The 144,179-nt window shown below is 30.9% G+C and overlaps 11 protein-coding genes across 12 annotated transcripts; 5 read left to right on the plus strand and 6 right to left on the minus strand.

Moving 5' to 3' along the window:
• Nucleotides 1–49,787: 49,787 nt before the first annotated feature.
• Nucleotides 49,788–50,962, plus strand: GatC (glutamyl-tRNA(Gln) amidotransferase subunit C, mitochondrial). Its single transcript, XM_068775521.1, has 2 exons — nt 49,788–50,142; nt 50,782–50,962. The coding sequence occupies exons 1-2, from the start codon at nt 49,856–49,858 to the stop codon at nt 50,960–50,962; spliced, it is 468 nt and encodes a 155-aa protein (XP_068631622.1). The 5' UTR covers nt 49,788–49,855.
• On the plus strand, nt 50,952–54,541 carry PolG2 (DNA polymerase subunit gamma-2, mitochondrial). The gene is made up of 6 exons (XM_068775519.1): nt 50,952–51,350; nt 52,381–52,506; nt 52,683–52,839; nt 53,253–53,359; nt 54,076–54,180; nt 54,294–54,541. Exons 1-6 carry the CDS (start codon nt 50,952–50,954, stop codon nt 54,348–54,350), a joined length of 951 nt encoding a protein of 316 aa, XP_068631620.1. The 3' UTR covers nt 54,351–54,541.
• KdelR (ER lumen protein-retaining receptor) lies at nt 54,503–57,136 on the minus strand. Its single transcript, XM_068775520.1, has 5 exons — nt 56,957–57,136; nt 56,612–56,871; nt 56,353–56,499; nt 55,864–55,969; nt 54,503–55,303 (listed from the first exon to the last, which is right to left on the minus strand). Exons 1-5 carry the CDS (start codon nt 57,045–57,047, stop codon nt 55,269–55,271), a joined length of 639 nt encoding a protein of 212 aa, XP_068631621.1. The 5' UTR covers nt 57,048–57,136; the 3' UTR covers nt 54,503–55,268.
• Nucleotides 57,137–58,284: 1,148 nt separating this feature from the next.
• On the plus strand, nt 58,285–66,530 carry waw (Translation factor waclaw). 2 transcript variants are annotated; one of them, XM_068775682.1, is made up of 11 exons: nt 58,285–58,405; nt 58,480–58,663; nt 58,758–58,880; nt 58,961–59,474; nt 60,623–60,833; nt 62,445–62,576; nt 62,919–63,034; nt 64,629–64,861; nt 64,957–65,085; nt 65,414–65,497; nt 66,364–66,530. In XM_068775682.1, the coding sequence occupies exons 1-11, from the start codon at nt 58,338–58,340 to the stop codon at nt 66,487–66,489; spliced, it is 1,920 nt and encodes a 639-aa protein (XP_068631783.1). In that variant the 5' UTR covers nt 58,285–58,337; the 3' UTR covers nt 66,490–66,530. The 2 variants fall into 2 exon arrangements, with proteins under 2 accessions (XP_068631783.1, XP_068631784.1); XM_068775683.1 differs by lacking the exons at nt 65,414–65,497; nt 66,364–66,530 and having other exon boundaries at nt 64,933–64,977.
• Nucleotides 66,531–67,857: 1,327 nt separating this feature from the next.
• LOC137932104 (WD repeat domain phosphoinositide-interacting protein 3) lies at nt 67,858–73,035 on the minus strand. Its single transcript, XM_068775674.1, has 6 exons — nt 72,817–73,035; nt 72,445–72,726; nt 72,223–72,374; nt 71,253–71,456; nt 70,615–70,852; nt 67,858–70,190 (listed from the first exon to the last, which is right to left on the minus strand). Exons 1-6 carry the CDS (start codon nt 72,899–72,901, stop codon nt 70,087–70,089), a joined length of 1,065 nt encoding a protein of 354 aa, XP_068631775.1. The 5' UTR covers nt 72,902–73,035; the 3' UTR covers nt 67,858–70,086.
• Nucleotides 73,036–73,668: 633 nt separating this feature from the next.
• On the plus strand, nt 73,669–74,469 carry Lamtor2 (Late endosomal/lysosomal adaptor, MAPK and MTOR activator 2). Its single transcript, XM_068776019.1, has 2 exons — nt 73,669–73,975; nt 74,042–74,469. Exons 1-2 carry the CDS (start codon nt 73,908–73,910, stop codon nt 74,349–74,351), a joined length of 378 nt encoding a protein of 125 aa, XP_068632120.1. The 5' UTR covers nt 73,669–73,907; the 3' UTR covers nt 74,352–74,469.
• Nucleotides 74,470–74,705: 236 nt separating this feature from the next.
• Nucleotides 74,706–77,062, minus strand: Mys45A (SDA1 domain containing protein Mys45A). The gene has a single exon (XM_068775700.1). It carries the CDS (start codon nt 76,946–76,948, stop codon nt 74,753–74,755), a length of 2,196 nt encoding a protein of 731 aa, XP_068631801.1. The 5' UTR covers nt 76,949–77,062; the 3' UTR covers nt 74,706–74,752.
• Nucleotides 77,063–77,400: 338 nt separating this feature from the next.
• Nucleotides 77,401–86,235, minus strand: rempA (intraflagellar transport protein rempA). The gene is made up of 11 exons (XM_068775596.1): nt 86,023–86,235; nt 84,735–85,955; nt 82,684–84,246; nt 82,429–82,603; nt 81,506–81,684; nt 79,830–80,015; nt 78,903–79,145; nt 78,336–78,408; nt 78,122–78,214; nt 77,903–78,019; nt 77,401–77,620 (listed from the first exon to the last, which is right to left on the minus strand). Exons 1-11 carry the CDS (start codon nt 86,167–86,169, stop codon nt 77,526–77,528), a joined length of 4,092 nt encoding a protein of 1,363 aa, XP_068631697.1. The 5' UTR covers nt 86,170–86,235; the 3' UTR covers nt 77,401–77,525.
• Nucleotides 86,236–86,644: 409 nt separating this feature from the next.
• Nucleotides 86,645–89,046, plus strand: nbs (nibrin). The gene has a single exon (XM_068775528.1). The coding sequence runs from the start codon at nt 86,685–86,687 to the stop codon at nt 88,548–88,550; it is 1,866 nt and encodes a 621-aa protein (XP_068631629.1). The 5' UTR covers nt 86,645–86,684; the 3' UTR covers nt 88,551–89,046.
• On the minus strand, nt 88,082–90,948 carry LOC137931993 (ribosomal L1 domain-containing protein CG13096). The gene is made up of 5 exons (XM_068775529.1): nt 90,492–90,948; nt 90,281–90,419; nt 89,229–89,655; nt 88,845–88,998; nt 88,082–88,772 (listed from the first exon to the last, which is right to left on the minus strand). Exons 1-5 carry the CDS (start codon nt 90,839–90,841, stop codon nt 88,709–88,711), a joined length of 1,134 nt encoding a protein of 377 aa, XP_068631630.1. The 5' UTR covers nt 90,842–90,948; the 3' UTR covers nt 88,082–88,708.
• A 16,808-nt stretch (nt 90,949–107,756) lies between these two features.
• LOC137932476 (uncharacterized) lies at nt 107,757–118,436 on the minus strand. Its single transcript, XM_068776104.1, has 4 exons — nt 118,382–118,436; nt 111,816–111,933; nt 109,517–109,632; nt 107,757–107,878 (listed from the first exon to the last, which is right to left on the minus strand). The coding sequence occupies exons 1-4, from the start codon at nt 118,434–118,436 to the stop codon at nt 107,757–107,759; spliced, it is 411 nt and encodes a 136-aa protein (XP_068632205.1).
• Nucleotides 118,437–144,179: the final 25,743 nt, after the last annotated feature.

The following is a 144,179-nucleotide window of genomic DNA, read 5'->3' on the forward strand; positions in this document are numbered from 1 at the left end:
TTATAAATAGTCTGCTGTAAATTTACATTTAGTTATGTTTTAGCGGCAGTCCTATTTTTTAATGTACGTTGTTTCTTAAAAATTCTTTTTGTTATTCTGTTGTGACTTTAGTAGAAATATATTCCATTCTGGGTATTGAGGTCAAAGATACTTTCGAGAAAAACCATTTTTTAAAGGTATTCTTCTTTTTATTCACTTATAATCTAAGCTAGTAGGTCAGTGTAAATTTATAAACATAAAAAAAAACTTTTCAAAATAAAAAACACTAACCTCCTCCTGACAAATAAATACGAACATTATTTAAGAAAGAAATACAACTTTTAAGTACATGTTATAAAATATGCATAAAATATTTCTATTTCTCGTTCAATATGAGATGAGAATATTTTATTGTTACAGCAACAAAAAGGCATCGGGCGCGGTGCAGTGCATTGTTATTGTACCGCTTTCATTTCACCGGTAAAACTAACAAAACTCACAAGAAATCCGTGAATAAAATACTAATATTTATTTCAAACAAGTGATAGAGATTAATAAAATAGAAATTTGATAAAGATTTTCTTGAAAGAAATAAGAGGTTTTTGAATACTTCTCTTAGACCCGTCAAAGCGAGGGGAGTAACAACATTTTTTATTAGAATAATTTAAACATTGAAATATTTATTACTAATATTAAAGAAAAATTGAAGCTCCGTGTACGTCATTTGTAGCAGACTTCTATATTCACAACAATTTTAATTAACATACTTTTATCTGTCATCGAAATTTATGGATTAATAAATTTATCATAAAATATGCCTGAATTCCGTTGACAATTTTTAAAATACATTCGCTATTATTTTGTCTACGTATAAAACCTAGGGCGATCATTTAATTACAAATCTTTTAATGCGTTAAAGTCCGTGTATTAGTTTGCCACGTCGTATTCAATCAGGTTTTACTTAGTAATAGATAAGTAAACGAACTTCGCCATACAAAACTATTAATATATTTTGTGGTCGAATTTTGAATTGATTATTGCTACATACAAAGTTGCGACGTTAAAGGCGAGATTAACATCGTTATTTGTGTACATCTGCTTTCATGATGCTGACATGATAAATTTTAGCGGTAGACATTAACAACACCTGTCTAATACGAGATAATACGCTGCTTATACACCAGTGAAATATGAGTTTGCCTTTAAACACAAATGTGTGACGTGTGCTTATCTCTTAATATAAATTATTAAAGCTGCAGTTCAGAGTTAAAAAAAAGTATAATTCGTACAATAAATAATCCATATTATTCTACGTCTGACTAACTATATCAATATTTTTTGATTATTACCTAGGCGATAGCTTAACTGTTAGTCGAATAAAAAAATAACTTACAACCAAATTTTACGAATTATTATTAAACAATTTTCAAAAGCCAAGCTGTGCAGTTTTACTTTGTTATTATAAGAACTTCAGTTAACCACAAGTCGATTCATTATGTCACTTATTGACATGGACAGAAATTACCGTAAGTGGGAGAATTCAATCATATTTTTAAATTTATTTTTTAAATCCTGTGTAGGCATTTACAGATGTGTTGTCTATCATTACTGCCAAACAATACGGCGTAAGTTCCGTTTAAATAAAATGTAAAGCTAATAAGTTGTACCAACACTATTAGGCTACTGCCCTGTTCGCTTCGTCAAAAAAACGTAGTTCCAAACTTGGACTAACTTTTTTTTTCTCTTTTATTTTCAAGGACGATTCCATGACGGCCCCTAAGCTGGGTGACGTCTGGATCTAGAGCCATACTCTGCAGTGGAATATATTTTAGACAGCAAGTTTGTCCCCATCGTTGCCTTTCTTACATGCATTCGTATAAGGTTTTCAAAGTATTCAAAAAATTGAAAGTAAATGATTGACAGTCATAGTTTGATTCTAAACTCTTTGAGAATGGAGTCTGTGTGTGCGGTTCTAAGCCCGCGGTACGAGGTTGTTGGTAGACGATGAATATAGGCCGCTTCCCAACGATCTTACGGGAAATATATGGCTGAAGCTTATGCCCAGAAATGATGATATTGAAGTCCACGATATCTACAACATACCAACGCCACATTTCCAAGGCTTTAATGTGCTAGTGATCTCCCTCTTTTACCGTTCTTGTTTAGGCAAGTTTACTAATAATCTTTCAGGGCGTATCTTTATTGTTTTCATATGCTACAATCTCTATATTAAATTTTTACCTGTAACTTGTATCTAGGGTATATATTTGTTATTGTATATGTATGTATATATAAATTATATGAAATCACGTTTACAAATTAAGCGTAGCTGGAATTTAATTAGGAATTTCATTAACTATAACTATTTAATTCCGGACTTTAAACATTTAGAGCAATGTGTTATAAACAGCTATTTGACTCCACTGAACATTCACTTAACCTGATTGAAATCCTATTTTAATGTATAAAAGAGGATACATAACGAGTATGCACTATTTCAGAGAATAACTTATTTAGAGTGTTTATTAACAATTAATTAAGAATATTCAAGATATACGTAGAACCGATTAAGACTCTTTTACTTGTCTTGAATCAGGCAATGTGGTCAATCGTCGAATCCAACTTGGCTGGACAACGTTCGAGAAACTATGAAACATCTTCTCGTTCAATATCCCTCAGTGCCTTCAATCAATGTGTCAGTAATCTATTAAGACACTGAGACGTGGTCTTCCATTTCGAGCCACGTTGTCGAACTCACAGTCCCTTTTTTAGCCATAAGGATATTTATACTAAGAATTAGAAGATCCGTAGACGATCTAAAATACCTGACCGATATAAGGCATGTAATACAACACGCAGAACGAATAGTCGTTTGGGCATTAAGGTTCTGAAGTGGAGACCGCAAGCACGGATCTGCAAGCGCAGAAAAGGACATCCATCCACAGGTGGACATACGACCTTGTCAAAGTCTTCGGGACACGCTGGATGTATGATCCTATCTGTCGAACCTTTTGGAAATCTATGTGATAAGTTTATGTCTAGCAATGGACGTCCTATGGCTAAAATAATGATGATGAAAAAGCAATTAATGATATGCAAAATCTATGAAGAGTTCATCGCTTGTAAGATATGGTTTATCTGTCGAGCTAAGCTAAGAAAAAAACGATTATACATCGAACTCTCAATGATAAAACTATCTAACTTATTGATGAAGGTGACATTGACAAACCCTAAATAGTTTTAATTGATCTTTGTTAATAAGCAACTTGCCAATTATCTTTTAACTTTTCCAAATAATTGTTTATTTACATGGTTAAATAAATAAATACATAATATTTACATAAACGTATTTTTCTAAATAGGCGTTACAGTGTTAATAATGTATTGAGAAAGAACATAATCAAAAAAGCGTAGTAAAAATTTTGCCTATTCACTTTGTGTAATTAATTGTGTTACAATAAATAAGATAAAAATATTCATTTTTTTTAGTAATTGGTTGCCAAACAAAAAACTTAAGTAATTAACAAAAGTTATAACTTTATAAGTCGATACTTGTTAGGTATAATTATCGTCATTTGAAACTAACCAGGTTTACCGGAAAATTTTCCTCTCCCACTTTGGACTTGTTTTTTGAAAGTCTCAATGTCGAGTACTGAGCTAAACTGGCGAAGCGAAGTTGTTCGAGTGTTATAAGTTGTTAAAGGTATACGATTTTATACACTTTTTACAGTACGAAATAAATTCATTTTTTAAATAGTAATTAGCTTAAATTAGTTATTAATTATTTATTGCCGCAAGTCATGTTGCGAGTCATTTTTAAAAATTTAATATTAATGGAAACATTCAAAGTGTTGGGTGTTAAGAAATAATTCTCTCGAACTGGTCGTTTTATATTTTATGTACATAATTATTATAGGGTTTTACAAAAACGCATTAATCACAAATATTTCCCCACTTTGGATATATGATGATCGTCATATCCTATACTAAAGCAGGCATTAAATAAAATAGAAAAGAAAACAACATTACCTAAATTTGTTTCTGTTATTGTTTTTTTTTTTAATATTTGTTAAAGTAATATACAGCTTATTTCTTAAAATATTCAATATCATAAAAATAATATTATATGGAAACGATATTGAGTATGATCTATTAAACTAGCCTAACAATAATGGCGACAGAAGTTAAAATTACAAGTTGAATACCGGTTGTTAAAAAATTATATTATGACAAATATATTTTTTAATTCCACGCATGTATTATGCATAGAATTATAACAAACACATTAATTTTGTTAACTCTTTTACTATAATTTGGGTAATACACGCAGAAACATAAATTAGATGCAAATTATCACCAAAGTACAACGCATTTTTTTAATTCTTTGTAATAACAACGGCACTAATTAAAAGAGCCGAATTTAAAAAAAAAAGTTGACAGAATAGCTTTCAGTTACGAAAAAATACCGTACTTGAGGATAGTTGCCGCTGTAAAAATGTTATGATCTCATAAAACAAGATTAAATATCGTGAAGATTCAATTACCGAAAATTTTACAGCAACTCGCATAAAACAAAGCAAATTCTTGAATTTGCTTGTTAAAGCAATGTTACATAGAACCAGTAGTATATTAAAAGAAACCTTCGAGTTTTTATCATCTATTTAACTTTTAAAATGAATAATGAATAATGTTTGCCATAAATTTGTGAAACGTGTTCATTACTTAAGTTAAAGAAAAAAATCAAATTACTTCTATAAGAGTACATCCCTGCCAAATCTTAATTTTTCCTTGTTAGCTCTAAGGAGAAGAATATGATACGTATTTTAACATAGTCTTTAATAAACATTTTTGATAATCCTGGAGTTCCTTTGTAAGTGCTCAAATAAGTGTCTTTAAAAATTCTAAAAGGTGGCCAAAATATGAGTTTTAAGAAAACGTGTTTTGTTGTCTATACTGTACTTTTATGTGCACCACAATCGCAAATTAATTGAAATTTGTAGCGTATTTAGTTTTATTTTATTTCTCAAAGACATTCTTAATTAAAATTCTGGAAATTGTTTCAGTGCTTATTGTATTTTTTAAAATATAAACTTCGTATTTTAACATGAAATTTGTATAAAAATTATTTAGACGTAGTTTGAGGGGATATGGTGAAAAAAAAATGTACCATAGTGACAAATTATTACAAAAATGTGTGCAATTAATGCAGTTTACCGATGGTACAATACTACTACTACTACTCCGCTGGCTCAGTGACCCAAAGTGGGTCTTGGCCTCCGAAGCGAGAGACTTCCACTTTCCTCTATCTTGCGCCATCGTCTGCCATTGGTTGACATTCAATTCGCGCAAGTCTGCCTCAACGCGATCGATCCAGCGATACCTGGGTCTACTCACTGGTCTTCGACCCCTCGGTTTTTCCAGGTTTTTTCCCGGCGCTGGGCCTCACAGCGTAAGGGGGCGTCCCCCGGGTGACGGATGGGGGGATGGTCGGTAGCACAGCCTAGCTAAGCTAGCCGGCTAGGCCCGAAGGGCCCGTTGACCAACGAAGGATATGGTCCTCCAGCACATTGGGGGTTGTGCGGAGGGCTAACTACCCTCCCACGTAAAAACACAACTGTTACGAAAACGAAGAGATGGTACAATAAATTGTAATATCTACCGTAAATATGTAGTACTTGCTTTTAAGATGCAAAAAGATTAAATTCGGCTTACGAAATCTTGTCTTAAATTTGCTGTCCATAAATCAACCTAAATTTTGTAGAAGGTATTTGTATTGTCTACCACAAACTTCTAATACAAGTCCTACCTATGAAAATTTTAACGCGAAATTTCATACAAACATTATTTAAACAAAGTTAGAGGACTTTGGGGTAAGGAAAAATATGAAAACTTGAGAGAACAATTATTGCAAAAGATGTACAATTAATATTATTTATAAAATAGTTTTATACATAATTATATTAACCGTTAATATGTAGTAATTGGAATTAAAATGCAATTTCGCTTAAGAAAAATGTGGACTACATTTTAGATTATGTTTAAGACAGGGTTTTTACAGCCAATTCAGAGTTTTGTTTCGTATAATGGCTTTGTGTAAAATTAAATATCAAGTTGTACATAACTCAATATTTATTTTATAGCTGAAAAAAGCTCTTCTATGATGTCGTACACAGCGCCGTTCAGTGCGTAATTACTAAAAGGTTTAAATACGCTTAAAGTAGATGTACTTTTAGAGAGCCCCAAAAATATCTATTGGGTTTAAGTCCAGAAATCGTAAAAGCCATTAAATGGAACCCACAAGTCCAATCTATTTTTTTGGATTTGGACTATAAAGTTGTAGCCAGTGGGATTTAATTTATTTTGAAATGATATTGTAATCCCTCTTCTTAAATCAGATATAGTTTGTAAGGCTTGTAACACTAGTTTTAAATTAATGGTTGATTTATATACAACTATATGTTTTAGTTCAAGTTTACTCTTTTTGCATTTTAATAACTATCACTGCATATTTACAGCACATATAATGAATTAACTATTGTACCTGCATTAACTATATATGTTATTGCAATAATTATCCACCCAACTTTTCAAATATTTTTTATTAATATAGATCATCAAACTTCATCTTACTAATTTCTTTACCAAATTTCAGGTTAAAATTTTAGATTAATATTTTTTTACAAAAAATTACAATATTCTTTTAAGAACGTCTATGGAGTATAAGAATACACCATAAACGCAAAAAAGTATCATCCATTTGCGACTGTAGTGTACATGTGAGTACAATATGGTCAATAAAAAGTGTTTCTTTATTATTTTAGATAACCTTATTTTTTCCTCACAGATTGAAATTTTTTTCTCAAAAAAATTAAGTACTGATAATAATCCAGAATTATCGATTCATTACGACATCCTGTTTATCTTATTTTAATATAAGTGACATAAGTAACCGTAAAAGCCTAGCGAATTGGCAAGTTGGCAAGCCACAAAGCATGGCTAGAGCCTAAAAATTCAACAAAGACGCACCGGCAAGACAGCGAAGGATGTCCTCCCAAAAATGAATAGATGTCCTAGTTAAGGTCATCTGAAAATGATGGATGCAGGGCCGTTACAATCGATCTCATTGGAAATGTAAATGCGTACGACGTCTTACTCTGCAGGACATGGGCCTTCCCCATAGATTTCTTGTAGATTCTGATATACTCAAACCTAAATGGCGAACTTAAAATTAATCCACAAAATTATTTTAGTATATGAAAAAAACATCAAATATGTTAAGCTTGTAATGTGGAAATTTTATTACTAAACAAGTACCATCCGAGCACTACGCTGCCGCTTCTCTCACAAATAGCATACGCAAGTATAAATCTCATAAATATTTCTCGATATACGTCAACGATGCTTGGCATATATTACAAGAGCAAAAAGTATTATTTAATGTTCCTGTAATTTTGCTTCAGAAATGAGTCTGTCGGAAGTCCCAAGAATTTAATATCAAAAGCTCTGGCGGAATGTATTTTATATACGTAAATGTCAAGATAAATGTCCTTGCTTCTATTTACACCGCTGAAGTATTATTTCCTCAAAAATAAGACCTTTTTCACGACAGTTTTATAATTAATGTTAATTTGAAAAAAAAAATTGAATATTTTGCTATCAATAAAAGTGTAATAAAACAACATTGCATATTCTGACGTCTCGGCAATCCTTCATAGATATTTGCTAAAACAATTTCTGTTTATTATAAATAAATAACAGTCCTTTTTAAAATTAATAAAAATCTTATTTAAATTTTTTTAACAACTGCTTTCCGTATTAATATTTTCAACATATTTGCTAAAGCTAACATATACAATTACGTTCAACGACATCACCATAATTTCAGCTAAGGACTACCTGTATATTTCCGTAAAGATCGGTGTGAAGCTGCCTACAACCTGCGTCTTCTGACGAACCGAAGTGGTTCACAACCGTCCAGGTTGCAGAACTCCACTTCAGAACTTTAAGGCTCCAGTGGTAATTGTGCGCGCAATGTGTTCTCCAACTTCAACTTGCTAATTCACTGAGCTATTTGGTAATTTGGTTCGTCTACGTAAGCCCTCATTTCTGAAGAAAAGTCACGGGTATAGCCCTCTTCATGGCTCGTTGAGCGACTGAGCTTGCCAATAAGACGCAGTGTAAAAAAACACATTTATTTGGTTTAATAATATTTAAATATTATATTAAAAGTATGACAGCGAAGAATAACCGCGACTAATATTATTAGTAAATAAATGTTGAGATATATTAACAATTAAACTGATGGATTCACACCTGTCTGGCAGAGCGCGCAAAAATTTACGTAATTTTATTTAACAAGATGCACCTCCAGTAATTTTAGTTATTTTAAATGATAAAATTAATATAATGTATACTGGAAAACTAAATCCGTATTCGGGTGAGACATCATTATTATAAATATTCTACCTTTGTTTTACTATAGTATTCAGTATAGCGTTTTCATAATTTAAATATGACACTAACATAAGCTAATTCCAGATTTAGTTCTAGAAATGAATAACAACCGTTGTTATATACACAGGCTATATAATATGAATTTTTCACGTAATATACTGAAAATTCGATTCACGTTTAAGTAAGACCCATGTTGAGTAAGGGTATACTTGTAATTTGTTACATTCATCTGAGAGCCGGTTTCTTACAAGTTGAGTGTTATCCAGAAAACTTCTATTCAATTTCCCCTAATTTTTCCCGAATATGAGTTTATCTCGATTTAACTCGATTTTGTAATTTGGGTAATTTTACAAAAAAAGACAAATGCAATTTTGATCTACAAATATGCTAAATCAACTATAATGATCATTGCTCGTACAAAATAGATAGTAATTTTGTAGACATGTAAAAAAAATTTTTTAATAAAGCCATGCATAGCATCCGTAATATGTAGAAGGATTAAAGCAATTAAATCAACAATTTATTAAAAACCATTTTATTTTATCTTACAAAAGAGATTGTTTCTGTTTAAATCAATAATGCCAATGTAATGAAAATTTATAATGTTTTCAGCGATGTACAACACACACGTATGTGTATAGTCTGTTCAAAGTGTTGTATACACAGACATGTCTAAAGAATTGCTTTAATTTAATATAAAGACTAAAGTTCGAATTTATTTCTAGCTTGTTTATTTAAGGACTATTTACTAAATAAAAAATCTATATATCTCTTACTATATCTTTTAAGTTCAAGGTTTGAATAAAGTTTTAAAAATGTGACTCATTGATAAAGTTTATAATTTAAAGTATTTCGTTTTTAATTAATTGAGAGGATTATCTAAAGAATCTAGTTTAATAATATTGCTATAATAAATAAATCCATTAAGCTCATAATTTGTTATGATAGACAAACATCTGAAGGTCGGATGCATATTTGCCTAATATGTTTTTAGTGTAGGCATATATGTAGGTAGCTTCTTACACCAAAAATGCTAAAAAGTTCTATTAAGGGCTTACTACATGTACACTAGTGTAAAATTAAATATATTGAAAAATATTCAATGTAATAAAAGAAATTAAAAACTATTACCTCTTTACTAAGTTATTTCTTCGATCGACAAATGTATTTTATACTAGTCTAAAACTATTTAAAAGTCTCGATTATCTCTTAAGAAAGTTATGTACGGCATATAAATCGTTATTTACATTAATTTTTCATCACCTACACAAACACTGTTAAAAACAACAACTACTATTTAAATTACTTCTTTCTGTAAATTATCATTTATTGGTTATGGAAAGCGTAACCGGGATACATAAAACGCGTGAAATCGCGTGAAAGAAATTGATTAAGCAGCACTTTGAGTTGATTATTAATTTATTTTTCTGTTTCTCAGCCTAGTGTCAGCTTTTTTATTTTTTTCAATTTTGTTACGATATTGTTAGGCTTTATTGTTTTTATTTTTACATATTTATTTTGTAATGCAAAATAATAACTATATTTAGTTACACCAATATTGTATATGATGCATATTACATACTTCTTATATTTTTTCATTGACATAGTTAAGAAAACGTTATAAGTGTGAATTTTGTTAAAGTAATGATTTGGTTTGCATCCATAGATAATACTTAAATCAAATAAGATAAATAATAAACATAAAGATACAAGTATAGATAATTAAAACGAATAGTTAAAACAAAAAAATTGCTAATGTTCAACTTTTTACGATATTATAGTTTCTTCAGACACATAGGTATGTATATGTAGACCTAGGTATTTGTGTTTTTGGACATGTTATAAATTTATTAATCGTAATTTAACTTGTACAAGGTACAAATTAAATACCCATTAAAATTTGAAGCTTTCAAACATTTCAAGGTATATCCAATCTGTATATATTTATAACACACTTTTAAAAAATGTGCCACCATATTTCCATGTATGGCCTGTGCTTAGTAAAATATTATTTATTTTTAACTTAATCGGAGTTTTCACGCCCTACATTTTTGAAGTTTGTTATTACACGCAATATTTTTATACGCAAGAACGAAATAATACTTATCATAATATATATATCCTGATATTCTTAATCGTCCCCGCAATATATTTTAACATTGCAATAAAGTAATTACTTGGTGGTCATGTTAAAAGATTATAAAGCTTAAATTTTAGATTATGTACAGACATTAGTTGGTCGTAATTACAATAAGCACAAAAACTTTAATTTAAACGTTTGTAAATAATGGTTCTAGAACTGATTAAAATGGTAATAAGAATAATACATAAACTATTGCCACTCTGGTGCGTTATTTACAGAAAAATACATTACGTAGTTGAAACCCTTGTCATGTGGGATTTGTCGAGGAAATTCTTTGTTTTCTTTTATTTCACATGAAGGATAAGCACTAAAAGATAAAAACGATCACACGCGTGACATTGACGAATTAGTTTCCATTTCATAGTTATAGTTTTTCTGTAAGGTGATAGTCTTCAAAAAATATGTAACAAAAAAGAATAGTTTCAATTAAATTCAAAAAGAATTATAACAAACTTTAATATCAGTGGTTATAAATGATATAAAAGTGTGAATTTCCAGAAAGATAATAAATGAGAACTGTGATATAATTAATTTAAATATTAATTTTAATATCTTGTCAGCGAAAGTAAGACTACGTCTTGTATTTAATATACATTAAATGATTCCGCTTTAGTTAAATAAGACAAAAGGTTAGTAATTGAACATGATTACTTCTCAATCTAGGTTCTTGGCAAAGTGGTTTAAGAGTGCTTGCTAAACAAAATTAATCATTAATTATGTTGCTTATTAATAAATCAGTAGGATTAAAACGAAACTTGAAGCATATCACGTTATTTCTAGTAACTTTGTGAGTATAGGTTTAAAAAAATTAAATGATAAAGGGGCAAACGTTGGCTTCATGTAACATATTATCATCATAGTCACTTTGTACAGTGAATGGTTATAAACTTTATTTTCTAGATTGATAAGTATAAAATCACTTATCATCGTCAAATTCTGTGGTCAAATATGGCACCGGTATATAAAAACGGACAAATACTCCTTTAAAGATTTACGCTTTTACTAACGTAGAGACAAATTTTATATAAAAAGTTCTACTTTGTTTTCCAGAAGATCGCCTTAGCCACCTCGAAAGCCGAACAGATAATACGTTATTTCTATTCACAACAACCGCTATGTACACGTTCGATGGATAGGCCCAGGCCCAGGGTTGGGGGACCTCTATACCCATCAATAGATAGTGAAGTATCACACCCATGTATTTTCTGCTATTTTAATGTGAATTTGAGGTGATTTTGAATATATCTGGTTCCTTCAGATAACGATACAATGTAACTGTAAGACTCTCGTTTGTAATTTTTTGTCCAAATTAGCTGAACACAGGGCTTTTGTATCATGTAACCAAAGTTAAATATTGGTGTATAAAATTGTAATTAACATTTAAATGAAGATTTTTTCATCGAGTTTAATATTATGTTAATATTAACATTAATTTTTGAGAGTCCGTAAGTAAAAAAACACTAATTAAAATTTTGCTTTTGTATTATTATAATTATAATTACAATCTTGTAATTATCACCTAATATCTGAACATAAATTAAAATAACGAATAAAGCTTTGATAAAATCATTGTACCAAAAGATAAAAGCGCTAAAGTGTAGATTGTAAATAATACGAAAGGATTTAGTAAACATTAATGAGAAACGCATTTGAAGACAAGACTTCATTGAAAGTTAATAATCTAAATAACACGTGGAATCAGTCAGGGTATGCTTCCGGTTGTGTCACCACTGCGTGATAAGCTGAATGGGCAATGTATCCTGCTCGTGTCTCAGCTGTTTCCGACGCTATCAAATGTTAATAATATTAATATACGCTAGTGCTATTACCATAGCTTAGTTTAGAGTGAACTGAAGTAAACGTTGCTTACTGTGTTAAGATATATTTTTTAACCTTGTATGTAACTTCTAAGTTTAAACGCATGAATTGTAAAAAATACGGTTTTATGCTTAACCATTATCAGTATCTAAACGGTATGACCAAAATTTATTTATAAAAAATAAATATATCAAATATTGGGATACAAATAGCATGTTTTTTTTACTTTCCATTGCCTAACTAAAAAATAAACTTAAACTTTACACTGCCTTTAACTATTTCTTAGTGTTAGTTTTAAAATATTCGAAATACGAAATAGACGTTATTTTCTTACAAAAATATTACATGTTTGAATAACGCTAGCTTTAGCAAAAAATAAATCTAATAAAAGTGTGATACAGGATTCCAAATTCTATCTACATTTAATTAAGAAAGATAAATTCAATGGCCAAAATGCGGACATCGTTGGATACTACTTTCAATGCTTACTGTTGTAAAATAAAGGCAGCTAACAAGCAGATTAAAAATTGAAGTCTATTTTCAATTCACTATATCATCTTTATTGTTTTCTTGGATATTTAAAGTATTTAAGCAGGTTTCATCGCACTAATCACGTAGGATATAATTCTTCCTAAAATAATATTTTACGGAGCTTTAAAAAGTTTAGCTATGGTTACGACAGTAAGTATAGCTATGGTTACGACAAAAAATTAACAAACATGTACTGAATTTTTGTTATAACTGGTTTTCTACAATTGTATGATCATGTTTAAAGCTCTTTATTCTAAAAAGAGTATTAAAGAAAATAAAAGTATATTACAACCAGGATTATAATATAGATTAGACGTATATTACGAGATAATAACTTTGTCACGACATTTGAAACCTTTAAATATATTCAGATTTATCTAATCTGTATATATAATAAATTAACTTTTAAAAAATGTGCCACTGTACTTCTTTGTACATAGAAGCATGGTCAATAGTTAATGGAAGAAACAAGAATGAAACAAAATCAATACAATATCATTAGATATATACGAGTATACTAATTGTCCCTGCAATCTATGTATGAAATTTTAAATTTGCACTTAAATAATTAATACATTTTAATTATCAGGTAGCAAAGTTCAAAGATTATTATTATAAACGTTCTAAAATTGGTAAACTTTATTTTTACATTATGTTCAGACATAAAGTGAACCTTATTGGATCATAATTATAATTAACGTAAAAGCAAAAGTTTTAATTTGTTATTTTTTACTCTACAGAATCTCAAAAAATATAATTAATGTTAATATTAACATTGTATTAAACTTTGTTGAAAAAATCTTCCTTTCAATGTTATTTTCAATCTTATACAGCAATGTTTAACTTTAGTTAAATGATACATAAGGCCTAGTAATCAGCTAATTTGGGAAAAAAATAATGGTCAAACCATTAAAATTGGAAAAAATACATGGGTATGATATTTCACTATCGCCCGGAGGTCGCCCAAGGCTGTGCCTTTTTTGATCTATCGGGCATGTTACACTCTGTATATAGCGGTTATTGAAAATAGGGCTAACAAATTCACATTCCGGCTTTAGAGGTGGCTAAGGCGATCTTCTGGAAAACACAGTAGAACTTTTTAAACAAAATTTTAATTGACGTTGGTAAAACCATAAATCCTTAAAAGAGTATTTTATTTTTTTATATACCGATACCAAACCTGAACACAGAACTTGACGTCACCTAGTGATTTTATATCAGTAGTAAGTTAGTAAACAGACAAGACAGACAATATTTTCATTTTATACATACCAATCTCGGGGAAAATTAAATTTATAACAAATTACTATAAATTGCGCTTTTTTTTATGAAAGCTTCTAGTACACAATGTAGTGTGCTTCAAGTCTCGTCTAATTATCTCTGATTTATTAATTAGCAACATAATTAATGATCAACTTGTGTTAAGCAAACACTCTTAGACTGCGTTGTTAAGAACCCAGATTTAAAAATAATCATGTTCAATTACTAACTTTTATGTTACTTATCTAAAGTGGAATTATTCTAATGCGTATTAAATACAAGAGGAAGGCTCGCTTTCGCTTACAAAATATCTCAATTTCATTTTTAATTAATACAGTTCGCATTATTACCTATTTGAAAATTTACACTTTTATGTCATTTATAACCACTAATATCAACGCATGTTGTAGTTCTTTTCTAAATTTAATGGAAATTCTTCTTTTTTGTTATATCTCTTTTTTGAAGGTTATTCGGTGATAATCTTCAACAAACCGTATGTACAACTATAAAATTAAAACTGATTCGTCTATGTCACGCGCGTGATCGTTTTTATCTTTTAGTGCTTATCCTTTTTGTGAAATAAAAGAAAACAAAGAATTTTCTCGACAAATCCTACATGACAAGGGTTTCAACTATCTACGTAATGTTTTTTTGTGTAAATAACGCACCGAACAAAGAAGCAATAGTTTATACGTTATTCTTTTTCTAAATTTTAATCGGTTTTACAAACACGATTTCTAAATATTGAAAATAAGTTTTTAAGCTAATTGTAATTACAATGCGTAAATGACTAATAAATCTCTGAAAATAATGAAAAATGTAAGCTAAGGTGTCGCTTAACATTGCCGCCAAATAATTACTTACTGCAATGTTAAAATATCATGATAATATTGCAGGCACAACGGATATATTTTCATAAATATAAGTATTGTTTCATTCTTTCGTATAAAAGTTGCCTGTTCTAATACTATATTAAATTGGCGTGAAATGGGCGTGAAAACTCTTATTAAGTTAAAACTAAATAATATTCTAATAACTACTGGCCACACTATACATAAAAGTATAGTGGCTTTAAATGATGAAAGGAAGTCATTATCTCGTAGTATGTAAATACTCTGTAATATAATTTTGATTCTTTACATTTTTAGTCAAACTATTTAACTTAAACCTGTATTGTAGAAAACCAGTTATAATAAAAATTAAGTACAATAGGCGGTCAATTTCTTAAAAACAACTAAAGTATGGAAGCAGAGAAAGGACTAGCAACAGGTACTTAATGTGTACATTGTACAAGTTAAATTACAATTAATAATTTTATGATATGTCTAAAAAGACAAATACATAGGTACACATCTACATACGTACGTGTCTGAAGAAACTATAATATCGTAGAGCGTTGAATATTTACTATTTTTTTTGTCTTAACTATTCGTATTAATAGTCTGTACCTGTATCTTTATGTTCATCTTATTTGCTTGAAGTATTATCTAAGACTGTAAATTAAAACATTACTTTAACATAAACCACACTAAGAGGCAGGCTGTGCCTGGTGACAGTTGATGTTATGGAAATAAAAATACTATTCTTATGATATGTTAATGAAAAGGTATAAAAAGTATGTATATATAATATATTAATATTGGCCTAACTAAATAACGTTACTGTGTAGTTTATATTAGAAAACAAATAACTAAAACTAGAAACAAAAAAGTCTAACAATGTTATACCAACTTGAAAAAAATTAAAAATGCTGACACTTGGGTCAGAAACAGAAAAATACATAAATATTCAACTGGTAAAAAGCACTATTTATTTAATAATAGGTAGTCATTTCACGCATTTAATACATACCCGTTAAGCTTTCCATAACCAAACAGTCTTAATGAAAGAAGATTTTTTCACAAATGATGTAGAATGTGCCGGCATTCTCTATATCAAATTCTCTGATCACTAATTCTATTATAAATAATTATTCCTTTTACACATAAGACCGTGATAATCATGACAAGCAAAGGCTATTTAGAGAAATTGTACAACTCCCGGACAGAATTTGTTTCATTATGTCAAATTAGGAAAAAGAAATAAAAACAAGGTCAGACGTCGTTTAAAGAGGACTTCACTACGCAGAAAATAAGTAATCCATCATCCTTAATTATGATATAAAAGAGAATACATTTTAAATTTTATTTCTATAGAAGTATTGCAGAAAACGTATTTTTTCTGTTAAAAAAATTAACGCTATTGTTTCAACAGAAGATTCAACAACTAATTTTAATGTTTTCCAGTAAGACATCAGTCAAATAAATGTAATCCTTTTTATTTATCGGTGACATGTGAAATATTAATACTTCATATTAACCTTGCACATTTTTAAGCGTCTGTAGTAAGTTGTTATTCGCCACAGTATTGCAACACCTAAAAATAGCGAATGATAAAAAAATACCACCAAAACTAGCAAACATTAGTTACAAACTTAAGCGAAAAATAAATATTTCAACCAATCAATTGATACTACAACAAGAACTATATCAAAACAAGTTTGTATATTCCCTAATAAGTACAATTAAACATTGCAAAACTATGTAATATAGAAACAAAACCGTGGAATTATGATCGTTGTACCAGAAAATCATAAAGTGATTTCAAATCTTAAAAGCTCCAATCTTAATCACAAACATTTAAGAGAAACTGCTCTTAAATTCACTCGGCGTATACAAGTTGCGGCCTCGATAAACGAAAATGTTTTTGTTTTCGATGGAAGCAATGAACGTGCCAACAGCTCGAAATTAACGTTCAATGACTTTCATTTCCTTCTCCAGTTTAGTCCTCAGAGAAAGTATTTATTCTTATTCATGGAAGTTTTACGAAATTATTTTTTGTGAATTAGGTACAAACATAATACGATAAAAAAGAGACATTTATATTTTCTTTAAGAAATATAAACAGTAACACACATTAATTGCAAAACCTGATCATGCCTAATATTCAAATTTAGGAATTCAGCATTTCAGTCCTTCAGTACCACAGATTTGTACTAAAAATTTTATAAAAAGTTATATGAAGTAATTAAAAATCGAGTACACGCCGTGTGCAAGCTATGGTAGTTAGACGAACCGTTCAACTAAAAAGCCTAAAAGTTCCGTGATATTTAGAGCCATTCAGAGTAAATTTATGGTCGAATGAAAGCGGTTTAGCACTAAAATGTTAGCTTCAACGCAATAACAACTTCAATAAAAGATAATTATTCAATTTTTTTATAGTTTGCAATCTAGACATCGACTAACGTAAATAATTATTGAGAACAGAACTTCATATTTATTAAGATTAGAATCCTGATTAAAAATATAAACTTCAAATATTCTTAAATGATGTATAACATAATTTTATTTCGAAGCCATACTATCAGTACGCTTTGTTCTTATTCAGATGTTGTATGGAAAGAATGTTAAGACCAGCTTAATCAGTTCGAATCGGAATTTAAAACGAATCAGCACATTTCAAAATCATAGATATAGCATGCAAAAATATGTGCAACTAATAGCAAACACTGCATATTCACAGTAAATATAATTGTATAATATACCAATTTGTAAACTGTATTAAATGCATATATTTTTGCAATTGTTGGTCAGTAAAGATTTTTAGACATTTTGTTAGTACCAAAGGCCTTCTAACTTTGTCTAAATGTTTTTTTTTATTTAATTTCAAGTTAAAAATTGAATTTTATATTTTTTTAAATTACAATGGTTTTTACAATATACTGGATTTCTATTAAGAATATAATTGAGAACGACTACCCTACGACTTGCAATGGGCGTCTATCGACTGAAAAGGAGAAGAAAATGTGGTATTCCTCATTGGTAATCTTTATTTTTTTCGAAAACACTAAAAACGCAACAAATTCCTTTAATTTGCAAAAAAGATTAGTTTGTGGTATACATGTAAGTACAGTAAAGAAAATAAGAACGTGTTTTTTAAGTAACCTCAAATTTTAACCACCGATTGGAATTCTTTTGATATGTTTTTTGAACTGTTGATAGTCGACTACCCCTACTCGACCTTCATCAGTTTCATTACTATGGTTACTTGTTAAAAAAATACCTTAAGTGATTAAACCGCTCATTATCCTTTTTTAATTTTTAAAATAATTTTTTTGGATGTAACAAGTAAAGAGAATTATACAAAACGTAGCAAAATTGGCCACTTCTTTTTTATCAGAAACAAATAATAAATTTGTTGAGTTGAGTGATAACGTTTGAACTGTTCTGTACCAAGCCATAGCCTTATTTTAAATTGTATTTTGGACGAGTGTCTAGATTTTCGGTATATAAGAAAGAATTTTGATTTTTCACATTAAAATAGATATAAAAGTATACAAAGACCTATAAGCTTTCAAAAACAATTCAAAAGACATGTAACTCACGCTTGAGACGATCCTCCACGGCGATTATCTAATTTTTAAACGAACGTTACAAAAGTGTGGTGACGTCGGTAATTTATGGTTTCTGTCCATTTTGTCATTTGGGTTATCTCCGATCAAATTTCCGTTATTATTTCTGAACTCGCGTATTAAGGAAAGAAAAGTAACGCATGAGGTTCATTGAAAGAATTCCATAATTCACGTCGTCCCCAATTTATTATCTGAGTTTTTTTTGGCCACTCGTACTAGTCCAGTAATATATTTTTTGGTTAAAATTACGGTTAAGGTGCAGGATTCACAATATTTTTCTAAATACATATGATTATTAAACAAAGTTATTTAGTCCAAAGTTTATAAGTCTTTAGATCAAAGTTTATAGTAATTAAGCGTTGCAAATTTCATTTGCTAAAATCCCCTGGTAAAATTGCTATGAATTTTATAGCGGTATACCGCGGTTGAGTACTCGAAATATTTAATGATCTCGCAGATACTTTTGTTATATTAATTTGTAAATATTTGAAAATTTCTTAATGGAAATGTAAAGTAATATAAAGTTAATTACTAGACTGTTGTTATAATGTCATAATCAGCATTTATGCGTTTTTAACATTTGCGCAAATATTACTTTGTATTTCAGTATTTCATGATGATATCATTTGAGTCGTGAGACATTCACAACTGGACATAGGTTGTCCTCGTAGACATTCAATGGTATTAGTTTGAAGCGGTCTGCATTCAACGTCTTCCGATGACCTGAACAAAGTCTGTTCACCTTAAAGGACTTCTTACGCTTACTTGCCGTGGTCTACACTCTAGAAACTTAAAGGCTCTAGACTTCTCATTACCGATATGACCTCGTCGAAGAAAAATTTACAGAACTAACTCTCCACTGCTCGTTAAACGATTGTGAGCTTGTCAATGATGCCTAGAATATAAGACCACAATTAGATATTCATAAAATAGCAAACAATAAGCCCTTCGCCAAACATATGCCTTTACGACTTATTAATTAATAATATTAAGCTTATTAATTACCTTAGAATTGGCGTCATTCATTTCGGAACACGTTAAAGTTGCTTTGCGTTTGCTGTTTGTTTGCACTAAAAGTAGTATTTATTAGCAATTGCTAAGACTTCAGCAAATCCATTATATACATACATACATGACAGAAATTAAAGAAATTAAAGAGTAATCAACAAACAATCTTTCAGGTTTAATAAAAAATAGGTTAAATATTTTTACTTTATTTTAGGAATATAAAATACAGTTTTAACGAGAATAGAACAGCGCCTGAATAACGGAGATAAGACACGAAAGGCTTGAGCTGAGCTGGAATTTAATGCACACAAAAATTTAAAAGGGACTTAATTTAACCGGAAAAATGAAATAATATTTCAAGTATTATTAAAAGTATACACTCTTATAAATATAGGTTTATGCTATTGTTCAAGAAACCCAGTTTTACTCAGGGAATGTGACTGTGTTTAGTAGTAATGACAATGTTAACTATACGAAACTAGATACAATGATAATGACATATCTCGAATATATTGCTGCCGAAACCGCTGTATTACCGCGGTGTGGTAGTACGAGGTGGTAGAGAAGGCTTTGAGGCTTAAGGCTCCGGCGTTGCCACGCTTTGCTTACGGACCACTATTGTTACCAGAACATACTTAAAACAGTTGTGTTGTATCTCTTACTACTGGGATTTCGGCTACTGAGCTATCGAGCGTGATTCGGACCTGATTAGATTATCGCATGGGGTTGCGGCCTCGTAATCATCGCCCGTCCTCCGTTTTCCTGCGATCAAAAAATTTTACCGTCTTTCCTGAATATGTCACTATATATACAACTCTATAATCCGCTTTGTGTATTTAGTGGAGAGCCGAGTAAATGTTCCGAGTTCCATTAGTATCGATGCGTTGGTTCATCGACGATTATGATAGTTTAAATATTATTTTAAGATGACTTTAAAATATTGTACATGCATACTTTGGTGTGTAGTCAGTTCTTAGAAAACCAAGATGTATGCTTTTTTAATTAATTTATTCCGTAACATACCAAGGAATAATGTTTAGTTTATGAATATATCTCGTATTTTATTATTTTATTGTGTTAATTTTAATCAACAATTTTAATTATAACAAGTTCTGTCAAACAAAAAAATGTAAAACCGTTGTGGTCGAAAAAAATAAATTACTTGAAATAAACAATTTTACGTTTCTGTACAGCTCCAAATACGATAACTTCGAACGTGATACGTTTACTAATGAAAGGATGTTTCAAATTAACTTATGTAAATACACTGTATTGATATAAATTTATACATAGACTTTTGAAAAATTATAATTGATAATATTTTTAGAGTTTCTATAACTTTCGTTACCCCATACTTTAGAGCTTATTTATTATTTTAATTGCAAGTCCTGTTTTAGTATTACATGTTTCTTTTCTGAACGTTCATTCAGTATTCTAGAATGATGTACAAAACAAGATTCAGTCAAGTAAGTGTCAGCTTAATTACAGAAAAAATATTACAAAGTAATTATTACTAACAACTATAACACTTAGATTGTACCGTGTTACAATTCCTTCAAATCATAATTAAAATTATAAAACATTTATAGTTCACGTTTTATGCCAAAAATATGACCCCCTAGTATGTATTTTCCTAAATGAGAAATAATTTTGATAATACTAAGAAAAAAACGGTTGTATTTAATCACCCTCTATCCTTATGATGTAAATGTGCATCGTAAAGAAGTGCGGCAAGTTGAATATAGTGTAAGTGCTAAGTTACTTAAAAACTTCTACAAAGACTAACGATCCATTTTATAACTTAAAAATTCTCTTATAGTTGTTAGTAAAAGTTGCTGAAGGTGTACCTTATTATAATTGAAAGTATATTGATGGTTCTTTGTACAAAAAGATTTAAAAATCGATTTTCGCCCTTGTTCAATTCTTAAAAAAATTTTAGTTAATATGTTTTTAAGAATAAATTTAAAATACGAAACATAGTTTTGACCCGTTACTTTAGATTTTAAATAGTAACCAAATTTTATTCCTGAATTTATAATTTATTATATTACCGCAATAAAATTTTTAATTCTGCTATAAAATTGTTTATAACTTATACATTATTATAAAGGTTATTCATTATGTAAGGCATAACTTAAGTTAATGATATAGAAAGATTTTATTACCACAATTTAAATTATAATTTTTGGATTCAGTACTGTTCGTTCGTGTACGTTCATTATTTCGATATACACAAAACGTGCAGTGAATATTAATTGTATAATATTCTTTGACCCACTTAATTATTCAAATCATTTTCATAGAATTAATTTATTTCTCTATGTTTTCTGTGCAATTGTTTCTTTCATGTATATTTTTAATATACTTTTTTTAAAAAATAAACGGAGAATGTGCAGAGGAATACTACGTTTCATTTTTCATTTCATTAGTTGATTGCAAAATTACACTCTAAAAAATACCCGCGAAACTTGGTCAGTGATACTTGACACCATTCGTCTATGTCGTCTTCAGAGCACTTATTTGAACAACTGTGTTGTTACTTCTTCACACGTCTTGTATTAATAAGATAAAAATGAAGAAAAACAACCACCACGAAACAAAGTATTTGTTTTTATGTGTAGCTGATACTTATGATAGTTAAAATCAGATAGACATGTCTAAGAAATATCCTATTTTTTAAAATAAAGCACCACTTTATTTATTTATTTAAACGCATCTTATGCAATGTATGTATAACGGCGAATTAATGCCAAAGATAATTTTTACCGGTTAATCATTTGGGCAGCGCAAGGATTAATTAATTTAGGTAGGGGAAATACAAGATAATAAAAGAGAATAAAAATGATAAGGAAAAAGTAAGTAAGATTAAAATAACATGTAATATAAATATACTAATAACTACTACTAACTCTAAGAATAATACAACATTTATTTCGATTTGCATGCAATACTTTTTATCAAATAATAAATTCAAATTTTTAATTGTGAAAAGAACTTTCGCTTTGATTTTTGAATGCGCAACGATTCTTGACCATCTTAACCCTTTCACGACCACGGGGACGCCGGTGTCCCAAAGAAAAATCATGGATTTATTAAATATTTACGTAACCATTGTAAATTTTTTTTTTGTTTTAATATTTCGGAAAGTACCTTTTTATTATTTTTTACTGGCAATATAGGATAACTAACACCGTTTGTTGTTTATCGTCATCGGAACGTTAGAGTTCTTTTGGCGTGAATGATCTACTGTTTGGAATAAATAATTGATATTGTAAAAGTGCTTTTCAAGTCTTTACAGTGTCAAATTATCATTACCTGGTAAGTAAATTGTTATTCTAAATATTCAGTAGTAATGTATTTATGTTGTATTCTGTGATAAATCGTTATAAAGATTATGGGACACGGATGTCCCTGTCGGCGTAAAGGGATACTTTTTATACGGAATTTCTTAACCTTGGCCTGGTGATATACTAAAATGCTATCATTTTCTTATTCATATTTTTCTCAGAAAATGTTTCGTAAGGGACGTGGAGTTTTTGAACTCCGAAAAAATAAAATTCTTTAAATTTTTGTGGGCGACAATAGCGATGAGGAAGATGAGTTAGTGCTTGATGACGAAGACCAAAGACTTCTTGTACAGGTGATGACCAAGGGGTATTTGATGTCGAGGTTGAAGAGACGACGACTCTTCAACGGCAATAATCACCTGAACCATCAACGTCTCAAAAAAACAATCCATCTAATCATTAACCAATCATCTAACAACAGGAATTTTTTCGCCGAGTACCACAAATAACTTGCCCTATTATATTTATATTATTCATAAACAAGTAAAAAAAAGTACACTAAGTAACAAATGTACATTATTTACAACAAAACAGACTTACCAACAAGTAAACCAAAATTTAGAGTTTAAGTAGAAAGTAACCCTTAGCGACCATAGGGACATATTTGCCCCATAAATTTCCAAAAAAAATGTAAAACTTTTTTGAATTTTTAGTATAAATTATATTTTTAGGATGCCTATTAATTCATTACATCTAGCTAAATTAATTAAATAAGGTACAGTAACCTTATGGTCCTGAAAGGGTTAATGGCAAAGGGGAATACGGTTCCAGAAAAATATAGATTGTATAGCGGATACATTTATGGTAGGTAGGTACAATTAAGTAAAATATTTTTCAAGAAACGAAATGTGTTTTTTGTGTACTTTAACTGGGGAAAAAAGAAAGTCTTTTTTTCCTCGCCCACTGGTCATTATATATTATTCTTTTAAAATATATTAAATAAAATTGTATTGTGTATAATATTTAGCAATTTCAGTAGTCTGTAAAATATTATAAATTGCGTAATAAAGGTTACGGTAGTAAGGTAAAGTTTTCATTGATGTATTCGTTAAGTATTGTTTTATTTACTTACATTAGAGTCATTTTTTAAAATTTATAAACATCAAATATTCCTAAATAATGTAAAACATTATTTTATTTCGGTACTTTTATTTCAACACAAGAACTGCTATTCCACAATGGTTCCTTTGCATAAAGTACTTATCAGTATTAGGATGCTTCTGTACATAGTTTCCTGTTGCGTACAAAATTGTACTACTTATGTTTACGATGAAGCCATGGCATCAGTACGCATGGGTCATATTCAAGTGTCGCATGGAAAAGGTTTTAAGACCAACTTCCTAACCATTATTCGTTAATCGAAATTTTAGGATAATGTTGGTCATGAAATTACGATGATTTGTCGTTTTCCTTAAACCATGAAAAAATTGTAAATCGTAGCCCGACAGCTCAATATAAATTTAGTACGAGGTAACTTTACTCCAAAAGTTTAAGTTTCCACATTGTTCAATGGTAAAAATACAACTTTCAGCATATCACTTGGACTAGGTATTTACCACTTTAATAATACATTTTAAAATGTAGTTATTATAAATAGGATAAAATTTTAAAAACCTTTGCTGAAATTTGCCGAAACGACCGATAGTACCAACCAATGGAAAAAAGTTTTTAGATTTCAATTTAATTTAGGAAGGGGGAGGCTTTAGATATTACTAAAAGAAACCTAATTTTCTTAAAGACATTATTAAATGTGTGAAAATTTTCTACATGCTTTTTAATTATTTGTCATTTTAACATAAAAAATTATTCAAGTTTTACATTCATTTTTCGTTGAACATTTTTCGTTATAAACGGTAAAAAATCTCTTTCTTATTTGAGATCAACCTGAAGATGGTCTAAAATAGCAATTTCATGTTTCCCTGTCCGTAATTCCTAGCACGCAATTTCTCCATTATCCAATAATGGCATTGTTTCGCTATTATTCTCTTTAAATTGAATTCTGAAAATGTTACATATAACGTTGCGTTTGTATCATGAATAATATTTCATTTTATCTTTTTTTGGAGATAGGTCAACTAACCAAACTAGCCAAATAGAACATCTACGAGGCTACATCCCCATGCAATAGTCTAATCAGGTCTGAATGACGCTCGTAAGCTCAATAGTAAGGCTACTGCATACCCGGCACTGTTGGCGCTCCATAGTACACAACCAACGCTTCTAGTAACGACAGTGCTAACTGCTGTGCCTAAGAGAAAGCATGGCGTGGTCGGAACCTTAGGAGCCAATATATTCAAGATATGTTATTATCGTTGTATCTAGTTTTATATAGTTAACATTGTCATTACTACTAAACACAGTCACATTCCCTGAATAAAACTGGGTTACTAGAACAATAGCATAAACCTGTATTTATAAGAGAGTATACTTTTAATAATACTTGAAATATTATTTCATTTTTCCGGTTAAATTAAGTCCCTTTTAAATTTTTGTGTGCATTAAATTCCAGCTCGGCTCAAGCCTTTCGTGTCTTATCTCCGTTATTCAGGCGCTGTTCTATTCTCGTTAAAACTGTATTTTATATTCCTTTAATAAAGTAAAAATATTTAACCTATTTTTTATTAAACCTGAAAGTCTGTTTGATGATTACTCTTTAATTTCTTTCATGTATTGCAAATATGTTATTTTACAAAGAACTACATCTAAAATAGTGTATTAATATAAAATAATAGAAAGTAATATATTTTTTTATTAAATCTGAAAGTCCAAAATTTGATTTGAAACACGAATCCAAATATGATATTTGAATATTTCCGTTGATTACGTTTTCATTTCTTTCATATATTACAAATATATTCTTTTACACAGAACTATCTGTAAAATAGTTATTAAAATATCAATTTTAAATAATATGACGTAATATATTTGTTTTAATAAATCTGAGTTTTGACATTGACAAGCTCATAATCGTTTAACGAGCAGTGGAGAGTACAATGCTCGAGATTTTTCTTCGACGAGGTCATATCGGTAATGTCACTCATAAAATCCATAAACGAAAAAAAGTAACAGTCATGACCAGCAGATTAGCAAGTTTAAGTAGCAATAGGAAGGATATGTAGCACGCGGAACAGAAAGCCGCTGGGGCTTTAAGTTTCTGGAATGCAGACCACGGCAAGTCAGCGTAAGACGTCCACCTTTAAGCTGAACAGACTTTTTTCAGGTCATCGGAAGACGCTGAATGTAGACCGCTTCGAACTAGTACCAATGAATGTCTATAAGGATAACCTATGTCCAGCTGTGAATGTCCCACGACTCAAATGATGATAGTCATCATGAAATACTGAAATTCAAAGTAATATTTTTGCTTATTTTAAGAACGCATAAATGCCGATTGTGTCATTATCACAACAGTACAGTAATTAAACTTTATATTACTTTACATTTATAATAAGAAATTTTCAAATATTTACAAATTAATAAAACAATGGTATCTACAAGAGCATTAAATATTCCGAGTACTCAACCGCGGTATACCGCTATAAAATTCATAGCAATTTTACCAGGGGATTTTAGCAAATGAAATTCGCAACCCATAATTACGATAAACTTTGATCTTAAGACTTATAAACTTTAATTTGTGTGTGTATGTATATAGAAAAAAATTGAGAATCCTGCACCTTAACCATAATTTTAACCAAAAAATATAGCACTGAACTAGTACGAGTAGCCAAAAAAAACTCAGATAATAAATTGGGGACGAAGTGAATTATGGAATACTTTCAATGACCCTCGTATGTTACTTTTCTTTCCATAATACGCGAGTTCAGAAATAATAACGGAAATTTGATCGGAGATAACCCAAATGACAAAATGGACAGAAACCATAAATTACCGACGTCACCACACTTTTGTAACGTTCGTTTAAAAATTAGATCATCGCCGTGAAGTATCGTCTCAAGCGTGACTGCTAGTCACACGTGTTTTAAATTGTTTTTGAAAGCTTATAGGTTTTTGTATACTTTTATATCTATTTTAATGTTAAAAATCAAAATTCTTTCTTTAATACGGAATATCTAGACGCTCATCTAAAATACAATTTAAAATAAGGCTATGGCTTGGCAAAACAGTTTAAACGATAGGGAGGTAGTAAAAACGTCTGCTTAACTTATAGTAATTACTTAAATAACTTTACAAATTTATTTATTTTTTCTGATAAAAAAAGATGTGGTCAATTTTACTACGTTTTTTATATTTCTATTTACCTATTACATCCAAAAAATATATTTTAATAATATAAAAGAGGATAATGAGCGGTCTTATCACTCGAGGTATTTTCTTACAGGTAACCATAGTAATGAAACTGATAAAGGACGAGTAGGGGTAGTGATGGGTACAATGTACCGGATCATTATACTATCAACAGTTCAAAAAGCGTATCAAAAAAATTCCAATCGGTGGCTAAAATTTGAGTTCTCTCAAAAAAACACGTTCTTATTTCCTTTACTGTACTTTCTTGTACATCACAAACTAACCTTATATGAAAAATAATGGAATTTGTTACGTTTTTGGTGTTATCAAAAAAAAATAAAGGTTATCAGTATGGAATACTACATTTTCTTGTCCTTTTCACTCGATAGACGCTCACTGCAAGTTGTTAGGAATACCTCATAAACATTCTTAATAGATATTCAGTTAATTGTATGAACTATTGTAATTTTTATAAAAAAAAAACTTTAAAAAAATATTTAGACAAAGTTTGACCAATAATTACAAAATTATGTGCATTATATATAGTTTACAAAACGGTATAATATACAATTATATTTCCCGTAAATATTCAGTGATTGCTATTATATTACTTGCACATATTTTTCCCGATTTTTGTCACCCAGGTTTAAATTCATTTTTTTACCTCCAAGGGCCTCCAACTTTTTTTAATTTTTATTTGAAAATTCAAAGCCATAAGATTTTTTTTACAAAATATTGCAATAAGTACTTACTACTATAATGTACTACTAATTTGCAACCATGGCGTATATAAAAGTATCGTATGTAGTAAGGTCAATAAAAACGTAATTTTTTTAAGAAACTTTATATTTAGGCACCGATTGGAATTGTTTTCGATCTCTTGATGGCTGAAATATTAGGTAATCCAGTATTATCCATTCATTACGAGACACCCTGTATGTTACTAAAACATATTTTACATAATGAAAATCACAACTAACTATGTTCCTTGGAATGTTTCGTAGGAGGTTATTGCGTAGAAAAATCACCTAAACTAAAATTCATATCTCTTCTTTGGTTTTGTTATTGTAACGTCGTTGTAATTATAAGCAACTGATAGTCAGTAACTTAGAGCACTTATAAATAATAGGAAGTTTAGCGGTATTAAAAACATTTGCTAAAATTGCAACACAATCAACCTTAGTGAGATTAAATGACTTCCGTAATCTTTTAAAAGGAGAGGTGTAGCGGGAAACTACCTAGACAAATATTCTCGCTAAACTTTATTAGGCGAATACCGGCTTGATAAACTTGCTGTAGTTAGAGAATTGATAATGGGTTAATAGACTTGCCATTTTATGTCTAAATATAGTGGTGTACAAACCGAGCCCCGCGGACGACATTTCTGTAAAAACTTCATTGTGCTCTTTCTAAAATAATAATTCAAAAACTTATTTTAAAAGTTAAATACAAAACAGCTTTGAAAATACTCGTGCATTTTATGAAAATAGAAGAACATCGGTCACATTAACTAGAAAGATGTCATTTAAAAAGAAAATAATTACACCCAGCTAAGAACCATTTGAACCCAATTATTTTCAAAAAATGCCATTATTAAGACATTTTTACATTCAAAAAGTATTCACATAAATAAATTTCAACTTTGTTATATTTAGATGACCATAGAATAATTGTAAATAAAAAAACGATAGATAAATAATATTGTTTACTTCTTAGCAGCTATTTAATTCTTAGCTTTCTGCATTATTATGGATAGCATAATAATTCAAAAAGTATTAGATCATACCAGGTCGAAATAGTAATCCAAAAAAATAAAAAAACATTAATGCAAGGTGCATTAAAATCGTTTACTACTGTATAATTTATTGTATTTTACTGTATATATAATTATACACAATTAAATATAAAAAGATTAAACAGAACATCTATATTCCATTCCCTAATTCGAGAATCTTTTCCATGAAAGTTAATTTAAATTATATACTTAACGTATATTTAAGTTCACATTTAAACTGTTTTAAGTTTTACAAACGTCATTGTTACTAGAAAAGAGTCACCCCCACGTGGAGGCGAGGCACGTCGCCAGTTACACATAATCCCCGTTGCATTATTCAAGGCATGTCGATGGGGCGCCGACCAACGATTTAATTATTCGTAAACCTGAAACAGTTTCTGTTGTTTTTAGTCTTTCTCAATTTAATAACTCTGTAATAAATAATATCAAATATTTCACAGTACTTGGAGACAGGGGAACGAAGCCGTTAAAAAGGCCATTTTTGCTTTCTTAAATTAGAGCCCATTCACTTATATTATTATTATTATTCACACGGTATATTTTATAACCAATTGTATACGTCATGTGAAAATTGCCATAAGAGCTCAATTTGAAAGAAACAACAGTCAAATTGAACCCTGTGAAGGCGTCCTCCAAATTCGCTATTTAGCGTTTGTAGACTGCAAACGTACTCTGATTTGAGAAAATGTCTTTACTTTCACTGAGCTATTCTTACCCAGGCTATAGTATCAATGAAAAAATCCTTCACTCTTTAATAGAATAGCGGAAGTGTTAATTTAATGATTTATTAAAATGTATGTTACAAGATAATTTAGAGACATTACAAGAGAACGTACGGCAATATCGTAAGCCATATAAAAAAGTTACTAATTTTTTAGAGAAAGGTACAACAAAGTTATTCTAATGCTAATTAAAGACTAAATCAGATGGTACCGTCAAAAAATAACAATTGAGCTAGCCTTATCTGGCCTTAATGAGCTTTTTGCTTGTTTATGCTTTACAGATATAAACAACGAATAAAAATTCAACATACTCAAAATTAAGACTGGACATGGGACTTTATTAAAAGCACATTTACGTTATATCAATTAAAAAAAAAACAATAAAATTTAGAGAATAAAAAATGTAACCACAACGCGGGCTGCGTGATTTAAATGCACGAAAATGTAAAAAGTTTCTTGATTTGTGATCTCATAAGCCGTTAACCCGATTTACGGTCGGCGTTTAATTTAAAGGGTGAAATATTTTATGCGTCCCTTAAATATGTCACCAACTTACTTTGATTTAACAGAACAACGTATCATAAAATTTACAACACGTGTTTTAAAATGTTTTAATTAGCATGACAGTACCGCTACAAACTAAATTAACAATTTTCATTTGTACAGCTATGTCGCATCTTTTATTAGTGTCTGTCTCAAAGAAAGAAGATAGCTCCAATACAGACTCCCAATGAGATTAGTGTTATCACGCATATATAATATCTTAATTAAAAATTAATTAAACTAACTGAATTAAAGTGAATCAGTTAAAAAAACTTTACTTCCGAGATTGTTGTGGGGTACAAAATTATATTCATTAATATATTCATTTCCCCAGTTCAAATATATCACTTTCTTCAAAATAGCTCCGAAAAATTTATTTGTCTTGTATCTGTGGACTAAATGTCCATCGGTGTGATACCTCTGCTACCATATATATTACTTTAGTATTCAAACAGGAACAGTCTTGTGTGAAAGGCGCTGCAGCCAGCAAAATGTCTGTCTGAGCTAATGAGTCGTATTATCAATCAAGTCTCAAGGTTATAAATGCAAATACGGAATTAACAAGTTAATAAGCTCGGCCTATTAAAATAAGATGTAACCATTATTCTTAAAGTGAAAATCTTATGCTTTAAGCTCGCCTTATTGGTATATAGATAATAAAACGGTAAGCAAAAGTGAAATCTATGTAATATTTCTAATGAAATTAATACTTATTTAACGTTACTCAAGACATGCCTATTAATTTTTAGGTTATGACTAAATAAATCATATACAATCCAAAAACACATGGAATTCTATAGTATTAATAATCTAATTAATCCTATACGACATCGTAACCGCGCACTATTTCTATATTCTTTTCCAATATTGAACTATGAAAATACAATTCAAATTCAAATTTAAAATTTCTTAATTCAATATACGATGGATTACATATCTTGTCTACTACCTATTCGGATGATACTTGAGAAGACCAGGCTAAAGAAACTCGGCGGGATTATGGTTTCTTTAAATATTACAAAAATACATATATTTAATGAATATTAAAACAGCGAATATATCAAAAAAGATTAATACATTTACGAATAAAAGACTTATATTAATTAAATTCATTACACTTCATATTTGCGTCATTTACCCGAAGAAATAAAAGTATATATATATCGACAATTATTTCAGAATATAAGATGAGCAATAAAAGTGTATTCACTATTTACAGCGCTCAAGGGAGAAACTGTAACATCTCCAAACACATATAAGAGTATAATGAGCGCGGGGCATCTATCATTTGTTATGAGCTAGGAGAGAAGAATAACTAACATTTATATCATTCGCGTCAATACTACCTCCAATCAAATATTAACAACGCGTTTATATCATAAGGCTAAAGATAAACACCTGAACTAGGTACTAATAAATGTCCATTTAATTTTGTTTTTATTGTATTACAAAAACTAAAAAAACATCTGCTAACTGATAAATATCGAAATAAATCAAATTACGATGTCCAATTTTAATAATATTTTCTTTGTAAAAATATATAATTTTTGTTGTATTACAGATACAAAAAATATATCTGCTAACTGATAAATATCGAAATAATATCAAATTACGATGTCCAATTTTAATAATATTTTCTTTGTAAAAATATATAATTTTTTACTGTATTACAGATACCAAAAAAAATCTGGTAACTGATAATTATCGAAATAATATCAAATTACGATGTCCAATTTTATTAATATTTCCTTTTCATAAATATATAAGGAATTTTTAACTTTACACGTCGTCTTGACGTCTCCTGTATCTTAGAGCTTATGGCTTCCCTGTTTATTACTACAAACTCACCTAAGACATTCAAAGCATTAAACTCAATCTTTGTAAAACAACTAATACAGGCTACTATAGATAAATTTAATCATCAAGTAATAACCTTAATTTTGATATGACTTGGAAGACACACGCAAAATATATCTGTAACAAATTGAGCCAATTCTCATACACGTTACAGATGTTACGAAAATCAACATTTCAACAGTTAACGGCCTATGATCCACATTGCGATTTTGCATAATGTTTTGGGGCAATTTCATATCAGAAAAACTCCAATTCCCAGCGCAGTAAATACTTTAATTCCACTTTTAATACTCTTATTGGTCAACTAGCATAGTTTCCACTGAATAACTTATCACCTCGATGGTTATCGGACGAGTGACCGAGCTATTAACTCAATAATCAAAACGCTGTTTCAACCCCTCCACTCTCAATCCTTTTACCGGAAGTTGTCACACAAGAGTGACGGGGTCGAGTAGTATTCCCATTTAAGAAAAATAAAACTACCTTTTGTAAAATTGTTACATGCACATATAAAACTAACGTATTTATAGCTCAAAAGAGGTGTATCACAGCAATTTGTAATTTGAAACCAACGAGCAGCTGTCAACCATATTTCAGACATTTAAGTAAGTACGCTACACATCTACATCGTTGTACATCTACGAGACTGCTTTGTTTACACTAGGACTTTCTTTGCATATTTTATACTTTCAATTACGTTGATTTTAATGTAATAGTTTTTCATATCTTAGAAATTTAGGATAAATTTCACACTCGAACAATCTGTATCTTGTTACAAAACATCTTCGAGAGTTGTAATTTAAAGTTAATGTTCACGCTATTAAGCACCACTTTGAAAAATTCTTTCAAAAATAGTTTTCATCATCATATCATTCCACCCATGCCCACTGTAAAGGATATGCCTACCTCATCGATCGCCACGATGACTGGCCTTGCGCGATCTTAACTATGTCATCGGTTCACCAAGTGGAATTAATTACGCAATAGTAATTTAAAGTGTAATAACAGATCTATTACTTGCAGTTACCAACTGTTTACCGCATCTCTATATGCCGTTCGGTCCCAATTATAGATTACTTAATTAAAAATGACTCTATGTTATCCTCGTTTATAATAATTAATTAAAAACTTGCAAGTCATGTGCTAGCTTTCATAAAATGACATAACAATGGCATTTTACATTGATTGATTTTAAGTTAAAAAATCTTTCTTAATCCATTTTTTTCTCAAGAAAATGAAACAAATCGAGTCCTTTTATAATTTAGCAATTTACTTAGTATATTATTCAGTAAATTGCGCTGGGAACTTAGGAAGTTACCGCAGTTCATCTTTCAGATAACATTATTTAAACAACTAAATCCCTCGCTATTAAGTTGCAAAGGATTACTATTAATCACTTTAAGATGTTTACCTTCATCTTACGTCAGTTGCGAGGGATTTATCTAAGTCAAGATAAATAGACCTTCGTCTTTCTCTACTCCCAAAAGCACTGTTTCAAGTTGTTATTGACACTAAGATTATAACTTGATGGTACACAACCTATTAATGTATGTTACGACTTTGAATTTAAATCTTTTTTATAAAAGAAAATACCGTATTTTTCTGTGAATAAAATTTACAATGAAACCTATTTTTATCAGTTGTTTGAAAAAAAATACACATGAAACCTAAATTGCCTCTCTATAAAGAAAATTGACTATTACTAATTACAACATCGGTATGTTTATTGAATCACTTTCATTATTAGTAGTATAGGAGAGGATCTAACAATGCAATATGATATATCATAAACTGTACATATCTATTATAGCTATGTTGTAGCATATTTTTAATATGTTTAGCTAACCTAAATTTTGTTGTTTATTATTTGCAAACTATCTACAGTAAATATATAAAATTAAAAACTTTTAAAAATAACTCTTTAAAACGCAACATTAATATTTCCTTACCATTTCCAAACGTACACTAATAACAAAAGTTAAGACAATTGTTTATACATGTAACCACTTATATTAACTTCAAACGAATCGAAATATAGTTAATAATAATAGTTATATTTTCAGAAACCACTTTAAAAAATGATAACATAGTAGCAATATTGACATAAGATAATGGGACCCGACCAACGATAAATTAAATATAGATAGAGAAAAAAGAATTTTATTGCGTTTGTCGGAAAAATAGCTTCAACTGTGTTTTTAAAAAGCGTAATATCAGCAACTGTGACATCGCTAACATTATTTTGGTGATAACAAAATAACACACCAGTGAATACAACGAGAGAATATAATCACAACTCTTAGCGTCATTAGTTAAACTATCATTAAACTAAGTTGGTTAAATAAGTTAGCTTAAGTAAGCCTTAATCAGAAGCGATACCGGAACGGAAAGACTGTGCCACGTTTGATTGTGAAACTTAAACTTCAAACACAACACAGTTACGGAAGATCTTTTATTGGACTGACAGACTAACAATGTCTTCAGAGATAAAGAAGACAACTTTTCTTTTATGTAAACAATTTTTTATATGCGTCAATCCCTAATATTGAATTTTCAACAATTATGCGATTTCATACTTTAAACATCTGAAACGCCAGGACATACAAAAACTTGGTGACGGATGGTGAAGAATGAACTACCTCTTGCTGAGGAGTGCCTTAAAGTCTGAGACAGACTGATTGGAGATAAACACGGAAAAAAATTGCTATTTTACAAACAAGGTCACATCGGAATAAATATATATATATATTTTAAATATATATATATTTATTTATTATAAATATATATATATATTTATTAAACCTATAATACCAAATATCAAATGTTCAAAACTTCCTTCTACCAACATAGTGTAGTGAGTAAATATTGTTGCGTTTGAATTTAAGAGGATAGGGGTTAGAACAACACTTGTTACTTACATAGAGTACTACAGTCATATCCAATCGCGACGAGTGCAGATGTAGTGTTTCACGAGATGTTATGTAAAAAAAACTCAGTCAATATATCACAAACCGTAATACCTGTCATCCGATAAACCATCTTATCTTAAAATTACATGTTTAAAAACCACATTAAAATTTATCTATACTTAATACAAGCTTACAATTTTAGACTGACAAAGTTAAAAAAATTACGACGAATTAAAAAAGTTTTTTTATATATTTATTTTATTCAGTATATAACACCTGGAGAAAGAAGAATTATAAAAATAAAGGTTGGATCATTTCGGAGAAAATTTAAAATGGAAAGGAAAATTTTATTTATTGGAGAGCTGTTTCAATCGGTACATTTTTCAGGTCAGTGACTACGCGTCAGATGCCTTTGATTATTTGTATTCAATAGAATGTTTAAGCGCCTCGCATAATTTTATAAAATGTAACGAGAAATGAAACAAATTATTATTTCCATTTCGTTAAAAATGATTCGTTACTTCCATACAAATTCTTGTTAAAATTTTGTAAATGTCGCCCCCGATGGGTGACAAGTAAAAAATAATGAAGATAATAATAGAATGTCCTTATTTATTGATATATAACAATAATAGTGCAAGAGATATATTATATACAAAAACGAGTCAAATGATTTATTAATTAACAAAATGTCCAACTTATTTAAAAGCTGTACAGCGTGAATGCACAGACTGCGGCCCGGTCGGATATTGGTGGCCCGCCGACAGCAAAAATAATACACAGTACATTCGAAAAATATTGAAATCTATTCCAGAATAAAATCCAAAAAAATATGTTCGAAAAGTAATTTGAATCTCGCGCGCGCGCTATTTGAATCTAGCGCCCAAAAATGCTAAGTAACATCGCTTGCCGCCTTTATATAAAATTCAAAATAGTAGAGAAATCAAGAATTTTCTAGCGCGGTGTGAGCAAGCGAGATAGCAATAGTCCCGAATTCCCGATTGCTCGCGTAGGTAGATAGGAAGACACGAAGCTTCCAGAGTCGCAAACGCGGTATAAAAGCCACGCTAACCGCAGCGACCGCCACCGTTGCTGACTTGCAATTAGGTTCCCTGCCTTGCACCCCGGTGCAAGGAATTCCTGCGCACGGCGTTCGGAAGTGCGGAATTGTCCTCGGACTTTCCCGCCGGCCTCTCTGCTGTTGCTGCCCTACAAACCTTGTGCCCCTGCGCACGGATTCGCTACGCTCAGCGTTTGGAGTGTCGGAAGTGTCTCCGGACTTTCCCGCGTTCCGTAGTTGCCGTCGTAGTGTCCGCCTTCTTGCATTTCAATGCAAGAAAACCCTGCGATCAGCGTTTGGAGTGTCGGAAGTGTCTTAGGAGTTCCCCGCCTCTTAGTAGCTGACGCAGATTATAGTTTCTAACTGTTACGTACGTACTGACGTACTTAGAGAACGTCTAAGGTCGTCCCTGAGAAATCGACAGTGAACGCACGTTCAGCCTGTGAACGGTCGCAGACTGCGCTGCTCCCGTCGCTTCGGTCCGGACGGCTCCTTCGTCGTGCCAACTCAAGAAGCAAGCCGCACCCGAGGTATGTGTTCGGTCAACATCTGGCGGCCTGCCCGCTCCCCGCGCCTCCGCGTTCCGACACCCGTTGCGCGTCGTCGCCGTTATCCCCGCCCCGAGACTCAGTAACGCGGGTTTACCTTCCGCCGGACACCGCTGTCCGACACAGGGGTGCCCAGAGTGACCTCCGAGGTCACTTCATTTAGCCTACCGCGATCCCGCGCTCTCCATCGTTCAGTGCTCGCAGTGTCCTTCCCTCCCCCCTGCCGTTGAGCAGAGAGGTGCTGAGTAGTTCGACCCCCTTTTTCACCACTACACATAACAATGGCGCAATCCTGGCGTCACTATACGGGTCCTCCCCTCGGCGAAGACCCAGTCACCGCTTTCGGCCGTAAGATGGCCAAGAAATACCTGGACGAGTACAAGGCAGATGCCAAGGACCGTCCCACCCGCTTCCTGAATGACTCCCAGCTGTCACCAGACACCCCCGTTCGCTACGAAGAGCAAAAATCCCTCCTCGTCGAGAACCCGCACCTGAGTGACGGCGTGTCGGACTACACCTTCGGGTCCGAGTATCTTGGCTCGGACTCGAAGATGGAGATCGATGGACCGAAGTCTGTCCCCCGAACCGACGACTTCACCCTCGTCACCGGCAAGAGGAAGAGGTCACTCCGTGCTGCTCCCTCCCCGACTCATCGCGGCAGTACCTCCAAAACTGCCTCCCCATCGACTAGCCCGGCCAAAAAAGCCGTACGCAAGCCCTCCCCAACAGTTGCTCCCAAGTGGCCTCCCAAGGCCCTCCCGAAAACGGGACTAAACCTCCCTCGCCCGTCTTTCTCCACGACAAACAAGCGTGGAAATCCGTCCACTCGTGGCTTCTCGCCAACAAGATGGACAAATCAAGAGCTAAAAAAGCTCAAGGTATTATCGTCGCTTCACCTGCCACCTGCGTGAGGAAGGCATCTCCTTCCACATGTACGCCCTCCCCGAGAATAAGCGACTTCGAATCGTTATCCGCGGCCTTCCGCTCGAAATAGAGATCGCCGACGTAATCGACGACCTCAAAAAAGCGGGCATCCCTGTAATCGACGCGAAGCGTATGACATCGCTGCGCACCGAGCTTCCCATGCCACTCATTATGGCAACTACAGAGCTTTCCTCCGAGGGAAAGAAAATTTTTGCCCTCAAAGAGGTCTGCTCTCTTTCAGGGGTCTCGTTCGAGGCCCCTCACCGCAGAGGCATCGTCGGCCAGTGTCACAGATGCCAGCTGTACGGCCACGCAGCCCATTGCCAGCCAATTGCTTCTCCTGCCCCCGGTGCGTCAAGTGCCTAGGGGATCACGGGACTGCAGACTGTCCTCGTCCCGCGGTTACAGAGATACCACCCGCGTGTTTCCTCTTTAATACCAAAGGCCACCCCGCCAACTACAGGGGCTGTCTTAAGGCGCCTAAAAACGCCGCACAGGCCACCTCTCGACCTCCCGCCCTCCCAAAATCGCCTCCCGACCAACTTCCTCAGCTCCCGCGGAGAATATTTCGAAGCCCACGTGGTGGTGAATTGAAATAAACGGGTGCAACTGAAAAAATCCTAATTTTTTGTACACACAACCACTATACAAAGGTAAGTACGTTGGAGCGAGAGTTTATTACGGCGTGCTTGCGTGCGCGTTGATGTGCGGCCGGGCCGAGAGTGAATGAGACGAGTGCGCCTAGCGACCGGGGATCCGGGCCGCTGGCTTACGTCTATGCGTTAGGGCGCGCATGTTGCCGCCGCGGACAGGACAGTCCAACGTAGTGGGACTGTCCGCTATATCACTCCCCCCTAGATATGAGATCTAGAAACTAAAGGTTTAGTAAAGAAAATATAATGACGGTATATTGTCGATATATACATATGAAAATTTATATAATATCTTATAAACAGGTTAAAGATAAAAGCCTGTTATACCCTTTCTCTAGCGTTCTTAAAATTAGTACCTCTATGATGGCAAGTACATATGGTATTACATAGACATAATAATCAATTTAAAAAGTTAATTAAAGAAAAACTTGTTAAAAAAGTCATATTAAAATATGCAATATTTACGTTATATGATACTTGAAAATGAATTGTGCTACTACTGTATTTGTGGTACATATAAAAACTTGTCTCTGATTGTTGTGGATTCTTTTACAATCAGGGCGCTTTCGGAACTCTCGTAACTTTAATTTAACTCGAATTGGTCATAAAATGTAATTTACTTATTTATTCTTCCAAATCAATTTCATCGCTCTCAAAGTAACCCCCGTTTGATAAAACGCACTTTCGCCAACGTTTTTTTCCAGTCCTGATAACAGTCGAAATAGTCTTTTCCCAGTATAGCCTTCAAGACCTTCTTCAGTTCGGTTTTTATCTTTTCAATCGTCTCTAAACTGCGGCCCCGCATCGGCATAGAAATTATCGACATTCAAAACGACTAAGATATATGCAACAAATTCAACGTAGGAGACTTGCTGAACTTTTACCGATGCATTGATAAAAACATGTACGGAGAGATGCGCATAAACGCTCTGCAATGTGCCAGCTTATTTGGTTATACCTATATATGAGAACAAACTTTTTCAATAATAAATACTAATAAAACAAAAAATCGAAACTGCCTTGCAAATGAAAGTTTGGAAGCAGTTTTACGTGTTGCTACAAGTAAATTTGAGCCAAATATAAAAAACATTGTAAGCACTATGCAGTGCCACGCTTCAAATTATTTTTTTTTTCAATTTTAATAAATTATTATCAATTCTTTATTGCCTTTAATTACCTATACTTCTGGCGGCCGGCCCGCCATCAGTTCATGATTTGCCCGAGTGGCACCTCGTCTTAATAAGTCTGTGCAACCATGATGTACAGCATGAATTGATGGCGGGCCGGCCGCCATAAGTATAGGTAATTATTTTTTTTTGGTTTTATTCTGGAATAGAATTCAATATTTTTTGAATGTTCGAGAGTATTATTTTTGCTGTCGACGGGCCCTGGTGGCCCGCGGGCCGCGGTCTGTGCATCCATGCTGTACAGGGATGGTTGTGTAGCTCATTTCTGGTCAGTAAATGTATAGTATACCATTATTATGTTACGAATAATCGATGGTTTCAGGAATAATAAGTCCCTGCAGACTGTACTGCCAGAAGTAATTGGCCTTTTGCATTAATAGTTTCAGAGTCATCATAGAGTGAGTGGAAATAGGTGCAAAAGCTTTAAAGTTTTTTGCTGACAAATGAGCTATACTTTCACCCTTTTAAAACCTATACTTTTATAAATATTCCTTCTATATAATAACAATGCCAATAAACATCGTCACTCGCTAATTTTCTCATTTTTAAATTATGTATTTTCATTAAAATATACAGAATACATACAATCTCGCTTGTCGAGCATCTAGCAGCATCGCATAAACTTCCAAGATTTATTTTAAAGAAGATCATTTTCATTTACCAGAGTTACCACAGATAATCAAGGCTGTTTTATTTCTTTTAATTTGAAAACAGCCAAATTGAATATATTATTTAAAAAAAAAAACAAAATTATTGCATATTAAAATAGTTCATTGTAAACAATTGTAACTATAACAATGACAATATAATAAAACATGAATGACACGTTTTCATGGCTATTACTAACAAAATCTGAAATTAATGTGATATGTATGTAACACAACGCGAATGACTATTGTCAAACGTTGCTTTTTCTATAAAAATGTAAGCGTAAAGAAATATTTAATACGATTAAATTATAACACGATCTTTTACGAACCGGTTAAAAAAACATTATTATTCTAATTTACGACACTAAATAACCACTTTAAGATATTTCAATTACCTCGTTAGACGTAAATAAAAAAATCAGCATGTAAAGCTTATGTATAGAATTAGTTAATATGATGGTTCATAAGTGTAAAACAGTAATCTTCGAATTCGTAATTACTATTTCTAACACTTCGGAACTGTATTTATTTTGTAGTAACAATAAAAATAAATAGATTTTTAAAATTCCATATTTTCTACTATATAGTTTTTTATTTAATATAATCGTTAAACCAACTATCTCATGTTTATATTAACGCGGAATAAAGTGTACCCATGTATAATAACGTATATATTACTCTTTAGCGTAAGTGCAGATATTTTTTCATATCAGGTAGATGGTTATGTCAACCATCCAATTTCATATGCACGAGGCTAGGAAAACCAGTGGAACAGAATTACAAATGACCTATTTACCCCACCTCAACCGCCATCGCGCGACAGACACAAGCCACAAACATCGTTTTTGACTTCCTGTGCAATTCTCATTATATAATTACACATTTAGAAAAATAAATAATTGCAGAATAAGATTATTTTATGAAAACTTTGAAATTTTGATAGTATTTCCATAAGGACGTCCGCAAGGCTACCGTTAGTAATATAAAAATTACTAAACCACCTCAATAATGGCATTAAAAATGTTAAAGCTTAAGAAAATTGTCTTTAAGACGCAGTTCTCCGACCACTTGAATATGTACATGGCATAGTTAAAAACGATAGGGTTCCGACAAAACATTAAAACAGACTTAAGTAATGTAATGCATTAAAACTCTTACACAATTTTTCTGTTTTCATACTTACACCAACTTTACAAAATCAATATCAATATGTCTTGTCAATTTAGGTTAATTTTTTTTCATCGCGCAGCTTATTATTTTTATCATCTGTACAAATTGTCACAGATGTCGTTAATGTGGTGATGAAAAATGGTAAATCAAACATAAGATATTAAAAAATATATAATAATATTAACAAAATTGGCTATATTTAAAATAATTAATTTATGAATAATAAATATAAAAATTCTGAAAATAAAAGTAAATAATGTTTTATTTGTGAACAAAAGCCTCAATACTCTTCAATGGTTAAACATGCACTGTCAATATATATAACTGTAAATAGGAATGACAACGCCATACTATTACTATTATTTCTTTCGTGCCACGATCACGAGTACCGAAATGATGATGATTGTTATTATAACAACATTTGGTCCAATTGGAAAGTAGCCTGTTAAACTTTTTTTTGACAAATAAGGTCTAACAAAAAAGAGTTATGAATTATTGATTAAATTTTAGGCCTCGTCAACATTTGCTTTCTAAAATTCTACAACTACTTTTTTTTCTTCATTATACATTAAAGCGATTGTTTTTATTAAAGTTTGATTTTAATGATGTGCCATAAACATCACACACTTGTACACAAGCATTTATCGTGGGACATCTTCATAAGAGTAAATTGTACTCAAAAGGTGGTTTTAGTTGCTATATATATAAGTAATATAGATTACTCTTAAAAATGAAACACAGAAGTAATACTTATATAATTATAATGGGTCAAGTATGTTACATAAACCGAGAATTATTGTCTGTGTAAAATCTGAAACATAGCTGAGGAGTATGTTACATTATATCTTAAATTTGCGATTGTCCTTATAATTGAAGGCTGACATTAACGTGGGTTCCAGAGATAAGGATGGTTTGGCCCCGGGGTTATATTCAACGTACTATGTAGTCTAAAATTATTTGTCACGTATCAAGATACGAGATTACATTTAAAATCTGAAATGTTCTCACAGATTTGTTAATTATTAATTTATATACAAAAATGAATCCCTTTCTCCCTCGGTCAATCAAAAATTAAAGAACAATTGTACCATTACATTCATTTTTTTATGTATGACTATATGATCAGAGATATAGAGATTACTCTGAAATAAATTATAATTTTTTTTTGTTGGAATACGACAGGGCATTTATTTCTGGCAGTATGTCGAGTATCTTTTGCTCCAAAATTCAAAAATTTATTGCATAACGTTGAAGTGTTTAATTTTTCTAATAAAAGCATATAATACACGCTTAGATAATACAGTTTTACTCGTTTAGCTGCTTAACCATAAAGTTATTTTCAAACATATTATACTTAGCAGTCTTTTCATAAATCCTTTGCATTCCAAGTATCGTCGTCTAGTTGGCACTACTATAAAAAGAAATATGACTTACTTTCAGTCAACGCCTAACAGGTATAGTTGACATAATTTTTAATAACATAGATGTTAATTCATTTATATTACAAAAAGAATTTGGTACTTTAAATTTCGTAAAATATCTTATAAATTCAATCAATTTTAAGTGTAGTATGTTCCAAAAATGACAAACAAATCTCATTTCATTTCATCAGTTATACAATTTTCGGTGACGTTTAAACATAAAAGATTTGAGAATCATATAAAAAAGGTAACTATAAAAATATTTGACAATCATTTTTTCACCAGCAGTTACAAAAAAAAACACCGTCAGGTAAATCAATTTTTAAGAAAATATAGATAGGAATATTAATCCTTCAAAAATATATTGAATCAATGCTAGAAAATTAATTATCGTAAATATTTCATGCAATATTTAAATTAATGTATTAAATTTTATACGAAAGCTTGAACCCGAAGCTCTTGTACAATTTCAATCCAATTTGCTAACGAGTCTGCACTAAATGAAAACGTCAATATCTGAATTTATTTTTTTACTTTATATATATTTAAAGATAGCATTCCAGTAGAGCTAATATACTTATAACCGTTGCTCTAATGCAGCAAACGTAGTTAACAATTTTATCTAAAGAATCCCCTACCAATATATTTATTTTAATGTTTACCTAATACCTAAATAAATCTCGACTTTAAGCGTTACCATTAAAAAGTTCGTCTTACCTTGTAAGGGATTTACTAAACTTTATTTAACCATGGATTCAACCTCCCCCCGTACTAAATAAAATTGTTAATAACTTCGGGATGTAAATTACTTAACTAATTATTTACTTAACAAAACTTATCAAAAAATAAGATGATAAAAAATATCGATTTATTACCAACTTCACTTAGCAAAGTCTAGTTTTTTTTTACGGAAGACCTGGCAAGAACTTAAACAGGATCGACCACAAACCAACGACGCAGTGCCACGATATGCAAAGACCAGGATTCGGGGTAGAATACTTTCTCCTAATGTCCCGCTTAAATTTCGAGCGACGGATCGGACGGAGAGCGATAATTAGACAAGAGCTATAGCTGCCAGTGGCAGCAGCGGCTGAACAAACGGGGAATTGAAAGAAAGCAAAATAGGGAGGAAACCAATCATGTTCTAAAACAACACCGACAAGGCGGTAACACTTTGAGAAACGCACTTTGGAAGATGCATCTTCCTGTAAAAGAGCGTTATCGTGATAGTATGGGAAAATTACTTAAAAAATAAATGATTCCGTATTCCTTAATTATTTGTTTTATTCATCTATTATTGTGTAAAACAAAACAAGCACTAACAACAGAAGCAAAAACCTCATAAATTCTAAATTGGCACGTCTCAAGGTACACGAATATGAAATTTAGAAGAGTAACTGAAGCGGAAGCGTACAGAGTTCAAAGAACATCCATAACTGAATTTACTAACGAATCTGTGCTCCCTCTCTCTTGGTTCCACACAAACTGTTTGTTATTTGAGGTATTTTTTGAAGATATTAATGCAATTAGGGTTAATGTTAACCCATAACTTACTTGTTTTGTTACCTGCAATAAATTACTATGTAATATTATAACTCAAAAGTATCACACAAAATTTAAATGAGTAATATCTAAAGAGCGTTTATATTGTTAATTACTTAATTAACACTGCCTCCTACGAATTTTAATGCTTGATAGATACCTTTGCCCAAATTCTAATTAGGATTACGGTTCGTTATTCAATTATAAGATGCGTAATTTTGTTCTAACAATTTTAATAACACATTTTTAATAATTATTTGTATGTATATAAAATAATTATTCACAACTTCTAAGCTAAATTTTATCGGACAAAGTAGTAAACATGTGAAAGTGTAACTGTCAAATTAATAATAAAATATTTGTATTTTAATTTATGGTTTCGTGAGTTATATATTCTAAACATATAAAATGGATAAAAACTATTGTCATTTCAATCAAATAATTTATATATTTATACGCTTATATTAGAATAACAGATGTTTTAACTAATACAAGATCAATATTATATCATGCTTAGTTTACGTAATTTGTAATTTTAAATAACTTTTAATATTAAAAATTGTCATAAAATCGTTTTTGACTTCATTAAGTTTTTTTTTTTTTGTTGTCTGGAAGAAATCATTTTTTCCGTAAAAACCGCCTTTTGTACTTCATTTTCTGTTAAATAATTTGATTTCATTTTATATCCTGTAAATGTACAATGAATAATAAATAAAAGGATGTAATAAAGGTGAGAGTAATTTAATCCACATAAAAATAAATTTTTTATCATTGTTCATAAGATTTAGTATATAGAGCAGGTCATAAGGATAAGGTGCTCCGAATATTAGTATTCCAATATACATCTCAACTTCAATACGACTATTTTGTGAAATCCTTCCCCACCATGGGATTCATGCCCCAAGCCAGCACATCTATCCTATGAATGATAAATACTAACTATACATCTCTCGCTGCTAGATTTTACCTTAGCAAAAATATTCCTTTTTGTTATCTATTATACAATTTTTATTTCAATTTATATATATATATATATATATATATATATATATATATATATATATATATATATAATACATAAATGATTATATAACTATTGTGTGGTGATATCTCTGGCTGTAAAATATAAGTATACATTAATATCGTTTATATATGTAAACTTTTCTTCCATATTTAAAACATTTTCATAAATAACCTTATCATTTATAAAAAGATTAAACAAACAGAATTATATTATTTGATTTCTCAAATAGGTTAGCAACGTGTATCTTCTACGCCTAAAATTTGCCATTACAACACTTGGTAGATTTTATATTTTATGTTGACCTCAGTATTACTTTAGTCATACAGAAGCAACAATATTTGCAGTTTTTCGTGAGTTTGTGAAGTTATCAATTTAATATATATATATATATATATATATATATATATATACCCAATTTTGAAATGAATACAACATGTATCCTTCCTGTTTTAACAAAATGTTGCATTTTGTATTGCTAATAAACAAGATTTTTAATTTTCATTTTCACGCTCGTTTTGGATCTGTAGCAGGAATAATAATCACACCGCGCAACACCACAGTAGGACGCGGTTAATTACTTGCTCCGTGCAAGCGAATACTTACTATAGTTTTTTATAACTCCTGATTAATTCCAACACAGGCTTTAAGTTCTTTTTTTTTGCACAATTTCAAGTACATTTATACTTAAGCATGTTTCTTTACATTATATACTTATAATATATAATATAGCATATATTAATGGTTAGTATATAAGCTATGCACTGATCTTCGTAGTTCATCCATAGCTTTCCGGTACCCAAGAATCGGAATTTTACATTTCCTTTGTGTCAAGACAGTCTGAATATCTTTACAATATAACATCATCACAAAAATTAAGTTTACGTTAGTTCGTAACGTGCCAATTACTGTGAAGAACTAATAAAAAACTCAGTCGGGTTCATAATTTATTTTTCATCATTGTATCAACAAAAAAATTATCACTCACACAAAATAAATAGAACAATTCATTTCCAAACATCTTCGATCTGAACATGCTCTGAAATAGAATAATATGTCTTTTGGAAGAGCCTATGCTTAATAAATTTCTTGAATTTACTAAGGGATATATTTACCTACAAATGAGTGAGACACAAGTGACTACGCAAGACATGGAGCGGTCCCTAATGAACCTTAAAGCTCAGCGGCCTTTTAATCCAGTGAAAATGCAAAGCTAACGGTCAGAGACAAGGTTCTTGAGGTAGTCCTAGAGGTTAGTTACTTAATAAAAAGTTTCGGCTAAGCGCTCTCTGCACTTTGCCACCTCCAATCCTCTGAAATTATAAATACCAATAAGGCTATTAACATGGAAACTTTTACCGGTATTTTTAGGTATTTACTATTTAGAGACGAAGAAAAACTGCAAGTTGTTCCCATTTGTCTATTTATTCTTTCATATATATATATATATATAATATATTTTATATAAGTTTTTTTTTATATATATAATATATTTCATATATATATATATATATATATATATATTTAAAACTAACGATAATATACCGGAATAATAATTACACAGTTGAGATTAGATTATTTTAGGACTAAAGTACTTTTTGTAGCAGTTACAGAATAATTAATACATTAATATTCAATAATAACATTATTTACAGCAGTTAAGCGGTTTTGAAATAGATACACAGTTTTAATACAGTGTTCGAATGTATGTATATTATCCTAAAACTAGAGCTTAATTTAATCAACCCTTGAAAAATTAAGGTTTCACATATAAGTTGCTATTCTGTTCTAAAGACTTTTTTATGTTTGCCTTAAAGTGCCAGTTGTCACTATGTCGTTAAGCTAGAACCTAAAAATGTAGTACTTCTAATCTCCATGGAGTAAGATTGAACATGCTTAGTAATTATCTGGTATAAATATTTCAATATAAACCTTTATGGTACATGAATAACAACATAGTACATGAATTTACGTTTTTTTTTGTTAAAATGGCTGTTCCTTGTACGTGGTCTCCACTCGAGGACGGCCATCCGTAGTACGCCTTCAGCGTGCTAATCCGTTGTACTACGGCGGTTACTCTCGTCCATCTACGGATCCTCTCATTCCTGTATATATACTTCATATTAGAAAACTCTAAAACAATAAGTACGAAAATAATAATTCCCACTGCGCCATTCGGTGCTTAATGATGCGAATTCTGCTTTTGATTGCATTGCTGGTCTCCTTAGCCTGTGGTATAAAAAATTCTAAATTGTTAAACATTTGCTGTCTTCTTTATGAAAAGCTTGTATTACCATTCTCTAGGGTTCATAAAATTTATAAACTTTTTTCTGAATTATCATACGAAAATTTTTAAAGTTTGTCAAACAAATCTACAAATTAATACCTACTAAGTGTAAAAATTGTAAAAAATGATTGCTTAAAACAATTTCTTCCTATGCTTCTAATGTATTAAAAAAAATTGTGAAAGTGATCACAAAAAACAACAGAGTGGCAAAGTTTGTTGTAAGCTCCTCTCAGATTACGCAGATACATTTGAAAACCACTTAACCTGACATTTTATATTAAAAATGTAATTAAAGAGGAGCTTAAATGTATTCTAGGTTCTACCTTGTCATCCAAAGTGGAACATGTTCATCATTTCCCCTGTAGGATGTACACTGCAGGACAGGCATCCCATGTAGTAGAACATAATATGAATAAATTATTAAAATATTTTTTTTAGTTTCAATTAGACCCAAGATATAGTTGTTTGTCAAAACAGATGTCTACTGCATGATAATTATAGCTTAGCTTCTTACTACATTTTACATAAACAACTAATTTTCAAAAGAACTTACCTTTTTGGTTAAATATTTTTTTTTTATATTTTTGTTGGTTTATGTCAATTTTCTCCCTGTCCGTACTATAAATCCATGTTATACACATGCTTAGTACCTTTGTAATCTTTCTAAAACTTTTGGAAACAATAATTTAGAATAAAAATAAAAATATCTAATGGATTCAGGCATTATTTTGCGAAAGTCCATCTTAAGTAAGGACCAATATATAGCTACTTCTGCCATGCAGCAGTAGTTGTGCAATAAAGTGCACCGCTGTGCGATAAATGCACATGTGGCAAACAATGCGAATTACACAACTACTACTGTTAAATCACTCAACACGTGTTTCACCCCTCCATGGGGCATCCTCAGGAGTAATGTTACATGGATTAGTGCCAATCACAGAAATATAAATATTACAGAAATAAAAATAAAAAAATTCATTCAATTTTTTAACAAAAATTTATTTTTTTATGTATTAGATGGATGACTTTATTTTTGACTGAGTTTACTAAACAAAATCATAAAGTTAACTTTCCAGCCACAAAATATATACCCTAAAAATATTTTTGATAGCAAATTTATTAAAAATACAATTTAATCAAAATGTAGCTGCTTCATGTTTAGATTTTACAGCTCTTAAATCAGAAATTGATAATGTTACCAAAAGTATTAATGTAAAATCCTGTAAAATCAAGTATTTTTCTAAAACTGGGAGAAATATGTATATTTTTAAGTTTTTTCAGTAGAGGACAAAATAAAACCACACAGGTGCTAATTTACATTTAATTATAAGAACTAACTTATTGAAATTGATTTCACCTATACACTTATTAGTTTACATAATTTATACTATTCTGTCAGATGATCCTTCAGACAACAGTTCCTGTTCAGCCGCTGCTTTGGTAGCCTGTATCCTCGGCCTTACGTACTTGAAATATTTATACACATGATCTCCGAGGATAAGAGATCCATATAATGTTAACCCAACACAAACTAGAACTGCACCTCGATGTAATTTATCGTATAACATATTTCGTGCATATTTCTTCATTTTCCTGTAAATAATCAAACAGTTTACAACATTTTATCGAATACGAAAAATACAAATTATTTCATCCCACTTACTGTAATTCTATTTATTCCAATAATTAAAAGCAAGTAAACACAATAAATTGACTATATTTTTATGACATTTGACATAACACTGACAGATTTTCAAATTTCTACCACAAGTGGTATTTTATTATAACATCAGAATGATAATAAATATTATAGAGTTGTATTTTGTAGATAAAATAATTAATTGCCATAAAACGTTACACTTATATCACTACCTTTTTTATTTTGTTGTAAATTAATACCAAAGGGCACTCAAATTATTTTCTTTCTAGTCGTGAAGCATAATGATGTAAACTCTGTTCGGTATTCAAATCCATTAAATTACTATGGGATTCTTCCTTTGCCTATTACAAACAACATATAGCAATAGTTTTGGCATCCGTCCATATTCCATGATTTGTAGTAAAGCAAGCTTGGGAAATACTTTGATGTATTTATGAAAGTCTTGATAATTCTAACTGATAATAAAGGTTGAATAGAACAGATTAGAGAACAATATATTATTACTAAAGAAACTTTACTATGAGATTGAAAACTGCTTAAATAGTAATTATTATATTAAATGGCAATACTGTTATAGGTGCTATATAACCTTAAAATTGTTCGAAAAAATCATTTTAATTAAGTGCTTAGTTAATAAAGTCAATTACGGCTAATCCCTTAAATAAATAATGAACATTTCAAAAATTACATACAGTGGCATATATTTTTACAGATATTTATCTAAAAACTTGTGTACTAAAGTACCAAAGTCACCAGTTAATACTTTGGAGAAAAAACAAAACAGTAAATTTAAAATTGATTCAAACACTATAGCACTTTTGGAGAGACTTTCATTGGTTAAATGTGATACCGTAGAGGGTGTAGAAATATTGGAAGATTCCATTGCATTTGCTGACAAAATTCTTCACTTAAATACTGATAGCATTGATCCTCTTTATTCTGTATTAGAAAATGAGTAAGTACTGTAATTAAAATTCTTTTTTTCTATTACAAATTCACCTCATTCTCGCATTCCACTTCTTATGCTTTGCTATTCCCTTTTTTGAGATAATTTTAGCCGTAATCCTGGGATTTTATATCAATAATATTTTTTACCTTTATGAATCAAATATTTAAATACAAAAACTTCATGTTTATATCTAACAATGTGTATTTGTTAACAATGCTCTAAAAATAATGACCACTCTGGCAAAAAAATATACGAAAAAATGTATACTATAATTAATTACTCACATAAACCAGTAAATTTCTGCACTCACTTTAAAAACAAATAGTTGCACATAGGGCACATACACCTTAGACTTGATTTAAAAATAAAAGCTGCGATTGTATAAATTATTTTTAAATGTGTGGTGTCACTGGACCTGTTATTAAAAAGCTGTTTTATTTATAATATAACTAATGTGATGCCTATTTGCAAATTTAGTTATTAAAGAGTAGCTCTGATACAGCATAAAACATGTGTAAATTGTACTATGAGAGAAATAAAAATTGACAAAGATATGTGTCATTTAAGGACATTGGTTTGTAATTAACCTATTAATATATATTGCGATCTATGTAATCTTAAATATGTTTATTTTATATCTTTCAGAAATCTAAGTCTCCGTCCAGACAAAGTTACACAAGGAAATTGTCGTGATGATATTCTGAGAAATGCCCATATAACAGAAGATGATTATTTTGTTGCACCACCAGGCAATATACCCTTACGGGACATAAATGATATAGATATCAAATCAAAATATCAATCCATAAAAGAAAATGAAAACTGAAATAAAAAAGATCCTAAATTTAAAAAAATTCTTCACCATCACTGAATTAAACAGTGGTAATATATCATATACTTATAAAAAACCAAGCAAAATTCTTTTACAAAATATAAAAAGTGAATGGTTAAAATTTACATATACAAAAACTTGCCTGCATTTTCCTGTATATTTAAATGAGCTTAAAACAGGGAAGATAGATAAATTAAAGCCATATGGCTTTATAAGTATGTCTACGCCTTTGCAAAAGCAAGTATATTTTGAGGAATGTACCTTAGATGCAACATGTACAAAACCTACCTCCGAATTATCTTTCAATGTTGTTCTATCAGAACAAGATGTAATGCAATATTTTATGCAGTGGCAGAGATATAGAAAATATTGGTGGAGTTCTGTTAGTATTCATTCCTGTATAATTTATCAAATATAATTACTTTATATTTAATTACTACAATATATTTTACTGTTAAATGATTTAATTTTAGTAATAATCAATATTTAAATTATGCTTGAACATCATCATAGTGAAAAAAACAATTTGGATGAAGTCTTCTTTATGTGAACTGATTTTTATACTTTTGCAGAGAGATGTAATATTAATTGGGATTAATAAAGCATATCCTTTTTCCTATGGATTTTTTAATGTCATAATTATTGTTGGAAAAGTTTGATATGTTCACTGAGATCAATTAATTAATCCTAAATTTAAAGTTCGATTTACAATGTTAAATAAATTCAACCTGAAATCATAAACAAGTATTCATTAAATTGATAAAGGAACTTTTCTTAACAAACTTTTTTAATAAATAGGTCTGGATGTTAATAGATTTTAAATTTATTTCAGCTTATGTTGTAATTTAAGAAAGATTTTTTTTTAATTATGAACCAAAAAACTACTTTAATATTGCCTTAAGTGCTATAAGTATACAGCACTGGTTCCTAATGGAAATAGTACTGCCCCTATATGCATGCTGCAACTGCTTGCAACTGCAACTGGGTGACTAAAAGTAAATAAGGGGATATTATGAACTGCTGCTATTTGCATGAAAAAATATTTTATCTAGCAGTCCAAAAGATGAATTCCCCAATTGAATGCTTATGCATGATTAGGAAACTACAATACAGTTACAAGTTTTTTTTTTCAACATTCTCTGAGATCAGACTTTAATTTAGAAATGGCAAGGTGTGTATGTGTATAGCTTGGAAATTTAGTAGAGAAAGTACACATTCAGTATTAGTGAAAATACTACAGATTGTGACAAAATTATAATTAAAGTATGGAATATTATTTTGGCATTACTTACATTTTTTATAAAAATTAATTGTATTGTCTTATATTAAACAAGTATATTGTGTTATTCTTTCATACCAATCACATTCAAATAATTTCTTGGCAACAAGTAATCCATTTTTTTAATTTTCAGGTAACAACAACACCTAGTCTATTTACTTTAAGTGATATTAAACATAAAAACAATAATGCAAATGTAAATATAATAGCAAACTTTGACTGGGGTCCAAGGATTGTTGAAACTATTTCCGTTAATACTGTAAGTGTTATTTTTTTTAAGTTTGGTTTACAAATATATGGTATACAGTATATTTTTTTCTTTCTTTAAAATATTCTATTCAATATTTTTTCTTTCTATTAAATAGGCCAACACTTCAACTTTAGGTTTAGTATGAATATTTTATTACTTAGTAATAATATTAAATATTTTTACAGGATGCTGGTATTTCTCATTTAAACTGTAAAATGCCATTTGAAGATGCCTTGTTCACTTTGTTATTTGATGCCCTAAATAACTGTACCGAGGAAGAGTACTTACATATTAATAGGAAAATGGCACCCTATAAAATTGCAATTGCTTTAGATTATAAAGGTAAATGAAAACATACATTGATGTCGATTTAAAACAAGACCTGTGACCATCACTCATAACACATATTCCTTAATGTTTCACCTAAAAGAATATTACAAGATCTATGTATGCCACATCCATCTATAATATAATTATAAATTTGTTTTTTATAACTGCATTACTAATCTTATATGGTATTTAATTTTTAAGAGATAAGAAATGCTATGGGGTCTTGTAACATCTGGTAAAGACTATTCCAACAAGTTATAGGTTCACTTATGTTATGTTAGCATGTAGTCAATTTTTAATTTGAATAATGAAGGAACTACATATTTGCAAGCAATTTTTTCATATAAACTTACCCTCACATAGGAAATTATCTCTCCTACTGACACACCTTCAGACAATATGTTTAAATCTTTTCCTTGTTACAGATTCTAAAGATTTTGATACTCTTAAAGATTTATCTACATTTATTATGCATAAACTACGAAATATTTCAATGACATGCACAAATACCATGATGCCATTAGAAACACAGGTGATTATTACTCCAGAAAATAAAAGCATTGAGTAGCTTTAAAATGTTTGTCATATGTACATTATATTATTTCCTTAAATTTAAGTATAACCTTTCTGAATTCTGCATATTATAACTAAGCCAACATACTCGACATCTAATTTCTTCTGATTCACTCAGTTTCCTTACTGTTGATGCTGCTGCACATTTATTGGCCACTTTTTTTAAACCCTTTTTATCTGTAAAAAATAATTCGCAGGGTAGTTTTACAGCCATTTGACTAACAGAATAATCTAATTTAATTTTTTAGTTGAATATGTTGCAACTGTTTCAATGAATTTTTACATTATTTTCTTTATGATTATGGTAAGTTAAAATTAACTAAGTTTTACGCTCAAATCATTAAATCCAGGATATTTGCCTTTTTTTTGTTTTTGTATCTATGAGAACACCTAAGAAGTATCTTTATGCCCTCTCTTTTTTAAATTTATGGAAAACCTTTAAAGATTTTTTACCAAAGCTTTGGTAACTTTGACTTGCTTATGTAGGGGTTGTTGCAACATCCTCTTCTGGAATGTATGCTTATGACAGCCACTTTAGAATTTAACTACCTATATTATTGTGTTTGTTAGAAATTTCTTGTATTTATGAACTATTATTCACCAATATTTAATAATAACTATAGTTTTATATCACCACTGTACAAGGTTAATTGAACAGAAAAAACTTGTTTTCAGATTAAAGAAAATTTTAAAGTTGGAGTACCATACACAGCTGTTATCAGTGAAAATACACTAACAAATGGTATATTTCACTTACTGAACAGCAGTACTATTTTAAAGGTATAATGTAAATATTTCGAAGATATGTAAAAGATTTCAAGGATGGTAAAAGTTCCATGTTTTTTTCATTTTGTACAACTAAAATTAATAACAGTATTACCTTTTTCTTCCAGGAACAATTGCACTTAGCTGATTTTGAAGCTTATGCAACATTACTATGTGGTAATTGAAAGAACTTAATAAGTGTTCAAAAAAATAAAATTGTTAAATCATTTACAGATATGTATTATAGTTTCACTTCATATTGTTTGCGTATATAAGCATTTGTTTGTCTTTATAATTTACCAGGTGATTGTAAATAATGTATCTAAACACTTTCAAATTTCATTTATTTAAGAATACTTATTGCAAAATGTTACATATAAACCTTAGTGAAAAGAATTGATCTAAATATCAATCATAAATGATTTACACAAAATTTCAAGTTTTATTATTTCATTAGTTGCCCTAAATTATTTAAAAAAAAGGTTGATTTAAACTATGTGTTAAATATACCATACAAATCTATATTACAATTTTTTATGGCTGTATTGCTCTACTTAGCCTTAGTCAGAGTTAAGTTATACTTAGTTAATATAACTGTCAAATAAAAACATTGTCATCAAAATAAGGAATGGTATTCATGTGCAGTTGGTTCATTGTCATGTGAAAGATGCACAAAATAATAAAATGGTATATCTTCAATACTTTGTAAAATCATATGATTGACATTTAAGGTAACATTATACTAATTTTGTTACTACAAAAAGATAGGAGAAAATTTACATGTGGCAAACATGATTTAGATCTTTTAACATATTAATGTTATGTAATATAAATACAACTAGTTTGATATATACTATATGTATACACAGTAACTAAATTTTTGTTTGCATCAACAAATAAACTTGTTAACGTTTTCTTAAGTATCATTATAATTAATGGGTTTTTAATGAACTATCAGATTTAATCACATTTAACTGATTTTAATGACAAAATGCTTTCACAATAACCCACACACTTTACATAGCTAGATCTTAGGTAGTATTATTGACTTATAATGACCAACATTATCAAGTTATTTTATAGCATGTGCTGCTGGTTTATGTCTAAGCCGGCAATTGTAGCTTCTTTCCTTTTAACACTGAAAAAAAAATCATAATCATTTACATTTTATTTTTGCAGAGTGAGATATCTAGTTAAGTAAATAAATATTTTTATTAATTAGAAGTAAAACATTAAATGAAACAAAAATATTATCTTGTAAATGACCAGTGTTAATGAAAAACTTGTCACCATTCTAGTCATTGGGTGTCTACAGCAGAACATGAGTCTCACACTTAGATTTCCAACTTAAATTACTTTAATTAGATTAAAGACTACACTACTACAAAAGTAAATATTTTAAAACCTTAAGACCAAAACACATATAGTGAAACTTAAATTCCTTAGATGAAAAATGAAATAAACATTAAAATATTGCTGTTGTATGTTAAATCAAAAAGACACCAGGGCTTGGTGAAAATTTGTTCCAGGGAACTACATAAAAATACTTTTCATTAATAAATTTAAAACACATTGCAAGACTATTTTTAACCATAAATTTTGTGGTAATTATTAATGCACGATAGCAGGTATTTACCGATATTTATTACAAAAATTGTTTTTGAATAATAATAATAGAAGCTCATATAAGAAAATTACCTTTTGTAATGTACAGGTAGAAGAAATCGCAATAGAGTACTGTCTGTATGACTCCAGCCACAATAGCAATCAGTTCGTAATGATCCTCAGCGATGTAGCGGTATATCTGAAAATGTTCAATGTGCAAATTAAAAACCAGATACAAATTTGTTGAAATGTTACAAACATTCATTTTTATTACATGTATATACTAGCTGTCCCCTGTTTTGCTTTATGAATTTAATGAGCACCTCAACCAAGAAATTTGAAATTCATTTTCTGCTAACCTATAGTCCCTAAAGGAATTTACGAATTGCAGCACTCCAAGCCTTATGGATCCTAATATATTGTGATGAGGCAATGCATAGGGGGAAATCTTTTATATATATATATATATATATATATATGTGTGTGTGTGTTTATACATAAACATATATATGTATATATATGTGTAAATCAAGGAATCATATAATCTTTAAATTATTATCAAAGTAATTTTGTATTACTCACCCAATTCAATAGATAAAGACCTCTGTATGATCCAAGAGCAAATAGATAATGGGAGGTGATACTCTCAGCTTCACCTGTTTTTGATACCAAAAACAACTGTGGCAGAATAGCTACTGATTCCAAATAAATAGAAAATGTCCATAATACCTGTTAATGAATTAAAAGTTTTTATCAGCATCAAGTATAATTATAAGAAACAAACTGTATGTTCAAATTTAATTAAGTAGGCATAAACAATTGATAATTCATGTATACTAACCTCCAGAACTGTAAATTCACGATTGATTAGAAGTGCAAGTATAGCGGATGGAATGAGCAGAAATTCGATGCGGAACGTATCATGATTATGGTCGTACGTAGCTTTAAACTTCACATACATCAAATAAACCGTCGCATAAGAGGCCACGATGAACACTATTTTCATAATAGTGTTATAAGCAGACACAAACGTCGTCAATAAATCTAGATACCGCGCCGTGTAGACTATAGCAAAAAGTATTTGCGATTTTCCTGATATTCCTGTAAGATAAATACCGTAAAGATTACCCATCAATCACTTATGTATTTAACAAATGCTAGACATGCCGGTTAGTAGATAAATTACCTGCACATGATCTGGTTTTCCATATTTTGATTAACAATATTATAATAGCTAATAGGTGGGATAAATCAGCAAGCAAGCGGAAAATGTTCATGATTTACTATTTAACGAATAACTTATGATAAACGCCGCGTACACTAAATATCTATAACAATCTTTTCATTCAACTTAAAATGACGTGGCTGAATGACACCGAAAAACAATGTTTACAGATTCAAAAATGCTCAAGTATTTTAATTTATGATGTAATCATGAAAATCTATAATAAGAGTAACCTGTTATTTCTTTTTATTATTTTAAACACTTTCTATATCACTAAAATTTTCATTGTGATTTGGTGAATTTTTACTTTTCTAAGATTCTCTTGTAATGTAGATGTAAAAAAAATGCTAACATTTAGGAAATTTTTGAATATTACATAATTTTTTGAAGTCATAACGTAATTGTGCATTAAACACCTATCCTCCGATTTACACGGTAGATACGTTCCTGAGAAAAACGTGTAAATCGAAAATTAAAAATTTTCAAGTCAAAACCGTGTAAATCGAAAAACTTACAGAAAATGCATAATTTTGCTATTTAAAAGTTGTGATTTTTTTACAATTTTTTTAGATATACACGGAAATAAAAATAAAAGTTGATATTACGGAAACACTTTTTTTTATTTAATTACAATACATTAAACAGAAGAACAAAAAATAAAACCAAAGGTGTTTTATTATCCTTTATCACTGTCAGAAATTACTCTCATTCTTTTTTTTGGGAATCGAAGGTTCGAATTCACTTTCATCACTCCAAGTTATTTGTGCCGATTTGATGTTTGAAGCAGAAATATTTACATTGCGAGAGATGGTAATAAAATCCGTTATTAAAACAATAATATTTTTTTGAAAAACCGTGTAAAAACGAAAACGTGTAAAACAAGTACCGTGTAAATCGGGGGATAGATGTACTCAAAATTCTTAGAAGAACGTATTATCTGTTAAATAAACGACAAATACAGACTGTCATTTCATAGCATGAATTTTCAATTATAACAATTTTTCAAGCCATCCTTTTTTTGGTGTGTTTAATATAGAATATGTTATAACATTTGGCAGAGAATTTTTTTTTAAATATATATTCGAATAAGTTGAGAAAATAGATTTAAAATATCGCGAATTGCACCTAATAAAACTTAGCTTATTTAGCATAGGCACTACATTTCAAAACTATCTCTAAACTCTAGAAAAAAAACTATTATATGTCACTATCAGCTGTTTAATATATTGACAGCCATTAATTTGACACTTATGTCTATTGTGTCATAATATTAGATATATAAAATTAATATAGCTTTATTAAAAAGTATATAAACTAATGTAAAATATAATTCTTTATTATAATGTTTAATTATTTAAGACACATTAATAAGACTTGGATAAATTATGTAAAACTTACGAGAACAAATAGGTTATAATTATTCTAATTACTATTTCTTAAATATTCACTAAGGTTCTTTAAGATTTTTTTATGATTCATTACAGTTACTTAAAGCGAATGAATAGTGACGATTGTAATAGTAAAATATTGGACTACAAAAAGATTAGGAATTTTAGTATAGTAGCGCATGTTGATCATGGGAAAAGTACCTTGGCTGATAGATTGCTTGAAAAAACCGGTGCTATAAAACCTAGTACTGAAAATGCGCAAGTTTTAGATCAGTTACAGGTTAGTTTTATTTTAATTGATATGCTTGATATAGCAAAGTACATCAGTTATTATTTTAAGTGCAAAAAACTTTTAACAAATAAAATGTTTTCAGGTAGAAAAAGAAAGAGGGATAACGGTTAAGGCTGTCACGGCATCACTGAACTATACATACAACAATGATTCTTACCTCTTAAATCTTATAGATACACCAGGACATGTAGATTTTTCTAATGAGGTATACAAAAAATATTTCCTAACTTTCCTTAAATATATTATATTATATATTAATCATTATTATTACAATGCCTTTTGCAGGTTGTGAGAAGTGTTACAGCATGTCAAGGAGTGATACTATTGGTTGATGCAAATGAAGGTATTCAGGCACAAACAGTGGCTGTTCATTCACTGGCCAAAAGAAATAATCTAATCATAATTCCCACTTTAAACAAAGTTGATTTGCCTCGCGCTGATCCTGATAAAGTGAAAGGACAACTAAATTCACTTTTTAATATTGACACAAATACAGTTTTAAGTGTTTCTGCAAAAAAAGGTTGGGGTGTTGAAGAGTTATTACAGGCTGTAATAACTAGGATACCTCCTCCTGATGTAGATCTAAACAGTTACTTTAAAGCTCACATAATAGATACATGGCATGATAAATACAGAGGCGTACTCTGCTTAGCTTATATACATTCTGGAACAGTAGAAGTTGGAAAAGCTGTGAAGTGGAAATCAAGTACCAAGCAGCACACGGTAAAATATCTTGCACTTTTAAGACCAGGTGAAGAGCCTATTGATAAAGCTATTGCAGGTCAAGTTGTCATGGTTGGTAAGTAACAGAGAATAGATTTAATACAAACAAACTTGTTGTAGATAGTAAAATTATGAGATTTTGTTTTTAAAAAGAACTTTTTGTAAGTTTACATAAAAATAGAGAAATAGATGAAGGTGAAATACCTCAAGAGCCTTTTTACCTTTTTATGCTATCTTCAATTAAAGATTCCTAACAGTGACTGATATTGAGGAATGATTCTTGAACTGATGTTGGGATTGTCTTGAATGAAGACATGGCATGGCCTACTAGTTATTCTGATATATTTTTGAGTAACAATGGTTATTCATATAATTCTTTTTTACTAACTGTATGTGTTACTACATTAGAGTTGCGCATTATCTATTACTTAGTCTACATATACTCTAGAAACTGCTAGATTTAGTTCTAGGTGTCTTTTGTATGTTTAATTCCTGTTAGCAATAGGCATTATGTAAGTATTACAATGTGCCCATTGTGATTTACATTCAAAGTTTATCTTAAATAGTGCCCAGCACATACTCAGTGTTGCTTTATTTATAACTTTATAGCCAATTAAAAAATTGCAAGCTCTATGGTCTCTATAATATTCAATGCAATACTTTTGCAAGTGACTACACAATGTGCAATATAATTGTGAGGTCATCTATAAAAATCATTGATTTATTTATCATTTTCAGAAAATTTGTAGCTTGATTAAGTAATAGTACGAGAACATAAACATAGAAAGGTTGTATTTTCCTTGTACAAATTAAAAAAAAATTATGCTGTAGTTATGCCAGGTGTATCATAAATATTTTTGTTATAATTAATCTAATAATATTTTCAATGTCATCTTTTTATTACAGCTGATAAACGCCCACTGTCCTCACAAGCATAGTCCTTTCCCAAATATCACCAAAATGACCCGGATCTAGCAACTTCCTGCGACCTTGATTATATTGTTGGTCTTCCTAGTAGAGGCTTACTCACGCCCCGTCTACGGCTCTTGGTCGTCACTCGAGATGACCGTTCGGCTTTAAAGGTCGCCGAATGCACGAGTTTCCAAAGGATAAACAGTAACACTGCATTCACCATGCCACAACACTCCGACCGCTGACTTGCCTGCCCACGAATAGTTCATCAATAGGATTAATAATAATTAATAGTCAACTAAATTTGTTTAGGTCTTGGCCCAAAAGGCGGAGGTAGTGTCGGAGATCACTTGTTATCGGTGGATGCAGTTGAGAATCTCGAAACAACATCAACGCAAGCAATTAAACATATGGTGTATGCCGGGATATTCCCTGCAGACCAGTCGCAACACGTTTTCCTTAGCGATGCCATAAAGAAATTAGCTCTAAATGATTCTGCAGTCAGTGTAAATGTTGATTCCAGGTGAAACTGTTTTTTAATACATTTTTTCAGTTATATTACTTATTGTGTAATTGATAGCCTCTAGTGCCATCGAGATCTTCCTATTAATCGCCATCATCATTATCATATCAGTCGTAGGATGTCCACAGCTGAACACAAACCTCTTTCATAGGTTTTCATTAAGACCAGTGGAAAGTGGCTGATAGCCAACATATTCTGGCAACCTTAACAAAGTAACCAGTAGATAACTGAGACCATAGATCATTGCGAATATAGGTAGCAGGTTCGATACCCGGGATACAATCTTATATAATTCACATTTTGTGCATTAATTACATAGGATTGATACTGCTCCAGAAGCAAGTTTCCTGAGTATGGGTGGCAGCGTCCTCTGCGTAACATAATACCACACTGCGATCTTTAACCTGCCTTCCAAGCGTGGTGATTTTGGTATATCCCTCATATATATCTTTAGGGCAAGCTTATACCTTGCAGTGTGCGTCTATGTGCAGACGCGACGACGTCAACGTCACAATAAAGGTCACCTTGTGAGTGAACGTACTTTTCTGAGATCGCCGGTCTTTGATCTCCATTCAAGAAACTTAAGTGTACTCTTAGAGATCATATGTGTGCAATGTAATGTAATGGAATGTAAACCTAATTTACCCAATTAGGGTTATTTATCGCTATTATTTTTAACAGTTATTGCACAAATGTAAACATAACGTCTTCATTTAATTTAGGCTAAAAAAGAAATAAATTTATTATTATTTTTAAAAATATAGAAATGTAAAATACGCTTCAAATCCGCCAATAAATACGGATAGAAGAGAATTGTCCGTAACGTCACTTCTTACGACTACACTGTCTATCAAATAATCACGTTTCTTAGTCTAATCCGGAGTAAACTAACATAGGCAAGACATAAAGTTTACTTTATGTCTTGCCTATGTTAGTTTTTAGATTTACCTAAGGGCCTTCAAATCTGAAAAAAATAACACAGCAACAACAATTTTCTTTCGTATCCGATCTTAATAAATTTGAAAAATATCAGAGAATTGTATTATAAAGGTAAATGTGATATACCCTTTGTAATACAATTGCCCCAAGCTTCGATTCAAACATATTTTATCTTTATGTAGAACAGAGAAGAACTATTTCAGTACAACTGTGTAAAACATTTCCTTGTTTCTCAATTATTTTGTCATTATTTTAAAAAGTTTATGAATCAAACCTTTACAATGTGAAGGTTTTTTTAAGTTTTAATATAGTCCAGGAATTAATCGCTCCGGTACTGTATAAATGATACTGAACAAGTGGCCATAAAACACCGTATGAATTTATTGCGGGTTCTTCTCAGATCAGGGCGCGCTTTAAATTGACGGATGCTACTATATTGAGGTGGAAAGTATATTAGGCTCTTTTATTATTCTTTATTCCACTCTATGTACATACTACTTGTAACTGTTGACGCTCTCAAGTGAATAATAATAATATACCATGAATAAAGAACTTCGCGAAATTCTTTAAGTAATCTTTCATCGAACTTATCTGGTTTACGTACTCTCTTCTATTTTCCATCGAAAATGATAGACAGATGTTAAATAACATCGTTTTATTTGTTAATGTCAGTCCAGCTTTAGGGCAAGGTTGGCGCGTCGGTTTCTTGGGGCTATTGCATCTTGATGTGTTTACACAACGCCTGTTACAAGAACACAAAGCTGAAGCAATTCTGACTGCCCCTTCTGTGCCATATAAAATTAAGTAAGTATATTTTATTAGTATTATTATTTATTTTGTGTATCATGATCATTTCAGCCGTAACACTACCGGACATAGGTCAGCCCCGTAAGATTTCGGTCTGCATCCAGTGCCTTCCGAAGACCTCATCAAAATCGTCCCTCCGCGATGTGGGTACCCTTACCTGTCCGTGGTCTCCACTCTAGAAACTGAAGCCCGCAGCAACCTTCAGTTCTGCTTGCTATGTGGCCTATGCCCACTTCTGAACTGGCGGTTACTTTCGTTGATTTATATATATTCTCATTTCTAATTCGATATAGTAGTCATCAAATAAAAGATTAATTGTTTACATATAAAAAATTACAGACTAAAGGGAGCAAAAATAATAAGACATTATAAAAGTGAAGAAATTATTATTACAAATCCTTTGCAACTGCCAGACCCACAACACATTGAAGAATATTACGAACCGTTTGTTATAGGTATGTTTCATTTTTATGGTAATTTATTGCTTTTCTTCAACATCCGTATAAAATTTTCGAAACAAACGATTATCATCCTTATTAGAGATCGAATATTTGCCCAGAGTTAACTTATCTTAGTAATTACATACCCTAGCTGACCCAACAGGCATTGTCTTGTTACAGCTAAGAATTATAAATTCGATTCACAAAAACTGTGAAACGTGCGAAGTTTAAAGTAGATACGTTCCTGAGAAAAACGTGTAAATCGAAAATTAAAAATTTTCAAGTCAAAACCGTGCAAATCGAAAAGCTTGCAGAAAATGCCTAATTTTGCTATTTAACAGTTGTGATTATTTTCAATATTTATAGGTGTACACAGAAATAAAATGCATTGACAAGATAAAATATTTAATATATTACGGAAACACTGTTTTTTTTATTTATAATAATCTAAATTATGCACTCATTTGTACGAATATGTAAAATTAAATCTTTCTGACACTGTGAAACTTTCACTCAAATACAATTTTTCGTAGATAAAACTTTAATTTTATGCGAAGAAATACAGACACAGTGTGCGTGTGCAGCAAGTCAGCACATAAGCTCGGGATTCCCCGTGAAATGTGTACACAGCGCACGTGTTCAATCACAGTAGCATTTAGTAGAGTGCGATAAAAACAAAAAAAAACTTATTTGGAAAACCGTGTAAAAGCGAAAACGTAAAACAAGTACCGTATAAATCGGGGGATAGGTGTATTGTCAAAGGCGCTAAGTTAAATTGTCATTATATTCTTTAAGATTTTTAAGTTTCTGTGTTTTCGGAAAGTTATAAAAAAATTCATGAAATCGCCAAGTCGTTTTCGGCAACGCGGCGTCGGCGAGCGCCACTGCGCCGTTCAATAAATTTTAGTGCGCCCTTAAACTATTCTTAGTTTAGACAAGAAATTAAAAACGTAACGTAATAACGTATATGATCGAATTTTAAAAAATTGCAGATGATATGGCAACCCAAATATCTCATTAAAATAATTATATATAAAAAATATGCCATTGCTCTTGCCCGCCATCTTTAATATACTTAAAAACGTCCTTTTGTGTTTATTTACAATTAAAAATAACTTTGTTCTGTAATTAAATTTATTCATTACAAAATTAATAGATGAACATGTTTTATAAATATGAATATTACTTTTACAGATTTGTTAGGTCAAAAAATAATAGGCGATTGGCATAAATTTTTAATTAGTATATCATTTTTTACATTAAAAATGTTGCCGACTCGTGATGTAATCAATTAATGAAATATGTATTAAACTTTGTATTAATAGATGTATTATACATAATTTAATAAGAGCAATGTGCGGGAGAAGTTGTTTATTTCACGTGCACAACGTTATATCCCTGTAAGTCATCCATTCGCATCACGGGATTTTTAAGTAACCAAAGCGCTTTACACAAAGTTATTACGTCAACTTTAATATTCCAATAATTATTTTATTGCCATGTTTATCACATACATTCCAAGTAGCTATTTTAATTTTAAGATTAAAATTTTAATATTAATTATTAATATTTTCTTTGGTGTATAATTTGTAGTGCAAAATTTTTATAGGTACAATTATAACTCCCGTCCAGTACATCGGAGCAGTAACAACTCTTTGTGTGGACAGAAGAGGGAGTCCACTTCCTTCTAATGCAGTTGACGACAAAATGACAATGATGCAATTCATACTACCTCTGTCTGAAGTTGTGATAGACTTTCACGATACTCTCAAGAGCATAACTTCTGGCTTTGCTAGCTTCGATTATCAAGATTATGGTTTTCATCCCAGTGCTTTAGTACGAGTGAGTATTTTTACGCGTTTATTTCACTTAAATCGTCCCGTTAGTCGGGGACCACGGCATATCATATGAAGATAATTGACGCTGTATAATTTCAGATGGACATACTTCTTAACGGTGTTTTAGTGGATGAATTGACAAGTATAGTTCATACGTCACGCCTGGAATATAATGCTAGGAGGCTAACAGAAAAATTAAAAGAAATGATACCGAGACAGATGGTGCAGGTAAATAAAAAGATATCGCTAATTGTTAGTCAAACGGCATAAGATCCATACGCTTCAAGAGAAAAACGTCCATATATATTTATACACACACACACACACACACATATATATATATATATATATAAATATATATGGACGAATGTACGTACTTACGCGTCGTGCCTGTTATATAGTACTACTAATACTGCCAGAGCGTTTCTCCTCTCCTACGTTCATGGTATCAAAACAGAACAGAACCATTGCTGTGCTGATGCATTAGGGTCCACAAAAAGCACATTTTTTTTATACTTATGCACTTTTTTTTATGAACAACAAAACATCGTTGCAGGTTGCAATTCAAGCAGTAGTATTGGGGAAAGTTTTTGCCAGAGAAACAATAAAAGCTTACAGGAAAGATGTTACTGCAAAATTGGTAAGAATAAGAGCCATACATAACATTATTAAAAAATAAACAACATATTTAATCCAAGATGTATATTTTCAATTTTATTAAAACTAGAGAATTGTATTGACACATGTTTCCTATATCATTGAAATATCCGTGGGATTCTTCTTAGGGCCATTTGGTCAAGGAGGTAACAAAAAGTAGAAGAATGTATACTTAATATTCTTTAAAGAACCATATCCATAAAAAAAATCTTTATATTAAGCTATTAATTATTACATGAACTTAATATTATAAGCCAACTAACTGGACACTTTGTTTATTAACTATTGAAAATTATTTCAAAGTTTAATAAATTATAAAAAGCTTATAATATTCCGTATTGTTACTTCTATTTTCTTGAAAGCAAATAAATAGTTTTAAAACGTAAGTAATTAAGAAAACCTACGGATTTTCAAAGTTACTACTTAAAACATTTAATGTCTGCTCTTGCGATTTATTTGTTGACATTTCAAATACTAGATGCATTTGAAATTTTTTAATAAGCACTTTCCATAATATATTACGAAACTTATAGAAATAAGGTAAATGAAGTCAGTAGTCTTTCCTGTTATGGCTTGATAAAAGGAAATATGGACTTATTTTATTTTCATAAATATGCAGTTAACACAAAATTTATTTACTTAAAATCTGACAACAGAAAACTGCAGAGATCCCAGTGATATTTTTTTTTAATGTAGCTTTCAAAGTAATTGTGTGGAATATAAAAATTACAATGTTATTCATAACGCGCATGCTTGTTTGAAAAGATGCAAATGTCACTTATATAACCATGGTTTGCCTTGCACAAATTTGCTAATAAATGTAAATTGTTTTTTTTTTCTTTTTTACAGTACGGAGGCGACGTTACACGCAGAAAAAAGCTTCTTAAACAACAAGCCGAAGGTAAAAAGAAAATGCGAAGTGTTGCGAATATTAAAATACCGAGAGACACTTTTATTGATGTATTGAAGAGATGAAATTTTATTTATAATATTTTATTTATATCGCTTAAGGTTAATGTCTAGAATTAAAGATTTTAAAAGTAATTTTTTTGTTTCACTGACGAGTATTGTTGATTGTTGGTATTTATAGCTTCACTTGGTTTGTGATAACAAGTGGCTGTATGTATTTAATTTAAAATCTTTTCGTTATTAAACTCAAGAGGTACCTCTCCGTTGGAGGTCGCCAAACTCTCTGGTTTAAGCGAACGCATCGTAGTTATTGGATGCAACCACTGTAGAAATCTCATTTAATACGCATTTCGCGTTCCGAATTGAAGGGATTATTCGAATGGGTTGACCGAAGTATTCATTTTTGTTTATAGCACCGTATGAAAGCGCACGGTCTTCAAATAGCCGCATCTACGCAACAAATCTTACACAGTTTCTGGTTGCAGGTTTAAATTTTCAAACCTAAATGAAAAATGTAATATTACATTTGCAGTTTTAATAAAAGCATACAGTGATCAAAACGGAACCTTATGTTCTGCGCCACACGCTACAGTAAACTTCGTTCAATTGAGCTGATCTCGACAAATATTCTGTTTTAAATTCACAAGAGTTCAGGGATTGTTATCGTAAACTCTCTCTTTACGGTTGCCCCATAAAAAATTCATTGGAGTAAAGTCGGGTGACCTCGGGATAACCTCCAAGCAACTAATGTATAGGAGCACTATATGCATATCCTCGACTTACTATTATCAGGGAAGTTTACAGTTACATCGTGATATTAACTTTGTCAAAATCTGTCTTCGCGTGACCAAAGTTAAAATATAGATCGATATATGTTATACAATATTACGAAATTTCTTTAGAACAGGTTACTGGATGAGAAATGCTTTCACTTATGATATGCTTTTTCCATTACAACGGGGGTATTATGGAACCTTTTACATGAACGAAAATTATTTTGGATGGAAAATCTAATTATGCCAGTTTTGTCTCATTTTTATTGGTGTCAATTTTGGTGTTGTCAATTCAGTCGTCATCCAATAGGGAACACCCCATACGCGATGTAACAAACAACAATTCATCGGTTATTGTTGTTCGATTGTTCTTAGAGCCACTACGGTCTACACTACGGTCTTGAGGAATTAACAAAACGAAACCCGAAGTTGAAGTGTGTATATTCATTAGTGCTTCGCTTTTATTTATTTTTGGCTATGCTATATTCCATTGCCGCTGGACGCTGTTTTGGCTTTATTATTCATATCGACGTAAGTGAACAATTTTATTTGTGTGTGTGACGCAATGTTGCCCCTACATTGAAAAGCAAGCATGACGTTTACCAATAAAAAACAGATTCATATTGCATTTTATTTCAAAATTACAGATTTTATATGGTCTTTGAAAGCATGGTTACGTCAAAAAATTGCGAGCTTACAGTATTTAACAATAGGATATGTAGGAGAAGTATATTAAAGTTAGTGCAACAATGTATTCCTTTAATAATTCATAATAAATCTTTTTAAGGAACAACTGTTTATGTCAATGTGGAAGATCATCTCTCAATAACTTAACATGGAATTAAAAGGTTTCTTTTGTACAATTGTTTTTAGTAAATACGAACTTGGGCTATTTCGCTAGTTTCTGGAGAACATAATACAGATGCATTATTAAGAAAGTTGGAAACAAAGATGACAGAATAATGTCGCCCTCTATTACACATGAAGATTCTCTATCGGCTACTCGATAAATTGACAAATAATAACATTTTTCAGCTTTTTTTCTAATTACGTTGCAACACAAATAACATTTATGATCAAATACTAACCCAGTTGCAACATTAAAGGTTTCTTACAGAAATTATTAAGTGCCTACTGAACATTATTTTGTTCATTCTACCATATATTTTAAATTAGTACCAAATAATAAAATATTAAAATTTAAGAGAACTGGAGTATTTCTGCATCTTGAAAGATAAAACTTGTGAGTTTTTAAATTGGTAGATTAACTTTAAACAATCACATAGCAGTTTAATTGCATAATGACCTTTTAAGTTTTCTAACATGAGAAACTGATTACAATCGAATATCAACGAAATTTGTGCATATATTTTGACAAAATTTAAATTATGTTATATAATTAAAACTTACTACATAACACATAAATGTAGTTATTTTCGTAAAAAAATCTAAAAAGAATGATTTACAAATAAAAAATTATGATTTTAAATGTCATGAATCAAATGGTAATATTTTCTGATTAGAAAAGAAAAACAAAACTAAAAAAATCGTACATAGTGTAAAAATGATGAGAAACTACACTTTTCTGTTTAGATGTAGATTATACAAGTGTCAAAATTAAGCTGCATTTTTTTCACTTCCACATTACAAAGTCACTTAATATAAACTCAACATTTTCAAAAGCGGTAATTAAAAGGTGATATTACTATTTCATATTAAATATATAGTTTATAAATCTATTTTATTATAAAAAAGAGTGTTCCTACATTGTCTATGCAAATATATGATCTCTACAATATACTTTATACATTACATTTGAAAACTATAAAAAATGTTCAAAATTTCTACACATTTTTAAGATAATGCATTATATGATTCAAATTTTACAGGACTTATACAATCTGAAGCCAATCTATTACAATTACATAAAATTTATTCATAACAGTAACCAACCAACAGTTATAAATATACAAATAATATGAAATATTACAATAATTAGCACTCATATTAGACATTTTATCAAATATGAAAGACATTTTGGTCAACTTATGGTACTATTTTAATATAACTTTCACCAAACTTGTTCACAAAATAATAAACCTTGAAATTAAAATCCAATGGGGTCTTGAATAAAAGTAATTTAATCTTTGGTACAAAACAGACAAATGTTGCTAAATCATTTGGCAGTAAGTTTTTGACAAAGAGGTCTAAGGCTATGTGCACTCTGGGCCCTGCCACCTCAAACTCGCGGAATCTGCAAATGCCATTGAGGTAGCAGCGAGGGTCCAGTTTTAAAAAAAAAAAACGTTTTTTGAAACAATAATGGCAAGACAAACTTTTCATAAAATACCCATGTGCCAGAAGATCCCCTTATTCAGCTTATTTTTCAATACCATAATAATTACAATCGTTTTTTGTATGTAAGATACAATAATTAAATAAAAATTGTTATAAATGTGTAAATAAAAATTTTTAAAAATGTAAATATTGTTATTAAAAACAAATTGAAGTGGCATTGATTTGTTATTTAATTTTTGCTTCAGTTCATTCTTAAATCTTTGAAACGACACTCAGTTGTGTTTGATGACTATTTTGATTATTTTCACTAACTTTCTTAAATGTTGTAAGCAGCACAGATGTGAATTCACAGACAGAATGTCAGAACAGTTGATTGTTGTTGGATCTCATGAATTCATTTCACTAATTTCACTAAAGACAATAACATTTTTGTCATAAATTTTGAATGTTAATTAAATAATTATCTTAAGGAGCAAGTAATGTGAAAGTTAATATAACATCATACCATGTGCTTGTATCAAAATAGAAATTAGTTACAAAATTGTTTGCTACTAATTTCGGTCAATACTATCTGCTAGGCAATACATAATATTTATCTGTCTTCAGATGTTTCCAAAAATTGAGCATAGACATCTCTGTTACATTCACCTTTTTCATTGAACTTGTACTTGTAATATGATCCATCTGCACAGATTACTAAAAAAAGTAATAAATTGTTCATTACACAAAAAGATTTTTTAGGTCACACAATGCAAAAATTGTAATTCAAGATAGTAAATCAAAATTGTGTTGACATCTTAACGTCATAAGATAAAAATGACCTCATTTTTAATTAAAGCTAGTAATATTAACCCTGTTATGTGTTACACTTAAATAAATGATATATGGAAGTGTATTAAAAGTTAATGAGACGAAAATTTGTTGGCTTAACATAATCCTGTATTGTTATGTCATGATAAATTTTGGATTGTTATCAAAAGTGAATACAGTCAAGTTCTTTTTAAGTTGATAAAATTAGATACAAAAAAGTTGAGTACACTTTGCTTTATTTAAATCAAAGAATGTTTGTACAATAATGGACATTCTAATATCTTGTGACTAATGAGATGAATAAACTCACCAATGATGGAACTCTTATCCACCCCGAAAGCACATATACAAGGTGGACCATTTGGGATTGTAAATTTGCAGAAACTCCAATTACTGGAGAAATATTTGGGCAAGAAATTAACAGTGGCCAATGTTGATTGCTTATTCAATTTGTCATCCTCCAAACTGAATATGTGTACAGTACCATGATCAGATGTTACACATAAGTTTGTACTTGTGTGATTAAAGTTAATGCAATAAATAGTTGCCTGTAACAAATGGAAAAATATTAAAAATATATGTATTTACAATACTATACATAAGTTGTATGAAATATTTAGTGTGTTTTTGGCAGAGGTGATTTTCAACATAGAAATATACTAGATAACTGTTACCACTTTTTACAAAAGCAACTCCTTAAAAGGGAACTATGCTAAACAATAGACTCATAAACTGATGGATAAAATTAATATATAGTAGTTACATCATATAATATGGTACACAGAAAAATCTTTAATAAACACAATCCATTTAAACTCGATATGTAATACATCAGTTTGCTTTAGAATATTTAGTTTTTTTATATCTATAGTAATTAAAACTGATTGTTTTTCTAAAAGATTAATATTTCGTTTTTCCAATATAATGCAGGGTATACTTGTTTTTTACCTGATGTGCTCCTCTTCTTAATTCGGCCAGCTTTTGTCCATTACTGGTATCAAACACTCTGATAAGTGTGCCTTTGGAAGATGCTGTAGCCAATCTTGTTCCACCAACATTTAGTGCCAAGCAACTGAGAGGTGCTTCATGAGCACTTATGAGATGTCCTTCTGGAGTATTACTTGATCCTGCTTGATTACTTAACTCTACAAGCTTCAAAAAATACAAAATTTTAATTACCGCTGATAATAATAGCTCAATTTTGTAAATACTATCACTGCTTCTCTTAGCATCCTATCATTGAGAAGAATAAAAATATAAGGCATCAGTAATTAATTCTCCATTTTTTTATAGTAAAAGTTCTAGAAAAATAAAAAGATATACAAAACTTTCAATTATTTAATTGCTGCCACTTATACATTCTCATAATGTCAAATATTTATATAAGACTTTTGTAAGCAACATCATTTTTATAAAGAATTCCACATTTTTTAAAATATAGTTTACAGATCTGATTGACTAAAATTTGTTAATTTTTTTTTTAATAAACTTCTATCATTGTTTAAAGTAAAAAAAAAAACAAAGAATTTTGAAGTATGTGTTCAATTGACCCATATTTGCCTGATGAATAGGTAATTTCTGCTGCAAAAATAAGAGCAATCATTGTTTAAGCATGTTTTAGGAAAACTTTTTTTAATCATGTTGATATAAAATAATATTGCTTTATCAGGATAAATATAATAGAAGGTAGGTTGTTATAAAAACTTTGTTAAATTATTGATAGCAAAAAAACAAGTTCAGACATTTTTTGTGAATCAGTTATCATAAATCTTTCTACAAAAATTAATGATTATTGGAATTTGTTACTGAATGTTAAAATATTTAAAAAAAACTTTATGTTTTAGAAAAGAAAGACACATAGTACATAAATGACACACATTTAAGTTTTTTATTTATTAATAGTTGTTGGTGTTCTTACCTGAACATGTCCAGTTTTCCTACTAGGATAAGCAAGCAAAGCATTATTGCTGTTTGGACACACAACACACAATCCACGAGAATTCTGGCATGTCTCAAATACATGAAGCAATAATGGCTGGGCCGTAAATGTATAAACCTTAATTAAGTTTTCTGTAAAAAAAGACTACGTAAATTTTTTTATAAAAATTTTAACAAATATGTTTAATATAAAATTTATTACCTAGAACCACAACTATCCTGTCCCTTCTCAATTTAACTGCTTTTACTGGACTATTGAAGTCCAGAGAGATTGCAGAATCTTTTTTTAAGTCGTCCCATATTATAACTCTGTTTGGAGGATACAAAGGAGTTTTGCCTCCGCCGACAAGAGCCATATAATTACATCTAAATAACATCTCTACGTAGGATAAACCGCCTTCGGCAAAATTCTGTCGCTCTTTTTCTTTAAGTGGATCACTATTAAACACTCTGAATCCATTCTCCGTTCCACAAGCGAAACAACCTGTAGAAATTACAAAACGAAAAACTGTCGAAATAAGTATTTACCTACAAAATGAAAGCGTTTAGCCTTCATTTCTATTAGAATACATACCTTGATCCTGGTTAAATCCTACATATAACAACCCATTACTAAACGTGTTATCGTCAGACAAGTTCATTTTGAAAAAGTTTTCCATTAAAATATTCAAACAACAATGGAATTCTAGTAAATAACCATAATAGCTCTTAAGTTTGCGGCTATTTGACAAAAAGCCTTAAAAAATTATGTTGACAACGTATGTTGACACTCTATTTTGACATATGTATCACAGGCAATATTACGGATAATAAACCAAACCACCGGCAATTTTTTTGTGTGGTAATATAAAAATCTATCAATAAATATTTGTTTCGGTATTGTTCAATTTACTGAATAGAGTTAATACCAGAAAATAAACTAGTTTTGTTGGTAAAATAATAAGCTATGGATGTGATTGTATGAAGCCTAAATATTAACCTCCATCTATTGTTTTTGATGGTACAGATGATTTTTTGCGCTGTTATAGTTGTTTGTTCCTCTTTACGTTTGTTATTAAAATTTCTTAGTAGTAAAGTAGAACAGATATAAATGGCACAGAATTTGGAATCAATAACTAAAATTTGTCGTTGATATTCAAAATTAAAAACTAGCCGGGAAGCGGAGGATAGCGGCCAATTCTTGTATTACTTTAAGATACGTTAAAAGCAGCCAGGTATAAAAGCATTCGTCATATATTTCTTTACAAGTGTTGATGCACCCTCACAACATCGGCCTTCTCCTTACTTTCCAAAAATGTGATTGCCTTACTGACTCTGTTCGGCGTATATACTATATTATCCGGTATTATTCGGAATTTATTACAATATAAACACTGTTATCCTAATAAGTAATAATTCGAAGCGAATTATCCATTGGAATTTTGTGTTAAAAAATGTTTTATGTCAGAATTCATCGATTCGTGGTTTGCGATACAAATTTTAGACGTTAAAGGAAATGTATTAGAGTACCAAAATCTGATAAATACGAATCGCAACCGTGATTCATAGTGAATTTGACATTTGTCACTGTCCTTTGAAGTTTAACTGTGTTTACTCCAAATAAGCTAACGTATTAAAAACAAATTCTTATCAAACGTTAAAACTGTTCCCTATCTGAAACTTACAATGCTGAAACCTAAAGCGTTAACGCAAGTACTTAGCCAAGCAAATACTGGAGGAGTAGAAAATACATTGTAAATATTATAAAAATTAATAGACTTAAATTGATTTCCATAATTTTTACAATCTTTATTTTTTAGGTTGTTAAATCATCAAGGAGCTCTATTAGCCTATTCAGGTTATAATGACAAAGATGCCAGAGTTACCGCCGCAATCGCTAGTAATGTTTGGTCAGCATATGAAAAACAAGGCAGGAATGTTTTTAAAGAAGACAAATTACACTTAATTTTAGTAGACTGTTTAAATGGTAAAATAGCAGTAACACAAGTGGCTAACCTTTTATTATGTCTATATGCTAAAGAGACAGTAGGCTTTGGTATATTAAAAGAAAAAATCAATGCAATTGCTCAGTATTTGGAAGGACCTTTAAAGCAAGTTGCTAGTTCTTAATCCTTTAAAATCTCTGTCACACAATTGTATCTAAAGTGATTAGATTAACTTTTTGTAAGTAAATATGTTAATGCCAACATAATAATTGTATATTATTTTATATACATTCAAAATTATTTTTTACGATATATTCATTTTCTGTTATAACAATTATTACAAAGTAAATATAATTGTGATAATGTAAAGAAATAATAATAATGTGTTTATATTTTATGAAAATGTAATTATTTATTCAGTTAAATAAAGTTTAATATTCAAATTACTGTAATTATGATTTATTATATAAATATAACAAGCATTTACTGAAGTTCCACTTTATGTGAAAGCGAAACATGATAGGGCATAATAAAAATATTCTATTAAATGATTTATTTATTAAGATAAAGAAAGCACAAATCAATTTATTTCATTTTTCTTTGTTTAATTAAATAGTTTCTAAATGCAATTTGCTTTTCTTTAAATGATTTTTTAACTTTTCCTTTGGCTTTATGCTTGACCATTTGGTAAGCTTTTGTCTTTCTTTTCTCTCTGTTAGTTTTAGAACAATTAACATTCTTTCTTCGGTCTTTATATCCATATTTATCTCTTTCCTCCCTTCCTTTATGAACAGATTCTAACCTGGCATTTTTATCATGCTTTCTCTTTTTATGAATGTTCTCAATAGCTGATAATTGAACAAGTTCAGTTGATTCTTCAGGTTCTTCAATGGCATTTTTATTTCTTTTAACACCGCTAATACACTTCTTTATTTGTGCTGCTTCAATGCGTTTAAAATCTTCATCAGTGAAAATTGTGTCCATAGCAATGTTTCTTGCTGTTTCTATTTTTTCTTCCATATTTTCCTTGGATATTTTTCGGTTAGCTTTTAAAATTTTCCTTTTGCTAGATTCTTCATCATCCTTATTTGTTTTTCCACAATTTTGATCATTATTGATGTCATTATCTGCTTCTTTTTCTTCTTTACTATCTTCACTATTTGTTGAAACATTTTTAGTCTCATCTTCTTCACTATCACTATTATCTTCTTCACTGTCTGATATATTTATTTCAGAATCTGATGAAGCTACATCAATCCATTCATCATCAGAGTCTTCTGCTTTTTTTTTAGCTTTTTTACTTTTGCTTTCTACAGACTTGATATCTTTTTTCTCTAACAATACCTCTGAACCAGGTATGTAATCTTTTATATCAAGTTCACCATATTGTTTAGACTTTAACTCTGAAAGTGATTCTGTTGGTCTTCCTCTATCTTTCTTATGTAACAAGTTGGGCATAGACTGTCGGTACAATTGAATTAATGACCTAGCTGCCATCATTACAGATTTTTCTTTGTAAGTCTTATATTGAACTAAATCTCTGAGGAGATCTTCTCCTACCGCAAGAGGACAGCGAGCACAAATCTCTCGAATGGCATTTAAACCTACAGCCATTACATCTGTTGAATTTCTTTCAGTTATAAAATTATTGGCAATTGCTTTCATAACAGGCTCTATGACCTCAGGGGGGACTAGTTCATGAGATGCTTGAGCAGCAAACTGTAAAATCCTAGTCACTTCTCTTTGGTGAGGCATTATAAGTCTAGAAACAAATGGATAATAATTAAACAAAAACAGATTGTGCAAACCAATTAATCTTGAAATTACATCAAGTGCCATTAATTTAACTTCAAATCTATCATTTGATGACTCCAATTGCTTAAATAATTTTTCAGCTAAGCCTTGTGGATTATTTATGAGATGCAAAGCTGAAAAATTAAAAACCGGGGCCTTTTCCTTTCTCTTTTTAATTTTTTTTGCAATTTTTTTCACTTTGTCAACCATCTTCTCCCTCTTCCTTGTTTTCTTATTAAACTTATTTGAGATCATTGTGTCTCTGGGGTCAATTTCATCATCACTATCAGAATTTTCATCCTTTTCTTCCTCATCTCTGCTAAGGAAAAACTTTAATGAGGCAACCATTACTTTAGTTATTTTGGAAAAACATCCTACATCAGCAATTATATTTACAGTTTTGTTGTCATTCCAAATATTTTTATGGTACAATTCAATTAAAATATCCACAGCCAACTTAGCTGTTTTAGCATTTGAATCGCGAAGCATTGAAAAAATAAAATTTTGTAATGTTGAATTAAGTTTCATGTCTTTATGCTTCATGTTCAAGTTCTTAATATCTGTTATGATATGAGTTTTTAAATATTCCCGTAGATTTTTGTCCTGGCATTTTATTAGTGAAAAAAATAGCTCCAGCAAATCAAATGATGTAATAAAGTTTTTATTTCTTAAAAGAATCAAGCATTTACACAATGAAAGTCTCATATCACTATGAAGAATAGTATTATGTGCTTTTAAAATATCGACAATTTTCTGGGGAAACATTTTCATTTCATTCAAATAGCACTGTGTAACTTGCGCCAAAAACATCGCCTGTTCATCAAGTTTTTTATTATATTGCGTGGGATTTAAATTGAAAATTTCCAACGTTGTTTCAAAATGTGCAAGTTGCTGACGAAATTCATCTTTATAGGATTCGGGATCCCTTTTAATTAAATTCTGCAACTGTGTTAGATTGTTTGGTAGTTGATTGTTGTGCCGAACCATTTTATACAAATTATTGTATCAGTTTAAACTATTTATAAAACGCATGAATTATATGATAATACAATAACACGTGAAATAAAATATAACCTCTATATTAATTACTTTTTATTACACTGACAAGTACTCACTGACATTTAGAGGCATAATTGACAGATAAATAAATCTTGCCATAGGTAATCAAAACGAAATAAAACTTTATGAACAACTTTGAGTATTATTGATAATTTGAAGATTAAATGTTGAATAAAATAATATTGAAACCTAAATTTAGTTTTAAGTAATTAATTGCTTATATAATTTATTTCGTGTCAATAACACTAATTTTCAATGTTACTACATTCACCGCCAACTATATTTATGATACACTTTAAATATTTAGAAAATATGAACAAATATCTCCTTTTTCATAAAGATTTAACTTAAATATTGAAGTTACGGTGATTGTTAGGATTCATAAAAATAAGTCTATGATTCTAGGATTGATGAAACTAAGTATAGAGAGAATTATTATTTTTAATTTAATTTATACAATGGTTTTACTTTTGTTAGTAACATATATTAAAAGTTACTTAATATTTTAAATAACTTCTTCAATACTTTGTTCAGGTGAATCAGACGATGGGTTTTCTTCATGTGGTTTTTGTTGCAGGCTCTTAAGGCGTTGCTCCAGACCTAAATAAATGCATAACATATATTATTAAGATACACTATATAACTTCAATTTGCTTTAGTTGTGCGAATGTGTCGGTAGATATAAGCCAAAAATTATTAAGTGTAAGACTTCATTTAATCAACTAAGTTATAACACAACTCATTTAATGGCAAATTTATCATTACACTAGTTTACTTAAAAAGGGCAAGATTTTTTCGTAAACATTATTTAAATTATTGCACTGGAAATATTAATAATTATTTTTGTTAACATGTTTAAACGTCTGATAGATTACAACATACGTTCTGCATCATGGTGACTGGGAGCATATTGAATCAACAATTTGAGTATTCTTTCCTCTGATAGAAGTCCAGGACGACCACTTATTGCGTGAATTAGCTGTTGACCGTTGGCAACACCTTAAAAAACCAATAATGTTATATTTATTTGTGTAATAAGCACTCAGATATTTACATTATTATCCATAAATATTACACACTTTATATATCTTACAAATTTACCTGAGTTGATGTCTCCTGCTTCTAATAACTTTTTCACGTCTATGAATCGTTTTAAAAATGAAGATTGCTCTTGAAGAGCTATTGTTTGGGATCCTGAAATTATAATTGTCAAACTACCATGATTTAATGTCATAAAATTATATGCATGCAATAAAAAACACTTAAGAGTCCAATTTAAATAAATTGATTTAGTTATGAAGAAAATTAACATTACCAATTTCTGGATCGGACGACTTCGCTATGCAACGAGAAGCTTCTTTTAAAGCCTCCAACGCCTTTTCAAAGTTCTGAAAAAAGTATTTACATACACCGAAAAGCATTTTAAATTTTTATTCAATATCATTGAAAATTTGTAAGACAAATATTGAATTTAGAGATTGTTATAGCTATAAATATAACGATTATAACTACATGCTTTATAAAAATTAATAATTAGTTATACATACATTTTTAAAAATAATATGTAGAGTAATTTGTTATAAGTGTAAAAGGAATAAAAGGGGGTATTTTTACAACATAAAAATATGTATAAAAAACACCTATTGTCAATTACTCAATCCTATACAAAAATTAGAGGTTTTAGAAATTATAAATGAGGTAATGATAATGTAGTAAGAAAAAACGGCTTTTTGGAAGTCGGAGCAAAAGTTAAAGCTTTTTGCTAACAATAGCTATAGCATCTCTGTAAAGTGTTAACACCATTCGCCTTGTATAACACATAAAGTCCAATCTTATTAATATCAAATTAATAAGTTATTTAGAAGTGAAATAATTATATTACTTCATAATCGTCAATTTCCATTTGTGCACATTCGGCGTAAAATGCTGCTAGTTTCGCGTACGCTTTTGCACGCGTATAGAAGTGTAGTATATGTCGGGTTAGATCGGGTCTCGAACGCCAAGCAGAACGCCTTCTCAAGAAATCTGCTGCCATTAGTTGTGCCACGCGGTCGCGAGATGCCGCACCGAACGTTGCGATTCTCTCCACGTCGCCCGACCGTAGCAACCACCGCATAGCCCCTGGCTTTAAATAGTAGTAAATAGACGACAAAGTTAAATATATAAATAATTTCTCCCGTACTCCATTACGTATAAAATGAACTATATGCTAATATATTAGCGCATATCATTCATTCCGTATCTGTCGAACAGAGGTAAAATAGTGCTCTTTCAATAAAAAAATTATAAACAAATGAAAAGGACAGAGGATTATATTGGCAGTCAACAAACGTAAAATAATTGACGATTAATTTTTTTATAATTTTCTTTTTAACTTTCTAAAAATTCGTCATTATTTGATTGACACGAATCAAACAGGTATCAAAGTTTTTCGACATTAATATTAAAATTTAATTTCTCCTTTTTTTCATGTTGTGACTTCTGTAACATCATTAAATCACATATTGATGCTTACATATTATATCATCGTTATTGATTTACTATTTACTCAGAAGAACAAAGACTGCTTAGTGCCTGAATATAATTCGAAAAACTGTACTAAAAGAATGTGCTATGTGTATCAGAAATTTTTCATATTTTACAAAACGTTATTGTTTAATATCTAAAAGCCATCTTTTTATTATATAAGTGTAACAAAGACGACGTACTAAACGTTCTCAAGTAAAATCTGTTTAAAACTATAATCTATATTTAAAAAAAAATTGAAAGATTTTCGATTACTATTCAATATAATTAAATATTTATTTACCTTATCTCCTGCATGAGCAAGTCGTTTCGCAGCCTGGTGATACAGTCCGCGACCACCTAAAACATCGGCGAGACGTCGCAACAGTGCCACCCGGCCGTTTGTACCCGCCGGTGCTGCCAAGCGTTCGCTTAATTCTTCTGTTAAAGGAGCAGTCGACTCTTCAACGATGTCTAATGCTTCCTCGTACTATACCGTTAAAAAGAGTTTTTATTATTTTACGTTATAAAATCATAAGATACCGGAATATTTCACCTATTGATGTCAGATGATCATAGATAAACTTTAATCAGATAACGGAACGATGATCACTGTCTGTTAAGTTAGTTATAAGGAATATAAACACGTTTTTGCATTTATCATAGAAGATAGTGATTGGACAAACTCGCAGTAATTGAAAGTTCATTTATTTGTTTTAATTTATGTTTTGTTTAAAACAATTTATAACAACATTGTAATCACACATATTTGCGTGTAAAATTTTACTGTTCTTCAAGTTGTATTGTTCAAGTGGCATTTGCGGATTCTATTCCAATAGGAGATAGGGCACTAAGGGCGCTTAGTCTAAACATTTTATAAGGTAGCGTAGCATGAGGGCTCTCTCGTAAGTGTGCGGATTGGTATGCTCCATGGTGTGATCCATGCTCCATGGTTCGAGAGCCGCCAAAAAAGGGTACATCGGTTTAAGCTATAGGAGAAGACTTAGTGAAAGTGTTAGCTCTGGGAGAAGACTTAGTGGAAGAAACTCTAGCAACGTTTCTATCTAGAATGATCAGGGGTTGGTGACCGATATGACGCATCTGCCGACCTTGATTACGACGAGACCGGTTAGGTTTAGGACGGCTGTGTGTGTAGAGTCAAAGTAAATGATCGATGCCAGTTTTAAGAACTGGGCAATTGTTGGAAGTTTTATGGCTTCATTCAGACACAAGGCGCCCGGGGCCATGCGGTGATTTCAAGTAACGGATAAAGTGCAACAGAGCTATAACTTATGCTGCGCGATTGTGGAAAATCTCTTGTAACTTTGACAACATAAGCATCCCGTAATAGCGTGGAACAGCAGTTTTACCTCATATTGCAGTCTTCTATTTCTTTTAGGATAGAGTTCCTTATTTTACTCTTAAAGCGCTCTTCCCTTCAAGAGCGATTAGTATGAATTTGTATGTTGCTTAAGTTAAGACAATTTATAACATTATTATAATAATATATGTTATTTTATAGGACTATTGAAGAATATAGTATCAAAAAAAATATATTTTCTTCCCAAGTATCAAAAACATTAACTCCTGTAAAAAGCATGTTAATGGATAATATTTTATGCACACAACATTTCAAGAGAGAACGACATCCAAGAAGTCAAAGATCCGTGTTTTTTAACTTAATGTTTAATAATTTCTTTAATGATAAATGTTTTAACTAAAAATTATAAAACAAATTTGTTAATGAAAAAAGTCATATCAACGGAATCACTCTAGTACAGCTGGGTATCATATTTTTTTAGTGACTGTAATTGAAGGGTAATCGTAGTTATTGTGTTGCATTCCAATGGAAAAAAATCAATTAACGTGACATATTTTAGTGCGATCCCTTTATTAGGGATAATTGGAAATAGGTGTAAAGGTGCAAAGCTTTTATACCTGTAACCAAGTATATTTATATTTAGTACCAGTAAACGTTACCTTCCCGGCGGTTGCGAGCAAGGCCGCAGCGTGTGAATGGTAATTAGTTTTTCTTAAATGCGCGGCTAATGTATGTGCCAGTTCTGGATCGACACGATCTCCAAGAGTTTCTACTGCGGTAACTAAGGCGTTGGTATCGCCGCAGCTTAATGCAAGTTTTAGGGCCATGTGAGGTTTACCTGAAATAATTAATTAATATTGTTTCGTCTTCGTACCGTACGGGCATCATTACAGTCGTAAGACGTGGACTACTGGACATAAGTCTCCCCCATAAAAATAAGACTAGTTGGTAATAGTATTCAGTACCCTGAAATCAGCGTTTTCCGTCGATCTTTGGTCAATGTTGATTGACAAAGCTACACTTGCCAGCACGTGGTCTCCACTCCAGAACCTTAAGGTCCCAGCCGCCGTCTATTTTACATGCGCCTGACCACTCCTACTCCAACTTGCCTATCCGCTGAGCTATAACAGTACTACTTTGTTCATCTATGAATCTCATTCCTGATGCGATCTCGGAGAAATCCCGAACGTAGCCAACTCAATGGCTCGATGAGCATTAGTGAACTCTTCGATTGGTTTCCGAAGTGATAATAAGCATTCTTAATAGAAATATGGTTTATTTTAAGCATTTCTGTAAGAACATTTATCGTCAACCACTTTTTTAATGACAACACACGTGACACATATGGGATGGAGGTCCTCCTGGGAGCGCTACTGAGGCCTTTACTATAACATCTCGCTGGATTTGGAGACCGTGGAGACTTTAATTTATCTACGATTAAATGATCATATACAATTGTCCTCAAGGTATCCTTAAGGTTTTGATCGGTAGTTATAGTTAAACTTAATTTACGCAAACTATAAAAAAATAGTGTTACAAATTAGATTTCGATTGAAAAGCGATTAATGTAAATGTATCTTACCCGCTTTTTGATACAAAGCTATGGCTTGTTCGTTTTGACCGGCATTTTCTAAAATGGACGCTGCATATACGGAATGTTTAACGGAGGCAGTTCCGGCCCGCCACACTAAGTTCCAACAGCTAGCCTCTGCTGCAACACGAATAGCTGATGAAATTGCTCCACATTTTATGTACATCTGTAACAAATAATAAAATGACACTAAAATGTATTAATTATTCACTTGATAGATCAGATATCAACTATGTCAAGTATTACCTTAACAGCGGCATCTGGTTCTTTGTTATTCATTTCCAAATATCTCGCCATTTGATACAGAGATGAAGAGTTTTTTTGACATAGTTTCTCTGCTTCTTCTAATCGGTCCATATGACACAGTAATCTGGTTTGTTCACCAAAATCCTTAGCTCGAGCATATGCTTCTAAAGCACCGTCCATGTCTCCAATGCTTTCTAGATAATGGCCCCACCATGTAATAAGTTTGCTGTCGTTAGAGTTGCTGACGTATTGTTCTAGTACACCGGGCTGTCCTTGAGCAATTAACATTCTAGGCACGTGGGGTACTAAAGTGCCTGCGCTTTCAAACAATTTTAAAGCAGCTCCAGTTTCTCCATTAGCCCAAAGTATCTTTGCTAGCTTATGCTGTGCACTTTTTATCAAGAGTACATTTTCACTCTCGTTATTTCCATTAATAATTTCACTTAGCCCACCCTCTGTGGCGGATTTTAATCTTGTTACCAAGTCTGGTCTTTGAGATTCCTTGAACAATTCTATTGCCTCGTCAATCATTCCCAGGTTGACAGCAAGTACACCTATTTTACAATTGTCGTCCATATCATTGTCACTCATTACTTGTTGCAGCATTAATGCACCTTTTATATTCCCCATTTTGCTTAAGCATATAGCTCCAACATCTGCACGTCTACAAGACACACAAACCTTTGCTAAGCTATCCCATATTAAATAGTTTTTACTGCCTGTGGTAATACTTGTACCGACTACAACGGCTTTTTCTAAATTACCTGTTGTCATATAATACAGAAAATTTAAAACGTTTCGATATTTTGTGTAATCATGACTATCATCTTCTTCAAAACCTTGCATTGGTATCTTTTTAATACTTTGTTGCTTCAAAATAACAACAAAAGGTGTATAAAGCGCACATAGTACAAAATCCGACAAACAAAGTTCTTCAATTGACGCATACCAGTTTGTGTATTCAAAGAGCTTACCCTCGTGACAAAATAATAGGTGAATACTGTCCGAATCAGCTGAGCGCATGTGAACAGCTACCAGTCTCGGATCATTGGCATCCCACAATATTGCAATCGGAACACTTTGATAAGGAGGTAATGAATTTTTTGATATCAAGGTATTTGTTACCACATCATTACCCACATCCCATAAATAAAGTTTTGGATCTGGAGCCAAACCAGAATTGGCTATACTAAGGCATATGTATTGTCCAGAAGAATTCACAGAAGCTCTCATAATTTCACCAAAATCTTCTAATGTTTGGTAACAATTTTTGGGTGGATAAGGCATTTTAAGACCTTTCCTAGTTATCTCTGCTAATTTCAGAGATCCATCAATGGTTGATATAACAACAAATTTATTTGTATTATTAATTGCAATAGGTTCACCTTCACCTTCTGTACAAGGTAATATTCCCAATTTATCGCCTACTATATTGTAGCTTTCAACATGGGGGCTAACAACACCAACGAGTACATCATTATGTATAATGAGAACATTTGTCTTCCATGCAAATGTGCGTATCAATGAAAACTTGATTTCATTTTCCTTATTGAGCATCCAAATCTATAAATATAAATCAGGTTATTAGTCCATATATGATTACTTTTAAAAATAGAGAGAGCACGATTGATTTATGTGCTAAATAAAGAGTATTAAATTAAGTAAAAAATATTTTTCTATGTGCCCAACTGAATATCACAGTACATATCTCAGACAGAAATAAACAAATGTTACTGTGTTCAATTTTAAGTGGCACTGTTGCCCAACTCTACTAGAGATGGTCCACATATATAAACAATAATTTATAATAAAATTAAAAAAAAAATAGTATCAAAAACAGAGCTTTTTCATGAACATAAAAATATTTGCCAAGCCTGAGGATGTTTGTAGACTAATTAACTTAATATCTTTGACAAAATTGTCATTCACCAAACATTTTTTAGTGAAGAAAAATAGAAATCGCTATTATTCTTTAGTTTTTAACAGCTTTACCTTCTATTAAATTGCACATACTAAAAGTTAAAAAATGTTTTAATTTTTTGTATTATTACCTGTACTTCATTGCCATCTCCAAGCGCAATATAGTTTTCTTTGAATGCAAAAGTTTTAATGGTGATTGATGAATTAATCGTTGAAGTAACATTGTGTTTATTAGTAATTCCTATTTCATTTGCAGATTTTTGCACCATCCAAATATTATGAGAGTACCCCCAACATACATATTGTTCACGAAGAATATATGCATTTGTTATGCAATTGACATGCAACAGTGGATTCATTAGTCCCTCAGAACCCCAACTAACTTCTTTTACTGTACCTTTGACTGAAGTACTACTAATAAGCCTCCAATTATTCTTATGATCTCGCCTCCAAAGATACAAATATCCTTGCGAGGTTCCACAGCATAGTGTATCACTCAAGTTACAGTAACTTATACTTGTGAAGACATCTCCCTGCACAGTAATTTCATTTTCATTTGGTAAAACATCATTTTCGCCATTTTCACTATCCCAAATTCTTATTAAGTTATCTCCTGTTATAACAGCAATGGAAAAATTTCCAACCAGTATGATGCACTGTCCATTTCTAGCTGTCATTCTAACATGTGTGTCTGTGCTTAATGAACCATCATTAGATATAATAAATCTTGTTAAGCTCAGAGCTCCTCCTGATTCCCAAGCAATTAGTAGATACATATTACCAATTATATCCATAAATACAACATTACCTGGTGGGTTAAAAATCTCGGAACAAGCACCATTATGGTCAATATACAAAATAATACCATTACTTTGAGCAGCATAGCATGAATGATTATCAGACTGTATACTATCTCTCATTTTAGCTGTTGTACGAGGCCGCCAAGCAGCCAAAGCATCCAACGCGTTCTCATCTCCTGCAACTGCAGCTTTAGCTAAACCCCTTATAGACGATTCTGTATTGGAATGAGGAGAACAAAATCTAATATGGGTTACAACATCTCCAAGTTGGTGATGAAAAGCTGTTAATGGAGCACCTGTTCCAGATTGCCACCCAGATAAAGAACCTGCGGCGTCAGAAGCAATCAATCGACCCCCTCCATGGCTAAAACTAATTGTAGTTAAAGCAGTGTTATGTGGTGCTTCGAGACGCGCCCAAGAATGTTCCAGCCATATATATAATTCGCCACCATCCCAACCTACAACCAATAGTTTTCTTAAAGGATGCCAAGCGAGTGCTGTTACTTGATTAGCTAAAAGTGTTGGCCATTTGCAATCTTCTAATGTTTGTCCCTGTAAAGTTTAAAAAATTAAAATAAAAGAGAAAAAAAAATAACGATGTTAAAAATATAAGACTAACGTTTTCTTGAAATATAGTGACAAATCCTCCTTTTTCTTGATTATATGAACCAATTGCTAAAAGGGGTAATGTAGGATGCCATGATCCAATTGTTGAAACAACATTTTCGTCATTAAAACTCAATTTTGTGTCAATGTACAAAGTCATATTAAATATAAATTATTTAAGTAATTTATAAGTTAAGTAGTACTTATTGATTCAACATTTGTATTCAAAAGCCTTATGATATCTGCTCTATACAGTGCTATTTCATATTACATGAAAAAGAAACAAATTGTGTCTAGTCGCTTTGTTGTTAAAAGTTTACAATGATTATTTGTTTACTTCTAGTTACTATGGTAACCTGTATATTACATAGACTAGATGATTATTTTATACATTCATTATTTTTGTATAGTAAAGGTCTTGCGTAAATGTAGTGTTAATGTTTTTTTTATTATTATCAAGTATCAAGCGTAGAACTTTAGTGACAAAACAATCAAAAGAATACAGATTTCTAAAATTACTAAAAGCGAATCCGTAAAATAGAATTTATGTTATTGCAGTTTCACGTGTTTCTCGTATCATTATCTGTGCTTTGACTTTGTTATTAATATCCTTAAATTATTTAAACACATGACAATTCTGACAAATATTTCGTATCAAAAAATATTGAATTAAAAATGTGGTATTTAATATCAGCTAGTGACCCTAGAGTCATATATATTTTACAACAAAAAGAAGTAGTAATTGGTAGAAGTGCTAATGGTCAATGTTGTGATTTTGCTGTACCGGAGGATCCTTCAATTAGTAGAAAACATGCATCTTTATCAGTTTCCTGCAATAATTTGATGTTGCAAGATCTAGGTTCAAAATATGGAACCTTCATAAACAACTCTTCGGATAAGTTAGATAAGAACGTAAGGCATAAAATTAATAATGGAGACATTATTAAATTTGGAAAAATCAACTGTGAATGGAAAGCTCAATATATTAATTTCACTACATGTACATCAACTTTAAAAGGAGAAAATGTTCAAATTTTAAAAATGAATTTGGAGAAATTGGGGGGAATATTAAAAAATGAATGGGATGATTCTTGTGTATATTTGACAATGCCTGCTATAACATTGACTGTAAAGGTTGTGCTTGCATTAGTGCAAGGCTCGTACATCGTTTCTATTGAGTTTTGGAATAAATGTACTGAAGCTGTATTAAATTGCACTGTTTTACCTGATCCTAAAGATTATATTCCAGAAGTATTAGAACCCTCACTAAACAAAGATTCAGTGTCTTTTTTGCCAGATAATAAAAGGAAAGCACTGTTTGCTGGCAAAACAGTAATTTTCTTTTCTAGAAAACAACTGGAAATATATAAAAATGTTTTGTCTAAGAGTTCGGGTACAGCACAACTACTTAGTGAATCTAAAATGACAAAGTCTATGCTTTGTGGTGATAATGTTATTGTGATCCAATATAATTTAACATCAACAAGTCAAGAAACACAATTGCAAAGAAATCAAATTGATGACATTGTGAATTATTTAAAAACTAAAAATAAAAGAGTTGTGGCTGATGCAGAGATAGGGTTAGCTATTTTGTATTGTTCATTAGATAAATATTGCAATCCAGACTTCAATTTTTCTACAGAAGTAATTAAACAAACTCATGATTTAAATGTAAAACCAGTAAATATTTTGGCTCAGGAATCTGAAGAACCATTCACTGTTTGTAAAAAAGGTAAATTGATAATAGATGAAAGCTTAAGTTCAAAAATTGATTGTATTAATGCTTCTACGAGTGATTATGATGGTGAGAAGCTTAAAAGAAAGTGGATTGAAGAGGATGATGATGTAAAAAATGATAATCCAAATAAAAAACAAGCCCTTTATAGTGATACACAAGAATCAAATTCAGCAAAAAGACCTTATGAAGATGATATCGATTTAAATCCTGCAAAGAAATTGGCATTTGAAAGTTCTCTTGATTGTGATGATGAGAATTTCTTTAAATTCACCAATTGCTCTGTAGCAAAAAAAGATAATACAAAAAAATTGAATCTTTTGAAACCGTTGAAGAGAAAACAAGATTTTGTGGACAATGAAGAAAATTTGTTTAATTTTGTTGAAAATAATCCTAAAACAACAAAAACGATGAAAAAAATTGTTTCAAATGAAGTAAATTTATGTCAGGAACAGAATACCTTAACAAAAGATGAAAATGATAGTAATGACAAATTTCAAATATCAACTTTAAGGGGTATTAAATTGGAGGAACTATTACAAAACAATTTAAAAACAGAGTACAGAACAAATGTTAACATTAAGAAAGAAGATATTTCAGAAATTGATGGCAAGTTAAATGACCTTGATCTAGGGTCTACAATTATTGTTTTAAGATCTGACTTGATTGTTAAAAAAGATCCTGTGCAAGTAACTGAGAAAGATTATGGGATAAAAAATTATAAGAAGTTTAAAAAAGTATGGCCAGTTAAAAGAGAAATTAATATAACAAGCAAAACATCTGTTCCTTCACAGAGGTGCGATTAAATATATTTAATAAGTGATATTTTATTCTTAAAATGCATGTTTTTTACAATTATATGTATATGAAAGTTAACCTTTCTTTGTTGAATTGATAAATGTGATCAAGAAATAATTAATAAAGTGACAATATTTTATTTTATTCTTTTTAATATCTCAAGAAATTAATCTTCACTTATTTCAGCATCTGATTCATCTTGTCCATTCTCTGTGTTATCATTTGAAAGTCTGAAAAAATATTTTAAATTATAATTAAATAAATAATTAATCATTCTATTTTTATATTATTGTGATAATTACTTTTTTTTATTCTGTGTCTTCTTCAAGTGTACCGTCCCATCAGGTGCTACTCTAACTGTGCTATCTAGAATGGTGGATAATTCATCTTCCAAAATACTAGAATGTTTTGGTTTCGTGTGTCTTAATTTTGGAAGTCCAATTGTGTTTGTTGATCCTATAAAATATAGATTTACTTTATAAATAAGTATTAATAAATATGTCAATAAAGTCTAAGAAAATCATGTTTTAATAAACTTGTAAGTTAATTTATGAAAAGATTTCTTTTCTATGAAGTTATTTTGGAATGCAACATACTTTGGGTTTAACAATTTGTGATTTACTGTTTCTTACCAAAGTATGTTTATTTCAAAGTTTAATTAAGGTTAAATATATGTAAATACTTACTCAGTGTGAGATATAAAGGTAAAGAGAGTGATAATGGCAATTTTAAGGATATTGATCTAATATTTGCTTCTCCACCTGGATATCTCTTATTTAATTGAGTTATTAATGACAAAATATTTTCTTTTAAATTCTTTTGCGACATGCTGGTATGGCCTACAAGAATTGTGGAAGTGTGACCTTCATTTAAACGTAACATCACTGTCCTCATTCCTATGTCAATATCTTTTTTCAAATTTGCTTTCTCATTAATTTTGATTGGAATCAACATGTTATGTTTTTTAAAAAACATTTTTCCCAGTAAATGTGAAGCATGGGTCAAAACCCTTGTATCAACCATAATGAAGTCATGTTGAGTAAGAAGTCTTCGTTTTAATTCATATTGATCATATTCTACTTTTAATTGCCTTAAAGGCAATACAGTTTTAATCTGTAACAATTTTCATGTTATTTTTGAATAAAATGTGTGTTAACAACCATATACTATCTGGATATCTGTGCTGAAAGTAGAAAAAGGAAAAGGACTATCTTTGACCTGTAATAATAACAAAATAAACTAATTGCTTTCAACATTTGGCTAAAGGTACTTCAATGGAAGTGGTACTACAACTGGTTAGCAGGTACTGCAACTTTTCAACTTTTTACAATTCCAAAGACAAAAATTATACACCATGCTTCATAAAAAAAAACTTAAATTTTCATAAATTTATAATATTATGGGTTAAACAAAATGAAAATATTTAAATAAGCACTCAATATAAACTAATTCATATAGTTTATAAAAGTCAATAACAAGAAGAATTAAATGATTAGGACAGATTTTCATATTTGTAATTAAATATCAATTATATCATTCTAACACAACCACAGCAAGCATGATAGAGACAGGAAGTAATGATATGAAAAATTAAAATATAATTGTTTAATAAACATCATAAAAACCGTGAAGCCAAAATGAGCAATAGCGTTGTAACATCAATCACCAAATAATTACATGTTGGCATTTAACTTGTAGTTTAAAAAGGTGTATAACAAACTTGGGTTGAAATAAATACCTCATTAATTCCTGCTTCACTAAAAATATCCTTCCAATGATCAATTGTTGGTTCATGATCTATTTTCTTTCCTTTTTTTAGATCTGGTGTTATCAGACAAATTTCTCTTGTTGACGCTGCCGTACTGTGAGGTAACACACTGAAATATGAATTAATAAGAGTAAGACATTTCAAGGGGATCTTAAATATTATTGATTAATATTTCACGCACAATTTTACATTTCCTTTGTTCTGAGGTATTTTAATACAGCGGATTTCCGCAAAAATTGATGTTTCATGGCCAAAAATAGTATTTTTTTTGTTATGAACAGCAGTGATTTTTTGGAGAGCATTTAGACATAAATCTACAAGTTCTTCGGAAACATATTTTGAGGGCATGATGTATGTAATCTTCTTAGATTTCACTATTTCTTTAGGAGCCACATTATTACTGGCTTTAGCTAAAGATTTCAAAGTATTTGCGACTTTTTTCTTAGAACCCACATTATTTATCTTTTTTTTTGATTTAAGCTTTACACTATGTTCTTTTTTTCTCGTAAATTTAGGTTTTACCGACACCATTATTTGAAAAGTAATTTACTTAAATACTATATATCAAGCTTTAACTCCTTTAAGTATTTGGTTTAGGTTAACACTAGACAGTCACCGTCAATTTACAAAACGACATGTGCTTCTGATTGTTGTGCTGCTGTTGTGTTGCCAATAACGACGACGTAAAATTACGCTATTTTAAGGAATTATAAAAAATATTATATTTTCTAATTTATAGCTGCTTTAGGATGGAGTGTAAGATATCCATCAAGTACTGTTTGACTTAGTTAATGTTTTTTTAATAATATGCACATTCGTTGCTATAAAAAACATACATATTGCGGAAATTACATATAGAACATCAATATAATTCTGGAATAATTAGAAAATTTAATAGATTGCATTTAAAATATCTTTTATTAGTATTTGTAAAATTGATTAGAAAATATTACGGTCTGTAACTAGAAATTTATTTTACTTTGGACGACATGGTTTTTCAAGGATTTTTGCTGGTGATTATATAAATGTGTTTTAAATACTTCTTTTAGTTTTTATTTAAAGGTTTTATAATGTTAGTAATATTTTTTTTATTTAAACAGTTTTCAATATATAGTATAGTTTAAGTGGGTAACAAAATTTGACTTTGTGGTGTCAAATTTGCTACTATTGTTAAAGTTTATGCCTGGGACTATGACTAAGAGGAAGTATAGCACGGGCTCATCGCTTGGAATATTCGGACATGTCTCACGACTTTGTCGTTTCCCATGTATCTGACCGACCGCTATTAGTTGTTTTAAGTTGTTTTAACACATATACTGAAGTGCACATTAAGAAATGCACCCCAACGCACATGTCTACATGTAGTAAACTCACGCCACCCCTAAAATTCCAGCAAAGAGGTTGCTAGGCTTAATTCACAGTCTTACCGGGACACACTACAAGATATACCCTTAAGGAAATAAAATAGCTGACCTACAAGTGGTACTCACCTTTTAAAAAGCAGAGTCCTGAAGTGTTCACCGTTAGGACCGCCCCACAGACAGCCCTCCTGCCCCCGTCCTGGGCCATTAACTCACCTTCGTCCGGCAAAACCACATGAGTCCCCGAAATAGAGATCTATTTATAAATACTATTAATTACCTCGAAGAACTTACGGATTCCATTAATTTTACTTAAATAATATGCTCAAATACATCTATCCAAATCTAGTATTCAGACTTTTTTCAATTGTTTAGTCAATCGTAGTCATTTGGAAATAAGAAAGCAAATAACAATTAAGTATAATATTAGCTCATTACCAAAAAAAAGTTTTGGAAGCTTTTTGTATAAATAAAACTTATTAAATGTTGAATAAAAAATGTACTCGGCGTTTATTAAAAAAAAAAAACTATTATATAGCTTTGTATAAAACACACGCGATGTTATTTATATTTATACTTGAAAATATATACTCTGTTTTTCTTTTGTCCCTAAAAAATTTGATTAAATATAATTGCTATAAACAAGTTCTTAAAAACGAAGGGGATCAAAAAGGATTGAAATAACTTAATTGCATCTGAGTGAAGTTGCCTTAACAGAGGCAGTACTATCACTTAAAATAAGAGGTTGTTTCTTATGTTACAAAAATAAAGTGTGCTGATTTAAATGTTTTTGAATATATATTTCAGTTTAGAAATCTTGGTATACTGTAGGTTCCCTGTAGTGATGGCACCGCTCCTTATTAAGCACTGGAGCTTTTTCTGGAGGACCTGTTTTATAAAAAAAAACATTTTATCTTGCTGTTTTAAATGTTTATGTAATTATTATTATGCAAATAAATATTAAAACATTTAACATACAACATTATATACTACGAGTCATTAATTCGGTTCAGAACTGTGAGTTTGTTTGAAGTAATTTTTAATTTTATTATAACATGATTTTGAATTTAAAATTGATTTGTAATCATAATATGCTGCCATGGTGGCAGGGGATTGTGATTGCAGATGCAAGAGCACGTTAAGTATGAAGGAAAGAGACGTTTAAACTGGAGGAGAAAAAGAGAAAGAATTATTAATTTGTAATTACTATTAGACCGACTTATAATGTCAGGAGATAAATACTTACAGCAAGGCTATGCCTCCCCACAAGATCGTTATAATATCCGGTCTGGCGTTGCTCGTATCCAGCGACTCCTTGCGATCCCTCGCGCTCGCCACTTGGATACCTTTTTTTTTGTGGCCCCGTTATTGGGAGCCTCTCGTACCCCCTATCTAGTGTGGGAAAGGGATTTTTTATTTACATTTATTTAATTTTTTCACATCCATTTTTTTATTTTCTTTCTCTTCTTTCATACTTCATATTATCTTTTATTCATTTCTTTCTTTCCACAATTACACTGTCTTTCCCTTTCGCTCTGTAACCTTTCGGATCCAACGGCTTTCGGCTACACAAGTGATAGGCCCCGCCCACTGCCATTTCAGACTAAAAATTCTTTAAGATACTCCGGTGACCATAGCACATCGGGTCTCCTCATTTCTATATACGTATCAAATTGGTTTAGTTAAATATATTGTAAAAGAGGACGTAACAATTTTTTGGTCCGCTCTCTGAACCAAAAAATTCTAACGTCCATAAAAGGTGTGGAACCTATGCAATAGATAAATGGTTATTGTAAACTTATGTAAAGATTGATTAAGGTGTACAAGGTACTATATTTTTGTTATTATATATTCACTATTTATTACATATTATTTATTATTAAATAGTTATTCCAGTTTTCCAAAAAATTCAACTTGCTTTAACTTTTTATTTAATGTTGTATTTATTCATGATACCAAATAAAAGAAATGAAACCGAAAACTACAAGTTTTATGTTGTCAACTGAAAAAGTGTGATATTGCTTTAAATTTGGAAGAGATCCAAGTGGTATCCAATAAATAATGTAATGGCTGCGCTTACCTTTTAGTTATTTGTTTGTAGTGTAAAATTAATTTATTGCTTTTGACGTCGTTGCTACTGTTTCTCTTTTTATTTAAATTTTCAAAATAATTATTGTGATTAAACTTAAGCAATTCAGCTTATTCGTTTATTTTAAAAAATGGCTAACTTGTGTAAAAAAATTGAAGGAGATTAAGGTTATAGTTTTTAAGTTAGATCGTCATTAAAATAGGCATATTAAAAAAATACATTGAAAATTATGTATATTTAAATCTTATTACTTTTTCTGTGTGTCGTTAAAAAAATCTAAAAATGTATAGCGTAATAAAAAATAAAGTTATATAATCTTTAAGTCATATCGAGACATAATTTTCAATAAAATACTAATCACATTGGTTTTTGATTTTCATACCAAGAACGTTTAAATGGGCAAAAATATAAACTGTGGTGAGGAAGCAATAGAAGTGCGGTCTCAAAAAAAAAACGATGACCACTTATACGAAGTGGTCTCTCATATCGAACATCAATTTATCAATCGTGACCAAAGTATCCATTGTGTTTGTATTTTGTTATACTGTAATAAGTAACGATGTATTTTTTAAATACTACAAATAATTATGGTTATTTATTTATGGTAATACATTTCGGAAGAGAAGCATTTTAATATTTCTTATGATCTTATCCATTATTTTTTGCCTTAAATTTAATTTGTTAAAACAGACAGAATAGCATACAATTTACTGGTGGTAGCGAGTCTTGGTGCCTACAACTACGTTAAATTTTTGACCTCCAAACGATAACCCTTCAAAATTATTGCACTTCGGTTCGAAGGTGCTATAGTGAGTAAAATTGCCGGGCTGATGTACCGAAAGTAGATGTAATGTTGTGCAGTTTTGAAATTGTAGCTGCCTCATTAGAAGCGACAGCTATTTCATTACTATTAACCCTCGAGCGGCACGCTTTAAGATCAACCGTCTTGTTTGACATGCCTTGAAGAATGCTGCGGCAACGTACACCGCGTTCGGATACGAGTAAACGCCGCCACAACAACCGGCGTGCCATTCGATACGCTGCGCAACTGTCGGAACCTTTTGTATCTTTTCGGCGGGTATATAAACAGCCACTGGTTACGATCACTGGTTGTACTTGCGATGTGCGCCATTTACTGCCAAACCAAACAATTAATTCTTCGAGCTACAACAGTGACCTTGGTTGTTTTGCGGATCTCATTTCTGACTCGATCGTTCCGGCCATAGCCTTATCAGCTGCTCTCTGGGTGACTTTGAGCAATTTATAATAAGGCCCACCTTAAGCTACCGCGTCTCTGATCCTTATTTTACCAAAGCAACACTGGTCAAAGACCTTCGTCTTCAGGCATTGCGCAAATTTGAATGGGAAGTTGTTTCGATATGACTACTTCTTAATTGGAATTAATATATTTTTATCAACCGCAACAATTAGTACTGTAGATTTTAACATATGTGTAATACCTTACGTACGATATCGAAGGATTTTGGACAATATACATGGAAATGCAAAGATTTATTTGATCGCCGTCTTTTTATTATCAAACATAAAGACTTCAACCAAACAGCTTTCGCTGCGCACTTTTGTATAAATCGACTTTCGAGCATAAACCTGGTACTGCACAGGATTTTGCATTTGTTTGGGCAGAACAGTTTTCTTAAAAAGATTTATTACTATCAGGTTATCGCCTTATTTGTCTTAAACCTTTTTGGATACATATTATTCGATTGTTCAACTTATTAGATACGAGTATGAGATATATTTTATAAGTAATTTTATACTTACATATGTTTTATGACTTATACATCGATAGGCTACTTAATTTATACTTTAAAGTAGCTGACGGCAAATAACCATTTTTCCTTGCGGTGATACTACATTCTCTAGTTCGTGGTTTACCTTAACTTTTAATAAGCTCTACACCGGTTCTTAGGATTATAGCTAGTATAGGTGGATATTTTTATGTGAATATCATTTCACATTACAATTCTTATGTAGCTTGCTTGACGACCGCAGGGGCGTCCCTTAAGGTTAAACCTCATCCCAGCATTAGGCTGTAATTATGAGTGTCATCTATTACATTACATGTATCTTGTTTAGTATATTGCGACTGTGATTAACTAAACTTTGATAGTATAAAATATATAAGAAAAGACTAAATAATTTATACGTGGGCTATCAATGAATGATGTATTGCTTTCAATAACAGGTTGGATCGTGATCAAATGCTTAAAATTCCAATAATGTTGCCATTTTCAAGCACAGAAATGAAAATACATATCGGTGTGTATAACCCATAAATGTGTAATAAATATATGTATGCGAAAATAAATAAAATTATATTGATTTTTTTTAACGAAAGGATATAATATGAAATAAGTTATATAACCGAACTATACGACGCAAGTATTACCGAGTTAAGAATAAATGGGCGCCTCAACAAGAGAATTGATTGGGTTAATGATACGTAATATCTTATGGGGATTTTCCTGCTCGTTTTTTCATTATGCTTTATAAAACTATCATTTTAATACAGGTCTTGCTCTGTAATATTTTATAACCTAATTATTTTATCTATATACATATTATGTAAAAAGTACAATGCATAATGATAGCTTTTGTTGTATTTTGTTAATATGGCTTTCCTATTGTCTCGTTAAAAGTTTTGGGCTTATGATGAAAAAAGTAAACTCTCTGAACTATTAGGGTTAGCAAGGGTGTCTACCAAATTATAATGGAATGTATCTAAACTGTGAACTTACGAAACCTTTAAAAATAATATCACATTCTAATGTACCCTATTTTACGGAAGAAGTAGTTGTTATACAAATCTTTATCCCTTAGAAATGTTATGTTGTTATTGTAGAATGTTGTCCCTTAGATATGTTATTAATAATTAGTATATGTACTGAACTTAAGCTATGGTGCTGATACTTTTACGCACTAAACTTTTGAAAAAAAGCATTACGGACCACTTTTAATGAAACATGCAAAACTAATGTATTGACTTGAAAATAAAATATATATATATATAATAAATATTCTAATTATAACTTCTATGTTATTGGTACGTGCTTACTTACAAGCGTTTTTCATACGATCTAACTAAGCAGAATGTTAATATTTCTAATATTGTATAAGCTAAATTACACCATGTCATGTGTTTTCACCATGTCCCGTATTCTGATATTGTCGTACAATTAACCCAGAAATAAAATAAAACGCATTGCAGCAGTTTCGTGTTTTACATTTATTTTTTTCGTGATGTCTTGTACTTTGTAGTTTCCGTATACTATAGAACATTCTGGATGTATTCAAGCTGCGATGAAACTGCTTTGGCGTCACAGCGGACAAATGTAGATGTCACGTTTCAGTGAACGCAGACGCCTCATGACAGATTAATTATTCTGTTTGTCGGCTCACCCTGTCTGTCTACACAAATCTTCATTTCTGCTTGTTACTGATTATATACACTTTTACTAAATTGTGGCGTTTTATTAAGAAAATTTCGCGTGGCCTATTAAGGGGTGTATTGTTATACGTAACGCGATAAAATTTCTCTACCAAATCACTTCCGTTCTGTGTCAAAATCTCGTAAGCAAATGTAATAGCGCATTTAATTTTCTTGATGTATCATAGTATGGTATCATAAATGTTTAAATAAAAAGTCAATAACTTTGAAAGCACTTTGTAGGCTTACAGTTTTTATAGGTGTTTTTATTGTTGTGTTAAAAAAAAGTTATTATCTTGAAATTAAGACTACCGTAAAAAATTGATATTCCTTGGATAAGTTTCGTTCTTAGTTATTATTTTAACTTTAGAACGTCCACTGTTGGACATGAGCCCCTACCATTGATTTCCGAAAGGATCGGTTGTAAGTGGCCCGCATCCAGTATCTTTCGGGTCCTATGTGCGTTCGTAAGTTTTTTTTTTTAAATTTCGGTTAACTATTTCTAATGTCAATATTTTCATTTTGAGGTAACACAATGTAATTACTGAGATAAAGCGATATAGTTGCCAGTAAGTAAATTACATTGACAAGTTGAAGACAACAAACTGAAAAAGGCAATGAGAAATTGAAGGACACTTAAATTTTGTTTTTGTTTTTAATAATTAACAATAAAGATTTAGAGACAAGTAGTTCGCATAAATTTTATAAGCTTGAAAAGGAGTGATTCCAGCGTAAGTTCGTTGAAGGTATTCATATTTTTATAACAAATATGTTCTGGCGGAGACTACAAAAATGGTCTCATAATTTTTAAGTTAAAACAACCACATAAAATAAATTGCAAACTCAAACGACGATGTAAAACCAGGTACCCATCGCCCTTTATAAACTTTTCAACAGTCCTGTTTAATATAAATGTAAGGAAGTTTACATACAGTAGCAAGGTTTAGACGGATTCTGTTTGCGATTCTCTGCAAACTTTCACACTAAAACCATTTTACCCAAAGGGGACTCTCGCATTTTGTTTTATGTTACCTAGAAAGTAAACCTGTCTGTATCTAGAAGTGATATATTTTATGCGCTTACTTTTTTTAAACAAATATAATATTTATTTATCTTCGTTGTAAATTTATTGTAAATAAAAAATAAAATAAAATTAAGGCTTAATTTAGAATATCATTTGAGCAGCAGAATGTCCACTGCTATATTCTAATCTAAACTTCTGGAAGAATTTTAACCTCGTTTAAAGTTCAGGTTCAGGTCTAAGATTTTATTGTTATTACTTCAATGGATTTTTATAATAAAAGTAATTTCATTCATTCATCACCTTAAAAAATAAGTAAATATACACGTTTCTCAATAGAGTCACGTAAGAGCTTTGGCTAAAATAGAATCTGTCCTATCTGGCGGAGCTAAGAATATATAAATAAATTAAATCTGTAACTGTTAATCTTCAAAGAATATTTGCTTTATAATAAAAAAATCAAGACTTTTTTTAATGGTTGTTGTTAAATGTTGACAAATGTTCATTGACAGTTGCGAATATTGATTGTCCGACGTAGCTTGAAGAATTGCTCTAGCAAGTGATGCCCGTAGAGATTGAATAGTTTTCGAGTGGCGACCACGAGTTGGTAAACGCAGCGTGGGTAGGCCCCACTAGCTAGATCGGTGCTGATGAAGATCTTTTAATTTAAAACATGATATTAATATTCATACAAAAGAGAAAACCTAATAGAAGGATTTATTTTAATTGTTTTGTTTTTGATTTTTATTCTATTCTATATAGTCAGCCATTGCTTCAGTGAAAACTGGTTACGATGTTGTCTCAGTCAAACAATAGTCCACATGCAAAATGCAAACGTGAGAATGCGAATTACCTGCTCGAAGAACTGAATTGCGGTTTCGTCTCCTCGCTAAATAAACATATAGCTCAAGACGATTTTTTTTAACCGTAACCAATTTTAATTTTTCAGTCAGGTCGTAGAAATCTTTGTGTTACGGCACAATAGCGAAAATGGTAGCGGAGTCGAAGGATTTAGTTGTTTAAATATTTACACTCGAAAAATAAGAGGAGAAACATACCTTCGTCGGTTTTTCTGCCAGGAATAGAGTATACGTTTTAAGGTAATGGGAAGTGTCTAGTTCTATATTACTTTTCGTATAACAAAAGAAAGTAAATGTGGAGTGCGTCCATTAATAAGTCAAGTCAATATTTATATATATATATATATATATATATATAATTATTTTTTAAAGTATTTGCTCTATGTTGATTTTGGTATTTTTTTTGTATTTGTTACACTTTATTGATGGTAACACCTTAGTAGTAAGGCTCCTATGCAAAAGAACAACACCGCATGATCTATTTCTGCCGCCAAACAGCAGTATGCAAGTTTTGCTCGTTATATAAAATTTATTCCAATCCCGTGTATTATAAATATGTTATGGTTCAAAAGTCTGAGTTATGTTGTGTCAAACGTTTTGTATTGGCATTGAGAAATTAAACGCAATTACTCTAACTTACCACCCAAGGCTTATATGTTACGAAAAAAGTTGAGGAATGACGATGTTAACGAACGTTTACATGAGACTATCTGTAAATTGTAACAAAGAAGGCTTAAAGCCCGTAGGCGGTTCAAGTTAAAAAAGTAAAACTCCGCAAAGCCTTCGAATTACCGTCTTACCGCACTTAAATTGCCTGTTTATCGACGTTCTGAAATAACTTTCCAACGAAAGAATTGTAAAAGGCAAAAATATCGTTAATTCAAACATTTTGGCTTTTTGCCAGACAGGAATATCAACATGTCAAATCTTAAGTAGATTTATGTTTTCTTATCGCTTTATCGGCTTATGTGGATTTCAGTTGTGACTTTTTTCTTTATTACTCATAACGATGATTAAAAGAAAGGTTATTTTATTTTTTATGTTAACTAATATTAAAAAAAATAAGTTGTTAAAAGATGCAAACAATAGTTTAATAATTCTAATTTCGTAAAACGATACTGATTTAAGACAAAAATAAAACTCGGAGGCACTGATGTCTTATTGGAATTACTGACAATTTCCTACATCACCGTAGATCTTACAGCAAAAATAATAGGCGTAAGTGGTCAGAATACAGAACGAAGATTCTGAACCCCGCAATATATTTCTTCTGTATTATTAAAAAGGAAGATTCACTCTCAACTATCGTTTTCAATCTTGCATTAGAAGTTCGGATAAGATAGTAAATTAAAGGAATAATGTCTCACAACTTGTTCGCGTATGCGTTTTTACAAACACTCTTTAATATATTAAAAAAAATTATAAAAAAAGATTTTTCTAACAGTTGTTAATATTATTAATTATTCACATTACTATCAACATAAGATCGTTTAAAGTGTTTGCATATGTATATCAACTGAAGAATGACAGAAATTTTAATAGAATCAGATTGAATTCTCCTATAATAGAAAGAGAGAGAGAGAATGAGATAATCCCTTCTCTAGAATTCATGAAACATAAATTTACTAGTTTTATGAAGTCTAGAGAAGGCATTCGTAGTTGTAACAAAATCCGATTATTTTATGAAAAAATAATAATGTTTTTTGCAGTTTTTTGGATCATACAAATGATAATTATAATAACATTTAAGTATTGAAATGAATTCGAATATTGACATACATCGCCAAAAGTATATGACGACGTTATTTAAGAAAATTAAAATATATTAAAGTATTACTTTTTATTTTTCCTCAAATCTCTTTTCGAGTATTCTTGTACATTATGTAACGTGAGACTTTTTTATACTTGAATGTTAGTAGACGGACGACGGCGAACTTTCGTTTGAAGGATACGAAACGTAATAAAATATGTTGTATGTAAAATAACGAATATAAAATAAAATAGAATAGATACTGCTAAGCATACTCCTCATTTTACTGAAGAGTACAAGATTTTGTAATTAGATTAGTAATTTTACCGTAGTCTCAAATCGGAACTCGATAGTTTTTTCAGATTTTACTATTTGTAGCGACGACGGTAAAATCCACTTTGATGTCCTCGGAGAAAAAGATTTACTGATGAAAGCCCTAGAAAATATGTCATTTTGAAGAACTCCGTAAATATTTTCAAAGAATAATTCTAGAAACCAGACAAGGATTAAATACATCAATTTATTTTAAGTTCACAAAGCACATTCTTTGCTCAAAATTTATGATAACGTTTATTGAAAACGATTTCGAGCGGTTAATATTGCAGCTGGTGTGAAAGCAAGTCTATGAATCAAATAACAGATAATAAATGGCACTACTTGGCGTGTTTAACAGTGATGAGTTACTCTTACAACTCTATTGAATAATAAATTTATTAAAATCGTGCCTTTCTCTTCTCTAAGTAATATTTTTCTAATTATTTTACAAAGTATCGCAAATAACAGACGGCGTGTTGTATAAAGATAAAACTTCGAAAGATTTTTTTTATTTAATATAATTTTAAAGCATTCATATCTATTAATGATCAACCTGTATAGTTTTAGTAAAAGACATCATTCTTTTCTTTGTCGTCAGAAGATATTTTTATTTTTCCTTATAAAGTTTATCAATGGCAGAGAACACGCAAACTTGTTATTGGCATTACTCTTCCAGAGAGAGCGTAATGATCGAAGTTCTAACTTTGTAAAAAGGCTAGCTCTGACGTCAGACGGATATTGTCCGCCGATACGGGCGTTTATTTTTAAAGCTACGGACCAGAATACACCACACCTTTACCCTTTAACGGAGTGCTATTATCGAAAAGGTGTTGAGGATAAAAATAATTATTCTATGAACCATAAACAAGATTTGTTTATGGTTAATTGAAAGAATTATTAACGGTTGGTATTAATTTTTAATCATACGACTGAAATCATTAAATAAAGCATTTAACTTTCAGAACACACAAATATATCAGCTTTTATCTATAGTCTTTGTCGATTTTTACCAAAAAGTATTATTTATAAGAAATAAAAAAGAAACTATTGTTTTCATGTTCGTTGCGTATTGCGCTTTTGTTTTAGTCGTGAAATCCTTTGTATTTTACGAAATATATACAACTTACTAAACACTCAGCGGGAACAACAGCGGCCCCTATTTCTACCGCTAAACTACTACTGTTTATGAGCGAAACCATTACTGTGTACCAGTTTGAACATTGTCGTAACTAATTTGTTGTACTCTACAATTTTATGATTTATTTTTAATCTGATTTTCTTTAATAAAATGGCGCGTTCTTATTAGTGCAAAATGTTTTTGGTGGTATGCTTAAAGCCTTCATATGAAAATAGTTAAAATACCAAATAGTTAAATTAAATTGAGAAAATAGTTTACATTGGTTATGTATGGGTCATTGGTTTTAGGTGTTTGAAATGAGTTGAAGCTTATTTGATGTCAATTAAAGTATCGTATATCCTGACCAAAAATAGGGCTACAGAAATTATAAATAACGTAATAATACTATAGTTAAAAATGGCATTTCCAAAATTTAAAACACATTAATAATTATTATTGTTTACTATTTATCTCTGCAGGCTTTGATCTACTAGATGTTTGACTTGTCGCATTTCAATAGAGTTTCTGAATGATCACTTTTAAGCTTTAATGCTTTTTTCTCATAAATTAGCTATATATTCACTTCTTTAAATTTTTTACATCTATGACCGATCGTGTATTAATTTAAGAATGTAATTCTATTCATAAAAGCGACTCATATATAAACCTGAAGAATATTTTTATATGAATTTAAATAAAAATGATACGATGAATATGGACTGAGTTAAAACTCGAAGAAATTTTCGTTTCTTTTTTAATATATTGAAGGCACGAACAAAATTTTTATGGAGTTTGGAGAAAAATAATGGAAAAATTGTTATGTACTAAAGCATTAAATCCACAAATAAAGAGAGTGCTCCCAAATACGTTCCATGTACTTATTTAGTTTTCTAAACTGCGACAGGCGTATAAATAAACAATACGAAATCTGTCAGTGTAGCTACGCTGCAAAGACAACATTTAAAACATTTTCTGCACCAATATGAATGAATAAAAAAAAATATTCTTAATTGTAATGAGATATTTTTGTATTTTATTTAGGTTTAAATTTTTAAAAATTTACAATTTTTTTATGTGAATAAGTTTACGTGTTTACTTAATTTAGTTTAGTTAAGAGTTAACTGCTTATTACAGAGATAGGAGTAGAAGACACGGCGCGACGTGTCCACAAGGAGAACTGACTACCTTGTTAACTCGCTCACTGCGACGTAAGTTTATGGTAACCCAAGCGGTACTTATATACATCCAGTGCTGAGAGCAGAGAGCCTGGTCTATATGATCACATGAAGCACCCCCTGAAAGTATAAAAAGAATCTATGGGGAAACCTATGTTCAGCGCTAGATTCTTCGGCTGAATCATAATCAGAATCTAAATACACTGATTAAAAATTACTATACATGAATTTTAGTCAAGGTTTTTTGTCAGGATTAGAGTTTACTGTATGTTTCTTTAGCACAAATTTACGTATAATTTTTATTAAACGTATCCAGACATTTTTCGCGATTTCGCTAATTTGAATAAAAGAAGAAAACGCCTGGTGTTTATAACTAGTGCTGCGTTCCGTTGAAGCAGTCAACTCGAGACTCTCGACTGAAAAGAACCCCGTGAATAAATAATGTGTACATTTCCTTAGCCAACGGATATATCCGAGGCAGTTGTTTTATGTCGTGAAATAGGGGCCATTATGAATGCTGATGAAAGGTATAACTAACAAAATACTTCTTTTTACCAGAAGTTAACAGATTTTCGTAATATAAATAAAAAAGTGAAAAAATTGTATAAATTTTTTAAACAGTCCTTTTTTATTATCTTTAGAATTAAGGAAACTATGTCTTTATAAAGACAATTAAAATAATAGTAAGAAAAAAAATTCAAATATTTTTTCTTCAAAAATAATCTAGGTCTTGTTTAAGACATTTAAAATTTCACTAAATGTTTTACAAAAGTATTATTAGTATTGCTATTTTTCTTCGGAACCATATTGATCAATTTGTTATTTTTTTAAACTGATTTTATTTTGTATTCGTAACCTCAAGACTCATTGCCAAAAAGTGACCATATATAGGTTATGAATAAAATGCACATTTTTGTTGAATATTACATTTATTCGAATTATTTGTGACAATTAATGACTTATTTATTATTATTTCACTATATATATATTGAGCGTACATGTTCTCAATTCCTAAATCAGCCAAGCTAGCCAGCCAGTCTTTCACTCATGCACTAATGCACGCGGAAAGTGTATCGTCGAGTATATAAATAACACACAAGAAAACTCTTAAAACAATTAAACTTCAACTATTATACTAAAAATTAACCTATATACAAAAATGTAGCAATTGTCCAAAATGTCTTTTTCGTATTCTTTTGAAATTCAAAGAATTTACATTTTTGAGTAATAATATTACGTTGCATAAAATAGGGAATCAAAAAAATTCTTTAGACTCACATATTTTTTTAATTTAAACATTTAGTAATGACAAGTTGTGACGTCACGATGAACATTATTACCTTCCGGTTGCATTTTAGTGAGTATAATAATTACAAAACGACAATGTATCTTTTTTGGCTTTATAACTATTCTCTACGGGTAATCTAATATCTAAATAAATATTACAAATCACTTAAAAGTATTGACTATTCAGTCGGTTTCCTTACTATCTAGAACGAGTATTCTAATTTTATAAATTGTATGTTCTTAATACAAACACGTGCTTTTATTATTTTACTTAACGTAATACTTATATGCACTTGTTGCTAAAACTAAGTTAATGACAAAGTTATGTAATTCTTGGTATTTTTTTAAGAAAATCGTTTTACTTGTTATTATGCTGAGACGATGTTATAGAACAATTACCATAATATAAATATGCTTAAAACGAAATGAAATATCACTTACCAAGTCAATAATTTTATGTCAGAACTCAATAGTCATATTGAAATAGCGTAACTTAAAATTTCTATTATGATACTATTAAAAAATGATAAATTTAGGCATTGACATAAATTTATTTTATGATCCTGGGAAATCGATTTAAAATTGAAAAATTGTATGTGACCTATAAGTTTTTGTTTAAGGTTATCTATGTTATCCACGGATGTATACAAAATTATCATATTCGTTAATACACACATAAAGTGACATGGCAAACTATGCTATAATCTCATATTGAGTAATGTTGCCCGTGGTAGCGTACAAGATAATCATTATATTTTTGGCGATAAACCAAATATTATATGTTATTTAGTCGAAAGTTACTTTTTTTTCATGTTATATTTTTATAAAAAAATATAATTGAAAAGACAACTACATCCGAAGTACTACATCTCTCTTGAATGCTGCAAAATTAAAACTTTTTATAAAAATCAGATTTACAGAAATAAATGAAATAACTGTATCGTTAAAAGTTTGGTAAATGACTAAATGTTATATGATGTAAAGTAACTTTAGTTTCGTTTCAGTCAACGTGGAAAGTGGTTTCACTTACGAAATGGCCATATTTATTCGAAAGTTTAAAAATAATTTTATCAGAAGAGGTAACAGGGTTGCGACTACAGATTTGAAATGTTTTATGTACATGTTAATGTTCAAACAACTTTGTCTAGTATTGGTTAATTTCGTCACTTTATCAAATGTACGTTTTTACCAAAAATATTACATTTTGGTAATAACGTAGAACTTTTCTTTTAAAGGGGGGTTTTATCGTGTTATGAAAGCACCTAAACGGAGTATTTTTTAATTATATTATCAGAACAAAAGTTACGAAATTGTGTACATTACTTGTTATATTAAAAAATATTATATATACATATATATATACATATGATATTGCACATATATTAAACTAGATTAAAAGCAATACGTATTAACACTCCTGTGTTCCTGGTTTGAAATAAATTTTATCTGTTATTATTTTATTAAGTATATAGTTGAAAATCGAAAAATTGTTTCAAAGTAACAATTTTATATACATTAACACTATCAAAAAGCTTTAAACACATATGGCGACCTAATTATATTACTTAATACAAACATCTAAACGTGTCTCGATATTAAAGTTATAAAATGCATAAACCCACATCGTACGCTACATTAACTTCGTGACTAATTATCTGTGCGGTCCAATAGTTACAAACTCGAAACACTACGCAAGATAAACTTTGTGCCGATACGACTCAATTATATTTCGTTACAAGTATTCGGATACCATTGTCTCATTTAATAAGTTAATCATTTTCCGTTTCAAGCAAAAGACAAGGATCTTTCACTAGATTTTTACGCACGTGATTTTATAACAAAGTGAATCCCGAAATCTAATCTAACGGTACATTGTTTAGTTTCTGGGAGACAGTTTAAATGAAAATTTTAATAAACTTTATTACATGGTTGACCGTACAAATACTTAAGTATGTGATCAATTAGAATTGTCGTAGTAAATTTTTGTACATGTTGGTTTGTTATAAATCGCCAAAAAATGTATCAAAATTCTACACTTATTCAAACCGTATCGTTGTCACCAAACTTGAATTCTAATCTACATGACCATGGTATTTTTAATTAATTCAATTGACACATAAATATGAGTCTTTGGTCCTATCTTACTTTCCTCTGTATTACAGCGTCTTATAACCAGGTAAAACAGAATAAACCAAGCAGGGAATTTTACAAAATTACAAAAGTAATCATTGGTTAGTGTTTCCCCATGAAGGAAAGTGTTCTTTAAAAACCTATTGTTAATTACGTCCCTCTCAAAGTCTATAGAACGGTAAAGGCACGGTCATGATGTGTATTGCACTTAGAATATGGGATTACATGTCCATACAGACAGTGAGAAGAAATGTCTTCTAAGGGGTTCCAAAACACGTTCTAAACTACAAGTCAAGTCGAGGAAAGCGTTTCAAGGCACATACTTTTAGAAACAATAGTGAAATCGTAGTTACACCTCGGTTATATGAATCGAGACTGGAGCGACCGCTAGAAGCGTTGCCTACAATGATTGATCCGACGATAGCACAGTGACTTGTTTACGCCACTGCGTCATTTAGGTCTTAAAAACAGTCTACAACCACATTACACTTTTTCACACATGAAAATACATAGAAATAATGAAAGCTCTTATTAGTAAAGTTATTTGCACCTTGTCGCCGTTTCACAAATCAGACACAACACACGCAATTGTCTTTAATTTACTCGCTATCGCATACACCACCGTTGACCATGGAAGGGAATTTTCCGTTAGACTTTTCGTGCAGGCGACAGGAGGATTGGGGTCAAAAAACTGGTTGCCGATGGTTGCCGTCGCATGGAAGTGCAAGACAGGCGCCTCGGCAGAGATGTCGAGCGGCGTGGAGGAAAGCTGGCGCGCGGGCGTTGGGGGGCGCCGGTGGTGGCAGCACTGGTGACAGCGAGCCCGCGCCCGACGGGCTGTCGGCCGCGGAGGGCGGGCGCTACACGTGCGTGCATGCGCCCGCCGCCACGGGTCAGCCGCCCGCTAGCGCATCCTCGGGCTCCGGCGACCAGCAGTTGTCCGACAGCCAGCACCCCACCACCACAGTCACGAAGCCGATCAGCAATGCCAGTACTATGTATACTTCTGCGTTGCCTATTTCGTTACAAACAGAAAGAACATTAAAAATTATAATTTATATACATAACTAATAAGGGATTTCCACCTATATACTGATTTATCACGATATCTCTAGAACCATGAGGCTTAGAGACTTGATATTTGATAAAGAGTATCTTTCACTCACTAGAGGGATTGTGAAGGCGTTCATTAAAAAATGCATATTTTCAAACTATAATTCGTGCAGGTATTATTCTTAGCTAGAGTTTTACTATGAACAGATTTTTATAATTGCACCACAAGAAGTAGTGGGGGCCGTGTGAATCAGGCAGTGGACAACAGTTATGGATGTTAAACCAACATAGTTTCAATGGAAGAGAATGCTAGGTAATAGGCCTGCATATTGTTTTACTTATTTTATATAAATAAAAAATGTTAAATATATAAAACAACTAAATTTATATATAAATGGAATAATGATTACGGTATTTTATCGTTAATCTGGGCATAAAGAAATATAAGTTTTTTTATTATTTGTTCTCATTGACTCATAATAAAAATTGAATGGTACAAGCGTCAAAGTTTATGCGATTGTTACCAATAATTTATTTCAAATTTCGAAAGAAATTTTGTGGGAAAACAACTTATATGACATTCGGTACATAACGACGTCAGTCAAAAACATTGGGCACATTAGACATCTTTATGTTAATGACTATTCCAGCAGTTTAACCGAGCACCGCATTATCATCAAAGCGCTATTACGCTGTAACCTCCTTAAACTTCAATTGTGTTATGAGCGTGATTTCATTTCCTACGCTAAGCTTTGGTTCTAAGTTTATATTATATTTCATACCAGAGAGTTCCTTCCGCGAAATATCAAATTATTATACGTGTAATAACATTTTTCTTTTATCAGGTTTAATAAAACGTTATAAAAATATATTGTATAGTAATATTTTCCGTTTACTTACTTTTAATAAACAATTTTTTTTTCTGAACGGTTATCTATTCGAGTTTGTTAATTGAATGTAATAAAAAGGAAGGCGAAATACACGGCTAGTAGTTATGATAGATAAATTTAAAAAAAAATTGCACTTGAATATGCTATGGGAGGCTTATGTCTGGGTTATATGCGCTATGTGATGGGTTCGTAAACAGTTTCTCTTATTTTGATTTATGTTTAATTATATTTTTTTATTGTCTTTAGCTATATATTATATTTCAACGGTATTTACCTGATCCAATATGATTAACAACTTAGAAATAAAAAAAAAACTTTTTGGCAACGGGAAATTAAATTACAATCATAAAATCTATTTACCTTTTCGTCACGTTGTGATTTTGATATTTTTATTTTATTATTTCAAGTTATCATTTTGATATATAACAATTTAGCCAGGAAAGCAGTAGTAAATCATATTCTGTTTTTCTATTTAAGAAGGTACAAACTCGTAATGTATAGTAAGTTTGAATGAACCATAGCTATAAATTTGTATTTATCTATAACTTTACCTCTGCTTTATCAAGGCTTTAATATTCCATGTAGTAAACAATATATTAGGTCATTGCGTAAAAAGTAAGGTATGAATTTATCAATGCCATTTTGAAATGATTGATAATTTGGCAAATGAGAAACGGAAAATGGGCGCGTACATTATGTTAATATCTTACCGAGCTGTTTCCGAATGCCAAGCGGTTGCCGACTGCGCCAGAGAGAATTGATGAGTGTGGGATCTCCGCGTGTGCGCCAGTCGCGGTAACCTCGCCCTCTGGAATACTGACTGAATCTGTGTACAAACACATCCAAATTAATGTACAAGTTGAATTTTGAAACAATGATCACTGGATCTCAACGGTCGAAAACAACTCCACTTTACTTTGTCTGACAGATTTAGGGTTCTCTTTATAACTTTTAACTTCCATTTTGTTTTAAGAGCAAAGCAAATGTCTTCGACGCTGAAGCTTGCGATCCATACTGAAAGTAGATACTGGTTAAAGCTAAAAGCGAAATTGAATTGTTAGCTCATTCCGTCTTTAGGATATTTAAAACGTTACTCGTGCATGGCGCCTAATCCTACTATAGGTGTTACATGCGAATGCAAATTTACTAGTGATGCTCTCATATAAATCGATAATTAGATTAAATATTAATACTTGCACCGCGGAGCATGTCTCATTTACGGGAAATACTTTATATTAGTAAAAATTACATATCATACAAAATGACTACAATATACATATATTTATATATAGGTACTATGTAAAAGGTGGATATGGAAAGCGTATTTGTAAAATAACGATCAAAAATTTTAATAAAACAATTCAATTTCGCAAACAATTTTTTCCACTCGGTTATAACCGGGAGCAGACAAACGGCCAAAGGTTATCAGGATGATATTTCTTTTCCCACTGAATGCAATCGAAAAGACTTACTTAAATCTTTAATGCGTAGGTTTGTGAATGGCACGTGTTTGTACATACGCTTGGTTGAGCGATAAATGCAAAATCCTTTGCGTAATGAAGTTCAAATACTTACGTCCCAATAAATATATAGTGTCAAACGTGCAAGTAACATCTGTTTCATGCAGCGGATCTAGGCCTACGTTATTTTACTTTACCAATCGGTAATACTCGACGGTTTAGCAATTACGATGTCTGCATTTGTCTCCTAAAATATTTATAAAAATTAGGCATTTTACTGCATACGTATCTTCTATATAACAAGTTACTTACATAGTCTCGTCGCACCCATTTTGTTGCGGATCGTAAAATATGAAATACATAATATGTCTTAGTAATACATATGTTAAAAAGAAATAATAACAATTTAAATAAAGACAAATGAACTTTGTACACTCACAAATTTACAAATAACAAAAAATGTTCCAGAAATTTCAGCAAACACTGAAGGATAAATTTGCCAATGTTTTAAGAAAATGAATATTAATATGTATGTAAGTGTAAACAAAAAAGAACATTTTAGGATACAGCTTGTTTGTTTTTCGGTTTGTATGTGTATTTAATTTAATTTACGAAATATAGGCAAACTTTCAGTTCTTAAAATGATCAAATAAAAGATTTTAATTTTAGCATAAAATTTTTCATTACAAATATTAAGCTTAGCAATTTTTGTTCGAAAATTGAATAACTGTTCGAATATTTTTATCTCGAATTCTTAGTAAATTTATGTTGTTAGTAGCATAATGTATGCGAGTTAACATCTGCATTTTTATGACAATTTTTAAATTTACGCGATTACTTCGAATAAATTGCCACGCTCAGGTAATATGCGGTATTGTGATTTGTCATTATAACGAAGAGACTTAGAGCTAAGGATGATACATTTTTAGATAAAGAACGAAAATTGCCTTGTTTAACAAAAGCGTGTGAAAAGACTTAAATTAAGTACTTAAAGTAAAAATTATAACTAAAAGGATACAACACATTTGCTAAGAAAGCCAGTGGATTTTTATTTATATTTCCAACGTTCTGATAGTGAGATATAGAGATTATATATTATAGTGTCTGTAGATATTACAGAAAATTAAGGCGTCATAATTTATGATGTGGTTATGCGCATTTGTCTACAAGAACATTAGGAAGGAAGCCAAATACATTTATAACACGTAATCAGCAACGTGCCGAGAGAAATATAATTTCGATAGCTCAGCTTAGGATTTAGGAAAGAAACATAATTGGATAACTATGATTGGAATGGATTATCCTTAGAATGCCGAAAATTATAAATTGTTGTTCACTATTTATTAACTAATAAAAACCTAGGGATATTAATCAATTTGTTTATTTAATAACGGACTTCAAAATATTTCACAGAATTCCATTAAATTTCATGTAAATTATTAAGTATTTTTTTAAATATTTACGACATTTTAAAGATTATGGCAACCCTACACACAAGGCACACATATACGAGGAAAATGTAGAGTATAGATATAATTGTGAAACGTACTTGCGGACGCCGCCAACTCCTGCCGGCGGTGCGGTGGAGTGCGGCACCCCTGGCGGCACTTGGGCGCCGCCCTGCACGCCGCCCTGCACACTGCCTTGCGGCGCGCATACACAACACCCTACGATCGCATTTGAGTTTTAATTAGTTTCATTAAGATATGTTATCTAAAACATAATATTTCGTATTTATATCTACCTCAATCTATGATTTTTTCATTATTATGTCAGCCGATAGGCACCCATTGCAAGGATAGGACTTTCTCGAACATCGCCGCGATCCTCTTGCGCTCACTAGACTTCCCGCGACCTATGACGTCGGCTTTCGTAGAGGACTACCAACGAGAACCTTTCGGCCACAACTGCTGTCATTTGATGATCTTATTATTATGACATAAACAGCTAACAATGCAGCGTAAAACCAAAAGAATAGATAAAAAATATATCGTTATAATAGTAATATTTATCCATCTCTGTAAATATGAGAAGTTTCCGTCTATCTTCTCATAGCCTATTTCATTACAAACAGAAATAATATTATAAATTATAATCTTACTTACATGTATACGGGTGATTTTTTATATTGATGTATGATGATATGATAATGAATATATTAGTCATTTGCTGTCAATTAATGATTGGTATATCCCACTCAAGAATCAATGGTTTCAGAAATAATAACAAACATATTTATAAGATAGTAATGAAAGGCTTTTACAGTATTAATGATTGTTTACTATATTGCCCTGCAGACTTGTACTACTAGAAGTTATTACCCTGACGCATAGAAAAGAGCAAGTTTGTAATAGATGTTCTGAGAGTACAAGTAATTTGTCTTAATTTCTGCTTTAAATATTAAAAGAATACGTATTTAAGCTATATTTTACCCATGTATGTAACTACGCAATTTTTTATAAAAAACGTCTAAGTCCGATTTTTCAGTAATAAGTCGTGGGATAATATTAGTTATATCCTATAAGTACGTACATAAGTAAAGAGAATATAAAATAAATCTACTCAATAATCTTATTCTACACTTGAGGTAAATTAAATGAATAATGACAGACGTTTCAAAAGCCTTTTGAAACTCGATCTTTCGTAAATGCTTACATTGAAGTGGAATCGTACCTTTTACAACGTTTCTTTAAGAACTTAATAAATGAGGTTGTTAATTATTTTCCCTTGACTCAAAGCGTTGAATAACTCTTAAATGAATTAATGTAATTATTAAGGATCTATGTTTAATCATTATAATTATGTAAAGATTTGCTTTTATTTGTTACATTTCTTAATCTGTATTTAAATACTCGTAATCTTTAAAAACCAAATTAAGTTTTTCAATTTAAATAAAGTTTCATTTGTTACGTTAAAAGTGCGGACACAACGAGACGATCTAGATGTTTAATAACTTAATCCTTCATAATTACGCGTAAAACGTCTTACGGCTTGAAATTTTAACACAATGTTGTTTGAATAACTGATTGAAGGGAAAAATCCAGGAATTACGATATTACCTACTACAATTAAAATATGTTAAAAGTCGAACAGCCGTAAAAGGAAGAGGTAAAGGAAGAACGATCGCAATACATATCGTGGTTCCCCAATCGTCAACAATAATATAGCAAAACATTACTTTCAAATTTTAAGTCTCTAAGCGTTATGGTCCCATGGATGTCTCTTATTATATTATTATATAATGAGTGATTGGTTATAGATGTAAAATCTTTAAAGAAGTAAATGTATAGCTCTACATTTACACCTTACACCTTCGAATCACCGAGTATAAACTGATCATTGAAATACATTACATTAATTTATTTTCCATTGGAGTGCAACAAGCCAATACTTCATAATTAATTTTAATATGTAATAATTCGAATTTTAGAAACTCTTTTTCTTACTTTATTATCATTACATTATATTATTATCTTTTTGTTAGGGTGTAAAACATATTATTGTCTTTATACCTATAACCCTGTAGAAATGTATTCTCTGCTGTTATAAATAGTTACTAGCAATGTTTAAGTACAGACCTGAAACTTTTTATAGTCAGATAAATTCATATTGAAATGCATTCAAAATGCTATATAAGGATTGACGTTCTTGATAGTAAAATGAAAGCCTGCCTTTGAATGCTATTGTTCCACTCTAAAGTAGGTAGTCTATTCAGTAAGCGTGTCTGTCTTTTCCATTATGACTTACTGTTAAATTCTGATATTACAATTTTACTCAATGACCTAAATAACTTTAATTCATAAAATTTTTTTTTATAAAATTAATGGAGCCACTAGTAAGCCTCAATGTACTCATTTTTAAAATTTATCAGTAGCTCTTACAAAGTGACCTACACAGGGCGCTTGGCTACAAGTTTTAAACCTTTAAATAACACATTTGTCAGTTAAAGACTTAAAAACATTTACACCTATTTCCAATCAACAATAAAGTGATTATTCTGAAACTTTAGTTCAATGCGACAGGCCAATAACTTCTGACGGCACGAAGTTTGCGAGGATAGATAGTAGTAGACAATAACAAATTTTAATAAGTAGTAATATCCGAATTTCTGAAACGCTTTTTCTTACCACGTTATCATTAAGTTATTTATTACTTCTGAAACCGTTGATTTTTGGATAGGGTGTGTCTTTGATTTACAGACAATGAACTATATATTCACCTCTTTAAAACTTTAACACTAATAACCAATCACACTATACATGGTGGTAATTTTTTTTGCAAGTCATCTCGTAGGTGGTGGCGTTTTCCTTAAACCAAAAAGATAACGATTATTACGTCTTCTACATTAGAAAGCTACCGTTTATTTTCATAGCTGCCTCTATTTGGAGAAATTGGAGGCGACAGAGTATTGAGAGTGTAAAACTTAAACCTAAACTTTTAACTTATAGAGCTTCTAAGACCGCTGTACTGCACCACCTAAGGTGTGCACGCGGTGAGAAGGAGGAGGAGACGGTTATGGATTTTGTTATTGAACCCCCACCTGAACGCGCTTTCTTAAGGCGCGGTATAGTGGATTAGTAGCACTGCAGTAACTAAACTCTGCGACTACCGCAAATATCTGCTCGGGCCCTGCACAAATATATCGGATTATACCAGAGACAATGCCACCGAATGGGAATCCAGGATTTTTAGGCATTACATATTAAATATTTCGAATCAAGGATATAAAAGAGAACGTAAATTCGGCTCGATCAGTAGCCATTATCAGACCAACTGAAAGCGGGGAGCGCAAGCGCGTTGCCACGCAGGACTGAATCACTAAAGATTATGTAGCAACATATTAAAATGGACTGCAAGACGTATTATGGCTAATAAAAGTGTGATAGTAAGCTATTTGCTTCTATTAGCTTCCTATAAACCAACATAAATCAAACTCTATAAAGTAAAAGCTATTTTGTGACGAGTTAACTCTTTATTAATTGAGTAATGTTGTATGTAGGCTGTTGATGATCTGCGACGTAAGCCAACAAACATAGTTTATGATTCCCTATGGATTTTACAACGAACTTGAGTTATTTCATAAATTTTGTGTGTACAAGAAATAGGTATTAGCATTACACTAATAGTTATATTATATTATAGCGGTTTATGACTTCCAAGTTAGGAGAAGCAGCTGCTGCATTCTTAATAAATCTCAGTAGCGCCGAAATTGTATAACGTGCCGAAACTAACCTCTGTTTGGTTTCGATTAGATATTCACATTGTTTGAATTTCATTTTACCAAATTCGACGGGAACAGAGAGTATTGTTGTGTATTTAACTCTTCCGTTCTCTCTTACCAATATATTTACAATTATTTTTAATTATAAAATCATTTATTTGTAAAGTCAATGAAAGACGCTTGTTATGGTTATATAATAAGTCTAAACTATAAAACAAGAATGCTTGAAAAAAAAACTATGTGATTATTCTTAGATAAAAGAAAGTGACCAACACAAGCCAACAAATTGGTAAGTTGTGGCAGCGGCCACATAGCGACCAACAGATGTTGAAATGTTTATGAAGTTTGATTAACAAATAAAGAAAAAATTACCGCATGCTACGAATAATGTTACGGATACTGGAATATATCTAAATGGTATAGTATTAATTTTAGTTACTCTTTTTTATAATAAAAAAACAGTAAATTTTTATGCGACAAATGTGAACAGCTATCATAGAAAACCGTGTCGTAAAAGTAATAATATACTTGCGGGGCGATTTCGAGCGGACTCATTTGAATACGGTAAATTGCTGAAATACGGTAATGCACAATCTCTCCACGAATAAAGACTCGGAACTTATCGCATTGATAACTCAAAAAAGCGACGCCATTGCAACCCCAGCTAGACATCAGTGAATGAATTTGAGAGCCACTGCGGAATACAAAAGAGTTGGCACAGATTTACTTGTGGCCAATTCCATTGATTTTTTTATTCTCTTCCTCTGGTATACGATTGAAACTTTATACATACGAATCCTTGTAGTTGGAATTACGAAAACTTTTTTTTTATTTCCATTTAATTTTATATTCAACAAACATATCTTATTGACTTTAAGTTAAGTTTACCACCTGTTCGGATGATAAATACTCCAGATTTGAGAAAAACATGCGAAAGACATGACATTACATTTTGAGCTACCATGTGACAATCAAATATCGACGTGCGCAAAAACAACATTACTTTTCGGTTCTCCTAATACATATGACAGAAAATTAAATATTAAATGAACATTGAAATAACGTAGTGGCAAACACATAATTCCTTTATCCAAGGCGTACTTTTACCATAACACGTAAATTCACTTTTGATCAAGCAATATAAGCTTTCGGACTTTTGTCACTTACTACTGTAAAAGCATATATATACTGTCTGTAGATTTCGGTATTTAAATATTTTTTTAATTTTAACTAGGTATAAATTATTTCACGTTGAATTTATTTTACAGAAATAATTAAAAATACCGTGCAGATTATTAATTAGGAAAACTTTATGATCTTTGCACAGCACTGGAACTTTATAGTAAGTGAATAGATTGATGACCTACTTTGCTGTATTTCTACTTTATTCAAATGTTAATTGATGAAGAATACTTCTTGCATTTAATCAGCTAAAATTTTTATTTGGGTAAAATATTAATAATAATGGATTAACATATTTTAAAAATAAGATTTTAACAAATTTTAATAACGGTAAATTTATTTCCCTAAGTTTTAATTATTCGATATTAACATATTACGAACCGGACTATCACTACCGCCCAAATGGGATTTGCAGATTTCGCGAGTTTGAGTTGGCACGGCGCAGAGAGCGCCTAGTCTAAAACCTCTTTTCATAGTGACGAAGCTCGAGGGCTTCCATGGAAGACCCGGTTTTTCATTCACACTACTTTTCTCCACATCTAGTACGATTGGAGGAGATTACTAGCTTTTAATTTTTGTATAACGGACTTGACGGTAAAGTTTTAAATATAACAAAAAACAACAGCGATGTAAGACTATTTTTGATATAAATAATTAATTTATCGTATTATCCACATAGGACACCTTACAGTGAAATTTCATAAGAGCCCACTATTATAGAAACTAGTATCGGATTGATTGAGAGAACTTTTTATTATATATAACGTTATAATTCTATGAGTATATTGTAATACCGTACATGATGATTTTTAAGTGCGTGTCTAATGCCTGAATTTCGTGTTGAAAAAGTAACTAATTTTTTATGGGTATGAGTGTACATCATACACATACACATATAATAAAGTTCTAGAAAACTTTCAGACGTTCCTTTTATTAAAGGTATATTATTAGATAAATCTTATTATAGCATTCAAGAGATTTTAGCTGATCGAATTCGGTTAATATTATAATGAATTCATCAAGCATCATCAGGTTTCATTTAAAAAGAGAAACTGCACTCTTAACTGATTGTAGCTTATTATCTTAAAATATTAACGATTTAAAAGTGCGTGTAAATACCCTAACTACCTACTCGAAAAAAGACATTTTAAATTTGAATTTGGAAGTTTAGGACATGCAATGTCGAATAAACGCCTCTTCACTAGATTTATAACAGGACCGGCTAAAAGCGATATATAACGTTTTCCGACGACTTTAATAAGCTCTGTCTACATCGTAGGTGGACATCGTACACTCGCTAACCGTTTCGTGATTTACATTGCAGAACAATAAGGCCCTAGAGGGCATCTGTTCTGTGCGCTGAGTGGTCTGCCCACTGCCACTTCAGACGAGCAATCGTTCGAGCTACTTCGGGGACTGCGGACCTTTTGCGTATATCTCCATCTCTAATTCGATTTCGCAGCGAATTTTTGCGAATCATTGCTCCGAGCTTTCTCTATCGCTCTTTGTGTGAACTTGAGCCTTGTTATAAGGCCGATCTTTAGTGACCTCGTCTAGGATTCGTACGTTAATAAAAGATTAGTAATGGAATACATGTGTAGGTAAACCGCTGGTTCGCTCATCGTGGCGATTATTGGGGGAGCCATATGCCTTGCAGTGGGCGTCTACCGGTTGATATGATGATGATGATGAAGCGAATTAATGAGCGTTACCAGCGAGTGCTGCGAGAGCTGCCAACGTAAGGAGGGCGGAGCGGCTGGGCGCCATGTCAGCAGGGCATGCCGCGCGACGCGGGCCGCGTCATCGCCGCGACATGCCGCCACCTGCCTCCGCCACCTGATCCTTTTGCTGGCTACGGCTACCTGAAACAATCATTACTGTACGAAAAATTTAAATTCATCAAGTATCCATACTACTTAAGTAACCAATGAGATAAGGATACGTTTGCATGTCTTTGTTGTTTGCATGATTCGGACGCGGTGTTTTGCTCATGTGCTGATTTCTGTTTAATTTGTAATTTGGCATGTTCTTGCACGCCTTTTTAATCTGACCCTTGATGTATATCTTTGATAGCAATAGCAAGTACATCGGAAAACCGTAATGATTATTATTCACCTTTAAATTTCTTAAAAATAGACGATTTTTTACACTATCTGCTCTTTCATTTGCTTTCAAAAATGTAATGGAAAGACTGCTATATTAACTGAAAATAAAGTAAAACAACTATGCAATAGTTTTCTCTACTATTTAATTTTATTCGTTAATAAGTTGAAAATTGTGCATTACCAAGGAATATTGATTTTAAACATTTGAAGTAATAAAGTTGTATTAACTTAGCCACAGCTATTATTTTTTATTGTAATTTTAAATAGTATTACGTGTTAAATTATTATAGTTTATTTGAATAACTCACGTGAAGACCGCATTAGCAATTGTTAGCGATGGTACTTTCGTTAAAAAACTGTCTTTTAACGCGCATCTCCCAAAAAAGGCAGTCTTCGTCCCGCTTATACTTATTATACAACAAAAGTAATAAAATGTCTGTCATTAACAAAGTGATACATTACAAAGTTGTGATTAGACTGGTCCTTAAATATGGAAGTCTTTGCTTCGCGCGTGCAAAGTAACACGCAGATTCTATGTCATAAAACGTGTTCATACGTAGAGACACGAGCGCTCCGGCGCGCTACGTGCGTAATAATAAGCTTTGCACGTAGACTTGCCTACGATTGCTAAAATGAGCATCAGTTTACTATTTCAGATCTCTCGCTAACTCCCTAAATTTTGCTAATTGTAAAAGTTACATACATACATAGCTACATTCCTCTGGGTACATTCTAATGTCGTCCTGACACCGACACAAGTTTTTTTCGGACGACGCGTCAGCAAAACAATAAGCAATGATTTGAAAACCAGCGAGTCTCGACGGTGAGATCATCGTAAACTACGAGGATGACGATGTCCCACCATATTAAATAGAAACATAGTAGCACTTCTTCTTCAAACGCTAATGCTTTACGAATTGGTAGTAATGCCAAACAAAAGCAAGCAACCAACTCGAGGTTCGATCGTCTCAGGCGCCTAGAGTTAGTATGCTGAAAGTGTTTTAAATGCTAGCCCAAGTGAGGTTCTATCTTGCCGGCCATTGCGCTCAATCATCCCACAGAACTCTCATCTAGACAATCCGAGATTCAGTGGCGCCATAATACGAGAGTGCCATGAAATTTAGTTACAGTAAAGACTTCTTGGATAAGCATCGTTAGCTTCCGACTACCTTAAACCTGGTAGTGTTAATGTCGACGGGTAAACAAAATTTATCCATGGCAAAAAAAAGTTTTGCGTTGTTGCGTGGATTTTTGGATTAAATATTTTTTTAATATACAATGTTTTAAACTTACGATAAGGACGAACGTAGATCCCTACACGAATTAAAGTATCGGAAATAACCCAGCGGATTATTCGAAGCGGTAGTGGGCAGATCACAAATTAATACAGATGATCTAAAGATTCTTATTTAGAGACCAAGGTCTCCGACCGGTAAAGACAGCATGGGACGTCCACCGACGAGGTAGATTAATGATCTTTTCGATTCTTAGGATCGTAGAAAGACGTTGAATGCAAACCGATTTCAACCAGTCCTATTGTAAATAGAAAGACCTATGTTTAACAATGGGCGTCCTAAAAGAAATGAAAATAATGACGAATGGGAACATTGATCAATTATGGGTAGATAAATTTAGTTATAAGGTTCTATAAAATTTTATGAGTTTTATCAGAAACTTTTAGTTGTATAATAATGTTAATACATTTGGTCGTAGATATTTATACCTGTATGATTTACAAATCAACAGGTTGATTAAGTTAAGCGGTCTTTGTTAGTTGCTAGTTAATTTGAACGGGCTTGTGTGATAGATAGCAATTGTCGGCTGAATTTAGGAAGGTGTTTGCTCAACGCTCTATTGGGTTCGTTCGTGCTTGGAATCACTGACAAACGACGAAGTTGCCACAACACGCGTCAAAAGTCTTTTCGGAAGTTTATCCATCCGCGAGTTTATTGAATCGTAACAATGGAATGGTTTTATTTACGCTATTTGCTCTTGTGTTTTCTCAATAAAGATCGTGGGCAATTTTAATCGAACTATCATTTCATGGACACTGGAAGGATATTTCTAACTTTCTGTTTATAAGTTAGAAACTCTTTAAGGTTATTGAAAATCAAGAGAAGTGTATATATAAAGGAGTCGAGAATATATTTTTTTTAATCAAAGCGCCATACAAAAATTTAAGTTTTGCTTAAAAATACATCAACATAACCTCAAAAGGTTAAAAATTCTTTACGTTGGTTGCTTTCATGTGGTCGACATTATTAACAAAATTGCCTTAAATGGATGTTGAAAACGAATATCTTATTTTTATGTAGTCATATATACACAAAATACTTTAAATCAAAAGAAATAATATAGAAGTTTAGAGCAGAGTAATTTTTTTTCTTAAACTCACGTCTTATTTTGTGGTTTTAATAAAAAAACCTCTTTTTAAAAAATGTTTGCTGTTTTGTTATAGTTATAGGACATATCGAAGAGAAAAACTATGCGACAACAAAAAAAAAAATCAGAAAAATTTTAATTATATATCTTTGGGGCAGTTTTAACGATTGTTAAATCATGAAGCCAAAATCTTGGTTCGTGTCCAATTTTTAGATAAAAATAAAAGTTAAAGTCTTTATTTCAGACCTTGGTCTATTAGATTTGGTTACAAAAGTGTAAAAAAAAGCAAAATGCAATAATGTGCATTTTGTGAATAATGCATGAAGCATGATTGATGTTCTATGAAACCGTGTATTTCCGACTACAAATTAAAGTTTTATTAACATCATTAGCGTAGGAAACGACAGACTTCATCTATAAATAGGACACCGACGTTTTCTATTTAATTAATTAAAAATGTTTTTCGCATTAATACAAGACAGATAGGTTTTATTTCAATGGCTTCTCTCAGTAATTCGTTCTACAAAAATTGCTTATTTTTTATATGGGAGGTTTTAATAATCCTTGACCTATTAATTTATAAATATGAAGTCATTTGAATTAAATTTATAAACTTTATTTTTATATTCTAAATTATCTCTTTTAGCGATATTAACATGTGGCGAAGTACCGTGTATGCGAATGCAAACATAACATGTGCAATAAATAATTTTTAATATAATAAATTATAATTAAAATTTTAACGACCAAGTTAATACATTTTACAGTCTGTTGTCATCATTTTAGCCATAGGACGTCCAATGTTGGACGGTGACAACTTTCATAGATAGAAAGAAGCGGCCTTTGTCCAAAGTTTTTCGACGATTTTAACAAAATCGTGTGTCCGCCTTGTGCGTGGACTTCCTACGTTGCGTTTGCCGGCGAGTGGCCTAAACCCTAGAACCTTAAGGCTACAACTGCTTGTTCTTTGGCCTGTCTACTGCCACTTAAAGTTGCTAATCAGCTGGGCTATGTCAGTTACTTTATTTCGTCTGCAGACCTCTTTATCCGTTATTATATTCTATAATAATACCCTATTGACTATGCTTTATTATAGTTTTTTTGCAACAGATTTTTAGTTTCTTAAAAGCTGAAACATTGTGATATAATTTATTTAACATCACAACGTTTCATCTAGTTACTTAGTGTAAAAACAATAAATTCAATCACATTTGTCTGAATAAGAAATCAGTTTTTATTTTTAAAGTACACTGAAATGTAGTAGATATTGTAATAAAAGCAGAAAACATTATGATGAACGGGCGAGGGAGCGAACTCCGCGACAATACGTGTCACGCACTTGCGACCTCATAAGCATCGTCTTCAATTTATGGATGACGTTTTTTTCCGCTCCCCAGAGATGTAGAGAATAGAGCTTTGAGGTAGCAGCAGTACACCTTTATTTAATGACAAGTGTAAACTTACGATAAATTTTGTGTTTTATGACCGGCTTTTATTGAAAAAGTAATCAAATAAAATATTCTTTAGTGATTCTGGGACAATAACAGTACAACAAATAATCAATAATTGATGCTTTTAAGTTTTTATTTTACCTTTAACGCACATGTAAGTGTTCATTGTAAATAATCCTAAGTGTTTAAATATTTGAATAAATAAATGTTTAACTCAACGAAAGGTATGACAGTTTAAAATATTAAACAAATTCTTAATTATTTTCTGTTAATTTGAGAGATATACGAATTTCACTATCATTGTTTTAGCCCATAAACGCCCTCTGCAAAGGATATCTATTAGGGGATACCCTATAATCGCCTAGCTTAATTTGATATTAACTTTTAAAAAAATATTTTAGAATAAAACGTTAATTTTTTGAACAATAATAGGAATAAAAACTTTACCAAGAAATATTATCTACAATACTACTTCTTACTGAGATTATCGGTGTCATTTGAAGTTTTTTTTCAATAATTAATAAATGGTATAAATAGGAATAACATAGATATTATCCCTTTTTATATCAATGAACTATTTACCTAATTATTACCATGTTAAATGCATAATTTATTACATATCTGCTAATAAACTAAGACAGAGGACAAAAGGATGCTAATTTCGAAGTATAATTTATTCTATTATTGACCATTATCGAGCAATGTCTGAGCCGGTTAATGCTCCCCTGCCAATTAAGCTACTAAAGTGAATATTGGAATATCAGTTAGTATGCTGTAATAGTATATATTATTAAATAATTTCTGATTTAATTAGAGTATCTGTTTCATACTATGGATAACCTGTCATTATTAATTTTTATTACAACCGTAAGGGAGTTTCTTTGGTCATCTTTGGTTTAAAAGAAGCTTATTGAAAACATTATTTTAAATTTAGAATACTATTTAATGTCATTTCAAAAACATTGTTATTGTATCTAGGCGCATATAAAGAGAATAGCTTCTGACGTTATTGTATATAATCTATGATCATAAGTCATGGCTTCATAACTATCAGCACAATTTCTCAAAAACGTGAATAAAATTCGAAATCTTTCATATGTATGACCAATTTTCGAAAGTTATGTGACATTATCAATGTCTTCGGAACCTATGTCCTGGATTACTATCCTGATGAAACTGGTCAGATTATATATAATATTTAAAAAAAATGTTTTAAAATTTAAGAATAGAACGATTCAGTAATATTTTCACGTACATTACATTATTCTGTCATTTATTTTTACAATTAGCGGCAACATAAAAATTATGTTACAGAGTAATTTAGAATTAAAAACGAGAATATGTATTGTTATGATTTTTATTATTTACGTTGAGGTCTCAAAGGCAATAAAGCTATGCCAAGGCAACAAAGTTATGTTAGACTTTGGTTAGCTTTCGGTGATGTGATCATCTCTTGCTATTATTTACAACTGGTTTAACGTGTTCGCAGGTGGTCGCACTAATCGCAGCGATAATCCGAGTGAGAGACACATCTTTGTACAGCGACTACTGAAATTCAACAACAACGAAAATATACGACACATGATAGGGTTTCACAAAAGAGGTTGCAGTCTATCTACCAACAAATGCGAGCAAGTTTTAGAAATGGTTTTAAACAATTTAAAAATATTTTTCACGAATTTAGTCAGTAAGATTCTTTTTCTTAAATTGCTAACCCTTAATTTTACCGAAACTTAACTACGCCGTTACAATCATCGGTGTCAAGAAATTATATTGATATAGGACGATGGTGCTTTAATGCTATTTTTAATATTTTTACCGGTGTCAAAATTTGGATTTATAATTATGGTCATGAAACCAAGAGAGAAGCAGCAGTAGCAGCAGAGAACTAGCAGTTGGTGTTTACTATAGAAGAATTGCCTACAAAATAAAGTGAGGAAGAAGAGTAAGAAAAGAGATGTTTACGTCGTTCCTTAGTTTTACGGGCTATAATGCAACAATTGTTTTCGAAAATACGAAAAGATTACACATTAGTATATATTTGCCTGTTGTTTTGGAATAAATCTGAAAACAAATTCCACGCAGTAGACTCTGGTCCATATAAACTACCAAGTATTTGACTATGGCGGATATGGAGTTATTGAGTGATTCAGCTTATAGTGCCGACATCACACATTGTTATTTTCATTTATTCCTGAAAATATAAGTAACACTTCGAGAAATACGGTTTCAAGATGGCGTAGAACCGAATTTATTCGAAAATGCCGTGGGAAAAACACGCAAAGACGCACCTGTTTTTAAGTGATGCAACTATGTAAAGGACCATTTTAAATAACAATAAATCGTTTATAAGTCGATACTTAGTTTATTAGTATAAAAAAAAGTTTCACAACACCTAATGTCGCCTGTCGTAATATAACATAATAGTTTAAGTTGACTTAAATGTTATATATAACTATCCGTTCGTGTGATAAACTGAATATATTGATACATACATATTTCATAGACAATTTTCTTTTTTATATGTAATTGTGAATGTTTATAGACTCTGCGTTTCTATATCAGCGGAGTAAAATATATTATGATAATATTTTTATAGTTATAACACGACTACATGCGGCTAGGAAGATACTTAAAGTAATTTATGGAGATTAGAGTGCCTACTGTAATAGCAATAACTAGGAGAGAAACGTTTTTTGAATTATGTTGACTGATTTTTATTTGAATTCATTTGACTAAATAACTTGTAAACAAATGGTCTGCAAAATGGGTACAATATCCGGTAATAAAAGCATAAGGTACAAAATTATACATTTGTTTGATTATTAAAGATTTCGTGTTTAAGCTCTTTCATAAAACAAGTTGAGCGGGAGGCTTAAGCATGTTTTTCACTTCATTAAAATATTTCAAAGTTTTTTATATATTTTTTTTCAAATAAAAGATATAAAATTTTTTAATGGGTTTTAAAAATGTCTTTTAACGTACCGTGTTGATGGTTTTATGTTATATCATACGTTATCCTTTATAAGGAAGGAACTTTGTTATCGTACGATAGATGTATATCTATCATGCTATAATAAAAATAACTAATACTAAAATAAAATATAACAAAAAAGATAACTCTGTTAGTGGCAGATTCATGTTATTCTGTGGCTCATAGTGAAGGTTTAACCCAAGTTTCTTTATTTAGTAATTTCTTCTACTTAAATATTTAACACTTCATGCTTCAAAATCAATAGTTAGATCTACATGGTATTGCTGGATAGATTTAAAATAAAAAAATGAACATGAGGAGTTATTGATAATGATAGTTTCCGTTAATTTTGCATGTAGTGTCTTCAGTAACAAAGCTTTATTTTCTTACTTTTACAAAGCTAAATAATTCCAAGACATAATTTACGAAAATGTCACGAGTCTGCACTAGTAAATAGTGCATATAATAACACTTAAAAACAATTAAGATTTGCATTAAAAAAATTCCTTGTTAAACACCAGTGATATTAATGTTATCCGTATAGTACATGTCTTGATTTATCATCATCGATCATTAAACTTTACTGTACATAATTTGTCAATGATTTATACGCTTCCATTAAACCTTACATAAAAAGGAGAAGTATTCTCAAATTGCCCAATTCGTCAGTGTAGATAAACAAAAAAGCTTCATCTGAGAGTTTTCACAAGTGTACTGTCTGGCAAAAAAGTGGAATATGTGGAAAAGAAAAATAGCCTCGAGGAAAAAGTTAAGTAAAAAAGCTGAATTGCAGATCTTAAACAATGCTGTCTGGCGGATATTCATCGTTGTTATATCATTCCCTTTTTCGCAATCGACCGATCAGTTTTAATATCATACTTGGATAGACAAATAAAGTATAATGTATTTAACAATTAAGACTATTATGATCTCTTATTCCGCCATGTTACTAAAAACTTTAACAAAATGGCACGTAATGTTTAAGATTGAAAAAAATTATTGAAAGTAATGAATTAAACTCTTAACAAGAAAAAGATACTTGTGACTTTAAGCAATTTTAGTAAAATTAGTTGTAATATACATTTAAAAACACTAAGATTAAATGTGTATTAAGCCTACTATCCATTATATCAATACTGTTAATATGAACACAGTATAATTGTGTCAAAAGATTATATAAATAAAAAGATATATTTATATAAGTAACACAATTATTACCAAGCAACAAATAAAATAGAATTAAGATTTTTTAAACATTTCTTTCCTTAATTAATTTTATCCGTCAATTTATTTCTGAAAAGTTAAAAATAAGTCAAACCTACTTACAGAATTACGAGAAGAAGCGGTATTTCAAATTCCAAACAAATGTTGAACCATTTTCAGTTTTCGGACTTGAACTTTAACCCAGTACAATCACACTTGATCAACTGCTAGCAATTATATTTTGCATTCCGTAGCGAAGCTTGAGAGCTACACGGCTATTTGCTAAACAAACACGAAATTAAAGTTTCATGTTTAAGCCGGGCGTTACTGGCAGAGGCGAAATAGCGGAACGCGCAGGCGACGGGCGTCGGCGCCACCTGTCGCTCGGGGGGAGGGCGTGGTAGGCGGTATACGTCTATCAGCGACGCTGGCTCGCTTGCGACTGCGGGCTCCGGGGCTGAGCCAGCCCGGGCACGTGGGCCGCCGGGCGCCGGCCGCCGCCCAGGTGCACCTGCACCCTCGCACAAGCTCCACGGTTTCCTCCCTCGCAAGCCCCTCTGGCGCCCAACTTTGCCCCTACCTCTCCTCCCGCACCTCTAACCTTCTTCCCTCGCAAAGCTCCCCGCACCGGGCCGACCCGCTCACTTCATTTCAGCCGCGATTCGTTGTCGGGGTTGTTGTCGACGCCATTTCTTCTCTACACATTTCTGCTTCGTTTGCAAACTACTTATCTTGTACACTGTAATTAAAATCACCACCCTTAAGACTTTTTCTTATATAACAATTTAATAAAAAATTTTAGTTAATTTAATTAATGATCATTATAAATTGTTGCAGGGTTTCACCGTAAAATTAAATTGTAGTCTGAAAAACTTATAATAGAGAATATATAATATTTTCAATAAGGTAGAAATGTTTGCAATAAGTGTGGACCACGAGGGGGTGTTGGGCGGTGTTTACCATATGTATGTTGCGCATAATCGTAAAAGCCGAGTAAGTGCTACAACAACTTGAAATATGTTAGTGCAATGAGTGCTACGAAATTTGCTTCTGCAAACTTTGATGCATGCAGTTAGTTACAAACTAAATAATATTTTAGCCAGCAGTCTGAATGATAACTACTGTATACATTGTCGTTCAGTATAAATGCCAAAGTAAATTAACGAACATATGTAATGCATAGAAATAATATACGTCAGAGTTAGGCCCATAATGTATTACATGGAAAACATTAGTAACAGTTAGTAGTCTGCGTAAATTTCAGACTATAAATGGGCAAATACACTGTTAAGTGTTGTATAAAGCGTTGCGTGTAGGACGAAAGCAGTCCATGCTCCCGAAATTCGTTGTCAGAAATAAGCCCAACAAAACATTAGCTAAAGCCCGGGGCTGTAGTAAATTAGCTGCTTAATAGTGAAATCCCCTCGCGGCTGCTTGCCTTTGATGTAATATGAAAAATACACGTTCATTTATTTTTTTAATAAATCCCTATTAATGGATACGAAAAATAAAAAAAGGATAGGAAGGATAGGAAGATATGGAAATTGACCAATAAGTTTTACTAAATATGAGTATCAGAATTGTTTTCGCTGTTATGTATGTAGGTGTTTAAAGCTGTTTGACATTTATCGTTATCGTTGCGTCAGTGTTCATAGGTTTCCTTTTCCTTCCTACCCGTCCTGTAGTAATCGGCCTGCACTCAGTGTTTTCCGACAACCGGTCGTAATTATTTTTAAATAACAATCAATTTATCGGCTTAGAATCTAGCTGTCCTTTAACGTTAAATAATTTTCCAACTGGTTAATAGACATTCACATATTCCTGATTTATAAGTTTTACAACACAAATAAAAATTAACAGTGGTCAAAATTTAAAAATTTGTTTCTACTTTAGGCTTTTATACTTATTTCTGTTTGTTCAAGTTATTGGTTCATGTAATATCAAGTACTTATATCAATCATCTTTTCGGTAGTAGGAAGTCTGGTCATGTAACAGACTGGAACCGATTTGCATTCAGTGCCTTCCGACGATTTAAGCCCGGTCGTTAGTCCATCATGTTGGTAGAAGTCAAATGCAGCTCTTGCTGGTCCGTGATTCGGAACCTCAAGGCCCAAGCGACTATCTATTCTACGCGCTATGCCTATAATACCTGCCCACCGCCATTTCAATTTATCAATCCGCTGGGCTACATAGTTTCGTTTTACTACGGAGCACCTTATTACTGATTCTATCTCGAGGAGAAATTACAAGCACAGCCCTCGCCATACATGAAGCGATCGTGAGCTTTCTAACGAAGCCCGTAGTAAGACACTAAGTCACAATCGTCATCTCTGGTATGTAACATTGATCTGTGAACTGTTGTTAAGGTACTGAAGAATTTTTACTCTAGAAGTATAAACAATAAATCATAAATATCGCTGGTAATGATTATAAAATCAATTAATCCAAATTGGAAATACAACACTTCATGGAACTATCCCTTTTAAAATAGGAGTTAGTATTTTAGACAAAACGGGCTAGTCTTCGTTTATTATTAAATGAATCTGCGTCGAGGGTTATTATTATTTAAGCAAGAGGAAGCGATGATCCGGTTTGACCTATTACCGAAATAACGTTCTTTTTAATTTAGTGAATGAATATCTTATATATGGAATGATTTTTTATTTAATTCTAAAAGAAAATAATTCTTATTTACTACGAATTTTCTAATTGGAATAAACCAATAATTTAAAACTTACTGTGTTCTATAACGGACATATTATAAAAGGTACGTAACGTAAATATTTTATTATAAACATCCAGGTCAATTCCGTTAAAATAACTGTAGAAAGATTTTTTGTTAATATATCCGAAGAAAAGACGAACGGTTTTTTTTGTTAACTTTTATTTTGGACATTAATGCTTACAATAGATATTCCACGTTATTTTTATTTTAAAATATGACTACAAATAAAAAAAAGGTTATATAAAAATAGATACGAATATTTGGAATTTCGTTTTGAAAAGAAAATGTTTCGTATTTCCATAAAACATAATATTTTAAATAGAACAGAGATATAACTAAGAGTAATTGTAAAAACAAAATTGGTTATTGATTATTGGAAAACATGGAACGTGCACGAGGAATTAAGACAAGTCAAATTGAATTCATAACAAGCAATTAAAAAAGTCAACAAACGTTCATCAATCTACAGAGATCTGGTATGTGTACTATGTTGAAATAGATACTAGAAAAATTTATACAAATATTGAAATTTATACAAATTACTGAAAAAATGTATTATAATGGTAACTCTTAATGCTCTATGCACATAAGCTACATGCTTGTTCTTCTGTTAATCTCACTCAAAGATTTTTTAGAGTTTACTTACGAAAAATGTAAATTAATAAGATAAATGTTTATTTTCAAAAATAGAACGATTTATTAAAATATCTAAAGCAAATATTTAGAATTTAAAGCAAGTTTTATAGCAATAGCTTAATATTGAAGCAGATGCCAAGTTTAATGCCGGGAAATACGTACATGAATTATTGCATGTTATAACTCGAATAAACTTTTATCGATCTCAAAAAGCTATAATAGCCTATTTTTCAAACCAGATAAAAAACTAGGTTGCATTCAAGTATCAAATAAAATGTGGTTTATTGGAAGACTGTCGTTCTGTATCAAATAGTAAAAGTATAACAAGGGAAGTCGGACGCCATGATGAGTTCACATCGAATATTTTTTTCTTGTTGTAATTTTTTGGAATATTATTTTTATTCTACTCCCGGTTTTCGTCCAATTAATTGCACAAAAATTAGAACTTTTTGCAAATGAAAATAAAAAGAATTTTAAAACCTAAATTGCTAGCCAGAATATCAGAATGACACTCTGAATTTGAAATTATTACTATATATAATCTTTTTCAAGTTCACATTATAACCTACTTACGTAAATATTTAAAACCTTTTTTATTACCTTATTTCTCATTTCATGGAAAGATTACAAATGATATTAACAGTACATATCTGACTTTAAGTGAACTTATGAATTACAGCTTATTTTTTAATATTAATTGTCGCTTGTTTTATTTTATTTTACTTCTCAGGGAGGTTATAAAAATGCTTGTTCAGTTCTAGTTTGATCACATAATTCTGATTCATTTAAAATAAAAGACAACTATCTACATTATTATGTTAATTAAATACATTGGTTGTAAAAACATTTACAATGGAATAATAGTAAGGGCTTAATATGTACACATGGATTGCACTTTTACGCGCTGACCGTTTAAAAAAAATGTTTATTCCAATTGATACCTAGTAATGAATTCAAAGTTTAAAAAAATATTCATGCACACATGTTATAATATATTTACTTTTTAAAAAAAAATTAGAGTTTTTATTTACTTACGATCGACCTTTTCTAGCTTTATTAAATTTTGTTAGTGAACTTTATAAAATGTACTGATAAACCGAAAAATTAAATGTTATTACTGAAGATCCGTTAAACCAATAAGTGCATAGGAGCACATTTATTGTGTCTAAAAGAAATGATTACAATTTTGTGTTTTTTTTTTAATTAAATGTATAAAGTAACCAAACTGCAACGGTGAATAAATAAAGTTTCCATATGGCATAATATATATAAGAGTAATATACATAAGAGTTGTAATGAATTGCGAGAACATTATTTATTTACTATTTGACACAAAGAAACAAATTTTACTCTAAACCCACACGAACATTTAAAGCAACATTAATGCAAAGGTGGCGTAATGCAAGTATGGAGTCAAGGCACTAGGCCACCGCCGTTGAAACTACGGTTGTGTGCGAAAGCTTTCCCGTAGTTTCAACAAAAGATGTTCAAGAAAACCGTTGCGTTTTAGCCGGTAGGAGTCCGGCATAACCCTTTCGTTGCCCCCGCAGCGGAGGGGTATCCCATGCAGGATTTCCCCACCTGTATAAAAAGGGGTTACGTCTTTGGACGCTGTGGAGAGAGAGAAAAAGAACATCTGAGCTCCGCATCCGCAGGTGGAGATCCGGTCGACGGAGGACGTTAAGCTTCTTCACAAAATCTTCACCAACTCTCAAAAGAAGGCCTTGGCAACGGATTCTTGATTACACGCCACAAGTGTGACCTGGCCCACCGGAGGCTCACGAGCTAAATCAGCCCGCGTCTTTATAATGAGAGTTAGGTAGCTATAGCTCTACCATAAGGCATTGAGCCACAGTAGTATGCGAAGTTGTTCGTTCTCAATACGTTCTCAGGTTTTAGTATGTGGGAGTCTGGCATCACCCTTTCGTTGCCTCCCAACGGAGGGATATCCCATGTAGGATTACTCCTCGAGCAAAAAAGGGATAACGTCTTTGATATGGAAGTATTCTACATGATATGAGAAATGAAAAAAAGTTTGTAGTTTTTATGTAATAAAAACTTTATCATTACATTTATACATACGATATACCCGCGCGTGGTGATATTTTGAAGTGGAAAAAAAAAAGTTTTCAGCGCTATTGAGCGTCGTCTGTAAAATATTTTACGAATTGAAGCTACCAGTTCTGCTTTTGATTTTAAAATTTTAAGATTTTTTTTAAAAATATTTTGACGAAATATTAAAAACTAAAATAATGTAAGTTAGTTAAATATTTAATTATCACGTGATACACAAGGTTTATTGGAGGATTTATAAAGTTTTCTTTTATCTGACTTAAATAATTTCGAAGTGTTCTTTAAAAACCGACTTCACGAAAGATCTGAACAACTCTCGTGTACGGTCTGTTACGTAGACGAGAACCTTTGAAGATCGCTTTCGACATGTGTCCGTGTAACTTAAACTTTCCGGTGTATTACTTGCAAGGTGAGAATTCGTAACATCTTTATCTATTACAATAAAGAGTCGGGAAATTTGTTTGTTTAAAACAATGTTAAAGTGACTGGCCGTTCACCGTCCGCTTAGCTGGCTTAGCAGGCTGCCTTGTGTGTGTGTATTAATATGAAATCCTTTTGTATTTTTTACATGCTTAAAAACATAATGGCGAAATATTATATCTATTATAGCTATAGTTCAAAAAATTACTTTTTATTTAAATTAAATCCGTTCAGGTACATTTCCGTAAAATTCTATTTTAGCTGACTTCTCATTGGCGAAATAAATAGTCCTATTAATTTTCAAGTCTCTTAACCATATGGTTACAGATGTACCGTGATAAATCAGTTCAGAGGTGGAAATGTCTTATGTATGTAATAGATAAATAAGACATCTGGAAGTAATAGTTACAATGACATATTGTGGTTTCAAAATCATACGAATAATATATTTGATAGATATTGTGGAGTTTATGCAAACATAACTCCTAAAAATATTTGAATTTTTTACATTGTAAAATGCTCGTTCTCTACCATTTACTTGTGCACAAGAAGTGTTAAATTAAAAATTATATAAAGTAAGTTGTAGTAAATCATTGCTGCCTATTAATATTACATTGAAATATTTCGAAACATACCGTTATTGCTACACCATGTATATGACGCAAATGTCGAATGACGTCATCGCTCATTACCATTGCTAATGACCGTTCGCGTTAGAGAGTTCTCGATTTATGGATCACAGAATGTGCTGGGAAATAAAGTTTGAATTGAACCGTAATTTTTTTATATATTTATTTTCGACTTTTCTTTAAGCTTTAATGCTTCTACAAAAATTCTTTAAGTCCGAAACATCGTCTATAAAAGCTGTTTATATATATTGCAAATAATAAAAACAGTAGTTAAACTTGCAAATATAAAATTCTAACTTACACAGCTACCAAATTAGGATAGATTTGCCACACCAAAATGAGAAGCATAATATTGCTATCAATTAAAATATGTTATCGCATAGCCTGTAGTACAAGAAGAAATAAGTCATTGTAGTAATCGTACAAAAATAGAAGCATTTTGTCTATAGTCTAAAGAGCACTTCAGCGATGTCGTGATACCGGCACGTACATTAGAATACGAGTAGATCAATTGAATGTAAGCATTGGTTCGAAATCTTTAAGGGTCGGTAAAAGATTTTAGTATTGTCGTGATTCTACGACGGCTTTGACAAGCTTGTATAAACTTCTTTGTAGAAAACTTTTTTAATATAATAACGCTTTGTATCAAGCCTTAATATAATTGATCATCATCATATTTTAAATTGAAGATCATCCTTTGATGGGTATAGACTTTTCTCGTATTTATTTCCGCGACTGATCAATGGGTACAGTTTTAATTTATTGACAGTGTGCCATTCGACAGTGCATCAGCATTAAAGGACCAGTAATGGTTAAGTCTGGAATTTTTTTTATATAATTGTACTGAATTGTAGTAGTCATAATAGTTATACTAACATGAATAGACAAAGATTATAGGACAATATTGCTACTCATTAATTTATGCAAGATAGTGTGCCAGCCTCGTAATGCTTATTTTGTAAATTTGCGTTAAAGGTCAAAATACACGTATTACATGGATAGTTTTAGTCACATTTCGACTCAGTGTAACATCTACTAATGTATTAATATGGTAAGAAGACGTGTCAGGCAACACTTTCTAGTTTCAACTACCCTATACGAGTTAGAAAATGCGTTCATTGGTCAGCACGTTCGCACAAAATGTTATTAAAATTTTGGTTAACTGTGTTTCCTACTGAAATTATACGACTTTGAGTAGGTAAAACAAGTTATTAAAAAATAAGTTATGAAATAATAAGTAATTTGTGAAAATAGATGGGTACTTTTACTGAAAAAACAAAATATGAAAAAGAAACCAGAATAATATGTTCTGGTTTCTTTCTCATATTTTCTTTTTTATATTATTTTATCAAAATTAAATAATTTGCTAAATTTTAACGTTTTTTTTTATCAATAAGTCATCACATCACCAATAAGTCACACGTATAATTTCGTTAATCGATGGTAGATTAAAGAAACTACAAATTTTTATCGACTTTTATATTTTACAGTTCGATGAATTTTCTTTTGGGAGTATTTATGTCAGTGACTAATGCGAATTTCATCATCATTATATCCGATAAATGCTCACTGCGAGACATAAGCTTCCTCCAAAGATCGCCACAATGTCCGGTCTGTCATAATGCGGATTGATATTTTTAGAAAAAATTATATATTTTTTTAAAATATAATACTATATACAATAAACATGATGTTTTAGCAATAAACTAGGAATTAATAAAAGGTTTAAATAAAAAATTATACTTGTACATTGCATGTACAGTAAAAGGAAATTGAATAGAATACACGAAACTAAAATTGTCAGCAATTTGTCGACTAGCATTGGATCTGTCTAGAAACGTAGCTCGTCTACAGCGAATCGATTTTGGTACACGAAAAAACGATTTGTATCTCTCTCCAGCGCTTTGTGAAATTCTATATTTCCCCTTTTATTGCAACTCATAGTGCAATAACGGTTGAACCACTACTACTGTAAATAAAAAAAGATAGTTTAGTATTTTTCACGTTGAAATAAATCACTTTTTTCCATGTATCCGGTAATTTTTACAATAAAGATGAAGTAAAACTGAAGGCGCTTATGTTATAGAGCAAAATCTTAAAAGTTTTTGCTGACAAAGACCTTGCTTTCACGTTGGTGTAAACAACTACAAATTTACAATTACCAAATGTCTACGGTGATAATTCGAAATATGTTACATTAATTTATTTCTATTGGAGTACGACAAACCAATAACTTACGGCTGTACTAAGTCTGCAAGACCAGATAGTAAACAATAATTAATATTATTAAGAGCATTCGGATTTTTGAAAACGCTTTTCTTCGCTATATTATTACAAAGTTATTTACAATTTCTGGAAACTTTGATTTTTGGATAGAGTGTACCATACAATAATTGACAACAAATGAGCTATAGTTACCCTTAGCCTTTACATCATCATGTACACATCAATCATCCTGTATACATCTACAACACTTTTATACTACAAATTGAATAGCTATAAATATTAATTTTATTTATGACATCCAATTTGCTTATTCTTTAAGGATGTGAGACGGGACGAAAAATAAACTGTACTGCTTGATTGAGTCTCTAGAGACTACTACCAGCTAGAAATGTAAGTAATGTATCAAAAACTTTTATAGCGACAGGATGTTCGATCATAACTAAAATACATCAACTATTTTGACAAACATAATTATATTATTGTTAATATATTTGTATTAGAAACAAAAAATGGTTCGTTATAAACTTAGTTTCTTCAACTATTTCCGTTGTACTTTCAAAAATTTCGTCTTAAGTGTTTTTTTTTTCATTAATATCGCGTTTGTTTATACCTCTACCATTGATCGACAGAGACCTTTCAAATTTTATGTAGTTTGTTTTAGTCTTAAGTAATAAAACTGAATTTTTCTTTAAAGAATATACAATATATTTATTTATTCAATTCTATTCATCATTATTCATTATACAAAGGTTTATACGAAACATTGTTTTTAATTTATTGGTCGATTCTGCATTTAGTTTAATATTTACGATAATAACATCCGGTTAATAAGTACGAAAATTATTTTATCATTTTCAAGGACATTAAAAACAATCGACGCATGTATAACTTTCAATCAAAGTCTGATTTTGATGTAAACAGTACGAATTGTGAATAAATATTGTGTTTTACGTTTCCAAATAATTAGAAATATATTATTGACCTTAATACAAACAGTTAATAGAATTCCTGTTACATTTATATAAAAAGTAGAACTATAACACAATACAATGAAAATAATATTGCCAAAGATGTTTTTATGTATTGGACTCATTGGCAATATATTTTTGTATTAAATACTTATGATAATTCGTGAAGATATTTTTGGCTATGTATGCAATCTAATGTCAACATATTTTTTACATCAGAATACTTTTAGGTTCTAAAATTAGCGGGAAATTTTTCTAAACAGAATAAAATAAATATCATTTGGTCTTTAAAATTTATAGGTAATTTTATACATTAATGATATTCACTTTTAATTTTCTCTTCATGATTTGAAGTAGTCGAAAGTTTCTAGTAACTAATTCTAAACACATTTTTTGCAAATGTAGAGGTAAGCGTAAGTATAAGTAACGTTAATATTAGTAAAGAATTTTTATCTAAGGGCTGATTTGAAAATTCTCGATTGCCATAATTGGTTGTAAGTACCAAGTCCTTGTTAGGTTTTCAAATCTCTGTTTTAAAAACACTAAATCATAAGGTAATAATTTAAGTTACCATTTTCCAAAACTCATTAATTAATTCAAACAGCTCGGATGTAAAAGCTCTCCCACGTCCACTTACTGAGGTGTTGGAGCGTTTAATTCGTAATATACGAACCATAAGATTGCGGGTACCATTAGTTCAGTGCCATAGAAGTTGGGCACAGGTAAAAAATAATAGAATTTTTATGAAACCTTAACTTTTTTAACCTAATTATGTACCAACAATCAAAATAATATTAGGATGATTTATTGTTTCGTATGACCGGTATGCAATATCAAGCCATATTGATTTCATATATCGATGTAAAAAAAATCATATAGTTAAGGTATTATAAAATTTGAATAGCCTTTCCTCAATTGCATGTTCCATCAATGACAATCATATTACCTCAAATTAAAATTAGGATCATAGTCAAAAGTTAAGTCAAATTTAAATAGACATATCACTTCAAAATCTTTTTTTATTCTACATGTGTTATAACTAACAAATATTTAATTATTTAAACATATATTTAATACAAAAGAATGAATGTACTTAAATATGTAACTACAGAATAAGAATTAAGATCCATTCATTCATTTGGATAATGGTCCGCAGTAATCTTGTAAAAGTGGCTTATTAATTTACCACATATTTTAAAACGACATTATTAAAAAGAAGCAATACATGTTTTTGGGTATTTAAGTTTAATCCCAGGAGGCATGATTAACTTAAGACATCAAATATAAAATTATCAACCAAGTACACCCAGACAAAACAAACATTGTATGAAAATACAGGAAAACGTTGTACTTGCTTAGTTTTCACTCGTTCTGTCTCTTCTTCGTTATTAATATACTTTGGACGCGCCTTTTCTACGTACTACTGGAGAAATAAAAGCCATAAGTAATTAGTTTTAGTAAAATATATTTTTTTCTTTATATTTATTATAATGTATTCCAAAATATTTATTATTAATGTATGTTTATTTGTATTTTAGTAAATTTATGTATGTATCTGTATTTTTGATAACATTATATAATTATTCTAAACTATCTCTTTCAATATACAGGACAACTACTCGCTTGTACTTTTTTTTATACTACGGTTGTCTGCAAAAAATTGCCTCTATTGATAAGATTTCTCATTGTACTTTATGAAACATAAAAATATAATTTATTAATATTATTGACATATTTTACATAATTCAATTTGTGTTGGGAAGATTCAGGGGCATTTTTAGGGGCCAAATATGACCGAAATAATTTTAGGCGCGTTAAAAAAAACAGAAATGTATTTTATGAAATTGCACCGACATACGTCACATGAAGCGAGCGGGAGATAGCTAGTATAATAATACATGAGCACTTTACGAATAGCTTACAAAAGGTTTAAATTTAATTTAAATCCAGTAAACGTATACACTTAAGTTTTATTGTCGTCAATTATCAGTTAGTCAAAATACTAAAGAAGGCTTAAAAATAATAATCTACATAAAACACAATTGAATATTTTTAAAACATCTTTAAAACCTTATTGTTAATGTCATAGTCAGACTAGTAAAAAAGTGAATGAATATAAAAGTAGAAATTTAATAAAGCGTTGCGAGGGACTATAATTGCTCACACGAGTAGACAATGCAGCGACATAAAATTGCTAGGGGATCGCATTTAAAATGAATATTTTTCACTTTTAGCATTGCATTACTTTGTGACACAGTTTTTTTTTTCATTTTTAACGATATTAAGGTCAGTTGCAACGTCTGATATAATTGATAAATATTTAAACATCTATCAACGTAAAGGAATATTTTCGGATGAAAAGAGGCGTTAAAAAGACAAAAAGCTTGGAATTTGACGTGAGTTTTTAGAAAAAATAAACATTTATAGATACTTTTACTAGTTTAAACGAAAAACGATCTTAGGAAAAATTGTGAGGAAAGTATAAAAAAAGTGAACAATAAGTCTTAGTCTTATTAAGAATCGTGTCGTTTTTTAAATGTTTCAGTGATAAAATGAATATATCAACATTTAGTTTCATTGAATGTAAACGAAATACTAATAAAATTATTTTTACACTTTCATTCATTCCATAAATCATCCATTTCTCGCATCTAAATTTTGATTATTTAGTTCTATTTTATAATCTATCTTCCAGGTGATCCAAATTAAATAACCCGACAAGATACTGGTACTCTAACACAAAAAGACAAAGTAACAGTGGCGACTTTGTATAAAACCTTTTTAAGAATACGTTCGGATAGCAAGAGCACTCTAGAAGAATAGGTTACGTTGTAGAGCGAACAAGAAAAAGATACTTTCATTTTGACCCGATATCTTAAGCACATTTTGTTACATGGAGTATTTGAAATTTTTATTTTAGTCAAATCGGAAATGTTGATATTAAAATTCTTTGTTTATTAGAGGTCTACTAGTACTTATGAAAAATAAAAGAAAGAAATTCTTGATGCCATCCTGCTGTCAATAAATTTTAATAAATAGCTTGCAAAGGGTCATTCCAACATTTTATTACAACTTATAAAAAACGACAATTTACAATAACAAATACGCGGAAATTGTCGATTTATAAATACTGTTTACATTTTTTAGGTTACGATGACGAAACAGACATTACGTTAATAGTGTTATATTATAGTGCTACCTAAACCTCAGTACCGCACCGTATACACGCGCACGACAAGACATTGTCATCTTGATGGTTTAATATCAAGAAAACAAAAGTGGCAAATAAGGAACGTTTATGAAGTTATAAGTAAATTAAAAATTTAAAGGTAATTTTATTTTTAATCCACGTATATAAATAAATATATAACAACGCAGTGCAATAAGCGGTCTGTACCATCTTTTTTGTATTGTGGTTAAATTCTTTATGAGATACTCTTCCGCTGTGGGAGCAACGAACACAAAATTATTCAGTAGTGTTACCGGCTAAAACCCTACGGTGCCCATTTTAAAAACTATGAGTAATTCTTCGGATACTGCCATGGTTTCAACGGCGTTGTCTTATTTATCTTCTTAGGTTAGAGCTGCAGCTTCCCACCTGTTATTTCGAAGATGCGAGCAGAATCACCTCGCGCACCTCCGCGAGGTCTGGCCTTGTTATGGGGAATGTCTCAATCTGCGGTCGTCCAAATCTCTGAAATTCTCGGTCCGTATCATCTAACAATACCATACCCTTTAACATGTCTCATCAGGAGATCTATTCTTAACCAATTTAAACATACATTGTTAATTAAACATTATTTAGACCGAAAATTACGTTGCTGTCATAGCTACACAATAACATGATTACAAATAATTTAAGTTGCGAAATTTCATTCACGGAAAAGTTTACGGTTTTTCGTAAATCACAACAGTACTGCTCTGTTTTTGTACACCGACATTTTACATCAAAGGATTGACCCTTTTTTGCTTATAAATAATTTATAGTTTCATATCTGCAGTAGTTAAAAAAATTAAACTTTTTAAAATTTTAATTTATTAAAAGTGACACTAATTCGTGTAACGTTTCTGGTAAATAAATTTAATTTAAAGGGATATCTTGTATTTTATAAACATTCCTTTTTAAAACCAGAGTTCGTTATGGTAATGAGAAACTTGAAAGAGGATTACTAATGGCAGGAATACGGAAGGCTCGAGCAAGGGAGTGGAAATAATATGCGGTTGCATTTTCAGAAACTATTTTAATTACTTGTCGCTACATCTGATATTATTTTACATAACATTTACTTTTTATTTAAATGTTTGGTTTTTATCTCTATAAGATTCTGAGAGCGGAAAATTAATATTAATAATTAGAATTTAATTCTTTCAATGTGAGTACAAATAATATTGTTTACGGAAACTAATATTAAAGCTCAGTTGTATTTAAATTAATTGAAAACTAAATTCAATGTTGAGTGAATCTAGTGAATCTAGTCTGGCGTGTTAAGGAATATGTAAGACATGTGTTTGAAATCCGTAAGTAAACGTCATTTTCAGAATCATTTAAAATTTTATAATATCAGTTAAAATATTATTATTATATATATAACTATAGTCAGAGATTATGTATCTCCTAACTCTGGTGGATGCCTGCAGTAGACGTGATGCGGCTGAACTATGAAACAATAATTATTTAATTTTAAGTATTATTTTTACAAAATGTTACTACACCACAATTAAAAATCCGAAAAAAAAGGTAATCAAATTTCGTAATACTATTGAATTTAAAAATATATATTATAGAACTACAATTCTTGTACGATATTTACAAATATCGTACAAGAATTAAACTTTTACAAACAGTGAATATAAATAAGCTGAGGCAACGAATTTTAGTTTCAATGAGATAACGGTCTAGCGCTGCAGAAGCAGTGCTGGGCAAAAGCTGGTACTCGTGAAGGCTATGTACCGGTTAATTGAGGCGTTCTATTGCGAAATTTTAATGAGATAAAAATTTTTCACGAATTACTCTAATTTTAAATGTATGCAGACCATTAACTTCGCACGTAAAATTATGACAATTTGCATTTTAAACACAAACAAAAATTTAGGTTGCAAAGTTTCATAGTAAAATTAAATACACGGCACAAATTATTTTGAGATATATATTCATTATCATTATTCCCTGTGAAAGGACTTCCATTATTTAATGTGGACCTGCATAGGTTTCCAATAAGATGTATTGGAAGCGACCTAAAGCGTTTTCCGACGACTTTAACTGCCCACGTTGTGTGCTTGTCGATCCGTAGTCCAGAACTTTATGGCTCTAGAAGGCATTTGGTATTCGCGATATGTAGCCTGCACGTTGCTTCATTAACTAGACAATCCGCTGTCGATAACTTTCTTTCGTCTACGAAACTCCTCATTCCTGATTTAATCTCGTAGAGAAATACGGAGCATAGTCCTCTCCATGGATCGTTGATCGACTTTGAGCTTGCCAATGAGGCTCGAAGTTAGAAACCACGTTTCAGTACTGTAAGTCCTTATACGTTATATTTTACATTACAGAAATTCTTATATGAAATATATAATATAATCTTAAACAATAAAAGTGTTTTTATTAATCTTTGTTGAATTATTAAATAGTATTTCAATGCAAGCCTATAACAGATGTTTTAAACCAAGTCCTTATCCTAACAGCATAATTCTGTGAGAGTAAATGAATGTGAAGAGGGACAAAATTTTAAAATACATTCATTCATTACCTGGTATGGTTTAATAAAAAGGCGAATGAACGTAGTGCTTACCATAAAAGAAGACTGATGTGTTTTAATAAAAATCCAATGTGTTTTTACGTATACAATCTACAATCCAATTAGTAGCGAGCTGGGGTACTAGCCAACTTTTAACAACTCCGTGCACGCACATACAGTTTGCATTTTAAAAAAGGAACTATACTCAGAAACAATCTTTAAAAAAAGTTACAATTTTGCTGACTCATTATTCTTGTTTTTAAATTTCAAGCGTTCCTATTTTGATCTTTTAACAACACTTTTACTTTTCATCTGCCATATGACATAAACTAAAAAGATATGTAGGCGTGAAAGTGTATCTCATTTCTCTAAAAGTGTTTAAAGCTTTTACAGCGATGTTTTATCATTCTATGAATATTCTGAAATATGTTACATATTTTTTTTATTGAATTGTGGCAGTAAGTCAATATCTTCTGGCAGTACAGTCTGCAGAAAGAAGTAGTAAACAAAGTTAATTTTATTATGGAGTCACGTCATCACGTTATTTGTTATTTCTGAAACTTGGGAGTATTGGATAAGGTGCAATATACATTAATGGATTAACCAATGGGCTATAAATCCACCATTTAGAAGCTTTTACTTTTATAACCGATGATTGGTTATTGATTAAAAGCTTAATTTCATAGAATGATTATATACATACATATATATATAAAGTATGATACAATATGGAAAATGCATAGTAAGCAAAATGTAAAAGCAATGAAACGGTTAACTGTAACTTGCAGTCTTGCTTTTTAGCGTTTATTCATATGGTATGTGATGGAAGTCGAAGTATCAAAACTGTGTTTTTTCTTATAAGTTCATTTTAATGTAATTGCAATCAATTTCAATTTTAATGTAATTGTAATTTCATTTTCTCGCAATCATCGATTATTAAAAAAATCACATTTTAGTAAAGAGACTAGAACTATGAACTAAATTTCCAGTTTTGTAATTAGGAATTATTTTATAATTCCTCCAAAATAATATTTTAATTTACTAGTTAGATTGACCTCTTTCAATTGAAACTGATAACTTTAACATGTTGCAACTTCTGTGTACTAAATTTTTCTGTCAAAAAATTACTTAGATATAAAAAGTTGTGAAAATATCAATACTACGAAATACATATATGTATTCTTATGCATTCGTAAAATGGTATGACACTAACGGATTGATACTATTTTTCTTAATTTTTGAAAATTTATTATAATTCTTGCATCAAAAAAAAAGTATGAAATATTTCTATCTGATAATACTCAGAAAATGTCGTTATAATCAAACTCGAGAAAATAATATCATTAACATAACAAAAGATATAATATTTAAGTTACTTCTATTAACGTAGCAACAAAGTCAACAAAATTGTCGCTGAAGGTTTGGTGAAAGTTTAGCCTTTGAGTTTCGTTTGATCCCCGCGGAACTTTTATAACGTTCAAACTTTTAGTCGCCATCTCTATTTGTATTTTAACTTTACTTACCGGATTAAAACTATTCCGATTTACCATATTATTCTAAAAATAGATTTATATTAATAAATAAAAACAATTTTATAATTTTTCGTGTTATAAGTTATATAAATTAACGGATAAACGCATTGCTTCGAATCACCAACGAAGACAATTCGTAATGTTATATCAGATTTATATTAAGTTTTTGCATACCTTATATATGCCTATGAATTCTTCAAAATATTAATAAATAAACTAGCCTTAAAGCCAAATAATTAAACTAATTTATCAAACATAAATATATTTTAATTTTAAATACATTTTAATTTTACCCATAATTTACCTGTAATTTGTAAACAACGATATAATGAATGGCAAAAGTTTTAGCAGAACCAAATTTTTATGAACAGTTCGAAATTAAAATATAGCATTAAAATAAAAAAAAGTGTTTTTTTCTAACAAAAGTGATTATTTTCAGATAATAATTTAA

Source organism: Battus philenor, unplaced genomic scaffold, assembly GCF_028537555.1.
Source record: "Battus philenor isolate CCGP_79_NKW_IND1 unplaced genomic scaffold, ilBatPhil1.0.hap1 SCAF_9, whole genome shotgun sequence".
NCBI classification, from domain to species: domain Eukaryota; kingdom Metazoa; phylum Arthropoda; class Insecta; order Lepidoptera; family Papilionidae; genus Battus; species Battus philenor.

Excerpts from the sequence above, each read along its gene's own strand:
- GatC (XM_068775521.1), top strand. The coding sequence starts at position 49,856 with ATGAACATTTCAAAAATTACATACAGTGGCATATATTTTTACAGATAT. Across the intron at positions 50,143-50,781 it reads TATTCTGTATTAGAAAATGA|AAATCTAAGTCTCCGTCCAG; the intron begins GTAAGTACTGTA and ends TATATCTTTCAG.
- LOC137932476 (XM_068776104.1), bottom strand. The coding sequence starts at position 118,436 with ATGGCGCCCAGCCGCTCCGCCCTCCTTACGTTGGCAGCTCTCGCAGCA. Across the intron at positions 109,633-111,815 it reads GGAGTTGGCGGCGTCCGCAA|ATTCAGTCAGTATTCCAGAG; the intron begins GTACGTTTCACA and ends GTTTGTACACAG. Across the intron at positions 107,879-109,516 it reads TGGCATTCGGAAACAGCTCG|GCAACGCAGAAGTATACATA; the intron begins GTAAGATATTAA and ends GTAACGAAATAG.
- waw (XM_068775682.1), top strand. The coding sequence starts at position 58,338 with ATGTTTAATTATTTAAGACACATTAATAAGACTTGGATAAATTATGTA. Across the intron at positions 58,881-58,960 it reads ATGTAGATTTTTCTAATGAG|GTTGTGAGAAGTGTTACAGC; the intron begins GTATACAAAAAA and ends TGCCTTTTGCAG. Across the intron at positions 60,834-62,444 it reads AGTGTAAATGTTGATTCCAG|TCCAGCTTTAGGGCAAGGTT; the intron begins GTGAAACTGTTT and ends TGTTAATGTCAG.
- PolG2 (XM_068775519.1), top strand. The coding sequence starts at position 50,952 with ATGAAAACTGAAATAAAAAAGATCCTAAATTTAAAAAAATTCTTCACC. Across the intron at positions 51,351-52,380 it reads GAAAATATTGGTGGAGTTCT|GTAACAACAACACCTAGTCT; the intron begins GTTAGTATTCAT and ends TTTAATTTTCAG. Across the intron at positions 54,181-54,293 it reads ACAGCAGTACTATTTTAAAG|GAACAATTGCACTTAGCTGA; the intron begins GTATAATGTAAA and ends TTTTTCTTCCAG.
- LOC137932104 (XM_068775674.1), bottom strand. The coding sequence starts at position 72,901 with ATGGAAAACTTTTTCAAAATGAACTTGTCTGACGATAACACGTTTAGT. Across the intron at positions 72,727-72,816 it reads AGGATTTAACCAGGATCAAG|GTTGTTTCGCTTGTGGAACG; the intron begins GTATGTATTCTA and ends TAATTTCTACAG. Across the intron at positions 72,375-72,444 it reads CAGGATAGTTGTGGTTCTAG|AAAACTTAATTAAGGTTTAT; the intron begins GTAATAAATTTT and ends CTTTTTTTACAG.
- nbs (XM_068775528.1), top strand. The coding sequence starts at position 86,685 with ATGTGGTATTTAATATCAGCTAGTGACCCTAGAGTCATATATATTTTA.
- rempA (XM_068775596.1), bottom strand. The coding sequence starts at position 86,169 with ATGACTTTGTACATTGACACAAAATTGAGTTTTAATGACGAAAATGTT. Across the intron at positions 81,685-82,428 it reads AGCTTTGTATCAAAAAGCGG|GTAAACCTCACATGGCCCTA; the intron begins GTAAGATACATT and ends TAATTATTTCAG. Across the intron at positions 77,621-77,902 it reads CAGTCACCATGATGCAGAAC|GTCTGGAGCAACGCCTTAAG; the intron begins GTATGTTGTAAT and ends GCATTTATTTAG.
- Lamtor2 (XM_068776019.1), top strand. The coding sequence starts at position 73,908 with ATGCTGAAACCTAAAGCGTTAACGCAAGTACTTAGCCAAGCAAATACT. Across the intron at positions 73,976-74,041 it reads GGAGGAGTAGAAAATACATT|GTTGTTAAATCATCAAGGAG; the intron begins GTAAATATTATA and ends TTTATTTTTTAG.
- Mys45A (XM_068775700.1), bottom strand. The coding sequence starts at position 76,948 with ATGGTTCGGCACAACAATCAACTACCAAACAATCTAACACAGTTGCAG.
- LOC137931993 (XM_068775529.1), bottom strand. The coding sequence starts at position 90,841 with ATGGTGTCGGTAAAACCTAAATTTACGAGAAAAAAAGAACATAGTGTA. Across the intron at positions 90,420-90,491 it reads AACAAAGGAAATGTAAAATT|TGTGTTACCTCACAGTACGG; the intron begins GTGCGTGAAATA and ends TTCATATTTCAG. Across the intron at positions 88,773-88,844 it reads AAGACACAGAATAAAAAAAA|ACTTTCAAATGATAACACAG; the intron begins GTAATTATCACA and ends ATATTTTTTCAG.
- KdelR (XM_068775520.1), bottom strand. The coding sequence starts at position 57,047 with ATGAACATTTTCCGCTTGCTTGCTGATTTATCCCACCTATTAGCTATT. Across the intron at positions 56,872-56,956 it reads GAAAACCAGATCATGTGCAG|GAATATCAGGAAAATCGCAA; the intron begins GTAATTTATCTA and ends TTTATCTTACAG. Across the intron at positions 55,304-55,863 it reads CTACCTGTACATTACAAAAG|TGTTAAAAGGAAAGAAGCTA; the intron begins GTAATTTTCTTA and ends TTTTTTTTTCAG.